The sequence below is a fragment of the Gossypium raimondii genome, chromosome 7 (assembly GCF_025698545.1).
Source record: "Gossypium raimondii isolate GPD5lz chromosome 7, ASM2569854v1, whole genome shotgun sequence".
In the NCBI taxonomy this organism is placed as follows: domain Eukaryota; kingdom Viridiplantae; phylum Streptophyta; class Magnoliopsida; order Malvales; family Malvaceae; genus Gossypium; species Gossypium raimondii.
In genome coordinates, this window is record NC_068571.1 from 46,925,221 (window position 1) to 47,043,253 (window position 118,033).

Below are 118,033 nucleotides of genomic sequence, written 5' to 3' on the forward strand. Positions count from 1 at the left end.
CTTTAATTAGTTATTTCTTTTAATTTTTTTTCTAAATTAGTATTATTTTTTTATAATTTCAAAAATATTTGATCGCGTTAGCAATGGCCGGGGAATTAATTCGTCTCGATCATAAACATATCTCCGTCGAACAAATGAAAATGGTAAGGGTTAATTTTAATTTTTGAATATTATTTAATATTTTTTCATTTATGTAATTTTAATTAGTTTTTATTTTATAATTTTTTATAACAGTCTGTAGCTCGAGTGTTACAATGTTATATTCGTAATATGTTTGGTCCTCCATTACCATTGATAGAAAATTACTTGAGGGAAGCGGGTTTTTGGCACGTGGCCAATATAGGACGGGGGTGCAAGTTGGACCCGAAACTCATCAGCGAGTTAATAGAGAGGTGGAGACTCGAGACGCACACATTCCATCTTTCATGCGGAGAGTGTACCATCACTTTGGAGGACGTGCAGTTACAATTGAGATTACCGGTGGATGGGTCCGTACTCACCGGGTCCGTTCAATCGGCTGATTGGGGAGCTATATGCTACGATCTTTTGGGTGCGATTATGGATAATATTTACGGAGGTCAGATCGAGATGGGCTAGTTACGAGACATTCCCGGAGCTGGGGAATGATTCGACTGAAGTAGAAAGAATACGATATGCTCGAGCATACATCCTTGAGATGATTAGAAGTTATCTGATGCCAAACTTGCCACGAAACCTTGTACATCTAAAGTGGCTGCTGAAACTCGTTGATTTTAGAGTAGCTGGCAAACTCAGTTGGGGTCTACTGTGTTGGCAATATTGTACCGAGAGATGCGCGGGGCGAACAAATAAAGCCAAAATCGGAGGTTGTCCATCACTACTACAATCATAGGTTCAGTTTTGCTTTTCATTTTTATGTCATCGAGTGAACCACCCATATATATTCACACTCATAACGAGGTAAAATTTATATTATATTTTACAATTATTACATAGATTTAAAATATAATTTTATGCTAAAAAATTATTTAATTAGGTGGAACCATTTGGCGAGTTATGTTGGAATACCTACCGCTCTTGAAGATATACGACTTCTATTAGACCAACAGTCGGAAGCACATGTAAGTATTAAATAATATATATACATAACATAGTCATTTTATATTTAGTATTTAGTATTATGTATATAACTAATATTTTTATCACGTTCATATAGTTTCAATGGACACTATACGAGGATCCGGTAATTCGGGCAGTAATTCCGGATGAATTTTTTCCAAATTGAAACATTTGGCATGTTAAGGTCCCATTGGTCAACTATGCTACTGTCGAGATGCACCAGACGGATAGAGTGTGTGGTAATTTGAATTCCAACAACTAATTCTCGTGACACCTGAGGTGCTCGATGATGAGTACAAAATTGACTTACAACAATCGAATACGAATTGGCTGGTATTTTTCTCAAAATATATCAAAATTTGGAAAAATCGATATGATCGTATACCTACTCGCGAATCTATCATTGTTCCAGAGTTAGTGTGCGCATCGGATTACATGTCATAGTTTAGGATCCATGGTAAGCCATATTTGCTGTCAAAAGAGTAGAGGCGTCGGTAAATCCTTGTTGAAAGAGAACTAAGAACCCTTTAAATCTAAGGAGAATGAATGACAGCAGGGCCCATCAACAATGGCCATACAATCATCGGGCCTAACACCTCAAGCGACGACACCCACACCACAGCCCCTTCAGATTATACCAGGTGCATATCCTAGCCCTTATATGTATCCTAACCCTTATATGTTTGCTTTTCCCAGTCCTATACCAGATTGAAATGTATGGCCCAGTGCATCTCTTTTCCCGATGACTTCGATTCAACTGACGATATATAGGCTATTGTCGCAGAAGGGATCGCATGAGGCACCGTCTGAGAGCTCATCTCATTACCAATCTTCATCGCCTTATGGGATTCAAACACCTCCGCCGTGGATGATGCAAACACCTCTGCATTCTTTATTCTATCAAAGGTAGGTCATCCTCCTAACACCCACAACCAGAACAACCACAACCCCCACCGGAGCAACCGTAACCCCCGTCGAAAGCTGAACCAAGAAGAAATCCAGCGCGTAACCATCGACCACCCCCTCGTGGCACTGATTCCGACTGGCACATACATTAAATTTTTTTAATATATTTGTACAAACTATTTTTATATTATTTTATTTAATAAAATAAAATTTGTTTTTGAATATTTTAATAGTAAATTATTTTTATATTTTGTACTATTTAATAAAATAGAAAATTTTTTGAATAAGGCAAAGAAATAATGCAACATAGTTTCATTTACGCAATTATTAACTATTTTGATTTGGACATGTTCGAATTGTATGACCTGGGTTCCTACACAATCCGTACAACTTTTATTGATTCATTCTTTCCTGGATATCCATATTATTACGTATTCTACTCGAGTAAGGTCGACCTTTTGGTTTGCAATGTAATTCTCTATCCGGTAACAACTTAAATGGAGTAAACAATACAGACAGCCATTTACGTTCATTTGAGACTAGTGAGAATACGTGTCTCCATACATTGTACATGTATTCTATTTTGTACACTTCGTCGACACAGCTCATAGGATCCAAATGAAGATTCTGACAAACTGCAATTACATGAGCGCATGGATAACGAAGTGCGTCAAACGTCCCATAGTCGCAAATTCTATTTCTCAGGTGTACATGATATTGCCTGCATGTAATACCTTGGTTAGGTCTGTCAAACTCCGTCACACAAAACCATAGATTATCTCAATCGTGACACACTGTGTACATGGTGTTGGCCCGCGCATTCGCATTTTTAATTTTTTGCAATACCTTCCGGCACCATACATGGCCACCCTACATTTGGCCTTTATAACTAGCTGCTCGCTTTGGAAATAGTGCCGCCAAATGAAAATATGTCTCTCACACAACCGAGGTTATCGGTAAATGACGCGTTCCTTTTAGAAAAAAATTTATGCATTTAGCCAGGTTTGAGGGTATATGACCATATCGTAGGCCGCCATCGTATGCTTGTGTCCATGGATCGAAAGGTATGGTATAGAGGTAGCATGGTTTGTTAACTGACCACAAAATCGCCAACATATCATGAAAACTGTTCTTATTGATCTTATACCCTGCCAATATAAGTTGATAGCGAAAATTACATACCACTCTTCCGTTTAGAATAAATTAAATATTACAAACGAAATTATATTAATAGAGATTAAATACCCATGTTGGTCACTTGCCGTCGTTCAGTGGTAGACTAATATTTCCCGTAGTAGTTGGACGTAATGTGCATTAAAAAATACCGATGGTATGTAGGATTCCATAGGCTTCCCTGTCACTCAATTGCGGCTAGTATTCCAGTGCTTCGATCCGATATAACGCAGATATCAGGTTGGGGGCAAACATGCCTCCTTAACCTAGAAAGAAAGAAATCCCAATTATCACCTGACTCCCCTGGTGTTATTGCAAACGCAATTGGAAGGATTCTTCCACTATCATCCTGTGCCACAGCTAGCAATAGCCAATGGGTATATCTACCGTACATAAATGTACCGTTAATTTGTACCAATGACTTCTAGTACACAAATGTGTCCCTATATTGTTTAAAGCTCCAGAACAAACGCTTGAACACTTGGCATCCATAGAGCAATCGGTCGTTGTAGTATGCATGGCCCGTTTCAAGGTCTGTTATGCAACCTGGGACGTACCTCTCCAGCACCTAACACCACTGTCACACATCATTATATGAAGTGTCTTACCCACTATGCATATTTTCCAACGTCTTCTGCTTAGCTATCCAAGCCTTGCGGAAATAGGGCATGTACTTCAATTGGCTACAATTATTGGCAATTAAGACCGATATAGAAGTCCTAGGATCCGCCTTCACCATCGGTAGTATTAACCTAGCTACCATATCTGAATTCATCTTGGGATGGTTTTGTGAAACACCTGTCAATAAAGTATGTTAAGTAATGCAACGTTAAGTAATGCAACATTAAGTAATAACAATATTATTCAAAAACCCTAAACACCCAGTGATACTGTACCGGTAACACAGGTATGTAGACCTTTGTACTTTTTTATCTTCCACAAGTCTGTTGTTTTCCTAACTGAAGCGATGATTTTCCATGAATATATACCGTCTTGCACTGTACACTTGGCATCAAACTTCTCGGATTTAGATTTAACCACGTGGTAGTTAACCCCGTTCATAATGCTATGCTGTTACAATGCACCAAGAAAACTATCATTACTGGAAAAATCCTTACTAACTTCCAATTCACCCGAATCTAATGACGAACTTGTATGGTCACACATTCTGTATGCTAGATCTAGAAACTTCAATGCATCATCTGCTGATAGATTGACATTATGCATGTGAGTTGAAACAGGGTACGCCCTGAATCGCGGATCTTCTTCTTCTTCATCTAAACCCTCTTCATCGTCTTTAGGTTCAGTTGGAACAGGCTCTGATTCAGAAAATAGTGCAACTTCTGGACCATCGGGGTCGGGCTCTCAAAGTGGATCCACACTAGACTTATCATCCAACCCACCATCATCTGCAACATACAAGGTCCCATCGTCAGTGGACGTCGTAGGGAGTACATCATCCCTTTTTGTAGACATTTTGTAACGTCCCCAATCAGATGTAGATTGCCAACCACTAGAAGTTGATGTCATTTCTCAGTATGTATTTCCAGCATCGAACATCGACCCACTGAGGTGCATGTCCATCCACTAACTGAGTGTCGTGCACGAGTTGTGTATTCTATACTGCCACCAAACACGAGCGTTTCTATGTTTTGCCTCCCACTAATAGAGTGTCGGGTAGGGGTCGTGTATTCCTATTAAACATCAGTAGATGTTGAAGTCGCAAATGCTTCATTTGGTGATGAAAATTGTACATATATCTCAAGATAGGGTGATCCACTAGCGAGATGAATCTGCACCATCGCTTCCAAGCTACGACCACCTTTGATATCAAATGAGTCATATGTCACGAGATCAACCGAAGTACAAAATCGATACTTAATAGACGAAACTCTCATTGGAGTCATTCTGAAAATTTTGCGCCTAAGTCTTTTACAAAGTTTTGTCAAATTTATGTTCTGGTTAAAAACCAGTCGCGTTGTGTTCTCTAATAAAAAACAATGTCGTTCTCGGTGTCACGGACCTCACCATTATAATAAATAACAGCACTAATACGTTCACTCATCTTCAATTTATATTCTGCTTAGCCTCTCTAATTTTTCTTGCCGTAATTTATGCAACATGAGAATGAAATTTGGCTCATTTATAGCTTAAGGCCAAACAGGAACTACTGTAGAAAAAGATAGTCCACGTGGGAGTTTTTTCAGTAATTTTGCTGACAGTGCATCCTGCTTGAAGTGTTTTTGACACTATTTTTTCAGAACCGTCTTCTTAAAATTATTTTTCAGGAACTACTGTAGAAAAAGAGCGTCCACGTGGGAGCCTTTTTTAGTAATTTTGCTGACAGTGCATCTTACTTTAAGCGTTTTTGACACTATTTTTTCAGAACAGTCTTCTCAAAATTATTTTTCAGGAACTACTGTAGAAAAAGAGCGTCCACGTGGGAGCTTTTTTCAGTAAATTTACTGACAGTGCATCCTACTTGAAGCATTTTTGAAATTATTTTTTAGAACCGTCTTCTCAAAATTATTTTTTCAGGAACTACTGTAGAAAAATAGCGTCCACGTGGAGTTTTTTTCAGTAATTTTGATAATAGTGCATCCTGCTTGAAGCGTTTTTAACATTATCTTTTCAGAGTCGTCTTCTCAAAATTAATTATTCTGAAACTACTGTAAAAAAAAAAACAAAATCCTTCTTATCAATATAATTTTTTCTAAACCATTAACCTAAACACAAAATTATTTTTTAAAAAAACTAACCCTAATTTAATTAATTTTCTTAAAAACTTTAAACCTTAATTTAATTTATTTATTTAAAACACCTAAAACCTAGTTTAATTAATTTTTTTAAAAACTCTAAACTCTGATTTATTTTTTAAAATTTTTAAACCCTAAATGAATAAAACCCTAAATTATTTTAACAAAACACTAACACTACAACCCTAAAATCCTAAACCCACAAACCTTAGGCACTAAACATGCAAATAGCCGTAACCTTAAAAAAAACACAGGCTAAAACGCGTCCTTGAGTGAGCGATTTTGCCACGTCAGCAAAGCATATCCACGTCAGCGCATTTTGTGCTGACATGGCAAAATCGCTCCCTTAGGGACGTGATTTGCTGAAATTTCCCCTAAAACGCTTCTACGTGAATGCGTTTTGTAGTTTTCGGCCCATTCCGGTAAACAATGAAAAAAATAGCCCATTTCTGTAAATAAAGTTGAAAATGAGCCTTTATTGGTGAAATGGTCCTTTAAAATAAGGTTACAAAGGCCCTTTAAATAAGCTAATATTAAAGTCCTAATATGACTAAAATATTCCTAGATTTATGTGGGAACACGTCGCCATGTCGTGATGTCGTTTGTCGACTCATCGTGACACGTCCATGGCATCATCTCGATATTCCTCGTCATGACGTTGGGCCTGTTTTGGCCCTTTTTCAGTTGCTCGTCCATTGTCTTTTTAAGTGCCTGCAACAAGGTTCTTCAATTTTCGATGACAAAGCATCGAAAGCGGTGGTTGGAAATTAGGAAATTTATTTATTTTTATGCAATCAACCATTTCTAAAATAATCTCATTTGTCTACCAAGATTTTGTTTATTATAGAGAGGTGGTTGTTATACACCTATAAGAGCATATTCTTATAGAGATAATCATTGTAAACATATCATAGAATTCATATTCATGTTCCATCAAATAAAAAGTGAGAATTATGTTAAAAAAGAAAGGAAAAGAAAGGAGAATCAAGTCAACAAAATTAAAAGACTTATAACAAGATGTATGTATAGTCTTTCACATATTTAATTATAAAATTCATAAATCTAGCAAGTTAAATTAATCGGTATAAGTTATCAAATTAAATTAATTAATTTATTATGGGTTTTAAATTCAAGTAATCAATCTATAAATTTATGATGTTTCAAATTCATAGTTTAATATTTATTTACTTAAACTTAATAGTTTTATTGAAGATTATTTTCATTTAATAAAATATGCTTAATAGATTTTTAATGTGAAACTTAATCATTTTAATCAAGATATTTTTATTTAATAAATTATAATTAATAAGATAGCTTGTATAAAATACCTATAAATTTACTTAAAATTTTAAAGATATATACTGTTATAGAAAATTAATTTAATAATGAATACACTTCGTATTTATGAATGTTGTTATAAGTTATAAAATGTTAAGATAAAACATAAAAATCTACTAAAGAGTTCATTATATTTATATTTTCTATTATTGTCTTTTATGTCTCGAACTAAAAATACTTTTTTAAGGAAATAAATTTCAAAAAATTTAAACCCAAGTACTATTTTGTGTTTATAAAATCTATTTCCACCGAAGAGAAGAAAAGAAGGTTAAACATGTTTATTTATGAAAATGATTTAAGTGCAATGTTTTATACGAAAACGACTCATTTTCTATAGTGTATGTAGGTGCAGATCATCTCACCGTCGACATCACCTTCCATCATCCCATAATGATTGTCCGATGATTGTTTGGTTTATAAAAAATATTTTTTTTGTGTTGGAATTGTGTTTACTAATACCGGTATGTATTTTTTTAAACACACTTTAAAAAATACTAATATTCTGAGATTTAAAAAAAAATGTTTTAATAGATGTCCACAACACCAATTCAAATATTAAAAAAATTGATGTTTTAGGTATTTTGGGTTGGGTTTCTCGTCACCGGAATTGCCGTTAATTAAATTCCATTAATTAATGCAATTAAAGCTGTACATGGGCATAAAATTGCCATTGGAAAGGCGGAATGAGTTTTATTGCAATTAAATTCCATTAATTAATGCAATTTTAGCTGTATATAAGAATAAAATTGCAGTTGAAAAGACAAAATGGGTTTTAATTGCAGCAATGAATGAGATTTAATTACAATAAAAATTCCATTCCAAACACTTTAATTTCTTAAACTTTTAATTTTCATATACAAATTTTTAAGAGAATAAAATATTTTTATATTAAGTAAAGTCAAATTTATGAACTCAATTTCTTTATCTTTTCGAGAATAATTATTTTAGTATCTTTGTTGTTTCTGATATATCCTTTTCGTTTGACCCTATTGGCCTCTTATTCATTTTATAATTAATTAATTTTATTACTGTTATCATTAATTGTTATATTTCCCAAGTCTTGTCTTCTTCTCTCCCTCTTTTGATTTCATTTTTCCTTAGCTTTTTTGAATCAAGCTACAATGTTGAATAAATTGATGTCGGAAAATACTATATGGTGATAGCAGCAAATAGAGGAAGAATACACTGATAGTGGAGGAGGTGCGATTAGCGGCAACAAATATGGCAACGCCACAATCTTCTATTAATGATAAAAGTGTTTTTGGCTTTTTTAAAACTCAAAAATCAAAAACCACGCCAGTGCTAACAAAAAAAAAATCAAAAGCCACACCGCTGCTGACAATGGGAATGCCGACATCAAAAAAAGCAAAAAATTATTTTTTTAAAAAATTTAAACCGGTGTTGGAAACATAAACACCGACACCACAAAAATAGAAAATCCTTTTTAAAAAAAATTAAATCAGTGCCGGCAACATAAGCGCTGACACCTATTCAAATATTATTTTCTTTTCTTCTTAAATCCCAAAATACCAGTATTTTTAAAATGTATTTGAAAAATACATACCAATGCTTACAAACACTGTGCCGACACAAAAAATATTCATTTTTTTATAGACTGAACAATTATTGAGCAATCATTATGCGATGATGGAAGGTGATACCGACTGTGAGATGACCGGCACCAAAATGCACAATAGAAACATATCATTTTCATACAAGATTTTGCACCTAGATCATTTTAGTAAATGATCAATTTATTTGAGTAAGTTTTGAAAAAAACCTAAATATGTTTGGTGAGAAGCATAAAAAGTTCCACTAATGGACATACCTAAACATATTTTTTTGGTAAGAATCAACAGAATATGGTGACTCGTAAAATTCAGGAAAGTTTTGACTGGATTAAACCATAAAAAGTTCAAAACTTGAAGGAAATGAAAATCCCCACATCCCATTCTCTATTCTTAATATAGTTATTTGAAAATAATTCCACCGATCTGAAAAAAAATTCTGAAATTTTGAGAAGCGATTGAAAAAAAAAAGAACAAAATTTGAAGCAAAGCCATAATATGAAGGTGATGACCGATGATGATGTTAAAGGTGAACGATGGTGACGAAGAATATAAAATTGTTTTTATATACTTGTTATAAGTTTTAAATGTTTTAGGAGTCCTAGTGTCAGCTTCTCATAGGCTGAAAATGCCACATATGCAAAAAAGTAACAGTGTTAATTCTTAGGTTAATATACCATTTGGTACCTATATTTGATTTCAATGTTCAAATTAGTACACAAACTAATAAATATTTGACACGTATGCTCTTGAAAACATAACATTCACACTTAACTGGGAAACAAACCCTCAAATACCAGACTAAAAAAAAACTTACCTATAAATTGGGACAAAAAAACTTGGGTAACAAATTGAACATTCAAGCCAAATATAGGTACCAAATAGCATATTACCCCTTAATTTTTTTTTTTTTTTTTGGTTTTAACAGAATACATGTTAAGGTACCAATTTGGACAAAAAAATTTCTTTTAAGTACCAACACTAGAGAAGTGTTCAAGTTCAGGGGATGGATTATGACTTAACTATTAAAAAGCCAATGACTTCACTGAATAAACACTTAAAAGAAGCGGGTTAAAAGAAGTAAAACAAAAGGTTTTGAACAGATAGTCAAATGCCGGGGACAAAGCACCATTACCTGAGCTGCAGGAAAATAAGATTGTCAACAACAATGCTTATATGACAAGCACAACAATTTTTTTTTTCTGAGTTAATTAGAAAAGGGATGATGTAAGCTCAGATACATCCGATACTATCTGGCTATAATCGGCTTTCATCTTTTCTTGTTCCTCGATGGCGAGTTCACCTTTGGTGGGCTTGGTTAGCACCAAAACACAGCATGTTGGTCTCTTAGTAGCTCCTGCTGTTGCAAGATCCTGAAAATGGCAAATGAAAACTAATCAAGCAGGGTTCATCCCTTGCATAAGCTACTGACTTAAGCTCGAAACCCGCCATTGACCCTTTAGTTGTGCTTTGCTTATGTTTAGGGTCAAATTGCAGGATCTAAGACCCAATCAGCCAAATATGTGAACTGTTGAGGGCCTTTACAAATATTTCACATACATAAATGGACACAGGCTCTTTAGAGACTGTAAATGAACTTAGATTCTAACGTTTTCGATAGGCAAGTAGATCGACCACTTTTAGCATGCAATGCCACTAAATTAGACGAAAACGAGAGAGGTCCAAGATCCAGACTTACTTCTTTTGAAGAAACATAGACATATGGAATTTCAGCCTCTTCACATAGGATCGGAACATGAGTTATGACATCAATAGGAGATATGTTTCCAGCTATAACACATAATCTGCATTCAGCAAAAAGATTGAAGAAACATGACCCTCAATACAGCTATATAATATGTGAAGATTAAGGGGGAAAGGAGTATAATTATATGAATATTAATGGTACTGATTTAGGGTTTAGGGTTTAAATGCAAAAAGAAAAAAAATCTAAAATTTGTAGTTTTAACTTACAAGTATATCAACAGTTACAATCAAAACCAACCATTACAAGCACCAAATTGAATAGCTAGTTCAATCAACTAACTCAACTCAAATTCAGCACAATAAATCAGGATCAAACCCACGCATGTTGAAGATTTGAAACTGGTACCTCAAAATTCTCTAAACTTACATTTTTGAACAGATAAATAATTATCACCCCATTTACTAACTGATGTTCATAGAAAGAAAAGTGTAATTGATGCTTTTTTTTTTTTTTGCTTAAATCCAGTGAAAGTAAACAATTATTTAACATGATCGTGCATTGAACTGCACTGACAAAATGACCAATATTTCTCAGTCCATGAAACTATGTTCCTCGTTCTAAATTGGCACCTAAACTTCAAATAATTCTAATTATTTCTCAAACTATCAATATTATATCGATCAAGTCCTTTAGATACTAAAATAGTTGATTTAACTGTTTAAAGACACAGAAAATCTTACGTGACATAACTTAAATTGAAAATTTTTAGAGGCATTCAAGTAGAATCTAAACTGAAAGTTAAAAAAAAAAAAGTTTACCCTTTATGACCACGCCTAATACTTTTAACCACTTCCTTTACTCCTCTCTTCAAGCATTTGTGCTCAGATGCTACAACAATGAAACAGCAACATGTTCTCAGAAAAAAGATTGAAAATTTCAAACACAAACAATCAATATTTTCACAAATTCCACTATTAGAACTTCGGGTAAAACATAAAAGTCAAATATTTTTTCTCCGATGGGAAATTCCTGATAAACAAAGAAACAAAAACCCAAAAGAGATGCTCATGAAAACGATTGATTTTGGGAAACCTTTTCGGACGAGCTTAAGGGTTTTCTTGGAGAGCTTTTTGCCAGCAAGGGGCTTTGCGATGGGAGCTATAGCTAACATCTTCTTCCTCTCCTTCTCCTTCTGTTGCGTCTTCTCTACTTCGCTATCGCTTCCCATTTCTATTTTCGTTCTCCCTAACGATGAAAATAATTGGGAGGAAATAAATGTCTATAATGTGAAAGAAAGCATATGGCGGAAATTAGGGTTTTTCTATGTTTAGGGTTTAAGCTTTGTATGTTACCCTTAATGGGCTTTTTTCCGACATTTTTGTCCCAATTTACATAAACTATTTAATTAGGCTTTTGATAACGTATGAGCCCATATCTTAATAAAAATAGGCTTTTGTTTCTATTTTCTTTACATTTGGGCTTTGACAAGCTCATGTCTCATTAGAATAAGCTTAGGTAAAAGTATTATTGGAATCAAGAATTTCATAATTGGATCGGTGGTTGAACAAATTAGGTAATTGATTTAAGGTTAGGGTTCAGTGTTACGTTCCTTAGGCTGTCAATAAGAGTTGATTCCGATCTCATTGTCTCTTTCTCTCTCCAAAAGTTCTAAATTTGTTTTCTAATTTTAATTTATGATGAAAATATGGAGGATTAAATTGATAGAATTTGTGATGTTAGCTCTAGGTATGGGGTCTTATCAAGCCGCTTTATTTCATTTAATTACTCTTGCTTATTCAAAAGCATTGTTGTTTTTAACATCCGGATCGATTATTCATTCCATGGAAGCTATTGTTGGATATTCTCCAGATAAAAGTCGGAATATGGTTTTTATGGGTGGTTTAAGAAAGCACGTGCCCATTACCCAAATTGCTTTTTAGTAAGTACACTTTCTCTTTGTGGAATTCCACCCCTTACTTGTTTTTGGTCCAAAGATGAAATTCTTAGTGACAGTTGGTTGTATTCACCGATTTTGCAATAATAGCTTGGTCCACCGCCGGATTAACAATGTTTTATATGTTTCTGATCTATTTACTTACTTTTGAAGGACATTTAAACGTTCATTTTCAAAAATATAGTGACAAAAAAAGAAGCTCTTTCTATTCAATAAAACTATGAGGTAAAGAAGAGCAAAAAATAATTAACAGAAATTTTCGTTTATTTCATTTATTAACATTAACAATGAATAACAACGAGCAGCCATATACAATTGGTGAAAAAAGAGAAATTCAAATGATTTTGAGGGTTCGTATCAATTTTTTAAAAATGCAACTTTTTCAGTGAGTATAGCTTGTTTTGGAATATTTACAAGATTCCTTTTATATAAACCTTTTATTCATATTTACAAAATTTAAACTTACTAAATTCATTTGTGAAAAGGGGTCCTAAAAGAATTTTATTGGATAAATGATATATTTGATAAATGATTGGTCATATAATCGTGGTTACATAGATATATTTTATTCAATATCCTTAACAAAACGTATAAGAGGATTGACAGAACTAACTCATTTTTTTGATAGGAGAGTAATTGATGGAAATACAAACAGAGTGGCATTACAAGTTTTTTTGTGGGAGAAAGTGTAAAATATCTAGGGTGAAGTCGTATATCGTTTTATCTACTATTGTATTTATTTTATGTATTAATTTTTTTAGTAATTTAGTACTTTATTTTATTTTAATTTTATGCAATTTATATATTAATATCATATTTATAGGTTTTCATTATTTATTTATTTTTAGAATATTAAAAAATTTATTATTATTATTATTATTATTATTATTATTATTATTATTATTATTATTATTATTATTATATAATTGAATATTAATTCCTTTCAACCAAATGTATGAATACTATTACAATATTTATTTCATCCAACCAAACCATTCTTATGCCTATTCAATTCCATTACAACCATATTCCATTCACACATAATGACTTTTCCATTACAATCCTATTCCCTTCCAATGGACCAAGGGTATCTGAAAATCTCTCCAATGTTTTCACAACCATATCGATAGTTAAATCGATCAGGTCATTGACCCACCAGTTTGATTGGTTCAATCGGTTCGATTAAAGTTTTATAAAATAAAAAATAAAAAATCAATTCAACTATCAATTCAATCAAATTTTTAGCTTGTTCAACCGATTTATATCAGTTCATGATTCAACTGATCCAATACCATTCTTTAGACCTATATTTCAGCTGGTTTTCGATGAAATTGGTCCAAACAATCTGTCTTATTCAATAATTGAGTCTCCACATTTTTCGCTCTTTCACACAATTTTTCATTAAATAATTAGGCAAGTACAATATATAATTTGATGGAAGGAAAAAATACAATATAATTCCGTAATATATGTAGATATAGATATAGATATAAATATAAAATTAGCTGGTGCATAATAATTGTAAATGCGTAATTTCAATATGCATACGCATGTAATAAATATTTTAGTGTAAAGTTAAGTTTTGAAACCAAATATGTAAATGAAAAAAACCGGATCAATTAAGATATATAACTCAAATTTGAAATTGAAAAAAGAAATAACTATATATCTTATGAAGAAAATGAGTAAATTAGCTTTTGAGAACAAAATTATAAATCACAAATTGAAATTGGGTGTGCTTTCCACACTTTCTCCTAACTTCTTTAGTTTCAAATGCATTACCAAAATAGTAAACACAATGAACACACCTAAATTTAATGAAAAGATGCAACTTGATAAAGTGAGATATTAATTTCGCTTCCAGAGAGAACTTTAATATAAACTTTCCTAAACTGAAATCTAATAGTTTAGGACTTGAAGCTTTACCAACTCAACCGAACTCCTTTCTCTCAAGGGTGTGAATAGAGAAAAAGAGTTAAAATGTTTAAATCATGTAGAAATCTGATTTCTAGTAATTTAAAAATATTTGATCAGGCTCGATCAAATCGATGATCTGAACAATTTGATCATCAATCTAATTCTAAAACCTTGCATCATTCCGTCACCATAATTATGGATAATTAAAAGTCCTAGTGGCTCCGACCAGCAACATTAGCTCAATACATTCAAGCAAATTAAAACAAATACAAAAAAGGTTCTTAAAATTCAAGAGTTTCCCATCTGCAAGATGAGCATCTGGCTGCTAAGTCTTCTTAGAGTTAACGTGTCCGTTAAATTTCATGGGTTCCTTCGAGTTTTCTTCGAAGTAAAGAGACAAAATCCGAGGTAAAATTGAGCATAGACACACCAGGCACAATACCTTCACTGTTTGAAGATTCGATCAATTGCTTGGAAGATGACACTTTAAAGACTTCTCCCAATAAGAAAGATACCCCCCTCAACACACTCTTAACGAGAATAAATGGCTTAGTGACATAATGTAAATGACCATATAATAATTTTTTGAAATTTAGTGACCAAAACATAATGTTTATTACTTTTGAAGAATTAAAAAAATAGATTGAAGGATAAATTGTTGGGAGATTCAAATTAGTGGTATTTATAGGCCAGGTCAAGTTTGTTTGAGTTTATGTGTGATATTAATACACTTCGTGTCTGTCCAAGCTAACTCGGCTCGAAATATGAGTCTCAAAATTTATCCAAGTTCGTTCATATTTTTAAATGGTCAACTTAAGTCTGTTTTAAGTCCACCATATTATTTTTATGATTTAAAAATATATATTGAGCACATTTAAAAAATATATATTCATACCATATTTAATTTAGTATTTAAAAATTATATATATTATTTATTAAAATTCTATATAATTAGGCCATATAACATATATATTTTAATATTAACATTATTGAATTGTATATTGTAATAGATTTAACTTTTATGTATTATAATTACATAATATATAATATATATTGTAAACTTAAAAAATGTTTGGGGCAGATAGACTCAAGCTTGAATATATAAGCTCAAGTCCTACTCATATTTTATACTAATTTAATATTTTATTCAAATTCATTTATTAGACCTAATATTTTTAGCTAAACTTTCAAAATTTAAGCAACATGTAATTTGACTCTTAAAGTCATCGGTCTAATGAATTAAATTGAGTACTGAAATCTTTAAAGAAAATATATGATTTTGACATTAATTAAATAACTTTTAAATATATTATTTAAAACATAATTTTTCCTTTTCATTTTAGGAGAGTTAAAGGGCAATTTTACTATATATTAATTTTTAATTTCTTTATTTATTTATAAGTGAACTGAATTGAAAATTTTTCATTTTGGAGGTTGAAGTGTAATTTTACTATATATATTATTTTATAATTTTTCTATTTATAAGAGAATTGAATTGATTTTTTTTAGTTTTGAGGATCAAGTACCCTGTTTGCTCACTTCAGATTAGCCTCTGCAAAAAAAAAAAAAAACTCTACGACTAATTTAAATTTTAAAAATTAATTAAAACTCACACATCCATCTTAAAATCTATTTTTCCCTAAACGTGAACACTTTTATAGTGGAGTAAGTTTGGAATTTTTTTGGTTTATTATATTATTTGGTATTCGAGTTTGATTCTTTTAATGTATCACTTGTATTATTATTTTTATCTAACATAGTACTTGTATTTATCAAAAGTTATACATTTTGGTACCTAAAGATAACCATGTTCACTTTTAATGTTTAATTCAAGTTTTACCCAAATATTTATTATTAGGTTTGAGTTCTCATTATTTTGTTAATAGAATAAATTTAGTGTTAACTTAAATTTATTTAATTTGTTAAATATAGTTTGATGACTGTAATTCTTTTTCGGTTTTAAGGTTTGAGTTGATGAAAGTTAATTGTTAATATTATTAGTTAATCATAAAATTTCATCAAATCAATTATAAAATCCAATTAAACATTAAAAGTTAGTAAGTACCCCAAATATATAAATATTATTAAACACAAATACTACATTGGAGCACGAATAGTGTATTAAATTTTATTGCGATCATTAATTTGAGGCCAGGCATTTATTCCCATCATTGCTACAAGATAAACCCATTAAAACCATAATTAGTTTTCCGGTAAAGGTAGCAAATAGCATTGCCAAAGCTATGTTACAATCCCATATGTTACGAAAATGGAGGGTAAAAAAAGGAAATTTCTGAATAAGATTCTGAGACTCAATGGATCAAAGTAGTTCATATATTGCTATTCGATATGGATCATGACATTAATTTTTTTAGGTCAAAGTCTATGTGCGATGGCACGAAACTTGCCAATCCAAAACCGGTTTGTGGAAGGTCATCAGGGATGGCATTGCACCACCAATCAAATCAGTTGTATGTCTGCGATGCATTTTTCGGATTTGGAGTTTTGGGTCCTAGAGGAGGATTGGTAACTTAACTTTCCATTGCCGCAGATGGTGAACCTTACCGTTTCTGCAACGGTGTCGATGTCCATCAACATACTGGAAATGTCTACTTCACTGATGCCAGTTCCGTTTTCGATATAATGTAACCTTATTTGCTTCTTTCCGATTCTTCATTCTACTTAAAATATTTTTATCTAACACTAATTTTTTTATAATGGATACATTGAGATATAACCGTTGTAGTTTGAATTGGACTGAATCGATTGGATCTGGAACTGGTTGATGGATCGGTTCGAAGTGTGGCTTTGAACTGATTAAATTGGAACTAGTATGAGCCAATTGAACGATTAAAAAATCGGTTGATCCACATATTTTAAAAATTTTCAATTGAACCAATTGGACTAATGAACCAGTGCCCTAACTAGATTGATGACAGATTTGGTTTAAAAACCAGTGGATGTAAACCACCTCCAAAGACTCAAACGACAAATTAGAACAAAACAGTCACGAGCGATAGAAAATTGCAATTCAATCTATTCATAAATGATATCAAATTGCACTTTAGCCTCCAAAAAAATGTTTAATCCTTTGAAAAAAATGATAAATGAAAAAAATTAATATATGATAAAATTATATTTTGATATCTCAAAAATTTATAATTCTTTTTAAAAACTTTTTTCTAGATTTGCCCATGACAACAGTTTGTCTATTCTTGCAGGCAACTTGACATAGCGTTAAGTGTTATGGATTCGACGGGGAGACTGTTGAAGTACGATGCCAAAACCAAGGAAGTGACCGTTTTGTTGAGGAATCTTTCGTTGGCAGCCGGGGTGGCAGTTGATGAAGAAGAAAAATTTGTCATGGTTACCGACTTCACTGCAAACCAGACTCGAAAGATTACACTTCAGGGTGGCAGATCCATCATCGAAACCATACAGCCAACACGAGATAACATTAAGAGGGCGCGATTAAACAAGTTCTGGCTAGCGGCCGCGAGGGTAGATCCACGAATAGATTCGGGTTTGTTGCCAACTGGAGTAAGGATTAATGGAAATGGCACTGTTTTAGAAACAGTTAATCTTGAGAGATGGTATGGAAATAAATCAGTGTTTGAAGTTCAAGAGTTTGGTACTAAGCTTTATATAGTATGAAGATTAGTGGATTTCATTGGTGTTTTATTAAAGCATTAAAGTTTAAAAAACTTGAAACTGAAGTTAATAATAAAAGGAAGTGGCTACCCCATCATGTAATGCAATAGTAATTAGATATGGTGCTCGAATTTTTCATATTCGACATTTACCTATATTGTAAACTAGTCATTTTATTATATTTAAATTTTTGCTCTGCTCAATCAATTAAATAATACAAAAGAAAAGGTTGTCATCACTTAAAAGTAAAATCACATTCTAATCTAACTTACACTTAATAATTATAAACTTAAAAATAGAAATTTTATTTCATAAATTTGATATTTCACTTGATCCTAAACGATACCCAACTTTTCACCACTGCAGATGTAGAACCGTAATCGTTTTTGCAATGCTGTCTACGTCCAGATGCCGGTTCTGCGTACGAGATAAGGTACGATTCTTCATTTTTCTTAAAATATTTAGTCCGGTATATATCAGACAACGGGGAGGTTGTTGAAGTAGGATGTCGAAAGGAAGCAAGTGACAGTGTTGTTTAGGAATCTTACGTTTGCAGCAGGGGTAACAAGATTTGACATTGGGGTCATAAACCTTAGGAATCCGAAATTTTAGCGAGGGTCAATCAACGAACACAATCAAATTTGTTGCCTATAGGACTAAGGATCGGATGAATGGAAATGGCACAGTTTTAAGAACAATTAATCTTGAAATATATCAGTGTGTGGAGTTGAAGAGTTTGGTTCTAAGCTTGATATAGCATCAAGGCTAGTGGATTTCATTGGTTTACAAATCCTGATAATAAAAAAAGAATTGAAGACTTAATAATAAAAATATAATCTGTTGATTTACTGTTGGAAGCTGAAATCAAAATCCAAACTTACACTTTTATGTTGTTATTGGCAGTTACTCTTTTTCAGTTTGTTACGTCTTACCTTACACGTGATGGGAGCATCTTTTCAATTTCTTATGTCTTAACCTGGGTCATGTTACAGTAAACGGAGTTGGTATATCGAGTTAAATAACATAAATTTGAAAAAATTATAAAAATATTTTTTTTTGTATTTAAAATAAAATATATCATTTGAAGATATTTTAATTTTTTAATTTTAAAAATAAAAATAAATGTATATAGTGATATTGAAACTTATGTCAATTATATTAAATTTTTTTTAAAATTATCATTCAACCAAAGCATTATTTTGATTTATTTATATATTTTAATTTTATTATACGTATTTTATTACTTTCATCAATTGTGTATTTATATTTACTGTACAGCCCAAATTTGCCCGGGCCTTATACCAGCAAAACAAAAACAATAGGCCCAAACCCAACAGAGACTAGGGTTTCAGAACCCTAGCCCCTCCCTCGGTGCCGCATGCTAGGGTCTTCTGACTTCTGCCCCGTCAGCGCAAATGGCGCACCTACCCCGTCCGTGTCACGTCTCCTCCACCGCCCTATACCTGCAAATAATAAAGAGCGACAACAGCAACAAGCAACAGGAGGTTTTTTGTTTTTAATTTTCGGTATAAAGACCGATTTTAAAACAGATTGTAAGAAGAAGAACAAAATGTAAAAAAAACAAAAATATTGAGAAATCAATACAAAAAAAAAGGTGTTCTTCTTTTCCTTTTTTATTTCCGTTTCTGGTTCACTTATTTTTTTCTTTCGTTTTTTTCAATCATATATATATATGAGAACATATAATAATAAAAAAGGGAAAAGGAGAAAGAATCTTACCGGAATCGCCCCGCGAGCATCGTCGCCGGAGTCCTACTTTGGGTCACCGAAATCGGGCAAGGAGGGCGACGATTTTTTTTTTCTCTCGTGACCCCGAGGCTATGAAGACTTGGTCTTCAGTGGTCCTTGAAGCAGGGCTTAAAAGCCCGACGTTTGGGCTTCCGACCACCGACCACCGCCCACGGCGGGGCCGACGGTGGCCCATTTGGCCGGAAAGGGGAAGGATTGAGAGAATGTTTTTTCCTCTCTGCAGTTTTTTTTTTTACACTGAAAGATTGAAGTTTTTTTTTTAAAAAAATTGCTTTAATGAAACGGCGCCGTTTTGCCCTTAAGGGTCAGGAGCCAAAACGACGCCGTTTTGGCCCTGACCCGCACGGTGACCCGACCCAGGGGAGGATCCGCGCGTTTTCTGACTTTTGGGGATATTCACCGTTTTGGTCCTTCCGAATTTTCTATTTTTCTAATGCAGTTTTTTTATTTGCAATTTTGACCCTATTATTTTTCTCTCATTTCGATTTGGTCCTCATCAAAGCGGTGCGCTCTGGAGGCCAGGATTAATTTTCTTTTGGCCCTTTTACTTTCGCGCGCTTCATGATTTGGTCCATTACAGTGTTTGTTATCACCGGTTTCGGCCCTAATGTTTTATTTAGTTTCAACTTAGTCCTCTGTTTAGTACTTTGATTATTCATCATAAAATTGATCATTTTAATATTATTATTACTGTATTTCACTATTATTTTCGTATTATTTTTGTTTACGTATTCATACATTTATATATTTATATATATATATACTTCTATGCTTTGTATTTGATAATCTATATACATATATATCTACATACTCATACTTTATGATTTATATACACATATAGGCATGCATAATTTCATGATATATATACACATACATTTTGTAAAATATATCTATATGTAAACATTTTATATAAACATGTATTTATTTTATATTTTTATAATTTGTATATATCTCCATATGCATCTATATACGCATTTTATTTTCACAAATGTATATACATACTTATATATGTACTTTTATATATTAAAATATGTATATTTTTACATATATATATATTTGTCTTACTTTATTTTTATATTTCACACATATTTTATTTTTATGAATACATATACACAGTTATATGTTTTTTATTTTCATATAATTTTTATATACTTAAACGTTTTTAGATATATATACACTTATGTTTTCTTATACTTTATAATAGATATGTATATTTATTTTACACATGTATATAAACTCGTGCATTCTTATAATTTTTAATATACTATCTCTCGTTATTTGGATTGTTGATGTCATTCTATTGGATACTTGTTTGTTAATCCATTCATTGTATTCATTATTATTCTTAGGAAATACTTTAGTTTCTTTTATGTATTTATTTATTATTTCATACTTTTTTACTATGTTTTTTATTTTTATTATTGCTTGTATTAGTGGTGCTTGTATTATCATTTTGTTATACATGTTAATATTTCATTTATTCCCCATTTTATGTTAAATTAATTTTGTTTAATATGGTTTTAAAATAAACAAACCTTTTGTATTTTGAAATGCGAATCTCCATGACAAATCAAAATATACAAGTCATTTCAATCAAAATTTTGAATATTCTAGAATTAATAAAAGGTTGTGTTCTAATTCACGGGATATTATCTATTTTTAAACTCGAAATAATCAAACTCTTTCAAAATAAATAATTATTTTTAGGCATTCATTCTCGTATCGAGAATTTTAAATATTGTGTCATAATTTACGGGACGTGATTTTTTTTCTCGATTAAAGTGAAATATCCCCCTTTTCTTGAAATTTTTCAACATTTTAATACATGAATCGTATTTTTAAAATTCTTCAAAGTTCTTAATTTTCAACATTAAGACATTAAGAAATTAACTAGGTATCAATTTTGGGAGTATCGAGGGTGCTAATTCTTCTTCGTGCGTAACCGACTCCCGAACTCGTTTTTCTGAATTTTGTGGACCAAACTTGTTGTTTTAATAAAATCAAACCGTTTATTAAAAACAATCCCTTTTCGAGGTGATCCAATCACACCTCATAAAAAAGGATTGGTGGCGACTTCCGTTTCATTTTTTAAAACCCAAGTCGACCCCGTTTTTTATCCAAAAAATGGAGTCAACACTTACTATTTATAAAGCCCTTTACTGAGTTGGTGTTACTCACAACTGGATCCCAACTCAGTAAGTGAAGGTACTTTAGTAATTTTATTTAAAAATCAATAAAAATATGCATATTAGGAGATTTGAAACCATGCCAATTAGGTTGGCAAAACTTTCAATTTAAGTCTCCACCAAAATTTTATTTTGATAATTTTATACATTTTAAGTTTATTATACTCAATTTATTGCCTCCTTTAATTCTATATATTAATATCATTCATTTTATGTGTTATATTATTAATTAGTTTCAAATAATACGTTTTATTATTTATTGTGTTAGTAGTTAGCAATGCTAGTAATTTTACATTGCTAACATATATAAATTATAAAAATTTAAATAAATTTTTTTTTCTAACTTGGATAATTGAGTTGGGTGTATAACCCACTATATAAGTGGGCTTATTGATCGGGTTTTATGCATATAAGGTCAAAAGATGGGAACTTGGGCTTAAATTAGGTGGTGCAAATAATTATATATACAATTATTATTTTATTTTAGAAATAATAATAATTTTTATTTACACAGAAACAATATTTGAATAATTGTAACTTTCAAAAAGACTTGAATAAATATATCTTTTTGGAAAGTTGTAATGTAGTGAAAAATGTAACTTGTTGCACAAGTTACGTATCAAGTGACATTTTTGATGAAAACACAACGTGTCTATATATAAAATTAATAATGATGTTTTTATTATTATGTTTTTTTTTTGTTGTTTTAAGACTTGTTGTATGTAGAGGTAAAATTAAAGCCTTAAAGGACTGTGAATCACGCTTCAAGTCTATTTCTCTCCTTTTAATTTTCTTTTCTTGCACCTTAAGCTTTTTTCTTGTACTACAATTTTTTCTAACATATTGTATGTTAGTTTTAAACACACATTTGTGTTCAAAATGTGTGGTTTCCATGCATATACACGTGTGATAGAATTTATAATATTAATAATGTTGTTGATTGAGATGGTGTCACAAATTAACTCAACAACAACTTAGGATTGATGCTAATACCTTGATAATTAATTGGGGTTAAATTATGCTAATTAGTCCCTATACTTAACAAAAGTTGTGGATTTAGTCTCTGTACTTTTATTTGGTCAATTTTAGTCCCTGTACTTTTCAAATAGGTAACTTTAGTCCTTTGTACTTTATTTATTTACTTAAACATAATTTTTCTTTTCATTTTAGGGAGTTAAAGTGTAATTTTACTATATATTAATTTATAATTTCTTTATTTATTTATAAGAGAATTAAATAGAAATTTTTTATTTTGGGGTTGAAATGCAATTTCCTATATATATTATTTTATAATTTCGAATTTATTTAATTGTGTATTTAATTTGTTAAATGTAGTTTGATTAATGAAAATTCATAATTAACTAATAATACATTAAAAAGTTAAGTACCAAAAAAATATAACTATTATCAACACAACTAAAGTAGAATATAAAAAGTGTATTAATTTTTGTGTTTTGCGATGACTAATTTGACTCAGCAGGCCAGTCATTTTTCCCCATCATTGCTACAAGCTAAACCCATTAAAGCCATAATTAATTTTCTGGTAAAGGTAGAAAATAGCATTGCCAGAGCTATGTTACAATCCCATATAAATAGCTTAAGTTTATTAGCACCAAATGCAGAGATATATATCAAATTACATTTGTTTGAAAATGGCAACAAACTTCATGTTCTTGAGAATCAAAACCAAAACCACTTTGGTAATCCTCTTTTGTTTTCTTTCACCTATTGTTTCAGCAATTTCCTTCACCAAGATTCGATTGCCGAAAAATGCGACCGGCCCCGAGGCACTTGCATTTGAGTTGACAATCCCACGGTTCTTTACTGGTATAGCCGACGGTAGAATTCTAAAATATCTAGGCCCAACCATTGGCTTTCAAGAGTTTGGATTTGCCGCTCCTAACAGGTGAAAATTGCATTCTCTTAACTTAGTTTACCTTAGTTTCATGAACAGTAAAGCGAAAATGGAGGATAAAAAAAAAATTCTGAATAAAATTGTGAGACTCAATAGATTAAAGTAGTTAATATATTGGTATTCGATATGGATAATGACATTAATTTTTTTAGGCCAAAGTCGGTGTGCGACGGCACAGAAACTGCCAATCCAAATCCGGTTTGTGGAAGGCCATTAGGGATGGCATTGCACCACCGAACAAATCAGTTGTATGTTTGCGATGCTTTTTTCGGATTCGGAGTTTTGGGTCCTAGAGGAGGATTGGTAACTCAACTTTCCATTGCCGCAGATGGTGAACCTTACCGTTTCTGCAACGGTGTTGATGTCCATCAACCTACTGGAAATGTCTACTTCACTGATGCCAGCTCCATTTTTGATATAACGTAACCTTATCTTCCTCTTTCTGATTCTTCATTTTACTTCAAATATTTTTTTGTCTAACACTCATTTTTTATAATGGATACTTTGAGATATTTGTAGTACTGAATTGGACCGATTGGATTGGGAGCCAGTTGAGGTACCGGTTCGGAGTGTAACTTTGTACTGATTGGACCGAGAATTAGTATGGGCCAATAAAACCGATTAAAATAATTTTTTTAATCGAACTGGTCAAACCTATTGAAGTATTAAACCGGTGACCTAAATGGTTTGACCACCGATCTGGTTTAAAAACCATCGGATGTACACCCTCAAAGACCTCTAAAGACTCTGATGACAAACTAAAACAAAACAGTCATGGGGATAGAAAATTGCAATTCAATCTATTCATAAATGATAAAATTATAAAATGATAAAATTGCACTTTGACCTCCAAAAAAAAATATTTAATCCTTTAAAAAAATGATAAATAAAAAAATTAACATATGATAAAATTATATTTTGAAACCTTAAGAATTTATAATTCAATTTTGGTTCTTAAATTTTTTTTCTAAATTTGCCCATGACAACAATTTGTCTAATCTTGCAGGCAACTTGACATAGCAGCAAGTGTTATGGATTCGACGGGGAGACTGTTGAAGTATGATGCCAAAACCAAGCAAGTGACCGTGTTGGTTAGGAATCTTTCGTTTGCAGCCGGGGTGGCAGTCGATGAAGAAGAAAAATTTGTCATGGTTACTGAGTTCACCGCGAACCGGACTCGAAAGATTTCACTTCAGGGTGGTGGGTCCGTCATCGCAACCATACAGCCAACCCCGGATAACATTAAGAGGACGCGATTAAACAAGTTCTGGCTAGCGGCCGCAAGGGTAGTTCCACGAATGGATTCGAGTTTGTTGCCAACTGGAGTAAGGATCAATGGAAATGGCACTGTTTTAGAAACATTTAATCTTGAGCGATGGTATGGAAATAAATCAGTGTCTGAAGTTCAAGAGTTTGGTACTAAGCTTTATATAGTATCAAGATTAGTGGATTTCATTGGTGTTTTATTAAAGCATTAAAGTTTTAAAAACCTGAAACTGAAGTTAATAATAAAAGGAAGTGGCTACCCCATCATGTAATGCAATAGTAATAAGATATGGTGTTCGGATTTTTCATATTCGACATTTACACATATTGTAAACTATATCAGTAGTCAATTAAAAAAAATTATAATTTGATTATCAACTATTTCCAAATTGTTTGATCTCATCCAACCAATGAGAATTAAGAATTCCTCCATCTAAGCTTAAATGACATGCATCAACTAGACGTATAAACTAATTTTGATGATTTGTTTTAACTTATCATTTAATTTTGAAGAAGTAAAAGACGGTCTAGACGTTATGACTGAATTTCAAAGGTTGCATTAACCACCAAAATGGCTAAGTAAAAACGTCTAATTCTAAAATCACTTTTTCGTTAAAATTTCAAAACTTAGCATGGTTGAAAAAAAACATTGTTGAAACTCCGATTAATTAGGCCATCTGTTGTTAAGTTCAATTTATTTATTGATCATGCCATTTAAAAAAAAAAACTTAGTTGATTGCATTGAATAATCCCTTGTTAAAAGCTTAGATTTACCATTTGTGCAGTTTGTGCAGTGCATGCAAAAATCCTAGTTAAAAAATGTCTCATATAATTTATGTGCCAAAAATTTCGTAAAGAGACCTCTGAATGTCGAATCCGAGCCTAGTCCTGAGAACTGTCTGTAGAGAGTAAAGTAGGGGGTGAGCTTGAAAATCCCAGTGTGAGTCTATACAAAATGAGCATTTAATCTATCAAACAATCATTCATCAATTTATAAAATTCAACCAATTTGGCAAGTCAACACAACTCAATGTTTCAATGTAATAATCCTACCCATTCATCAGATACACACCACGAGTTCCCCAGAACCCATCATCTGAACTCCAAAATAGTATAGGCTTAAGCCTGTTGTGCTTAAAACCACCAATAACAATATGCAGAAAATTTTGCTATTAAAAATACAGACAAGCTACTAGTAAAAATGTGTTAAATCACCCAATAACGAGTTCGCAGGGTAAGTAGTGAACTAATGTTATCAGGGTAGGTTGCGAGTTGGGTGTTCTCCAGTTATCTGTGTGCTGCTAGGGTTTCTAGTTGGGGGTTTGCCGCGAGGTGGGTTCATAGGTGTTAAAGAAATTGATTTTTCTTGAGCTATTTTTATGATTTGAATAGAAAAGCATGCAAATAAGATATCTTTTTAATATGGATCATGTTGCAATTGTGTGGTGTGATTGGTTGAATGGTGTGTTTTGTGGTGTTTTAACATAGAGTCACTTTGGTGGCTAATGTGACATTCAAAATTCAAGTCGGACCGTCCCGACCGAGTTTGGGGCAGCACAGTTGATGGCATTTATTGGCAATCTACAATCTTTGACTTTTCAAAGATGGATGGTGTGAGAAATTTGGCACTGAAAATCTAAGCATTTAAGGCATAGATTTTTGGGTTGAAATTTGGCTTGGGATAATTGCAATTTTGGTCCCTAATTGTATAGGGACTTTGCAAGTTAATCCTTGAGCTTCAACTATAAATAGGTATAGCTATTTCTCATTTTCTACATCCCACAAATGCCATTCTCTACTTAAGGCATTTTTCTCTCTCCTTATTTGTAAAATTCCACTTGTATTTTGGAGTGAAATATATTTGGTAGTGCCCGAGGACGTAGGCAAAATTTGCTGAACCTCGTTAAAATTCTTGTGTTCTTTATTATTTATTTTGCATATTTTGTGAGTGTGATTGTAGTGATTTATTGTGCTATTAAATTACGGTAGAGGGATATTCTGGCTAGGAAAGACCTGGTACTTAAGCGATCCTCGTGATCCACCTCTCTTTCCTGAGAATTGAACTTAGTGTGATTTTTTAGTACAATAATTTTACTCTTTTACACGCTTCCGCGCAACAATTGGTATCCGAGCTAGATTCGTACTTGAGGAATACGACCGTTTACGATACTATTTACGTATACGATATTGTTCATCCACGACACTATTCACGTAGACGGTACTGTTCACGTATACAATAGTTGGGATTGATGCAGTCGTTGGAAGCACCAAAAATATCCTATCCCTAATAAATAATGAAAAGAATAGTAAAAGGGAAGTAGGGTCAAATCCTCAGGGACTGGACTTGCAAAATATCTTGTTCCGTGATATCCCAGGCAGAGTCTTGCCCAAGACAACCTGCGTTCCTGAAAAAAAATAAAAATAATAGCAGAATTAAATTGTTGGATCTAGAAACGAAAAATAAAATAAAAACAGAATTAAGAATATTGAATTGAAAATTCGAGAAATTAAAAATAAAGTTAAGAGAAAGAAAATTCTTATGGGAAATTCCAGCCTCCAGTTGTCTCGTTCCGCCTTGGGTTCAATCCTCGGCTTTTAGATGATCCTTCCCAAACCAAATAAGCCAGTTATAGTGGAAGAGGACGCCTACGACCACCAGCTCCAATGATTTAGACTACGATTTGGTGGAACCTGACTTTAGCTAACAATCGCTTCGTGAGATCGTCTTATGCTAGATCAACGCTTCTCAATGGCGAATCCACGCCATTTTGTCTCTTGGGCTCGCCAACCTCGACGTGATAAGCTAACGAACCGATTGTGCAACCTTCCCAAAACATACAAAGCGGCCGCCTTTGCATATGTTGAAAAACTTACTTCTTAAGGGACTTGGGCAAGCGTCGGCCAGTAGTCTTGAGAAACGATGAATACTCGTGAGAAGGCTAAGTACTGATTCTAAGCCTCAAGAACCTTTTGGGGATTTTGACAACCTTGCTAGATGGGTTTAGTGGCTCATGGTTGTGGTAGAAAAGAAAATAAATAAAATAAAAATAAAGATTTTATTGAAAGAAAATATGAAAAGAACAAAAGCCTAGACTTTTGGGAGAGAGTGTTCTGAGAAAAAGAAAAGATGAGATCCTTTTAAGTCACTTCACCCCTATTTATAGTGCTAGGGAGATATTCTAATTCTACTTAAATTCCTAAAAGATAAATACATTTAATTGAAGATAAATAAAGATAAAATAAAATTCTAAAAATAATCCTTAATAATTATCTCAATATTAATTATCCTAATATAATTAAAATAGAGTTTAATAAAATAAAATCTCTTCTTTTTGCATTTCAACCCTTGTGTCCTCCATGCTTGCACTATTGGCACCAACTTTTCCTTGTGTCGCACATTGGCCCATTTTATCTCTAAATTCACGCTTTTGGCCCTTAATTTCACTTTTACCTCAAATTTAGTCCCTATGAGATAAAAGATCATAAATAGCTCAAATTAGTAGGATCATACTCAGAATAAATACATAATTAATACATAAAAATACGTTATTCTAGAGTGTTATCAAATCCCCCTACTTAGCCCATGCTTACCCTCAAGTATGGTTCCTATCTACTGTGAAAGTTAGATTCTGTCATAAAAGAAATACAACTCTAAAGTTTTATAAAAATCAGTCAAAAATGCATATGAAAAATAAAGAGAACCCTAAGCTTGCTTTAAGTAAAACAGAGAAAGATTTCCAATTAATACACGCAAAAATTAGAATCAACTTGAATTATTTAATGAAAATTAGGTAAATTACCAAACCTACCAAGACACCCTATTTGTTTCCTCCTTTAGTCCCCAAATTATTATTATTATTATTATTTACTTTAGGAATATACTGAACCTTTTGATGCGAAGAGAGATGACAGCCAAGCACCCCACCCCGGTTACTCAGCCCAGCAGACTCCTAATTTATTATAATTTTTTCTTAAGAACACATCGAACCTTTTGACACGAAGAGAGATGACAGCCAAGCACCCCACCCCGGTTACTCAGCCCAACATGTTCTTAAAGATTAATTCCGGTTAGCGGAGTTTTATCTAACACGTCACACAACCTTTTGACGCGAAATAGGATGACAACCCAAGCACCCTACCCCGGTTACTCAGTCAGTCACGTTTTTAAGCTGCACTCATAACCACGGAAACATTAAATGACATTAATAATAACTTTTTTTTGAGGACTTTAGAGAAAAAATAATAATAATCAAGTGTCAAAAATAAGTTTTAGTAATTACCTTAATAGTCATCAACATATTTTAGCATGCAAACATATTAAGTGTCCACTTTGTATTTAAACTTGATCAATTTTACGAAAAGCAAGATAAAATTAACTTTATGAATCACAATTATTTTTACTCTAATAAAAATAAAACAGTGGAGATGACATCAATTATGAAAAATTCGTAATTTTCTCAGAAAACAATAATCATGCTTGTAGATCAAACAGTAGGCAATTCTTGGTAAAAATCTTGGGCATGAAAAGAGGCAGGAGATTCCAAAAAAATAAATATGGACAAAATAAAGCCTCAAGCAGAAACACCAGCCAAAAATAATCACAGCAACAGCAACAATAACCAAAATCACAGCAGAAAATGATAGTAATAACGAAGAGTACCTCCCCCTACTGAAAGCACATTGTCCTCAATGTGGACGAAAAGAAATAAATAGGTAGAAAAGTTTAGAAAAACTCCCCATGTGATCACAAATGATGGCAATGAGCTTGGTCAGTTGCTGGCCAAAGGTTTCAAGTCAGGCCTTAATGCGCTTTAAGTGTTGCTTAACGGTTTGCTTCATTTTTTTTTCTAAGCAAAAGAAGAAAAATTGATTAATATCCAAATAAGTAATAAATAATAAAATAAAGTAATAAATAAAGTAAAGAAAAATAATAAATAAAATAATAATAAATAAAATAAAAATTGGGTTGCCTCCCAACAAACGCTTGTTTAACGTCGTTAGCTCGACGCCGTTATTGGTTCTATGGTGGTTCCAAATAGATTTTCTTAACCGTGTGGGCTTGAAAATTCTCATAAAATGGCTTCAAGCTCGCGGCCATTGACTACGAACCGCTTTCGATTCTTCACTCTCTATTTCAATCGCTCCATGTGTGAACACTTTAGTAACAATAAAATGTCCTTGCCATCGTGATCGAAGCTTACTCGAGAATAACTTTAACACGGAGTTATAAAGTAAAGCTTTTTGTCCTACCGAAAAATGCTTCTGAGCTATTCTCTTATCGTGAAACAACTTTGTCTTGTCTTTATAAATGCGAGCATTCTCGTAGGCATCATTGCGAATTTCTTTTAACTCTTGAATGTCTAATTTCCTTGCCTTTCCTGTGGGTTCTAACTCCAACTCTGGTTCCTGTATAACAGAAGGTAACAGTTTAGTATTTTGAGATAATAACTCATTAACAAATTCAATTTCATCAAGTTCAGAATTATCTCCATAAATTGACTGAAAATTTTCTTCCACCAAAGAGTCAATTATATCGATACAATTTACGCTCAAAATTTCGCTTGGATGGCTAATGGCGTCGTAGACATTAAACTTTACGATCTCCCCATCAAACTCCATCGTGAGAGTTCCACTTTGAACATCAATTTTAGTACTAGTTGTACTAAGGAACGGTCGACCCAGCAGGAGATCTGAAGATCCAGGAGTGCTATCCTCCTCCATTTTGATCACATAAAAATCTGCAGGGAAAATAAGCTCGTTAACTTTTACTAGAACATCCTCAAGGACTCCTTCTGGATGTACAACAGACCTGTCCGCCAATTGAATGATAACACCTGTTTTTGTCAAAAAACCCGCGTTAAGTGATTCATAAATAGAATATGGCATTACATTTATAGAAGCCCCTAGATCACACATAGCCTTCTTAATTCCTAGATGGCCTATTTTGCATGGTATTGCAAACATGCCCCTATCCTTGCATTTTGCCGGCATTTTTCGTTGTAACACTGCGGATACATTCTCACCAACATTCACCCTTTCATTACCTGTTAATTTTCGCTTGTTGGTGCAAAGCTCTTTAAGAAATTTAGCATACCGTGGTATTTGCTTGATGGCGTCCAACAGCGGAATATTGATCTCGACATTCCTAAATGTTTCAAGGATTTCCTTGTCCTCTTTACCTCTTCGACACTGGTTGAATCGTTCGGGAAATGGAGGTTGAATTTTAGGCAATGGAGGCTTCGGTCAGACCTGTTCGTCTTTCTTGGGTTTTTCCTGGGCAATTTCTTGGGCAAGATTCCTGTCAGAATCGATTCGATACTTTTCGCTTCAGTAACGTCCTTTGCATTTGCATTTTGTCTAGGGTTTGGTTCTGTTTGTGACGGCAGCTTCCCTTGAGAGTTTAATTTCTCGATCGATGTGGTCAACTCTCTGATAGACGCCTCGATTTTCTGTTGGAAATCCTTCATCTCCTTTTGAAATTAAGATTTTGCTGCTGAAAATCAAGAACATTAGCTGCTAACTTATTGACCATGGTTTCTAGAAAATTACCTGAACCTTGCGGCTGTTGCGGAAATCGATTTTGGTATGGCTGGTTATTTCGTAGGTTGGCTCCATAACTTAAGTTAGGATGGTCCCTCCACCCTGGGTTGTAGGTATTAGCGTAGGGGTCGTACTGCCTTTGTGGTGGCCCAAGGAAATTTCCAACAGCATCTAGATGGGCCGTGGTATCATCATACAAACTGGGACATGCATCAGTTGTGTGATCAGGTGTAGCACATATTCCGCATAATCGAGCTGTCTTCGCTTTTTCTGCAATAAGAGAATTCATCATATTAGTAAGTCTATCAACTTTATCCTCTAAGGTTGAATTACTTAGCTGATGAACCCTTCTAGGGGGTTCAGTATTGGCTCGGAACTGCTGAGAATTTGCAGTCATCGTGGAGATCAAGTCTCTCGCTTGTTGGGGAGTCATGTTGACCAATGCTCCTCCACTAGCAGCGTCTACCATATTCATCTCCATGGGCTTCAAACCTTCGTAAAAGTATTGGAGGAGAGATTGCTCTGTTATACCATGTTGTGGGCAGCTTGCACACAACTTCTTAAATCGCTCCCAATAATCGTAAAGGGACTCAGCTTCTTTTTGCCTTATTCCAACGATCTTTCTTCTTAGCTCAGCTGCTCGAGACGCTGGAAAAAACCTGTTCAGAAACAAACGAGATAGATCAGCCCAAGTTGTAATAGATCCAGGGGGTAAATAAAATAACCATTCCTTAGCGGAATCTGCTAGGGAGAAAGGGAAAGCACGCAATTTAATCTGATCCTCAGTTACCCCCTGAGGTTTCATGCTAAGACAAACCATATGAAATTCTTTCAGATGCTTGTGGGGATTTTCATTTTGTAACCCACGAAAAGTTGGCAATAACTGGATTAAACCTGACTTCAATTCAAAATCAGTATCCATAGTAGGATACGCGATGCATAATGGCGGTTGTTACTTTGGAGCTTCGTCCGATTCTTGCAATTGTTTGAGCCATTGGTTCGTGTGCTAAATTTGGGTTTTCGTTAACCCTAGTGTTAAGCACTTCTTACGGTGAGTCGACTTCACTTTTTCGCTTTCAAGTGTTCGAGTAGGATTTTCGTTAACCCTAGACTCGACTTCGTCGTCGACTTCAATTTCGGCGTTGGATTACTTTGAGTTCCAACCACACGATCGCTTTTTAGTAACTTTGTCTCCTTGCGATTGGCTCTAGTAGTCTTCTCAATTTCGAATCGAACGCAAGAGTACCGGAGCGAGATCTGGTCATAAGAAACAAAAACAAGATTAGTACGTTGCGGTCCCAACAGCGGCGCCAAAATTTGATGCGGTCGTTGGAAGCACCAAAATATCCTATCCCTAATAAATAATGAAAAGAATAGTAAAAGGGAAGTAGGGTCAAATCCTCGTGGACCTGGACTTGCAAAATATCTTGTTAGTGATATCCCGGTGAGTCTTGCCCAAGACAACTGCGTTCTGAAAAAAATAAAAACAATAGCGAAATTAAATTGTTGGATCTAGAAATGAAAAATAAAATAAAAGAATTAAGAATATTGAATTAAAAATTAGAAATTAAAAATAAAGTTAAGAGAAAGAAAATTCTTATGGGAAATTCCAGCCTCCAGTTGTCTCGTTCCGCCTTGGGTTCAATCCTCGGCTTTTAGATGATCCTTCCCAAACCAAATAAGCCAGTTATAGTGGAAGAGGACGCCTACGACCACTAGCTCCAATGATTTAGACTACGATTTGGTGGAACCTGACTCTAGCTAACAATCGTTTCTGTGGGATCGTCTTATGCTAGATCAACGCTTCTCAATGGCGAATCCCACGCCATTTTGTCTCTTGGGCTCGCCAACCTCTGACGCAGTAAGCTAACGAACCGACTGTGCAACCTTCCCAAAACATACAAAGCGGCCCCTTTTAAGTCACTTCACCCCCTATTTATAGTGCTAGGGGAGATATTCTAATTCTACTTAAATTCCTAAAAGATAAATACATTTAATTGAAGATAAATAAAGATAAAATAAAATCCTAAAAATAATCCTTAATAATTATCTCAATATTAATTATCCTAATATAATTAAAATAGAGTTTAATAAAATAAAATCTCTTCTTTTTGCATTTCAACCCTTGTGTCCTCCATGCTTGCACTTTTGGCACCAACTTTTCCTTGTGTCGCACATTGGCCCATTTTATCTCTAAATTCACGCTTTTGGCCCTTAATTTCACTTTTGCCTCAAATTTAGTCCCTATGAGATAAAAGATCATAAATAGCTCAAATTAGCAGGATCATACTCAGAATAAATACATAATTAATACATAAAAATACGTTATTCTAGAGTGTTATCAGGGATCGAGGAGAAGAATGGCAGAGGCATCGTCATCAACAAAGACTACCGTGACCAATGTAAAATTTGAAGTAGAGAAATTTGATGGTACCAATAATTTTGGTATGTGGCAATGTGAGATCCTGGATGTCTTATGTCAGGAAGAGTTGGATATAGCTCTTGAAGAAAAACCTGACAAGATGGATGACAAGGAGTGGGCCAAGATTAATAGACAGGCGTGTTGTACAATCCGCCTATGTTTGGCCAAAGAGCAGAAGTACTCTGTCATGAGGGAGACATCAACGAAGAAGTTGTGGGATACACTGGAAGAAAAGTTTCTAACGAAAAGTTTTGAAAATAGGCTTTATATGAAAAAGAAACTTTTTCGATTCACGTATGCACCCGGTATGTCGATGAATGACCATGTGAACTCATTCAATAAAATTTTAGCAGATTTGCTAAATTTGGATGAGAAGTTTGAAGATGAAGACAAGGCATTATTGTTGTTGAATTCTCTTCCCGATGAATATGATCATCTTACCACCACATTGCTTCATGGGAAGGATACGATCACATTTGATGCAGTCTGCAGCGTGTTGTATAGATCTGAGACTCGAAAGAAAGATAAAAGAGATCACGGAGATGCAACTGCAGAAGCCTTAGTAGTAAGAGGTCGTTTACACAGTAACAAACCTGGTAGAAGGGGCAAGTCTAAAGGGAGACCCTCCAAAGATGAATGTGCTTTTTGTCGTGAGAAAGGGCACTCGAAAAAGAATTGTCCTAAGTTACAAAAGGGCAAGGCTATTTCTGATGCATGTATAGCGGAGCATGATGAGGAGTCAGACTTTAGCTTGGTTGGTATGGCAATGATATGTCATACGGATGCGTGGATCTTGGATTCGGGATGTACTTACCATATGTGTCCTAATAAGGACTGGTTTTCTAGTCTTGAAGAATTAGAAGGTGGAGTTGTTTTTATGGGCAATGACAGTGCTTGTAAGACAATGAGAGTAGGTACAATCAAATTGAAGAATCATGACGGCTCAATCCAAGTCTTGACAGATTTCGCTATGTACTTAGCTTGAAGAAAAATCTCATCTCATTAGGGGCCCTGAATCTAAAGGGCTCACAGTCACTTTGAGAGATGGATTACTAAAGGTAGTAGCTGGGGTATTGACGTTGATGAAAGGCATTAGAAGAAATAACTTCTACTATTTAAATGGAAGTACAGTTATTGGATCAATATCAACAGCTTCTACGAAATATGCAGATTCAGAGGCTACCAGGTTATGGCATAGGCGATTGGGACATGCTGGTGAAAAAGCTTTGCAGACTTTGGCGAAGCAAGGCTTGTTGAAAGGTGCAAATTCTTTCAAATTGGAATTCTGTGAACATTGTGTTCTGGGCAAGCAGACGAGGGTAAAATTTGGTTCAGCAATTCACAGTACGGAAGGAATTCTGGACTACGTTCATAGTGACGTGTGAGGACCTACCAAAGTGGCTTCTTTGGGAGGTATGCACTATTTTGTTACTTTTGTTGATTATTATTCAATAAAAGTATGAGTGTATCTAATGAAAAGAAAGAGTGAAGTTTTGGATGCATTTCTGAAGTGGAAAAAGATGGTGGAGACTCAGATTGGTCGAAAGGTCAAACTACTTCGATCAGATAATAGTACTGAGTACAAAAATGACCCATTTCTTCAAGTATGTCAAGATGAGGGCATTGTGCGACACTTCATTGTTCGGGATACACCACAGCAGAATGGGGTTGCAGAACCTATGAATCAGACTATACTGGAGAAAGTTCGATGTATGTTGTCCAATACTGGATTGGGCAAGGAATTTTGGGCTGAGGCAGTTACATATGCGTGCCATCTAATTAACCGGTTGCCATCAGCTGCAATAAATGGAAAAACTCCTATGGATATGTGGGCTGGTAAACACACTATCGATTATGATTCTTTACATGTTTTGGTTCCTTGCATATTATCATGTAAAGAATCTAAGTTAGACCAAGAGCAAAGAAAGCATTATTCATGGGTATAACTGGTGGAGTAAAAGGATACCGTCTCTGGTGTCCTGATACAAGGAAGATTGTTTTCAGTAGAGATGTGACTTTTGATGAATCAACCATGATGAAAAACAAGGATTCACAAAAGGATGACAAAACCAGTGGCGCTTTGCAGCAGGTGAAGCTTGAAAAGGTTAATGATGATCTAGCTAATACTGAAGGAACAAATGATGAAGAATTTTCGACCCAAGAACTTCAACAGCAACAAGATTCAATTGCATATAGGAGGCCAAGAAGAGAGATTTGTAAGCCTGCTCGCTTTGATGAAATAGTGGCCTATACACTTCCAATTGCAGATGATGATGTTCCTTCTACTTACACAGAAGCAATAAGTAACCCTGATGGTGTAAAGTGGAAGCAAGCTATGAATGAAGAAATGCAGTCTCTTCATAAAAATAGGACTTGGGAGTTGGTGACACTGTCCAAGGGAAAGAAGGCAATTGGATACAAATGGGTATATGCAAAGATGGAAGGATTTCCTGGTAAAAATGAAATTCGATACAAGGCTAGATTGGTAGCAAAGGGTTACGCTCAGAAAGAAGGAATAGACTACAATGAAGTGTTTTCTCCAGTTGTGAAGCATTCATCTATTCGGATTTTGCTAGCCTTGGTTGCGCAATATGACCTTGAACTAGTTCAGCTTGATGTGAAGACGGCCTTTTTACACGGTGATTTAGAGGAGGAAATCTATATGACTCAGCCTGATGGATTCAAGGTTGCTGATAAAGAAAATTGGATTTGCAAACTGACGAAGTCGCTTTATGGATTGAAACAATCTCCGAGGCAGTGGTACAAGCGATTTGACCAGTTCATGAAAGGGCAAAGGTACACAAGAAGTAAATTTGATCATTGCGTGTATTTTCAGAAGCTACAAGTAGGAACTTTCATATACTTGCTCTTATATGTTGATGATATGCTGATAGCATCTAAGAGCAAAGTTGAGATTGAGAGATTGAAGACTCAACTCAATCTCGAGTTTGAGATGAAAGATCTGGGTGAAGCTAAGAAGATTCTTGGCATGGAAATATGTAGAGATAGAGCTCATAGCAGAGTTAGCTTGTCTCAGAAGCAGTATTTGAAGAAAGTACTACAACAGTTTGGCATGAACGAGCAGACAAAACCTATAAGTACCCCGTTGGCTTCTCATTTCAAGCTTTCTGCACAACAAATACGGAACGAGAATACATGTTACAAGTTCCGTATTCTAATGCAGTGGGTAGCTTGATTTATGCAATGGTGTGTACAAGACCCAACATTTCACAGGCAGTTAGTATAGTGAGCAGGTATATGCATAATCTTGGAAAAAGACATTGGCAAGCTGTGAAATAGATTCTACGGTATATTCTGAAGACTGTGGATGTTGGATTACTGTTCAAGCAGGATACTACACTTGGTAAAGGTGTTATTGGGTACGTTGATTCTGACTATGCCGGTGATTTGGACAAACGAAGATCAACTACTGGTTATGTGTTTACACTTACTGGAGGACAAATAAGTTGGAAGTCTACACTACAGTCTACAGTTGCGTTACCACAGAAGCCGAATACATGGCTGTAACAGAGGCTGTAAAGAAAGCTATTTGGTTACAAGGTATGGTTAAAACCTTGGGATTGGTTCAGGAGCATATTAACGTGTATTGTGATAGTCAAAGGGCTATTCATTTAGCAAAGAATCAAGTCTATCATGCACGTACAAAGCATATCGACGTACGATTCCATTTTGTGCGGGAAATTATTGATGAGGGGAAAATTCGTCTTCAGAAGATTAAGACTGCAGATAATCCCGCAGATATGATGACCAAGGTGGTACCAACAATCAAGTTCGGACATTGTTTGAACTTGATCAATATTCTGCAAGTTTAACAGTTGAAGAAGGCACTATCAAGTATTGTTGTCGAAGGCAAGGCAGAAAGAATTGTGTGAAGATAAGATTATCCTAATCAAATCTTCAAGGTGGAAATTATTGGCAACCTACTATCTTTGACTTTTCAAAGATGGATGGTGTCAGAAATTTGGCACCGAAAATCTAAGCATTTAAGGCATAGATTTTTGGGTTGAAATTTGGCTTAGGATAATTGCAATTTTGGTGCCTATTTGTATAGGGACTTTGCAAGTTAATCCTTGAGCTTCAACTATAAATAGGCCTATCTATTTCTCATTTTCTACATCCCACAAATGCCATTCTTTACTTAAGGCATTATTCTCTTTCCTTATTTGTAAAATTTCACTTGTATTTTGGAGTGAAATATATTTGGTAGTGCCCGAGGACGTAGGCAAAATTTGCTGAACCTCGTTAAAATTCTTGTGTTCTTTATTATTTATTTTGCATATTTTGTGAGTGTGATTGTAGTGATTTATTGTGCTATTAAATTACGATAGAGGGATATTCTGGCTAGGAAAGACCTGGTACTTAAGCGATCCTCGTGATCCACCTCTCTTTCCTGGGAATTGAACTTAGTGTGATTTTTTAGTACAATAATTTTACTCTTTTACATGCTTCCGCGCAACAGCATTGATGGTCATGTTCAATATGTGGCGTACAATGGCTTGCCTGTCATCTGTTACGAGTGTGGCTGCTATGGGCACACTAAGTAGAGTTATCCGGAACAACAAGGGAATGGGAAAATGGTGGACTCGACGAAGACAACGATGGTGCTGACTATTGATATTGTGATGATTACAACTGCGGGTGCTGTGAAGGATCTAGTTTCTCTATACGGACCTTGGAAGCAAGCTCCAACCCATAGACGAAGACCAAATATTTCGAGGAAGTCTACTATGAAATGAAAACAAGGTCAACTGTTAGTTGAGGGAGTAAGACAATCATGCTTCCAAATCTTTGAAGATAATGGTGATTAGAATAAAGTTAGTTTTGATAAGGAAATTGAAAATACTCAAACGAAAAATAAAGCAATTTTGAAATGGAAAGAGTCAAGGCGAGAGATTTTAAAGGGATCAAATTTTGAGAGGGTTGGTGAAGGATTCATGTGGAGGGAAAATTAGTGGTGGGTCAATCACGAAGGCTAATGGAAAAGAGCCACAATCTACCCTTGAGAAAGACCGGTCCAAATTGGTGGGGGTAGGAGAAAGTAAGAGAAATAGGCCTCAGATCCCACCTGGTTTCAATCCGATCATTATTAGTGCTACTACCTTATCAGAATCGAGTCACACAGCTGTGATAATTGAGGACGACAACACCTTGAAGAAGAAGCAGTAGAGTGGCCCATGTGATTTTGCTTTTACTCTTGATCCCAACTCCCTAATTTTACTTTAATGTGTTACATAATAATATTACTGTGTACAAACCCAATAATGCCCGGGCCTAAACCTAATTACAGGCCCAAAATAATGACAGCCCAACAAGCCCAAAACAAACAAAAAAAAATAGAAACCCTAAGCAGAAAAATTTCCAGCAGCCGCAAGGATCGGAGCAAGCCTCCCCCACGTGCGCCGCTCCTCTCCGCGCCTTGCGCTCCTCACCTGCAACAACAAACTGGAACAAAGCAAAATCGGGCAACAAAATAGGAACAAAACAACCGAAAAGATTCGTCTTTGATTTTTTCTATTTTTTTTCATTTCGGCTATTTAAAGCCGTGAAATATCGATGATTAGTGGGGGGAAATTTCAGTGTAACAGAGACAGAAATAGAGAGAAAATACAGATATCAAAGTTATTTTACAAAGGTTTTTTTCTTTTCGTTTTTCATAGTATTTTTATTATTATTTACATGTGTTTTATTTTCTTTTATGTTCGTTTTATTTCGTATAAAATAACAAAGAAAAAAGAAAAAGAAAAACTTACCTTCCGCCGGAGTTGCCGAATCATCGCCGTCTCCGCCGTGATCGGAGCTCTGGCATGAAGATGAATGAACGGCGGCGTCAAAATAGGGAGAAGAGAAACCCTAGCAGAGCATATGTGAAAAAAAAACATGAAACAAAATGATCAGAATTGTTTATTTTTTTGTTAATTTTAAATGCAGGTGAAACGGCGCCGTTTAGGGGGGGTGGATCCGCGCGTTGACCAGACCCGCAAAGGGGATCCGCGCGTCTCCACCCTGAATGGGGAAATTGCGCACCTAGCCCTTCCTCTTTTGCTACGTGTTTCAATCATGTTTTTTTTCTTTTTAAATTCAGCCCAAATATTTTTCTCGCGTGACGATTTAATCCATGTCACTGCACAGTGCTTCAGCGACTTGGGAAAATTTCTTTTTAAGTCCCCCACTCATGGCGCGCGTATCAATTTGGTCCTTCAGGGTGTTTTCTATTTTTAAATTTGGCCTTTTAACTTCGTTTAGCTCTCAGTTTAATCCTTAATGGTGCTTTTTAAGGTTTTTTTTTGTAGTTTATTTTTTTAGTTTTTGTTATTATTATTATTATTATTATTATTATTATTGTTACTATTATCATTACTATATATATATACATATGCATATTTTTATAATAATGTATACATACATTTAAAAAAAACTTTTATAAACACATGCACCTTACATATATTTATATTTTTTATTATTTTATTTGCATAACTTTTTATACTCTTATATACATATATAGATATAGATATACACATATGCCATTCAAAATGATTGTAAATAGATTTTCCGTTTTTTATACATACATATACATATTTTCGTAATTTCTTAATACATTATATTTTTATTTTTGTCTTATAAGTACATGTACATATTTTTCCATAATTTTTGTATACATATTATATATATGTGTGTATTGGCATTTTGGTATGCACATATACATTTCTATTATTTTATCTTGCTTACACAATCTTCACCTACATATATATATATATATATATACATTTTTAGAAAATATTATAAGTTTTGTTTTATATATTTCATTCGTTTTATGTATACTTATACCCGTTTTAATATATGCACATACATGTTTTCAAAATTTATTTATATATTATACTTATATTTTGACATGCATATATACATATAATTTAAATTGAGGTATTTGTTTCACATTGTACACTAACTGTTTAACATACCCTTTAGAAAATATATTTTGGTTTTGGCAATACATCAAAGTTATTTTCTCGATTCAAAGGTTTTTTTTCAAAATAAAAGCAATATTCGAAGTTTGGGATTTTTGAGGAAAATTGAGCCCTAACGAATTGGGTTCTGATTTTCTTTGTTAATCTTAAACAACCGAGAATATTCTTTATTTTAAATACAGGAGCACCAAAAAAATCATTTTTGGGAACTTAATTTGTTGTGCCCTAACGTATTGGGTGTGACATGTTACTTTCTCAAAATGGAGATTTTCGCATAAAATAAAAGTGATATTCAAAGTTTGGGGATTATGAGGAATTGTACCCTAACGTATTGGGACTCGATTTCTTTACATGACTTGAACAATTGGTTATCCTTTTGCAAATTTCATCATTCAAGCTTATTTTAAAATCTTTTTAACTTTCGACACTAAGACATCAAATAGTCAATTTGGTACCGATTTTTGGGCGTTACGAGGGTGCTAACCCTTCCTCGTGAGTAATTGACTCCCGAACCTGTTTTCTCAAAATTCGCAGACCAAAATCATTTTTAAGGTGAACCGATCACACCTCAATCAAGGATCGGTGGCGACTCCAATTTTTATTTTTTTTTTAAAAGTCGACAACTAGATTTTTGTTTTCAAAAAACGGTTTCGACATACTGATTTATCTTTTTCTAGATTAATTGCTATGTAATAACTTTTACCTTCCAAGTGAAGTTGGTCTCAAATTTCTATAAAATAGTAACATTTACTGATTGATTTACTGTTGAACTTGAAATCAAAATCCAATTTATGTTGTTATTGTCGGTTACCCTTTTTCAATTTGTTACGTCTTACCTTACACGTGATAGGAGCATCTTTTCAATTTGTTACGTCTTAACTTACAATGTGATTGGGGGCATGTTATGGTGAACCATATATCTCTATTCTATTATTAAAAGTTTTCATCGAATTGATCTCACAAATTAATTAGCATTGATTCGGTTAGAAAATTATAAAATAATTTTTCATATTTAAAATAAATTATATTACTTGAGGATATTTTAATCTTTTAATTTTAAAATAAAATATACATATAGGGATTTAAGCTCATACCAATTATATTGGAAAAACTTTAAAATTATCATTCAACAAATGCATTATTTTGATTTATTTTTACATTTTAATTTTATTTTGCGCATTTTATTACCTTCATCAATTATATATCTATACTTACTATTTATAAAACCCTTTACTGAGTTGGTGTTACCCATCAACTGGGTCACACCTTAGTAAGTGAGAGTACTTTAGTAATTTTATTTTAAAAACCAATAAAAATATGCATGTTAGGAGATTTAAAACCATGCCAATTGGATTAGCAAAACCTTCAATACTCAACCAAAGTTTTATTTTGATATATTTCTATATTTTAAGTTTATTATACTCAATTTATTGCCTCCTTTAATTCTATATATTAATACCATTCATTTTATTTGTTATTAATATTAATTAATTTCAGATCACATGTTTCATTATTTATTGTGTTAGTAGCTTGCAATGTTAGTAATTTCACATTGCTAACATATATAAATTATAAAAAATAAATTAAATAGAGAAATCTTTATAACTTAAATAATTGAGTTGGTGCCTAACTCATTGGATAAGTACTGAGTTTATTGATCAAAAGATGGGAACTTGAGCTTAAATTAGGGGTGCAAACAATTTTATTTTTAATTATTATTTTTAATTATGAAATAAAATATTTTTATTTACGCATAAACAAATTTATTTGAATAATTATAACTTTCATTTTAATTTTCTTTCTTGGACGTTAAGCTTGTTTCTTGTACTACCATTTTTCTAATATATTGTATGTTATTTTGAAACACACATTTATGTTCTAAATGTGTGGTTTTCACACGAATACATGTGTGATAGGATTTCTAGTATTAATAATGTTGTTGATTGAGATGGTGTCACAAATTAACTCAATAACAACTTAGGATTGATGGCAATACCATGATAAATCATTTGGGTTAAATTATGCTATTAGTCCCTATACTTCGCAAAAGTTGTGGATTTAGACTCTGTACTTTTATTTGGTCAATTTTAGTCCTAGTCCAAATAGTAGAAATTAAATACGTTTGGTTAAATATTTCAATTACTAGTTCAATATTATGCATACTATTGTAGATTTAGTCCATTTTCTTCAATTGGATTATTTTAAGTCTCTATGTTTTTCGAATTTTGAAAATTCAGTCTTAACATAAATGGTAATCAATAATCCGTTAACTGGATTTAATGTAAATGGAAATAATAAGCTAACATGACATTACACATACGATAATATATTTGGCGCATCAGAGTTTGAAAATAGTAGAACTTCACTTAATGAATTTAACAATTATTGTTTGGTGAAGACGTGGAATTTGAAAATTTGAAAAGTACAATGGCTAAAAATGACCAAATAAAATAGGGATTAAATCCACAACTTTTGCTAAGTATAGGGACTAACAAAAATTTTAACCTAAATAATTGTCTTCATTTAGTAATCCTAATATGATATATTCATGTGTTTAAATTTCGTTTTACTTACAAGTTAATATCGTACATATTTCATATGTTATTTAAACACATATTTGTGTTCTAAATTTGTGGTTTTCAAGCATAGGCGTGTGATAGAATTTCTAGCATATATTAAGCTTTTCATTAAGTTAGCGTAATGAATCAACCAATCAATGAATAAAAGAAAATGAAATGAATTAACTAAGCACTAACTCGGTTATGTAATAATTAAAGTATTTGGTAAATTAAAGGCAAAATAAAACAAATCCATAATTAACATCAAATTTATTCTATTAACAAGATCATGAAAATTTCAAACTTAATAATATTAACATTTAACCTTAAAACCTAAATTGAATACTAAAAAGTTAATATAGCTTTTGATTACCAAAATATATAACTTTTGTCAAATATAAATACTAAATTACACCAAAAATAATACAAGTACCCATTAGAAAAAAGTCACAACTTGTGTATCAAATAATAATTAAGCAAATTATATATAAATGTTTGATTGAAGACTAAAGTAGGAGCAAGACAAGAGTTTTATTCTTACAGGCGCAGCTGATGTTACCGTCATACTTGACCCTCATAGAAATGTTTTTAATGGTCTAAAATTAAATTACAAAATTTTAAGAGGTTAAAGTGTAAATTTATTGTACATTAATTTATATATATATTATTTTTGAAAGAATTTAATAGAAATTTTTATTTTTGGAGAGCCAAATACAATTTCATCATATATTAACTTAGAATTTCATAATTTATAAAAAAAGCATAAACAAAAACTTTTCTATTTTAAGATGACCAAAGCCTTTGCCTACTCTCGACATCGCCTTTGATGAACATGGTGTGATTATATGATACAAACATGATACAACAAACAAACACAACAAGCACGAAAAAAAAAAAAAACTGAATACAATATATAAAAATGTCAAAATCTATATAATTCTAAATACTTGTCATGTCTAATTATAACCAAAGAGTAATAAAAGATTGATTCAAATATCAAATTTCTTAACTAGTCTTTTGTATGTTAGATTAAAGAGTAAGCTAGTCATTTTGTTAAAAATTTCATCAATTTTACCGTTAAAAACTAATCATTGTACGTCAAAATAAGATATATATGGCACGCTCATGTTTAATTGTCTAGTTATTCCGTTAATCACACTAGTCTTTAACAATAGAAATGGATAAAATTTTAACAGAAAGAATAATTTACTTTTTGAGTAAAAAGAATACAAAATTCTTACAGAACTTTTACCCCAAGATGGCTTGTATATTAAACTTGGAATTCAGATATTTTTCAGTTATGGGAAAAGAACACAAAGAGAAAAATATTTACACACATTCCATTAGCTAAGAAAATGGTTTTCCATATTTCAAGGGTTACCTTTTTCAAAACCCCAGAATTACAACTACAACTTCATAAAAAACGCCATATTATTGATGATCCTTGCTTGCTTTCACATTTTTCTCATCCACCCACTGCTCCATTTCATGTTTTAAAACGTTACATCTCACTTTGGTTTGGCCTTTTATACCTTTCCCAATGCTTATAAATTACTAATAATTCAACACAATGAATGTATAAACTTTGGGTTTTTCTTTTATATCTAAGATGGCTTACATTAATACCCTACTCATCATGTTCTTTGTTTTCTGTTTTCCTTCAATGGTTCTTTCCGAATCGTTCCGATCGATTCAATTGCCACCGAATGTCACGGGTCCCGAATCCATTGCCTTTGAGCTGGCAACTGGACGATTTTACGTCGGTGTAACTGATGGTAGAATTTTGCAATATAACGGACCAACTGTTGGATTTGTGGAGTTTGGTTCCACCGGTCGAAATAGGTGATCCTTTTTACACCAAACTGAAGTTTGTGGATTTGTAGTACTTGAATTTTCACTCATTTTTGAATTTTCTAATATAGGACTAAGACGATGTGCGATGGCATTACTGATCCGGATTTGGGTCCGATGTGTGGAAGACCATTCGGTTTAGGGTTCCATTACGCTACGAATCAGTTGTATGTTTGTGATGCATACCTTGGTCTCATGGTGTTAGGGTCCGGAAGAAGACTAGCAACCCCACTTTCGACCGGTGTAGAAGGCGTGCCTTACCGATTTTGCAATGGTTTAGATGTCCACCAATTGTCCGGAAACGTTTTCTTCACCGATTCCACCACTAACTATGATCTAAGGTTCGTTGTTCTTTCACGTTTCGGAAACTTTTGTTTCGTTTATACACATCAGCATTGATTAATTTACATGTTGTAGAAATGCTTCGAAAGGATTGGAATCGAATGATTCGACAGGGAGGTTGTTAATGTATAACCCGAGCAATAATCGAGTTACAGTGTTGCTAAAGAACCTTCCAGGACCAGCAGGGGTAGCAGTTAGCCAAGATGGATTATATGCTCTAGTCTCCAACTACAATGCTAACAATACTATAAGGTTTTGGCTCCGAGGACCCCGAGCCGACACTTACGAGATCATTAACTTCCAGGCAAGGCCAAATAACATCCAGAGAACCCTTGTGGGTGACTTTTGGGAGGCAGCTGCCATGGTAAAACAATCGACGCAAACATTGGTGCCTATAGGGCAGCGGATCAGTGGACTCGGCCTGGTTCTTCAAACCGTAAATTTCGAACGATGGTATGGCAATAAATTGATCAGTGAAGTGCAGGAGTTCCGCGATGCACTATACGTAGCATCGCCAGATGTGGATTTTATAGGCATCTATTCATTTTAAATGACGCGACATCTATTGGGTTTGAGCTTCAAATCTTATCACTTATGATCTCGAAGTTAGATATAAAAGAAAATGTATGTTTTACCTTTATATTATGCTGCAAAATTAGACTGAGTTGGGAAAGATGACATTCCTAATATGTAATAAAGTGTTCATTTGCTTTTCTTACAAGTAACAACTACAACTAGTGATCATGATCTTTTATGAAGGCCTAATTTTAAATTTAACCTTGAAATACTCAAATTTCTCATAAAAACTTTTAATATATTTAGTTAATAAGATCAATAAAAGCAGTGAAAATCTTAATCCAACTTTAAAATCATGGAGATAAACAAGGGAAGAAAAATAACTTATTGTTTATAAATGTTGGGGCTGAAATATCATAAAATTCAATTTCACTATCTTTATAATTTTTAAAAGATTAGATCAAAATTTTATTATTTTTTGGGGCTAAAGTGCAATTTTACTATTACTAATTTAAAATTTTATAAATTATAAAGGGCCTAAATGAAAAAAAATTATTTTAGGGGGCCGGGGCCCTGCCTCCCGTGGCCCCACCACTGGAGGTAAGATTAATTATTGTAATAATGAGATTGAATACTATAGTGATAATATTCAAATCATTGGAATCCAAATGCAATAATAATGGCGAGGTGCGAACAAAAAATGACTATTAAAAATATTAATTTAAAAATGAGTTTATAAGCCGTTTGATTATTAGCTTGATTGACATCGACATTGTTGCCAGTGTAAGAAAACGTGAGTTTGAGCGTTATAATCCTCCTATTTAAACATTTGGAGGGGTTATGCATATTAAAAATTAAATGATGTAAAATAATTTTATATTAAATAAAAAATAAATTTATATTTATGATATATCAAAATTTATATATTTATTAAATTATTATATAAAATTTTTATAACACTTCTAATGGTTGCGTAACCAACAGACACCCTATCATCTTGGAAACAAGCCAAAATCCCTCTTAAGGTAGATGTAAGCCAATTATGTTTATGTTTATTTTTAATTCAATTATGAAAAGTTACAAAATTGCCATAATTATATTTTTAGTCGCTCAATTACGAAGAGTTACAAAATGATTGTTTAACTATTTAATTTTAACTAACTTAAAAATAGAAATACTAAAGAATTTAATATAGTTGAATAATCGAAAAGACAAAATCAAATAGTTGAATAACTTATAGTTGGACGACTAAAAATGTTGACATTTTATAATATTTATAGCTGGCAACTAAAAGAATCATAATTGAGCTAATATAATTTATCTAAAAGACATTACAGTTGAAAAGATTATATGGAATGGAGGGTTTATTTATTTTGCTATTACTTTTAGCTTCAATAGAAAGTGAGAGCAACAATATTGTGAGAAATAAATTAAGGCTTTTACTATATTACCAGTAGTCTAATAATAGCCTTACAGTACTTTGGCATCTTTGTATTAATTGGTAAACTATCTAAAGTTGGCCAATGCTCTGATAAAAGAATAAATTTGAAAAATAGATATGAACGTTTTCTAAAAGGGTCGAGTCTCGAGTAGAATTGTTTTGTCTGGGCTCGGCTTGAATCAGTCTAAACCTTTTTTCTGTTGCTGTTTTGCTATTATTTTACTATTATATTGCTACTATTTTATTATTATTATTATTTGGATATTTTATAACTATTGTTTTATTGTTAATTTTGTTAATATTTTAGAGACATTTGTTTGTTAAGTTGCAATTACCTTAATGTTATTTAAGTATAAAATTTTTTAATATATTTTCAATTTGTTGAGAAATATTCATTTTAATATTTTTAGTGTATTTGATGTATTATATTTTTTTAATTTTTTTTATATAAAAAAATTAATATGAGCAGGTTGGGTTGGGCTAAGGTTTAACAATTTTAATTTGGGCCGAGCTTGAGCAAAAATTTAGACTCATTTTTTCAAACTAAAACCAAATGTAAAAAATAGACCTAAAATTTTACAATAAGTCAACCTGATTCGATCCATGATCAGGTCTATGTACAATTATATATTTGGTGAAACTAATACATTGATTGCATTTTTTCACAAGGAAGGGGATATCAAAATCAATCAAACCCTTTACTTAAAACATCAAATCAGGCAGACAAATTACTTGGCATTGCCAAGCTTTTATAAGTGAAGTAAAAAGAAATGAAAATGGAAAATACCCAAAGCAGGGCAGAATTTGAAATTTGGTAAAGGTTGAGAAAAATATTAAATTTAAAAAATAGATTTGGACAAAAAAAAAATTAGGCGAGTTCAAAATATGAGTCAGATTTCAACTTAAACGTTTAAGGACAAAGCCCAGCCCGTCTCATTTTTTAATTTTCTAATATACTATTTTATGTTTTTTTATATACTAGATAATTTATGACACAAAAATTAAATTTTTAGTAATATATAACATAAACATTAAACAAATGTAAAATTGACCATATATAAAATTTTAATAAATGAAAAAAATGATTAAATTAAAACAATCTAAATATTTTCTAAAGAAGATTAAAAAATAGAAAATGTGCTAGGCTAAAATTAACTTGAGTTAACCACTTAGAAACATGGGTGGATTAACCGTTGTTATTTATGTTAAGACTAAAATTTCAAAATTCGAAAAATATAAGAACTTAGAATGATCCAATCGAAGAATATGGACTAAATTTACAATTGTATGCGCAATACATGACTGGCAATTTAATTTAACCAAACAGATTTAATTGCTAATGTCTGTGTTAGGACTAATTTTCAAAATTTGAAAAGAATAAGGACTAAAATTGATCAAATTAAAGTATAAGGATTAAATCCCAAACTTTCACAAAGTACAAGGACTAATAACAAAATTGAACCAAATGAAAAACATCCAGAAGAAAGCAGAGTGGATAGAACTTCTTTTAGCAATAGGGTTCCCTAGTCCCTGTTTTACTTGGAGTTACGATATATATATATATAGACCGCTAAACGACTCTCCCATGAAACTACTGGAAAATCCTAAAAGAATAGAAAAAGAAACTAAGCGTTAATGGAGAGGGATTCTGGTTCGTGGTATTCGAACTTTGGAACTTGGTATTATTTCGATATAGGGATGACTGAACTCACTCAACATCAAATCTCACAAGACTACGAGGAATATGTCGATAGTGCCGGACGTTGCGGCCGGTTTCGTTACTGCCATGCTTTGCTCGATAGCCATGACAATCCCGATTCCACTAAACTTTGCCATCTGTTGTGCAAAAGCTTGTTCGAGCAATGCTCGAAATTCACCCCATGGGAGCACGAAATCCACGAAGGATTCAAGGGCTTCCGCGAATCCGAAATCTTCAACTATCTCGAATCTATATGTAGAGATGAACGCAACAAGAACATAAACAAGTTCTTGATCGTTGTGAAATTTGGAGTGTTTACCAGAAGCAATAATGCTCTTGATTATGATGATTATGATTATTACGATATCGATGAGGAGGAACTGGGGTTCGTGCCGGCTAGTGAATCGAGCATCGAAGCGTTGGAGAAAGTTTCGGATTTGAGTCTCCGGTTTCGTTGTGCGATTTGCCTTGAAGAAGAAAAGGAAGAAGTTAAACGGATGCCGTGTAGGCATGTGTTTCATTCCCAATGTATTCAACAATGGCTCGCCAACAGTCATTTGTGTCCATTGTGTCGTCATGCCATGCCTTCTGTTTCCTAAATCTTTGAAATTCAATCCGTCCTTACACATTCATGTTTTTTGTTTTGTTTTTAATTTTTCCAATATTCAACCCAGAACTGAGTAGTTTGATTGTATCAATCTGCAACCCTGTAAATTTCATGCATGTATTTGTTAATTTTAAACTTAGTTTTACACCCAATTTAGTAAAGTAGCTCAATATTTTAAGTAAATTTATACCACATAGCTCAAATAAGAGAATATCCAACCTCAACCCCATGTTACATGATTCCAATTATATCTACTGGAATGTCGAGAAGAGGACGTTCATGAAATCTATAGATGAGAGCGTACGATGATCTATGTTAACTTGTTGTAAGTCTCGTGTGATGTTTGTGGATTGAAGACTATTGAATAAAAAACCTGGATTAATAAAGAGGATAAGTTGATTTATGCTAACTCAAAGCCCTCAAAGCCATCTTCCTTAATTTTAATAATTAATGTTTTTATAATCGAATTGGTGGTGAGGCCTGTTAGACAATTATTAAAATAAAAAATATTAAAAAAAACTCTAATTCAATCGATTTTTTACTTAATTCAACTGATTCATGATTCAACTAATTTAATCTCCTTTTTCGAATCGATATATCAATTAGTTTCCAATCCAACCGATGCAACCAACTGTCAATGTTAAAGTTGTGTTTCAGTAGTTGTGTATGATAGGAGCAAGGGGGAGAGAAAGCTGCCTGAGGTGATGAGTTGTGGTGGCTAGTAGATAGTTGGGGAGAGCTAAGAGACGGATCCCAAAAAGGGTTAGAGAAGATGACACAGTGGTGGGTAAAAAAGAGTAAAAATATAAAGTGTCACCTGCTGTTAGGAGTTAAAGTTTGAGTGACTAAAATAAAAATTTAATGATGATAAAAAAATGAAAATATCTAAAAATTGAGTGGCTAATTGAGTAATTTACCTTGTTTGAAAAGACAATCACTGCAAAGCATGGGAGGTTGAGGATAAAAGGAATGGACTGTCGATTCCCTGAAAAAGTGCTCTAATACTTCGCTACTGTAGACTTCTTCACAATTAGCATTTTGTAATAAATCCAAAAATGAAAAACATTTTTTCCCCATAAATTAAAAAAAAAAACAATGCGACAGATAAGGCCATGGTATTTCTACAGAAGCAATTTTATCCACTCTGTATAATATTCCAAATGACAATGAACACCACTTCCCCTAAAGTTCAGCTTCTTTATGATCTTTGCAAAACCACATTTTCTAATTCTGGTTTGTCTTCTTCTGCTTCTTCCCAATCCATCCAAATCCTCTGCTCTCTTCTGGGTATTTTTCATTATCTACCTTTTCTTTATTTCTATTATGAAAGCTTTGTCAATGCCATGTTTGTCTCAATTCTTCATTTGGGTTTTGCTTGATTTGATGTTTTAGGTAAAGGGTTCGATTGATTAGGGAAATGGAATTGAAAAAAAATTGGAATCTTGTGAATGTTTGAACCGCTGATGGGATTGCTTATATATTTTAGCTCTAAATTGGATTTTTTGAAGCTTTTTTGGAGCTTGAAAATGTGGGTTGTGAATTGATGAAATTATTGCTTGGATTACACATTGGGCGAGGAGAATGACATCGGAATTTGAACCTTGGTCATTGAGGTGTAAACAACCTAGCTTAATTACTGCTCCCTTATGCTGTTAACTTGGATTATGTTATAATGTTTGAAAATGGAGTTGAGTTTCAATTTTTGTATAAATTGTGAGAATGAAATGTACTCAATGTATCGAAATTAATTAAGGTTCAATATGCTTAAACATTTGAAAGGTTATAAAAAATGGATTTTAAGTCCATCTTGCTAAAAGTTTGATGGATATCTTTATATTAAGGGTCAGATTATATTTTATTTTTTATTTAAAAATAGGTAAGTTAATCTTTTATGTTAGATTAAATAGTAAACTGGTCAAAATTCTATCCATTTTACTGATAAAATTGGTTTCTTTACATTAACATGTGTAACCTATAATTGTTTGGTTATTTTGTCAACCAAATTAGTATTTAACAATAACAATGGATGAACTTTTTAATGTAAAAACCAATTTTCTTTTAATTTAATTTAATATATAAAATTAATTTATCAATTTTTTGAGTAAAGAGGTCAAAATGTAGTCTGATGAATCTTAGTATATGGTTTGCATAATACTTTTACTGCCAACTTTAGATGGTTTCTGGTTTATACAAAGATGCCAAAGTGAAGGGCTATTATTGTACTTTCATTGAGCTTGCCTCTGTTGAGCTATGTTTCTCTTATTTTAACCCAAACCAGCAACACAATAACTTACAAATACTTCTATATGTGTGAATTACATGCTATTTTATATGATTAAACTTTTAAAGAACAATCAAGAATTGACCTCAAACGTTCTTATCAGGTTTTTGTACTTATATATTTCGAATATCTGTCATGCTTCGATGTGTCTTTTAAGAAGAGTACTGCCATGTTATACATGTTAGAGAAATGTTTTTTAAGGTTAGCGTTGAGATCAATGTAATTGCAGATTGACAAAGATGAATGGAGGGATGAGTTATGATTGCTCATCGTCTAGTATAATCACCGATTCCATCTTGAATTCCGGTTAAGAATGGAGGATGTGTGTTAATTCTAATTGTATAGCAACTTATTATGGAGTGAATTTTATGTTCATGTCAACATTAGATACTTTTAATCCTTTGCTTCCCTAAAAGCTGCTTCATACAATAGCTGGAAAACGGAAGCACGAAGCATTGTTTTGATTATAAAAATCGAATAGGTTGTGAGCTCGATGTACTGTTTTACAGACACGTTTACCCCTGCTGATGTTGGACTTAAAGAGGAAAATCCTATTGATGATGAAGGGCATGGACGTGTAGCTCGGTGTACTCAACCTATTACATATTTGCACATTCACGAATGTGATGGTTTTACGGTGAGCCTTATCTGATCTACACATATGATTTCGCGCTCATCTCTTTATGTTTTTATATTCTCATTGGGATAAATCTTTTAGGTTCAGTATTTACCATTTCAAGCGTTTTATGCTTCTTTCGATCGTGTCCATAAGGTTCGAGTTCATTTCTTTATCATTGTTAGTTCCCTAGATTGAAAAGCTTTAAATTGTATTTATTTCCCTATACTCCGAGCAACCGAAGGCATCTTTCAGAGGTATTGATCATACTGCATCATCACTACATACTGCTCTTGAGAAGCTGTGAACAGGGTTCATCGGAAATATGGCCAAAAAGATCATCCTCTCAAGGTTCTAGTATCTTATTCCGAGTTGTTTAACAAATGACATTCTATGCAGATGTGTATATTCTGCTTTCCTACTTCTTCAGTTATTCCACTACACGACCATCCCGAGATGACTGTATTCAGCAAAGTTCTTTACGGATCTCTGCATGTGAAGTCTTATGACTGGATTGAACCAACATGTATTAGGGAAAGCACGGAGCCAGGTTGCCCTCAAGGTTTGGTTTTAATCTACTTTTTATACGTAAAAGTTAATCCGATTTGTTGGCAGTGAAAGGCGATTTTAGTTCTGCTGTTTTGTATGAATCTTCCATCAAAACTAGCAATCACTCTTAATGATTCTTGAATTTAAATGGTTGGAGATGTTTCATTGATTCATGTCACCCAGTATGATTCTGTTTCTTTTAGTTTAGAAACTTGTTACAGAATTTCTTTTCGGCAGTAAGGTTAGCAAGGTTGGTGATGGATAAAGTTTTTACCGCACCATGCCGGACCTCTGTGTTGTACCCAAAAAGTGGGGGCAATCTGCATTGTTTCACTGCAGTGTCCCCTTGTGCCGTCCTTGATGTACTTGCTCCGCCTTATAGAGAGGATCTCGGTAGAAAGTGCACTTATTACATCGACTATCCGTTTTCAACCTCGGGTAAGTCGATCCTTTTGTTGTTGTTGCCCTTTTATTGTTCTGCATGGAATTTGGTAAAAGAGAAACGATGACGATGTGTTATGTGATACTGCAGGAAATGGAGCTCAGATAAGCAATGGAAAGGAAGAGGACTATGCATGGCTTGCGGAGACGGAAACGCCGGATGATCTATACATGCAGCCAGGAGTATATGTTGGTCCACCTATTGAGGTTTAGTTCTCGATATGTCTCTTTGGTATTGCTTCGTAGATAATACCATGTTTGCTCGTTCGTTCGACTTGATTTTTGGAGGCTTGAGAATGTTCTTTCATGGCCTCGCTGCATGCGAATTAGAATGGCGATTCTATGAGCTTTATAACTGGCTTTGCGCTTTGAATACATATACCTGAAACGAAAAATGTGGCTAATTTGAAGTTTTTAGTAGATTGTATGATTATTCATCTTCATCTTCTTTAAACAATTAAAATCGTTGTTGTATAACTTTTTCTATCGCATCACTTATACCAATAGGAAGCTCTCATTCCTTTTTTCTTCTATAATTTAGTTTTTTTTTCACGAAACAACTTTGATCGTCTTGAATATATGAACCAAAATCTAAATAGATTTATTCTTCGATCTCCAACATTGATTGTCAAATCAACTTGATCTTTGAATCATCACTTGGGGTTCAATAACTTGATTTAAAAAAAACCTTAACAACTCAGTGACTTGAATAAAAACTTTTTAATAATTTAGTAATCATTTTGTAACTTTTTGAAATTGAATGATCAAAACGTAAATTTACTAATCATTTAGTGATCTTGAATGGAATTTATCCAATTAAAAAAATAAATTGAATTTGATCTTGCATGTGAATCGTAGAGAAAAAATTGTATGAAACTGTGATCCCACATCATCTATATCCCTTCCTTCCCAATAGGATAATGACAAATCAGATTTTTCCTCTTAATTTTCAACTTTATTCTCCTGAAAAAATTCAAATCCAACTGAAAATGCTAAAAATCAGAGGAAAAATCTGATTTGTCATTCCCCTATCCTATTGAAAAGGGATATAGATTACGTAGAACCACAGTTTCATCTAATCCCTTCTCGTGAAGTGAATAAATTTGTATATAATATTTCTTCTTTATCATTGTAGGTCTTTGTTTTAACTAAAATTAAATGCCATAAAATTTTATTAAATAAAAATAGGGATCTTATCTTTTAAGTGGCTAATAATAATGGATACAAAGTTGATGTGTAACAAAGTATAACGCCTAGAGTAAAATTAAATATAAAACTAAAATTATATGAAAAGCAAGAGTTAAATTATTCGATTTAATTTTTATATTTTTATTTTAAGAATTTAAATTTTTAATTTAAAATGTAAGTTCAATTATTAATAGCAGTAAAATTATTCTATTAAAGTCGATCTATTAAAATGTATAACATGGTTATAAAGTGAGTATTTTATTTTATTTCAAAATGTTACACTAGCGAACTTAGCAAAAAATTTGACAATATCAATATTTGGATTTGAATTTTAAAATAAAAACAGAAAAATTGAAATTTAATTGTAGGAAGAATACAACAGTTAGAAAGAGGAAGAAAATACATTTGGTATTTGGTTGAAGATGGTATGTTTTGCGAAAGCAACTTAATTTGGTTTTGGGAGTAATCTCAAAGCTCTTGATTTCAAAATTTTGGTGGGTAGCATTATAGAGTTAATTGCATAACAACTTCTCAAATTATGAACTTTATTTTAAATTGTTTCCTAAACTTCAAAATTATCAATGTTATATTAATCAATTCCTTTTATTATCGAAATCATTACTTTAATAATCAAATGACACTAAAATGTTGAGTGACATAATTTAAAATGAAAATTTCAAAGAAAAATAAAATGTTGCTGTATAACTTTTAAAATTTTAAACTAAAATCGAAAAAGAGAGAATGGACGATAGTTTCGAAAAAAGCTTCCAAAGCCTCGATACCAAAATTTTATAATATAAAATTTTTCTTTAATTTTTTCATTTTAAATTATATCACATAAGATTTGAAGTCTCATTTAATAGTTAAATTAACAATTTTAGTAATGGAAGGAACTTATTTATTGATATAACATCGATAAATTGAGGATGTAATTAGAATGTATTAAAGTTTGAGGATTAATTTAAAATGAGGGTCATAATTTAGGAATGTTTGATGCAATTAACTCTAACATTGTAATATGATTTTAACTTGTTTTAAGTTATAAAAATATATAAAATTAAGAAATAAATAAGCAAAATTAAACAAATTTAATATAAAGAAACACTTCTCTAATTCTCCTCAATTTCAATATTGAACAAGTTGGTTCCTCTAAAAATAACAGAGCAATTTAGTCATTGTTAATTTTGAAAGTGAGAACCTAAGGATAATTAAGCACAACATCAATGTTTTGAGTCAATTAACATAATTTTAAATAGTTTAATAACAAATTAAATCCTCAATATTTTCATATTCTATCAATTTGATCCCGATCCTACAAAAATTATCTGAAAAAAAGTATTAAAGTATTCAAAAGAATATAAAAATAACTTTAGCTTCATATATTGAGAGAGAACCCTAAACTTTGAGGACTAAACTTGTTATTATACTAATAAAAATATGAAAATTGACGAAAAACGTTATATTGTTGATAGAAAGATAAATTCTTATTTTTAATATATTTATTTTGGCCAATTATTGAATAAAATGTTGTTAAATTTGGGTTTTCTTATCGGGAATGAATTTGATGTCTTGAATTCAAACTCTTACAAAAGGGACTAAATTAGAACAAAAAGCAAAGAGGAGGGCTTGATTGAAAGATTTAAAGATTTAAAGATGCCTGGATAAAGATTGAATGATTTTTATATTGTTAAAACTCTATAATTAGTTTAAATTTAACTTTTAAATCTTTAATTTATTTAGTGATAATATTTAGGAAAAATCTAGCTAAATTTTAGCACAATAAAATTCTTTCTTTTTTCCCCTTCCTGCATGTGTTCTATTCTGCCATTTCAATTTTCTTTCTTTTGCTTTCAACATTTTTGGTTTATTTGCCTTTCAAGCCCCATTCCCTTTCTACTTTCCACAATTCCATTTAAACCATTTCTATACACCTTCAAGCATGACTCTTTTTATGATTAATTAAACCCTTTTTTAGCTTTAGCCTGGAAATTGCTCCAACAAAACAATCGTGAGATATGAACTCGTTCAAAAAAACCTCTCAATGCAGTATTTTCTATCTCTTTTGTATATGGGATAGTACAAATCCGTTCTTTAAAGTTGATTTAGCTTCGATTTAAAAACTGCACGTTGGGTTAGAGTTGTTTGACATACCGTTGGAAAGTCGAATCAGCCGTGCTGTGTCCGAATTCCCGCCAACAAATTGGCATGTCTAGGTGGAAAAAGCCAGTTGGATTCCGTCAAAGGAGATATAGATTGGATTCAAACGACCCACACGGTTGAGGTCGTTGATTCGAGTTGGGCTTTTCAGATCACAAGGTTGTCGAAATCTTGAATTTTGAACACGTGTATCACAGTTAGAAATTTGGCAAGAGTTAGTTTGTAGGTCATATTAGGATCGACTACATAAGGAAAAGTTAGCGGTTGAGACGTTCTTGGCCGCTATAACCAGCTTATCTCTTGGAAAGGAAAATCTATTTCAATGATCAATTCAAGATTGGAGTACACCAAGGCTACAATGATCAATTCAAGATTGGAGTACACCAAGGCTAAGGCTAAGCTTTAAAAAATATTTTATTTATCCATTTAATTTTATTTCACTTAATTTATTTTGCAATCACATTTTTACTTTATTTCATATACATATTTTCTTTTTCTTCTTTTAATATTATTATTTTTATCCACTAAGCCCCCCCTTTTTAATTTCCAGCATTGCAACGCACTGATCGTGGGCATAATTGTTACCACGACAGTAATTCTGGTCACGAGAAAATGTGAAATTAGACAACCAGTCCCTGTGGATTCAACCCTATTGCTCTATACTGCTATTTACTGTTATTTTGTCGTAGGAATTTATATTTAGTGGTTTCGACGCCCATCAAATTTTGACGCCGTTGCGAGGGATTGGTGAAAATTCTTAATTTTTGTTTATTTTCTTTATTATCAAGTCAGAACCGGGGACTCTAGAATTTGTACCGAAAATAGAAAAGTTAGCCCGAGCACTTCGAAGAGAAGCCATTCGGCGTGGTAAACAACCACATCCTGATTTCGAAATAGGATCTTATATCGAAAAAATTTTCTCATTCGAAGATTCAGACGAAACGATGAATCAAACTATGCGCCAACTTGCAGATTCACCAAATGAACAACAACCACTATGCATAACCTATCCGGCGGGTGAAACACTGTTCGAGTTAACATTGGGATTAATTCATTTGTTGCCTACTTTTTACGGTTTGAAAAACAAGAACCTCCACACTCATTTGAAAGAGTTCCACATTAATTCATTTATTGCCTACTTTCCGTGATTTGAAAAACGAGAACCCTTACATTTATCTAAAAAAGTTCCACATGGTTTGTCTAAGTATGAAACTAGAAGGAGTAACTGAAGATCAAATAAAACTTCGAGTTTTTCCCTTATCGTTAGCTGACTCTGCTAGAGAATGGTTGTTTTATTTACCTCCAGGATCTGTTAATACTTGGACTAATATGTCTCGATTATTTCTTGACAGGTTTTTCCCAGCAGCTCGAGCAGCCAAATTAAGGAGAAGTATAGTCGGAATACAACAAAAGGAAGTAGAGTCACTATATGAATATTGAGAGCGATACAAGAAGTTGTGAGCAAGTTGCCCACAACATGGTCTGTCTGAACAGTAGCTCTTACAGTATTTTTACGAGGGGTTACTCCTAATGGAAATGAAGATGATTGATGCCGCTAGTGGAGGGACACTTGTGAACATGACTCTTCAAAGAGCTAAGGAATTAATTTTTGTAATAGCCCAATTTTCAGTAGTGTTAGAACAGTGATTTGAAATCACTAAATTCAATGAAAAAGTTAGAAAAAATTATTAATTAATAATTATAAGTTAAGCGTAATTTTAGAAATGTTTTTGAATTAGTGAATTTTGTGATTTAAAAGAAATTATTAGGTAAATTGGGTTGAAAACGAGGTATCGAGACCTCGATATTATAAACTGAGCCGTAAATATTTTTATAAATATTTACGGAGTGTCATTAGGGTAGTATTAAAGTTTCGTTAAGAAATTTTAACATTTCGATGGTTAATTGATTAAAAAGGACAAAATTGGAAAAAATGTATTTCCGGGACTCCATTCTAGTAAAACAAACTAGTAAAATAATTATTAAAAGATTTATAGAATTAGTTATATAACCAATTGGATTTTAGTTAAGTGAATTTAGTTAAATTAAAGTTAATTGAGTATTAGGATTAAATTGAATTAAGTGTGAAAGTTAATTATACAATAGAAAAAGGTGAAAGGACTAAACTAATAATTAAACCATAAAAGTGACAAGTGTGTGGTAATTATAAATAAATGTGTAATAAATATATGTATACATTTGTAATTAATATATGTACATACTTATTAATTAAGTAAAAGATATTAATATATTATGTTATTATTAATTAAATAGAAAAAAAAATAAAAGATAGAAAAATAGAATAGAAACAGAATAGGAAAACGAAAACAGGGGAGAAAGGAAAGAAAACTAAAAAGGGAAGGAAAGAAAGAAAATTTGGGATTTCAAGGTTCAAGGTTTGATTGGTAAGCCAATTTAGCCCATTTTCTTATAATTTTTGAGTTTTTGGAATCCTAGAACAAAGTATTATTGGATTTATGTTGAAATTTTGGAAGTTATTAGATTTCTAGACATTGATTATGTTGAATAAATGAAAGAACTAGGGTTAAATTAATTTAATTTCAAGTTAAAATTTAGTAAAGGATTTTATTGTAAAATAAATTGTAAGTTTTGAATAGTAGGGACTAAATTGAAAGAATCTCGAAATTAGGGATTTATGATAAAAATAAGATGTTAAGTTTAAGTTTAGTTGAAATTTGAGTAGAAATGAGGTATGAATTGAGATGGAAAAATAAATGAATTTAGTTAGGGATTAAATTAAAATTGAGATGAAAATAAAATAGAAATTCAAGTATTAGATGAAAAATTAATATTTTATTAATGATTATGAAAATTATCTTAATTTTTCGTAGCTAATATCGCACCCAAGGCATCCACGAAGAAAGGAAAAGAAAAAGTGGACGAGGCGTAGACACGAGAATCACGGTTTGTATTACTATAATTCAAATCTATTTATTATTAATTTTTATATTTTAATTAAAATGCATGGTAAGTAAAATTACTTAAGCAATTGAAATGATAATAGTGATTTGGATTGAATCAAATTGAATTGAATGAAGAAAATACGTGAGTATTTGAAATGTATATTGATTGAAAAATAATTAGTGATTTGAATTTGATTGGAAAAGGAATTAAAAATATGAATTGAATAAAAGTGAGTTAAATTATGATTATGAGTGAATATGTGAATTGTGTATTGATTGAAAAGTGTTTGAATTGAATCGAAGTATGATTATATGTGAATATCTGAAATATGTATTGGTATTGAATTGTATATTGATTAGAAAGTGGGAAGTGAATCTGAATTGAATTGTGATTGAATTGAAAGTGAATTTGAAATAGAAAAATTATTTGAATACCCTATTAACTAGTCGGGCTGAGTTGGATATAGTTGGCATGCGATAAGATTGGAAGTGTTCAGGGATACTTCGACCTTGAGTCGATGAGACACTAGGTGTCATACTGGGTGTCAACTATCGCTTCGAACTATCCGATGAGACACTGGGTGCCATTCTGGTGTGTTTGGTTGGATTCGTGTATCCGCTAAGGTCCGAGTCTTGTTAGTAGGGGTAAATAATTGAAATGAGAAAATTTGAATAAGTGTGATTGATTGAGCTATGGGAAGAAATGAGAAAGTAAAATTGTGAATTGATATGTGAATTGGAAATCGAGATATGAGATTTGAAGATATGAACCCAAAGTTCATGATGTGATTAAGAGTAAATTTTTGTTATATGATATTAGTGAGTACAAATTGCAATAGAATTGATATTGAATATATTGATAAATTGAATGAATTGTATATGAATTGAAATGAACTATTGGAATTAGATGTGAAAAATCCAATGGAATTGAGATAGTGAAATAAGGTATGAATACAATTAAATACAAGATTTGAAATATTGCTTATTGTTATTGTAATCACTAAATTTTGCCAAGGTAGGGTCTCGGGCCGGGCTGGTCTCATATAGGCCCAACGATTGGGCCCATTAGGATTTTATTTTGGAATTGTCTTAGTCCATTTTTAATTTCTATTTTAAATATTAATAAAATAGTAGTAATAAAAAATCTCGAAAAAAATATAAAATGCAAAAAATAAAAATTACATTTTAACCTCTGTACTTTTTGAAAATTATATTTTGGCCCCCAATTTTTTCAAAAATTACATTTTAACCCCTAATATTTTGTAAATTATATTTGGGCCCCTAAACTTTTTAGAAATTACACTTCAGCCCTATATTTTAATAAAATTTCATTTTGCCCCAGAAACTTTGCGCCATCTACAATTTAGTCCTTCTAGACTTGTCAAATCACCCAATCGGTAGCCGAGCTACTCCAGCAGCCTCCCTAGGCCATGATTGCTCCACTGCCACCTGCAAACAAAGAGAAAGAAGACAAAGTGAGCAGATTAAAAGGAAGAAATTGAAAGGGAAGAGGGGGGTTCTCAAATTTCAAATACAAAAGAAAAAAAAGAGCAGAGAAAGTTCAAAAAAAATAAAACCAGCAGCAAGCCAAAGAGCCCCCACCACCGCCACATCCGTGCCACCGTATCCTCCGCCGTAGCACCGCCGTCGTCAACACCTACAAAGCAAAGCAAAAAAAAACAGCAAGAAATCAACAAAAAAAACAACCAAGAAGAAAAAGAAGCAGCCAAGAAGAAAGAGAAGAAGAAAGAAGAAGAGAAGAGGAGACGCCGGAGACCGTCGCACCGGGCGGAGGAAGCGGCGACGGCGAGGACGAGCAAAGTCGAAGGGAAGAAAGAAGAAAGAAAGAAAGAAAAAGAGAAAAAAAAGAAAGAAAAAAGAGAAAAATGAAAGAAAAGGAAAAAAGAAAAATATAAAAAATATATATATAACAGTCGGGTCTATTTGACCCGACCCGTTCGAATTGACCCGACCCGTGTGAATTGACCCGACCCGTTGCAGCAGCCCCCAGCAGCAGTTCAACAGCAGGTTGAATTCAGCCCAACAGCAGTGGCAGCCCAAGCAGCAGAAGAAAGAAAAAATAGCAGGCCTGTAGCAGGCCTATTGTGCCAGCCCAGTAACGCAGGCCCAACTCAGACCCATTCCAACAGCCAGCAAGCCCAGTCCCTTGGCAGCCCAATAACATCAGCCCAACAGCAAAAAAGGTCCAAACAACCCATAACTTTGGGTTTTGGTAAATTTTTGTTCTTTTAATTTTGCTTAAATATTTAAATATTGTCTCTTTTTAATATTATTGCATATTTTTAAGTTTTTTTTATTTTTTTATGTTTCTTAATTTTATTTTATTTTAACTTTTAGATTCGAATAATTTTGATGCATAAGGCAACGAACCGATTTATTAAGTCATCGAATTCATTGCTATGTTGGGTGAATATCGATGGCTCGTGTTGGATACGGGACGCCCTTTTTAAAAAAAAACGAAATAAATAAAAATAAGAATTTCTCGTGTTTTAATAGAATCACGATTAATTATTAAGTCGAATCGATTTGATACTAAATCGAAGATTTCATCGCCATGTCGGGGTGAATATCATCGATTCTTGTTAAATACGGTACGTTTTTTTTAAAAAAATCGTGTTTTCAAAAGTTTTCATGTTTCCAAAATTTCTCATGTCTCAAAAAAAAAAATAATGAAATTTCCCGTGTTTCAAAAAAATATAATCGTGTTTTTTAAAAATAATTTCAATATTTCAAATTTTTTGTGTTTTCAAAATTTCTCGTGTAAAAAAAAAATTTCGACTTTTCGCTTTTCCAAAAATTTTCATGTTTTTCAAAACTTGTCGTGTTTTCAAAAATTTTCTTGTTTTCAACAATTCCCGCATTTCACAAATTTTCGTATTTTTTTTGTCTTAAAAAAATCTCGTGTTTCAAAAATTGTCGTGTTTTAAAAATTTCTGTTTTTCTAAAATTTCCGTGTTTTAAAAATTCTCGTGTTTTAAAAAAAATTCTCGTGTTTAAAAAATTTTCGTTTTTTTTTAAATTTGTGCTTCAAAATTCTAGAGTTTTAAAACAAAATTCTCGTGTTTTAATGGATCACGACTAAATATTTAATTGAACTCTTATTTTTGAAAATTAAGACAACATGCGTTTAACAAGATACCAATTTTAGGCGTCGCGAGGGTGCTAATACCTACCTCGCGCGTAACCGATTCCCGAACCCTAATTTTCTCTGGATTTTGATGTGGACCTAAAATCGACTCTTTTTTTTAGAAAATTTGAAAAATAATTTTTCTTTTAAAAAAAGAGAATTTATTAGGTGTCCGATCATTCCTATAAAAAAGATCGGTGACGACTCCCTTTTTAAATAAATTGAAACTCTGCTTTCAAATTTTTAATAATCACTTCAATTAGCGCTCGTGCCCAAATTTTTTTAGGTCGCTACAGTTATTAATTATCAAGTTGATTTAAAGTATGAGAAAATTAATGAATAATTGTAGACATAAATTAAATGTATATAATTTATCGATTAATGTTATAAATTTGAATTATGGTAATACCATTGAGTATACCCATACTCAGCATACGTTTGTTTCCGTGCGCAGGTTAGTAGAAAGCCAGTGTCCGATCCAGCATCCAGAGCAATCATCACCTCAGATAAATTTTAGTGATGTACCTTTCTTTTGATAATGTGGCATGTATCTAGGTGATGTATTGATTAAAGTACGCTATGTATGTTATTTATTTGTGAATTAGTTATAAGTTATCTGATATGTCCAGTAATGCTCCGTAATCCTGTTTCGGCGACATTTTAGGGTTAGGGGTTGTTACAAATTTCAACCGTGGCTGCAAATTCTAAACAGTATCGACCACCTATGAAACCTACGAGAAGGGTTCATGAGCTAAGTACTCATTCCTTAGTAGATAAGATAGATGAACTTACTAATATGGTTAAAAATATGATTGTAGGAAAGATGAACCCAGCTCAGTTATGCAGGATTTGCACTAAGCTTGATCATCCTACTGACTCGTGCTCGATTTTACAGGACACAACTATACAAGTAGATGTCGTTGGGAACTCTCCAGGGAAACCTCAAAAGCGCTATGATCCATATTCGAACAACGTACAATGCAGGGTGGAGAGACCACCTGAGTCTAAGCTATGGATCAAACTCTCGATACAATCAACCATATCAACTAAGACCACCTCTGCCTCAACAATATCTACCTGCAAAGTCATCTCTTGAAGCCATAGTAGAAAGGTTGGTCGTTAGTACTGAAAAGTTCCAACAAAAGTCTGAGGCGCCCTTCCAAGAAATTGATCAGCAAATAATTAAGTTAGCACTACGATTAGTCGTTTGGAGAACTAAGGAAAATTTCCATCTCAAATCGAGCCAAACCCACGTCAAAATGCGAGTGTTATGACCGTTAAAGATGGAACAGAGTCAAAACTAGTGTCTGGCACGAGTTGTGACCATGACGCTGAATAGGAAGAACAAAAAGCCGAACCAGCAACTTCCACAAAGCCGACACCATAGAAAACATTTGTTGGACCTCCACCATTCCCTAGAAGGCTTGCCCAAGTTAAAAAGGAACAAGAGGAGCAACTACCTTCAACTATGGATGAACGACTTCATCGTATTGAAACTCACCTTGAAACAATTGAAGCAAACATCTCAAGCATCCTCAACATATTACAAAGCAGTCACTTCCATCGTCCTCCGACCCATTGAATATACACGGGGAGTACACTTTGCCTAAACTTTTATTATTCTTTTTTGCACATTGTGGGCAACGTGGGCTAAGTAGGGGGGAGGATCTTGCCAAACTTTCTTCTTTGCATGTGTTTTGCTAAGAATATTTCTTAATTCGTTTCAGAAATATACCTCTAATTCTTATGCTTAGTTTATTTAAATAAGTGGGTGAATCATGAATAACTATTGCTTGCTTGATTACTAAATATTTTGTAGAATTGAAAATGTTATGCCTCAGTCAATATTTGATGAAAATTGTTGGCTCTTTTGAACTTGCCTGATGAAAGCACTCGTTTGAATAAATAAATAAATTTGTTAATACCTTGGTTAAAAGTGAAGATTTGGAAATGTGACCAAGTTGAGTAACTGGGATGAGGTGCTTGAGTTGTCATATATTTCACGTCAAAAGGTTTGGTGACAAGCCGAAACTTGTAACACTCAGCTAACCGAGTTGCCTTGAAAAAGGAGAAATAAATCGATTAGGGGCATATGAAATTGAGTAATTAGGATGAGGTACTTGGGTTGTCATCTCACTTCGTGTCAAAAGACTTAATAAAATAAAAAATAAAAATATATGTTGGGTATGATCATTTCGCATGTTTGATTAAGCCTAAATTTAGTGAAATAGTTGAATTTGACATACTGTTCGAGATTTTATAAAATGCTTATTAATTGAATTTAGCAATTGTTTATTTTTTATTCACCTAATTATTTGAAGTATGCTTGACTAGGTTAGAGGGTTTTGATTTTGAAAAGGATTAACGAGTTATTTTTAGTGGATATCATGCTTGAGGACAAGCACCGGCTAAGTAGGGGGAATTTCATAGCAAGATAAATTCGTATTTTTAATATATTTATCTCTTAAATTTGGGGTTTTCTTATCAGGAATGAAGTTGGTATGCTGAATTCAAACTCTTACAAAAAGGGACTAAATTGGAACAAAAAGCAAAGAGGAGAGCTTGATTGAAAGATTAAAGATTTAAAAATGGTTGGATAAAGACTAAAGGGTTGAATATAAAAAAATTTGAATAAAGATGGAAGGATTTTTGATATTGTTAAAACTCTGTAATTAGTTTAAATTTAATCTCTAGTTTAAATTTGATTTTTAAAATTTTGATTTATTTAGTGATAATATTTAGGAAAATTTAACTAAAATTTAACACTAAAAGTGTGTATAAATACCTAGTGGCTATAACCAACTAAACACACACTAGGCTTCAGGCATTTAATAAAATTCTTTCTTTTTTCCTCTTCCTGCGTGTGTTCTATTCTGCCATTTCAATTTTCTTTCTTTTGCTTTCAATGTTTTTGGTTTATTTGCCTTTCAAGCCCCTTTCCCTTTCCACTTTCCACAATTCCATTTAAACCATTTCTATACACCTTCCAGCATGACTCTTTTTATGATTAACTAAACCCCTTTTTAGGTTTAGCCCGAAAATTACTCCAAGAAAACAATCATGAGATACGAACCGCTCAAAAAAATCTCTCAACGCAGTATTTTCTCTCTCTTTAGTATATAGGATAGTACAAATTCGTCCCTTAAAGTTAATTCAGCTTCGATTCGAAAAGTGCACGTTGGGTTGGAGTTGTTTGGCATACAGCTGGGAAGTTGAATTGGCCGTGACGTGTTCGAATTCCTGCGAACAAATTGACGTGTCTAGGTGGAAAAAGCCAGTTGGATTCAGTCAAGGGAGATAGAGATTGGATTTAAACAACCCACGCAGTTGAGGCCGTTGATTCGAATTAGGCTTTTCAGATCGTAAGATTGTCAAAATCTTGAATTGTGAATACGTGTATCGTAGTTAGAAATTTGGCAATAGTTGGTTTGCAGGTCATACTGGGATCTATTACATGAGGAAAAGTTGGCGGTTAGGACGTTCTTGGTCACTAATCGATTTAAGATTGGAGCACACCGAGGCTAAGACTAAGCTTTAAAAAATATTTTATTTATCCATTTAATTTTTTTTCACTTAAATTTTTTTTTGCAATAAGGTTTTTACTTTATTTCATATACATATTTTCTTTTTCTTCTTTTAATATTATTATCTTTATCCACTAAACCTTTCCTTTTTTTTTATTTTCTAGCATTGCAATGCATAGGTTGTGGGCATGATTGTTACCACAACAATAATTCTAGTCACAAGAAAAGGCGAAATTAGACAACCGATCTTTGTGGATTCGACCCTACTGTTCTATACTATTATTTATTGTTATTCTGTCTAAGGAATTTATATTTGGTGGTTTCAACGCCCATTAGTTGTGATTAATTGTTGTTAGCTTTTAACTTTTGAAATTAATATAACTTTGAAAAATAACTAAAATTATTTTGACATGTTTAAGGGTTGAGATTTATTCTCATTTGTTCCTGATGGTTCTTATTAAAAAAAATTATTATAATTGTCTTTCTATATTAAGAGTCAGATTGTTTTTTACCGGCCCCCTCTATTTAAAAGAGGGTAAATTAATCTTTGTATCTTAAATTAAAGAGTAAATTGGTTTTCTGTTAAAAAATTCATTCATTTCTACTGTTAAAAACTAGCCTTATATATCTGTGTGATGTACACATGGCATACCGTGTGTCATTGTTTGGGTATTCTATCAGCCACACCAGTTTTTAACAATAGAAATAAATAAAAATTTTAACAGAAATGACCACTTTACTCTTTGATCTAATGTACAGAAATTAATTTACATTTTTTAAAGTAAATGAAGGGTGGGTTTCTTTGATCTAATGTACAGAAATTAATTTACATTTTTTAAAGTAAATGAAGGGTGGGTTTGGATGGACGATTGTGTACGGTGTGGTGTATTTAGCTTATTTTTTGTCTCAAGCTATAGTATTGCTATAGTATCTAATGTCACCGTCACCACTATTTTTATACTAACCATGAGTAAATGTACCGCCCATTCAAATCCACTCGAGCTAAAATAGAATTTAGCTTGTAATACATAGACAACCTCTATAGTATTGCGACCCATATTCATATTTGGATTATTTTTTTTATATAGGGTTCTGATTTTTTTTATTGAATTTTTTTAACCATTAAGCATATGAGTCGTTGGTAACAAACAATTACCCAAAAACTGTTTTACTTTCTATAATTTTTCATCATAAAATGTAAACAAAAGAATTGTTCAAAGAAAAATAAAAATTATTGGGTTTTTTTTTCGCCCCCAAAAAAAAACCCAATAATGGTTCGTATTAGCAACGCCATTTTCAATTGTATAAACTTCATTCCCTTGGTTTTAGGCTTAATCGCCGTCGTCGTTTCCATTTACTTCAGCCGTAACGACAGCACCGTTTGTGAAACCTCCGCTCGAAACCCATTGTTAATCATCGGAATAATATCGGTGTTTGTAGCAGTACTAGCCTTGATTGGTTCTTGTACCAAAAATGGGTCAATTTTCTTGACGATTTATTCGGTTTTGTTGATTTTAATCATTTTGGCATTGTTTTGTTTAACGTTCTTCGCATTGATCGTGTCGAACAAGGAGTTGGCGAAGAGGATAGCCGGAAAGGGAGTGGGATCGGTGCGGTTGAAGGATTATTCACGGTGGCTGAAGAAGAATTATTTGGATGCGCAGCATTGGGAAAAAGTACGGAGTTGTTTGAGTGAATCCAATATTTGCAGTTCTCTTCATAGTGAAAAAGCAATTTTTAAATTAGGGTTCATCAAGCAAAAGTTTTCTATGATACAGGTGATTTCTTTTTCTTTATCATTTTTGGTAAAAACGCATTTTAATTTCAATATTGAAAAATTTGATTTCCTTTTTTAAAATTTGAAGTAATATAATCGTGTCAAACATCAAATTCAATCGTTCATATAATTATAAATTTAGTTTTAATGTTTTTATAGCGGATTCTTTTTTCTTTTAAATTCTTGGTAAAAACACCTTTTAAGTCCCTCAGAATTTTAATATTGAGTACATCAATCTCTTTAGAAAAAATAACAAAGCAATTTAATCTTTAAAATCTCCCAAAAAGAAATAATGTAGCAAATTGGTCCTTATGAATTTCTATGATACATGTGATTTTTAAAACCTTTTATCATCTTCAAAATTTTTGGTAAAAATAGCTTTTCGGTCTCTTTTAATTTTGGTATTGAATAAATTGGTCCCTTTAGAAAAATTGAAACAATTTAATTCTTATCAATTTCAAAAGTAATCATTTTTCTATCAGTTGTTCATAATTTTGATTGATATGTGTATGTATTTTGCATAAATGTTGCAAGGTAAATTTATTAACTTAATATCGATTGACATAACTTGTAAACATTGAGGGTTAAATTTATTTTTACTAATAAAAATATGTACAGTTGATGAAAATATTAATTATTCAACTTGAAATTGAGAAGGATTAAATTGCTTTGATTTTAAGAGGGTCAAAGAGTTTTTTAATCGAAACTCTTATTTCTTAGGTTAAAATGCTATTACTCCGTATAATTCTGTAGAATTTGAGATTTAGTCTATGTACTTTAAAAGTTAAAATTTTAATCTTCTTATATTTTAATTTAAAATCCTAGTTCAATCATATTATCGTTGTTGGTAATTTTGTTAAAACTTGCCAATCATATGACACTTTACATGAAAGCAACTTAATCAACATGCCCAATTCATAATTTTCTTTTTACAAAATACTTACTATTTGGATGACTGAATTGAAATTGTTAAATCAAAACAGTTAAATAGCTTAATTTTTAAGTTTTCTGTTACAAGGACTAACTCTCAAATGTTGTTAAAATATATAGACTAACACCATAATTTTTTTTGTCCCATATGAAACAATTAAAGTTGTTGTCAAGTTTAGGGTGATAAATCCTTTTAATTCTTTTATTTCAGTCTGGTTGTTGCAAGCCACCCATGTATTGCAAGTACGAAAAGAAAAATGCAACATTTTGGGAGATGCCGAAATCGGGACCGGACGTGCCCGACATCGACTGCTTGACATGGAGCAACGACAAGGAGAAGCTCTGCTACAACTGCAAGTCTTGTAAGGGCGGGTTTTTAGTTGACATTAAGAAACAATGGCGGTTTATGGCCATCGTTAACCTAGTCATCCTCGTACTTATCCTCATCATCTTCAACATCGGATGCAGTGTTCGCCGACGAAAAGAGCCTAAATCCGACTTTGCACCAAAATATCTGCCACCTCAGATTCCGCCAGATTACATTCCGCCACCACAAACTATGGTATAAAACATTTTATCGACGGCTTAAATTAGGAAAGAAATTGAATCTACGTGTGTAAATCACAATTACGAACATAATGAATATTATTATTACCGTCAATTGTGACAAAGAGCTTAAACTTTAAAATAGGGAGTGAAATATTTATGCTCGCTATTTTACGGAATAAACACATTATCATAGGTTTAGCTCAGGTGACACATTTAGGGTTTGTATATACACTTGCCGTAAATGGGAAATTTTAGTTTTAATTCATTCCATTTCTTATATTTAGTACTCCTATATTCTCATTTTCACAGTTACTTCTAGCAATGTTTAATAAATTATTCAACCTATAAAAGTAATTCAACCGTACGTTTTCATAGTCTTCTCTCATGCTAATTATGCACTCACTCCCACCACATAATAATCTTCAATTTCTGAAAAACCCAAAGATAAAATCTCAAAAGAGAAAGGAAATCAAAACAACCCTCTCGGGAAATTTAGGCATCGACAATAAGGCTTGGTGCTTTGTTGTTGTTGATCAAAAATCGCATATGTAAATATACATATCGTTCCAAATAGTATAAAATATCGATTTCAAAGAGATCTATTACTAATCAAAACAATCAATAGTAAAACCTTAAAATTACAATTTCATCCAATGCGCGTTAACTAATCGATCCATCTCTATACCTTTTGTGTGTGTGAATGTTTCAAATCTAGCAATTAAGCCAAATCAAATTACACGGAGTGAAACGTTATTGAAAAAGGTCTCACACAATTGCCTTTCAATCCATCTCTCCACTAATGCATGACAAAACTTAGGTAAAGGTCCATAAGACTTTATTCAGCTTCTAAGGTATGGATGAAGAGTAAATTTAAGCTTAAACTTTAAGCACTTATTACTTATGGATCGAATATAAGTTAGAAGTATCGTTCCCCCACTTCTGCATATTAAGCGCTCAACTTATGTTCAACTCTACCTTTTACCGCTCACTTCCTTATCTCTCCATTCCTTAAAGACAAAACATGATATAAAGGTAACATAATTAACATGGAACTCCATAAAACAACTAAATAGAAGTACTTAACTAAAGAAACAATGAAGCACCTCACCTTTGGATTTTTTTTTTCCAATGCTCGTTCGGTTAAACTTAAATATTTATATTGATTTTATGAATGATATTATGTAGTTATTCTATTTTTGAAAATGAAATATTGTTAAAGTTATAAAATTTGAATTGAATATTGGGATTAAATGGAACGCGGGATATGAGTACATTCAACATTCAATGAATTGATGGCTTTGGAGGAAAATGACTGCAAATTACCCAAGTAAAATGAGGTTCAACATTTGTTGTGAACTTTCGTGTTTACTTTCCGTTTAGCTCTCACGAGCTTCTGTTTAACTCATATGAGTTTCTGTTCAACTCTATTGAGCTTCTGTTTAACCCTTATGGGTTTCTGTTCAGCTCTTACGAGCTTCCGTTCAACCTTTATGGGTTTTTGTTTAGCTTTCATGAGCTTCTGTTCAGCTTTCGGGCTTCTAAAAAACGATGTACTCTTATCCGTAAGTCATTCTTCGATTTGGGAAAGACTCGGTAAGGTGATTTATGTATTGAAATTGAAAGACATATTACTTATTGTTGGTATTGATTTGAAATAAGTGTATTCATCATTTGAAGTTGTGATTGGCAGGAAGTTTACATTGAATGATTTTATTTAATTGATTTGCTATAGTAGGTTCGGTAAGATTTACGTTTAACCCATCGAACTTACTAAGCTTTATTAAGCTTACTTGTGTCGTTTAATTTCTTTGTAGATTATCGTGAGGTCGGGAGATCGGATCAGCACATTAAGTCACACTATCCAACTAATTCCGGTAGTTTTTGAAGCGTTCAATATGGTTTATATGGTATGTACAGGGATTGATGTAGAATAGATCAAGTTGGGTTGAATAGATGTTATGAGTGATGTTTTGTTCACATAATCAACTTAGATATCTATATATATAGTTTGGTTGGGAAATGAAGTAAATAGTGATGTGGATGTGAATGAGATATGCTTATAAATATTTAATTAGTAAAACTTGTTAAATGGACTAAAAGGGTAAGTTTGAGTATTTAGGGTATATGTGATGATATATTGTATATAATACTTGATTTTGGCCTGTTTTGAATGCTTTGTTATAGTATATTTATGTTTAAAATGTTATGCCTAGGTTGATACCTACATGGGTGAGAAATATGGCCTTAAAATGGCCTATTTTCGTTCACACGGGTAGAGACACGGGCGTGTATCTCAGCCGTGTACGACACACGGCTAAGCACATGGGTGTGTGGTCTGGCCGTGTGTCCCCTGCATCATTAAAATTGAGAAACAAAATGCCCAGGTATTTTCACACGTCCTAGCAAACGGACATGTGGCTTGGCCGTGTGACCCAAGTCAGTAAGCACTGTAATTTGGACACGGGTTGGGACACGGCCGTGTGCCCCTATTTCGAATGCCCACACAGCCTGAGACACGGGCATGTCTCTTAACCGAGTGAGCCACACGGCCTGGCCACACGGGCGTGTGTCCACTGCTCCATTGAAAATTTTTGATATTTTCTAAAAAATTCTTTGAGTTTCCGATTTAGTCCCAATTTATTTCTAATGCGTATTTTGGGCTTCAATGGCTCATATAAGGGACAATATGAGTGATTATGATTAGTTTCTAATATAAATGTTAAATGGTATGAAATGTTTGCATTTGATCTGAAAAGTTTGGTAATGCTTAGTAACCCTATTCCGGTGATGGATTAGGGTTAGGGGTGTTACAAGTACTGAGGTATTCATATATGTATAGTTAGCTTGAAAGGCACAAACAATCTAAATAATACTTAAATCATTCCTTCAACTAAGTTTCATACAATTTCAATGACATTTACACCCACGTGTAATTACTCATTAGCAAACCATTAGATTTAAATACATGCTCAAAATTGTAGGACAATCAATTGCAAGAAAATATCACAGAATTTGCATCATGCAAAATTATCTTTTAATCCGAAAGTATTGAGGCATGGTGTATCATCATCAACTAATATTAAACAATCTCTTTTTTTTACTAAATATGCAAACTAACTAAAAACCAAACAACACAACTAGAAACCCAAAAATATGCCTAAAATGACGGTTGTATCTTTTCCTTAAACTTAAATAACACATTGTTCTCGATGTGAGAGAGACACGACCATAAAAAGAAAATTCAAAAATAAATATCACAACTGAAAGTACAAAAGAGAAGGGAAAGGACCTCCCCTAATCATCAACAGAGACCTCATCCTCGTGAGGAAGCAAGCGACCATCGGGTCCAAAAGAAGATGGATTTAGAGTGGGGAAAGTAGCCATATCCTCTCCCACTACACGAGCCAAACGGTTGTTTCTCACATGGTTGTTGGAGGTTTCATCGTGGCTCCCCTGTCGACGATGGTCGATGTTGCTTGGTGGTGCTCGTGTGGCGGCTGTAACGGGCTAGCTGCTGGAGTCAACTGGCTGCTGCTAAGGGAACAAAGGCAAACGACATTGGCAACTTAGATGAAAAGTTAAGGCACAGTTTAATCGGATTTTTGGGTTTTTTTAGTAATAATAAATAAATAAATAAATAAACTAACCTAACCTAACTATTAAACTAAAATATAGAAACGATAACTATATATATTAATATTTAAAATTTTATAATTATAAATATATAAATCTAATTAGAATAAAACCCTAGAGTAAATAAAATAAAATAATATAAATTGAATTGAATTGTCACAAGTCACTCCCTTATTAGTTGTTGTGCCCGCTCCTATGCGTGTTAGAAAATATGGACATCACATATATAATAAGAGTAATTACATGTTATATATTATTTACTATCATAAAATGTTAGCCCAAATTAAGAGTGATCTAATTTGGTTAAGGTTTATTGAGCATTAGTTGTAAAATAAAGTATGGGACAAATATGTGTAGATACTCTAGTAACTAATTTTAATTAATGATGAACTGATCGAAATTAGGTTAATGTACAAAAGTTATATATTAGGATTATGGTCCCCAAATTAATATAACTTCAAATAACCATAATTATAAAATAATCAGTCTAAAATATTTTTATATTGAAATCAATATTCCGAATCGAGCCCTCCGAATGTCAAATCCGCATCCTAAACCTTATAGGTTATCTGAAAAAAAAGAAAATAATGAAGAACTATAGAAGTTCAGTGTGAGTTCCATCACATGACAACCAAAGCAACCCATAAACATATTAATTACTCAAAATTGTAAATTCTAAATAGAATAAAATAAAATAAATCATATTTTAAAGTAAGCGGAAAATTCTAAATTTACAATTCAATTACTCAAAATCCAACCGTATTGATGCCACTACTACACGCACAAAGCCCACCAATAATTACACTAAAAAACGAAACCGCTTTATTTTCAAAACGTAAACACTGTTACATAAAAAAGCTGCAAGTCTTTTGCTTTGATTTCTCTTAGAAATAATAATAATTAAAAAAACCAATAATGGTTCGTGTTAGTAATTCCATTGTCGTGTTTGTGAACACCATGTTATTGTTACTAGGATTAATTTCCTTGTTTCTCGGGATTTATTTCGTCATCGTCAACAACGGCAGCAACAGCAGTAGCCATTGCCGGAAAGTTTTAACAAATCCATTGCTGATACTTGGTGGGTTCTTAGCCACAGTTTCTTTGTTGGGTTAATCGGTTCATTGTTTAAGAACAGCTGTTTCATATGTTCGTTTACTTGGGTGTCATGTTACTGTGCCTCATCGGTTTCACTGTCTTCGTGTTCTTGATCACCAACAATGACGCTGGGAAAGTGTTTTCAGAGAAAGAATTTTTCGTTAAGGAACGTAAAACAATGGATTTCTCGCACTGGTTACAAAATCATTTCGTTAATGATAAGAATCGGAATCGGATTAAGAGTTGTTTGATTGATGCTAGGGTTTGTACCGGTGGAAGAAATGCTAATGGAGTTAATTATAAAGCTTTGGTTTTTTTCAAAAAGACCTTCCCTCTCCCTGCAATACAGGTACATACATACACATATATGTTTGTTGAGTGCGAGTGTTTGCTTTGGAGTGTTTTAACTCTCAATAGAGATTTCGTTTTCGGAGTGTATATGCTATGTTTTAATTTGGATTTTCTCCCAACTTCACAAGAAGCTTTCGATGGATTCATGAAGTTTAATAGGAATGTCTTGATCCACCTAAGAAATATTTTTAAGGTAAGCAAGTGTTTTTACCCACCAAAGCCAAATGATAAAAACATTTTTTTGATGAATCGAAACATTTTCACTAAATTTCGTGGACCTATCCAAGACTCTCTGTGAAGTCAAAAGATAAAATTTTAAAATTAAAATCGAAGATAAACCCTGAAAATAATACCTCTGTTGAGGGTCTCAGACACTCTAAAGTAGACACTACCTCCAACAATGTTCTTATTCTGCGTTGGTTATTTGATTTGTGAATCCTCACTTAGGGTGGGTGCTGCAATCCACCAAGTTCATGTGGGTTCAAACCAAAGAATACAACATTTTGGGAAGTACCGAAATCTGGTGCAGCCACATCGGACCCTGACTGCAAAACATGGAGCAACAACCCACGGGAGTTATGCTGTGATTGTAACTCATGCAATAGTGGGATACTAGCCAACTTGAGGAAGGAATGGAGGTCATTAGCTTTCATCAATATAATTCTAGTTGTTTTCCTCCTCTTCGTTTATTCTATTGGTTGCTGTGCCAGGAGAGGCAATCACAAAACTAACAATAAATATATCAGGGGCTTTGCTTTATTATTATTATTATTATTATTATTATTATTATTATATGTAATTACAATTTTAGTCACTGATCATGTTCTTGAATTTGTCTGTTGCCTTTTGAAAAGATTTTGGATGATTTGAGATTCATCCACCCGTGTTATTTATCGTTTCTGAATCAATACGTTCTGAATGGAGTAATTTTACTTTTTTGTGAAAATTGGATGCAGAGCGAGTGAATTTCCTTTTCCTTTTTTTCGGATAATTGGTATAGGGTTATTATTATGATTGTTTGCGTGACATTCACCCACTCCGATATATGAAATTATCAATTTATCTTTATATATACAAACTATTAACACGGTAAAAATGTAATAATGTAATATAAAAAATCATATGTTTTATGTTTAAATAATTTTTAAAAGTTATGTTTAAATAATTACTTCACTTTTAAAATATTAAAAATATTAAAGATAAATAGTAAAATTTAAATGGGAGAGAGGTTGGACGATGATGAATGTATCTAATATCCTTAGATAGTAATTTTCAAAATTATATATTAATAGTGGAGACGAGCGTTCCAACAATATAGTGGTGATGGATTTAGCAATATTCGCCTCCGTTCTACTCTATTACTATCTCTAAAAAAGGTACATTGCACTCTCAAAAAAAAAACTTAGATTTAAACCATAAAAATAATAGTTAGTAATGAAAATCATAAATCTCAAAAAATTAAATTAAATTTATAAAATCATCAAACCCACATAGAAAATACCTTAATTTTTAAAAATAATCCTAATGACTAATAAGTGTCTCTTTGCTAGGATATTGCGACTTGGCGTGTAAACTAACCGTGTTTAAGATGAATTAGTGGTAGCTAAGAAACTATATACTCGGTTTATTTCGGGTTTAAAAAAAAAAAACCCCATATCTTTCGTCAAGGGAGAAGCTAAAGTTATTTTTTTGCTAGCTTCATTTTTATATATATATATATATATATATATATATATATATGCCTTCTCTTGAAAAATAGCATTAAATGTGTTTGGTCTCTTTCATTATTTTTAAGATTTAATGTTCAATTAACTTAATTTATAATTTTTGAGAGTGTTAAAATTTATTTTATTCGAAAAGTATGAACTTTTTTTCGACTGGGTTCAAGTACGAAAATTAATAAATAAATTTAATTAATCTTGAACTCGAATAGCTTGATTATATCTCGAACCAAGTTTGAACTTAAAAATTAATGTTCGATCAAGCTTGAGTCAAGTTCCGAACTTCGAATTTCAAGCCGAGCTTGAACTTAATAGTATTTGAACTCAAATTAGCTCGATTGCACCTGATTTACGTATTTTTAGGAAAAGATGAACATTAATGAAAGAATTAGAAGAGATTATTCCAAGAAAAAGATGTGATCTAAGCAAACAATGCACATTCATATTTCAATTTCTCTTTGTGCATTCATAATATACCTTCCCATGATTCAATCAACAAATAATTATTCCGCACCGGGAAGAAACTTGGTGCTGGTCGTACCAAAACGTTTAGCAGCTGCCGGAAACACATTAGACGGCGACAAGATCTCCACCAACGAAAAGTTGTATGAATCAGTTCCGAGTCGACTCTGTAACCACCCTTTTCGTCCCGAGAACCCGTCGGCAACAACCCAACAGTTGTTGAAACCGAGACTCGCTAATGTTCTAGCCACTGTTTTTGCTGAATCACAGTAGCTGAACATTCAAAAGATTAGTTTTTGTTAGTATGGATTTGTTTGTAAATGCAATTGAATTCATGAGATGGGGGGGATTGAAATAATAAGACACTTACGAATCCATGATTACAATGTTTGAGCTTTTGCTGATTTTCTTGAGATATGAAATCTTCAATGCTGCAATCTCTGCTTCTACTTTCTTTGTATTTCTCACTAAGCTTCTTAACTTGCTTGGCAACTCTTCCAAACTGAAATGGTGAAAGCATTAAATTGAAGGTTTGAAACAATCCAAACAACATTTACATGGTGATTTGACCCTGTATTTCTAGAACCGGACCGGATCGGTTAGATTAGGAATTGATTAAGATACCACTCCAGAGAGAGGCAAATGACTAATTGATCCACGAACCAATACGGACTAGGACTAGTACAGAAAAAAACAAAAAAAACCAATTGACCCGCAAACCAGTACTAACAGCTTGAGCTGAGAAAGAAATTCAGTAAAACCGATAGTCGGACTATTTCAACTACTGGTTTGGTTCCAAAAGCAAAGGGGAAAATCAAGATTTGTTTATCAAGACTCTCATATTCCTGTCGGATACATACTCTGTATCTGACTCTCATATTTAACCTCGAGTAACATACTACTAGGCGGCATTGGTCTTTCGAAAAAGAAATGAACGTACCTGTGTCAGATACCTATATACTCTAATCCGAGTAAACAGAAACGAACATACCCTTATTAGGTGCATATATTCATATCCGGCTCTCATACTCAACCCCAAGTAACAGAGTATTAGGCAGCATGTGTCTACCATGATCACATACAATCATAGAGATGAATACATTCAACTCGATGTCTGACATGAGTTACTCAATTTTGTTATATATACATATATATTTAAAATATGTGTGGGATCCGGATTACTTACGGAATAGCAACCATCCTGTTCTTAGCACTGGAGGGAAGGCGGGGGACACCGGCCCTATCCTTGTCCTTCTCCGACCGAATATCAATCATAACATAATTTTGTGTAGAGATTAAATCAAGAGCTTGAGCCGGTGTAAGATCACCTAAACAACAACAACAAACAAGCAACATTTCAATATTTCTTTTCTTAAAGTATCGGGTTCGGGTGAATATCAGATAAAAGCATAATCAAATTTCTAAGTTTTTCCATGTATTGCATATGGGGTAGTTGGAGAAAAATGAAAATTCCGAAGTATATATCATGCTATAAGCAATGACCACCTTTGTAACCACGAAGGTTATAAGAGATGAAAGACCAAATGGGAGGAATGAGGAGATATGCAACAAATAATGCACCACCAGTTGCTACAATTGTTATTGGCTCTGCTGATGTGATGGTTTCCATTGTTGAAGAAGCTATAGGCTTGGCTACTTCAATCACCTTTGTGGTTTGTTTCGCCGCGTCCGCCGCCGTCTGCAACCAACACCGAGCCGGTAAATGATGTTTTACTCAGAAATTTGTTGAAGAAGTTGCTTATATTAAAAACAGTTACCTCAAGTAAAATGAAATGTCGGAGCAACCTAGCCTAGGATCCTTCTTTTTGGTAAAAAGATCTTTTTAGTTCCTCTCAATTTCCAAATTAAGCAAATAGGTCCCTCTCAAAAATTTTGGAGCAATTTAATCTCTGTCAATTTTGAAAGTGAGCAACTAAGGACAATGTTAATGTCTTTCGTCAATTGTACAATTTTGGTTGATATAGTAATAAATTTAGCCTTCAATGTTTATATATTTTGTCATTTTGGTCTTAATTCTAAAGAATTCAATAAATTCAGCCTCAATATTTATACAAGTTGCGGGTTAAATTTGTTACATTAGGACCAAATTGATAGAATATATAAACTTCGAGGGCTAAATTTATTATTATACCAATCAAAATCATATACAATTGATGGAAAACATTAAGATCGTGATTAATTGTACTTAGTCACTCACTTTTAAAATTGACAAAGATTCTGTTACTTCAATTTTTTTAGAAAGACAAATTTGCTCAATTGAGAAGGACTAGAGAGATATTTTTACCTTTTGTTTTTCGCCCTTCCTTCCTCACTGTGCTTTGTACACAATTCAATCTTTAAAGCCTATTGCAGCACAGCCTTATTTAACATTCAAGTGCATGAACGTATAGAAAGGCGTATTGTACTATCCAATCAGAGCCCCCAAAATTTTGAGAAATTTTGATTTCTCCCTTAAAGTTTTAAAAAAAATTTAATTAGGCCCCTCAATTTTTTTTAAATTCTCATTTTATCTTTAAATTTTTTTGAAAATTTTAATTAAGCTCTCTTAAAATTTTTGAAAATTTTTATTTATCTCACAAAAATTTTAAGATTTTTAATTAGACCCCAATTTTTTTAAAAAATTATTCTAACCCTTAAAATTTTTGAAAATTTTACTAAACCTCCAAATTTAGTCCAAAGATTCTCCGCTTAATCCAATTCGAAGTGAGTATCCAAAGCTAAAACTTTTCAAACATAATCAAAATACAGTCTTTGGCTTTGCATTCAACATTGAGAAATTGAAAGAAAAGAGTTAGAGATGAAACCTTAGCAGCACTAAGAACAGGTTCAGTGTCAAGACCAGTGCCTTGAAATGCTTCTTGCGCTTTCTTTGAAGCTTCAGATATAGCTGGAGAAGCCACTTTCAATGCTTCTTCTCCAGCTTTCTGAGCAATAGGTACCCCAGCATCTATGGCTGGTTTCAATACTTTCCCTACAACATCAAATATCTGTTGTGCAACATCCAAGGCACTTGAACTGGCTTCTTGAACTTGATCAATGGTTTTCTCCACCTGTAATGAAAGAATCAAAACATAAAACAAAACATTGTTCAATCACTATTTTGACAGCAGTTTGGAATTCTTACTTCATTGAGAGATGAAATAATTTGTTCTTTGCTAAGATTGATAGCTTTGGCTTCATGGGGAGGTGAAAATAAAGCCAATAAAGAGATAGCTGTGGATGTTGGGAGTGATAGAGAGATGGGTTTGGGTTGTCGGGGTTTTAAAGAAGGTTTGGTTGAGATTATGGATGATGGTACTGAAGGAGAAGGTGGTGATGGTGATGGTGGTGGAAGAGAAAGCCTTGCAGTGGGTGAAACTCGGATAGCCATCTGCACTGCCATTGAAGAGGACCAGTTTAGAGCTTTGGGTTTTGGTTGTTGCAGTGTAAAGTTTTGAAGCAGACATGCAGTGTTAAAAATGTCTGGTCAATGAAGAGTTAGAGCCTTTGAGGATTGTGTGATGAGAAATAAAAGGATGAAGATTGAGGGGAGAAAGTGGAAACTAAAATGTCCAAATTGGAATAATTCTTTGTGGTTGGACCCATCATATCTTACAAGACATTGCAAAGGTTTCATTGGAGCCACTAGTGTCTCTCCAACATGGCATTGCCATAGCATGCCGTTTTCCCTGCTTTATCTTCCACTGCCACTTCTATTACATTGCCATCAAGTGAACAAAATTAAGTGGTAATTTGTCTTAACAAATTCAATATCAATATAAGTACATAATTCTTCTGTTTGTTTTCTCTTCCAATCTATGCATTGCTTTTATATTTCCTTTGGGTAGATTTTGATGATGAAATTTACTAAAAAGGAGGAACTGTAATATCTTGAAAAGTTCGTATTTTTGCTGAAAATCAGTATTTCAATTCGTTCATCCATAAATTTACCTAAAAATCCGACTTTGCATTTGTTATTTGGATATCCAATTCCGTATTGGTTACAAAATATAATCAAACTTAGTCCAAAGTTTACACAAACTAATAAATAATATACAAATATCAATAAAATAATTTCTAAAATTAAATAGATAATAAATTTAAATATCTTTAAAAAATTTATCGAAACATATATCTCATTTATTATCATCTTATTCTTTTATATTCATAAACTTAACTGAATAATAAGATCGAGTCATCGAATTTCTAGAACGCACGTTGTAATATCATAATGTTATAATAATTATTATACATAATCAATTTAATTATATAATAATTGATATATTATATGTCCTTAAAAGTGTATGTATACTACTTTTATAATATAATATGTACTAAAGATAATTATGCCACGTTACAAAATAAATTCATATTATAATATTTAGTTTGACTATATAAATAGTACTTAATTTTTTGTTTAAAATAATTTAACTAATTGAGTTGATCAAATGATAAAAGGAATAATCACAAATCTATAAATTATGATGATTTTATCTAATTGTTCGGTTAAGTGTACGAACACAGAAGAATAAATTTTAAGAGAAGCTACATGAGATTTAAGAGAATAATAAGTTACATAAGATCTATTTTTTGATCATTTTTAAGCATATTTAAATTCATTGTATTTATTATTAAATGTTATATTTAATTGGGTAAACTATTAAAATAGCCACTTTTGTTTGCCTCAGGTTACATTTTAGTCACATATGTATGAAATGTTACGTTTTAGCCACTTACATTATCGCGTTGTAACATTTTAGTCACTCAGCCGTTAATTGATATTAACGGTGTAATGGTAAATTGACATGGCACATTAAATCATCATTTCAAACGAAAACTTTAGGTTAAATTCTACAATTGGACCTTATATTTTTTCATTTTGAGCAATTTACTTTTTATATTCCATGCTCTTTTAACTTTCCTTTTTTTTTCCTTTATTTTTCATTCTCTTCTATTTTTTCCTCTGTTTTTCTCCCTTCCTTATTTCTATTAACATAGTTTTTCTATGTTTTCCCTTTGTTAAAACTAGTCCATTGTGAGATGAACTAAGTCATCTCCTAGCTTTCTACTGAACGGCCTTCTCTCATATCCTCGAATTCCGAATTGCTTTGAGTGTAGGCTTAAGCAAAATAAACCAATTGCACTGAATGAAAACTTTTCTTAACTTCTAGTGGAAAAGTTAAATCTCTTATAGAATCAGAAACTATGAGCTTTTCTGAAAAAGTAGAATTTATTCTAAAAATAAATTGCCACTATTTTTCAACAGAATAACAACGCACGTACAAGAGTTCTAGTGGGACAATGATTAATTAAATAACAGTATTTTAATATCGTTATTGAGACTAGGGTTTGCCACCCCCTTAACATAAGACTGGGCTTTTGAGGGTATAATTATGTATTATTCATACTTTTATATTACTTTCAATTTCTCAAAATATTATTTGTTTTCAATTAAATCATTTTCTCTGTATTAGAATTCATGAGGAAAGTAATTGAACAGATTTACGATGATTAATTAATTTAATTCACTTTAATTATTTAACCACACTCAATTAAATAACAGTTTAATTTCTAAACGATGTTATTAATAGAGAATGTAGAAAAAGCATCCAAACGGAATCAAAATTTCATAAAATGGCTACCAGCTGCTTATTCCTGTAATATATATTGATGTGGTCATGTAGTTTTAGAAATTCACACGAAAAGGAAAAAGAAAAATCCATGATTTAAAGAGTAACATTATGATATTTAAATCTGGAACCCAAATCAACCATGTCACCTAAACATTAAAACCAGAAAAATCTTTGGTTACATAGATAAACGAACGCCTAGAAAATCCAGGGCTGACCTAGCCATTACTGTAGAAAACTCATTGAAGCTAATCACACCATCGCCATCCGCATCAGCCTCTCTGATCATCTCCGTTAACTCTCGGTACGATAACGGTTGCCCCATTTTAGCCATACAACCCGCCAATTCCGCCGGTGTGATGTAACCGTTACCGTCACGATCGAACAAATGAAATACCTCCATGAGTTGCTCTTGATTTACAAGTACCTGTTCATTCATATGAGGTACAATGGCATTCGCTAATTCTTCAAACTCCACTGCACCATTGCCATTAGAATCCATGTTGGCCAATAGAACATGGATTTGATCCCCCGTCGGTTTAAGTCCTAACGACCGGAGCAACGCCGCCAGCTCCAAAATCGTAAGGCTGCCATCGGAATCCATGTCGAACCTCGTGAAAATGTCCTTTAATTGATTGAGTTGCTCCACATGCATTGCCACCATCTTCAAACCCCCTAAATTCGTAACACTAATTACCAATTTATACAACAACAACAACAAATTGGAAATTTGTTTATAAGATAATTGATGTTAATGTCTTAAAGATGGCGGCCTTAGCCAGCAATGGAGGAGAAGAAGAAGCGATTTGAATGTAAGAATAAATTAAGTTTGGATGAAATGTTTTGCTTTTTAGACATTTTTGGGAAATCGATAATCTGTTAGGAACATGAGGTGTAAATTCGGAGATTGAATATAGAAAAATTTGTGGTTCACGTAACCTTAATTACCATATAATTATATCATACAAATGTATTAAACCCAATTAAGAATTTTATATTGGGTAAATTACACTAGTAGTCATTCAGTTATTACTATCTTTCTTTCTTGGTCATTTAATTAAGAAAAGTTATAAAATGATCACATCATTATTTAATTTTGTCTTTTTTGTCACCAATTGACAACTTTTAAAATTGGAAAAATAATAACTTTAACCCTCAGCATTTATAAGTTATGTTAATTTAGTCCTGATTCTAAAAAATTTAACTCTCAACATTTACACATTCTGTAATTTGCTCTCTCTTTTTTGCAGCTTTGTTTTTCTTTGCGGTTTTGAGGGCTAATTGTAAAATAATGAGAAAATATAAAATTATGATTTTGGACTTTTTGGTGTTTCGATTTTTGTATATGTTTAATCAAAATTAGCTGATAATTTAATTTTTTTAGCTTTTTAGGTGAAAAGGTCACAAAGAAAAGGAAAACTACAAAAAGACCAAACTATACAATGTGTAAATGTTGAGAGTTAAGATTTTTTTAGAACCAATACTAAATTGACACAATGTATAAATATTGAGGGTTAAAGTTGTTATTATACCAATTTTAAAAGTAGCCACTGTTAGTCAATTGGTGACCAAAAAAGACAAAATTGAATAGTTGGGTGACCATTTTGTAACATTTCATAGTTGGGTGATCAAAAATGAAATTTACTAATAATTTGGTGACTATTAGTGTAGTTGTGCATTGTATTTTATTAAGTTTATGGAAAACAATATATTAATTTTAAGAATCATATATCTATATTATTATGTAACTTTTATTAAGTTGGTGTTACGAGTCAAATTATGAAATGATAAAATATTTAAAACAAAAATAGATTATATAGTTAATTTATTTTATTTTAAAATAAAATAAATCGTTCTTCTAAAAGAATTTGGGGTTGTGTACATAAAATTCTAAGATTTTAATTTTACAAAATTGACTTTATCAATAATTATTATTTTTAAAAATCATATAAATTTTTATATTGGTTTTTCTTTCTTCAGTTCACAATGTAGCATAAGATTTGTACTTTTTAGACGTTATGTTAATCTATGATCATATGATGTTAAGCATTTGATAATATTTTTAAATAACTAAAGTAAGACATAATATAGAAAATGTCATTAAGAGTTATTGTTTTCTTTTAATTATTTATATTGAAATTAACAACTTCTTCTTTTTAAGTAATTAAGTTGCTTTTTTTTTCAACTTTCACAATGTATCACAAAAACCATTAAACTTTTTCAAATAAAGCAAGTGAGCCCCTACTTTTTGTTTCCACTCAATTGGGTACTTGAACTTTCAAAATGCATTAAAAAGACCCTTAAAATTTTTCAAAAAAAGAAGAAGAAATTAAACCCCTAATTTTTATTGCACTCAATTAGGTACTTGAATTGTAAAATGCATCAAAAAGGCTCTTTAGCCATTAACTTTAACAGTTAACCGTTAAAGTTAACTGCCCCTAATTTTTTCAATTAAAGCCACCCCGTGTCACAACCACGGCATGACATGTGGCAAAAAATTATAAAAAATAAAAATCAATAAAAGTTATAAAAAATTTAAAAAAAATTTTTATAAAGATCGTAAAAACATTATAAAATGCATTAAAAGATCCTTTAATAGTTAAAGTTAATAAACCCCAGTTTTTTCAGTTAAAGTCATCATGTATCGCAATACAAGATGACATGCGACCAAAAATGATAAAAGAAAATAAAATTATAGAAAAATTATAAAATGCTTCTTTTAGTACGATATTTTTATAATTTTTAACTAATTTTATATTTCTTTACATTTTTATAATTTTCTTACGACTTTATAAAATTTTATAATTTTTTTACTATTTTTATAAAAAAATTCTAATTTTTAATAATTTTTAATATTTTTAATTAAAATTTAATCATTTTATAACTTTTATTTTTATCATTTTTGTCACATGTCATGTTGTGGTTGTGACACATGGTGGCTTTTATTGAAAAAAATTAGGGGCAATTAACTTTAACAGTCAACTGTTAAAGTTAACGATTAATGTAACCTGATTTTGACCCTAATCGGAACAGTGGTTTCAGGACCATAAATCCGAGTCTAAAAAATATTTTAATATTATTTTCTATGTTTATTATGTGTGAATTTACTTGTGTGAAAATTTCATGCTTTAATTTTGTCGTTTGAGTGTCCGATTAAATAAAAGGATTAAATCGCATAAAATAAAAATTTTGTGGTTATTTTTAGAAGGGCTGAATAGTGGATGTTCTTTTAATATGGAGGTTTTATGTTGCAATTTTGCCATCTAGTAAATGAATGGACGGCATATGGTTAAAATATATAGTTTTATATTATTTATAAAGGTTATAATAATAAAATATATATTATAAAGTTATTATAATGAAAACAAAACATAAAAAAAAGTGGCCATTTTCATCTTTCTGTGCCGAATGAAAAGAGAAAGAAAATAAGAGAACCAAGCTAGGTATTTGGCCCTTGTTCAAGCAAATTAAGGTATGTTTCGGTTTCGGTTTTTGATAATTTTTACGTTTTTGAGATCGTTGCTTCGTGATCTTTGAAACCCATGTATTAATTTTGAGAATTGTGGATAATTTTGAAATGTGTCATTGATGAATGCTTGAGTTTTATGATGTTAGTAGGTGGAAAATAAATATATGTTGTTAGATTTTCATGTTATAATTAGAAATTTTTGATAAAAATGTGTATTAAGGACTAAATTAAGAAAAGAGTAAATTGAGGGATTAAAATGTGAAATAAATGACATGCAAGGACCTATATGAGATTAAGGAATATTCGGCCAAACTATAGTGCAATTGATTTGGAATATTTTGTGTTTTTGTACAAATTGGACTAAATTGTAAAAGTGTAAAATGTTAGGGGTAAAATTGTAATTTTCCCATTTATGTGTTTTTAGGCTAAATTGAATAGTATGGTGTTTAAATAAGCTTAATTTGAATATGTTTAGATCAAAAATTAAAGAAATCAGATTTGGATCGGGGAAAGACAAAAGTGGTTGAGTAGCCGATTTAACAGTCGACGATATCCGAGGTAAGTCTATAAGCATATAAATGTCGTTAAATTTGATAATATATATATATATATATGTTACATGTTGGATGGAATTTTTGTGAATATATTTGTGTATGGCCGAATGTATATGGAGCAAAGGAGCTATATTCGAGTTCGATTCGATCGAGATACGTTGTCCGAAAGTCCCGTATGAACCTTAGGAATAGATAGGATACATATGTCATGACATAGGATTTCCGATATGTGTTATCGTGTAAAACCACGTCTAGGACGTTGGCATCGACTTGTGTTTACGTGTAAGACCCTGTCTGGGACAGTGCCATCGATATGTGATTACATGTAAGACCACGTTTGGGACGTTGGCATTGTACGAGTTTCTGACTATCCGCGTATCTTTTTTTAATTCCGAGTGGTTCAACGGGCAATGTTAAGTGATGACCGAATGTGAAATCGAATTAATAATGTTCAGGTATGTATTTATATCATGTTATGAAATTTAAGGTAAGTTGTATATTGAATTGATGATTCAAAGTTGATTGATATATGAATAATGTGTGAGCATGTTTGTAATTATAAGTGATTTGGTGGTATAGGGAGATAGGCCTATTATCGTAGTTTTAAATTATAAAATGTTAAGTATACAAGAATTTGAGTATTTGTGCATTAAGTTTTATAAAGTTCAATGTTTACTTATATTTGATTTGGTCGGCTTGGTAAAGTAGTTTGATATTAACGTTAAAAAAAGAAAAGAAAAAATGAAAAAATGAATAAGGTTTGCTTATGACTTACTAAGCTTAAATAGCTTATTGTGTGTATATTGCTTTTCGTTTATAGATTTTGGAAGTTGGTTACGAGCTCGGGGACCGTCAGCAAAGTCTATCACACTATCGACATCTTTTGGGTACTTTGATAAATTTTTGAATTCGATATTATGGCATGTATAGGTCTGCTTATGTTTTTGGTTAGTTTTGGAACATGTATATAAATGGCCATGCGAAAATGGGGTTTATAATTTTGCATATTGAATTATGGTATAAGTTTGTGATATATATATAGTTTGGACTTGTTAAATTTGATTAAATGATTAGTATATGTATAATAGTTATGCATTGGATGATGGATTGATTTGGTTATGAGTTGAACCAATTTGTTACATATATGCTGTCCAATTTTGATGCTTAAATGCTGCTCAATTTGTTGCATATATGCTGTCCAAATAGGGTAAATTACCTATGTTGTAATATGTAGTATAGTTAGTAAATTGAAATGAAATAAATGTTTGGACATATGTATCTTTTCCTATCATGGATATTAAAATGACTTAATATTAGAACAAATTAAAATTGGACTATAACAAAATTTATTGACATATGAATGGGCATTTAATATTGATATACTTTCATATATAAAGAAATTAAATTGACCAAAAATTATTGTGTCAAATGATAATAATTATTGTAACCTTAAATTGTTATATTATATAGCTTCGGTATTGTGAAAGTAATCCAGATATTTTCTTGTAATTAACTTACCATAATTTATACGTAATGTATCTTAAACTGCGAACATATAAGTTTCTTGAATCGGCTTTTTCTTTGACAAAAACTAAAATAAAAATACTATGGTCTTCAACATTATCTAAATTAGATCGGATCGACCGGTCGAATTGGGAATTGACTCGGGTCCCAATCCGTAAAAAAGTTTCAGATTAGTTGAGTCGTAACTCAGTACGGTCCAATTGAATTTGACTAAACACCGACAATTAAACTAATTTTTATAAATTTTTAATAATTTATTTAATTAAACCAATTAAATTTGTAAACTAGTAATCTAATTTATTCGGCCGATGTGTCTCGCAATTCCATCCATTAAAATAATTATAAATGAACATATGGAGAATATATAATGCAGAAAATGACAAAAGATGTTATACGTTGCAGAACAAACAACAACTTAGGTATGATTTCTTACATCATATTCGTTTTTATTGTATAATTAAATTAAAATAATATGTTGATGAGGTATCAAACAAGGGAAGGTAACAACGGTGTCTCGCGGTTCATCCGGCTTAAGGTGAGGTGGAGAGTTGCCGTGTAAGACGTAGATTTGGTTTGTCGAAGTATTAAGGTCGTTCCAACGGAGAAGAGAAAGATCCTCTTCAAGTACACGAGCCAAAGCTTAAATACTTTGGGCATGACCTTCAGGAGTTACATGTCATTTTTTTATAGGGGACTTGAAAGTAAGTTGATCAACTGTTCTACTTTAATAGACATAGGTAGGGTGTCGATTGTATATACTGTCAATCCCTTTAGATGGGACATGACAATTAATATTACAAATGACAGCTGTCATGTAAGTACCGCATGACCTGATACTTAATGAGTCATTTTAAGAAGATTTTTTTAAGAAGTTACTTTAAAAGATTATTTAATTAATTGTGCCTCACGTAAGCGAGAAGTTATTTTAATAGACTCGCTCCAAAGGGTACTCCAAAGAGTGAGAGCCTGAAAAGGCTATCCAAAGAGTAAGAGTATACCATACTAAAATAAAATTATCAAAACATGTCAATTCCATCATTGATAATTCTTAAAACTATAGATAGGTATAAAATATTATATGCCATATCTATTGTAGATTAAATCAGAAAGTTAGCAGTTGAAGAACTATTACAACCAGAAGCATCTCTTAATAGTGGAATGTTCAGTTGAAATATTATACGGTGTTCATTCTACTGCAAAAACTTTTAAGTAGCAAATTAGATTTGACTTTACCAACACTATCGTGATGGATATTGCGATGCAAAGAAAATAAGAACAGTTTGAAAGACCATTGAAAATGAACTTTTGCTTCATTAGTAATGGTCTTGATATTATGTTTTATTGCTGGGTTTGGTGCTTTGAATTGTGATACTCTTCTCTTTCCGAATAAAATCATTTCCTTGATCGAGAAAGATAAAAAAATAAAAATAAAAATTCTTTTGCCGAGGGAGTGGCACTACATTGTGCATGTTGGCTTTTTGTCTAAGCCTTAAAATCGGATAGGTTAAATTTTTGTATGTATGATTCTCAATACTTACAAAAATAAAAATTTATTTAAAAATATATATATGTAAAATTAAATGTCGATAATGGCAATATAAAATGATCGCAAAGTAATAAGAACGAAAAATAAAACACATAGATTTTATGTGGAAACTCTTTCGAGGAAAATATCACGGGCAGAGGAGAAAAAAATTCACTAATGTTGAAAATCGAATGACACAAGAGAAATTTAGACTACATCTATTTAAATGTTGAAAAACCTTAGCTTCGATCAGGCCTCCTTGATGGCATACTTAGGGTAGAAATGCAACCTAAACTCCCTTTGGGAGGCCTTCCAAATATCAATAATCTTACCCCCCAAACCTTGCATTTTCACTCCTACGACGTCACCAAAGTAAGGCAACATCAGTTAAGTATATCAAAGCAGTGCTTACCTTAAAGAGCATCTTCCTTGATCCCGATCACACAAGTATTGCTCTAACCTCCAAAGGAAGTTGTCAACATCTTTGGCATCCCTCATGCCTTTGAACTCATTTGGCTTCAGCACATCTCGATAACTCGACCACATTGGCATGACATCACCCTCAGTTGCCTTAACGCTCGAAAGCTCACTCTTGAGCTTCTTGATCTCGCCTTGAAGAAAACTAGGTAACTTTGAGAAATTTATTGAACAAACTATTTTCAAAAATGAACTTAGACTGTTTACTTATCTCAATACAAAGCCAGACGATAGTATTTATAACTTGCTATCTTTAACAAACTAGCTAACTTTTCAACCTTCACTAACTACCTCTCTAACCGTTTTATTATCTTTAACATGCATCCATCTTCTCTATTGATAAGACCCGAAGAAAATTTCTAAACCGAGCAAAACACGAAAACGGCAGTGGTTTAGTTAATACATCAGCAACTTGATCGGACGCAGGAACTTCTCCGACCAGAACCGAACCATCGGCAACCTTCTCACGAATAAAAAATAGATCTAACTCCACATGCTTAAACTTGGAGTGTAACACAGGATTAGCAGCAACTGCGACTGCACTAGAGCTATCACACCAGATATTTGGTGGAGAAGCAGACCCAATTTGCAATTCTCGTAATAACGAAAGTAACCACATAACATCACTGTAATGCAATGAAGAAGACTTGATATTCACCTCGGTAGTGAGACCGCGACACCACCTGTTGTTTCTTCGATGACCAGGAAATAGGGTTAGACCCAAAAAACACACAGTACCCCCAAGTAGACCTCCGATCATCAAAATCCAATCCCCAGTTTGCATCAGAAAACCCAACTAAAGAAAGAGAATCAGACCGTCGAAAGACAATTCCAAAATCAAGTGTAGCAGATAAATATCGTAATATCCTTTTAAGAGCAGTCATATGAACTGTGGTTGGACTATGCATAAACTGACATACCCTATTAACCGCATAAGCAATATCGGGCCTAGTAATGACCACATATTGTAACGCACCTGCCAGACTCCTGTACTCAGTTGGATCGGATAACGACTCACCATCATTTTTAGAAATATGCAACGAGCTAATCATGGGCGTATGTACGTCTTTAGCATTCGTCAAACCACTACGCTTCAACATATCCCGGATGTACTTCTTTTGACAAAGATTAAGGCTCCCACAAGACGACCTGGTAACCTCAACTCCCAAAAAATAATGTAAATCACCCATGTCTTTTAATGAAAATTCATCATTCAACATCTGTACAAACCAGTCAATAGCCGACGCCAAATTACCAGTAATGATAATGTCATCAACATAAACAAGAACATAGATAGTGGAGTCTGAGCGAACTCGAACAAATAGAGAAGCATCCGACTTAGAGCCAACAAACCCAACTATCAAAAGAAATGTCCTCAACTTCTCAAACCAAGCTCGTGGAGCCTGTCGCAAACCATATAACGCCTTCTTTAATCGACAAACCAAAGGTCTCCCATCAGGACCAAGCTTAACATATCCCGGAGGTTGCTGCATAAATACTTCATTATCAACATCATCATTTAAGAAGGCATTGTTAACATCAACTTGTCTAAGTGACCATCCTTTAGTAACCGCGATCGACAAGATTACCCTTATAGTGGCAGGTTTGACAACTGGACTAAATTTTTCTTGAAAGTCGCACCCCAGAACTTGAGAACAGCCTTTCGCAACCAGACGTGCCTTGTACCGTTCAACCGTTCCATCTGGGTTTTTCTTCACTTTAAACAACCATTTGCAACCAATAACTTTGCGACCTAATGGCATAGGAACAAGTTCCCAGGTACCATTACGAATTAAGGCATCATACTCCGTTTGAGCAGCGATTTGCCACTTAGGGCTAGCGACAGCTTTTTCAATCGTTGACGGTTCTACAACCTCAACAGCAAGAACCTTGGGTTTAAAAATTCTAGCTTTTGAACGAGTAGTCATAGGATGAATATTCACATTAGGCACAGAAACCTCTGGTCCTGTAGGGTCAGACGGAATTGGAACAGTGGGCGTGGGAGATTGATTTTCAGAGTGCAAGACACCATGATTAGAATTATCTTCTTCAGTCAAAAACTCATTCAATGAGGAAGTATTACGATAGTTAGTATTTGTTGGACTAACATCCACTCCATTCTGAGGACTCAGAGACCCAGGCACACTAGGCGGACAAACAGGACCAGTAACAGAGTTCCGTTGTAACAACGGATTAGTCTCAAGAACAGGAAAATAAGTAGGTATAGTACTCACCTCCCATGACCGAGATATATTTGGCGGAGAGAGGAACCTAGATTCATCAAACTCCACATGTCGAGAAACAATAACACGACCATCCAGCAACAGACATTGGTACCCTTTGTGACAAGGGCTATAGCCCAAGAATGTACACGGTTGAGACCGAAATTCTAATTTATGACCCTGAAACGGGTGTAAAAACGGATAGGAACAACATCCAAAAATACACAGGTGATCATAAGTAGGGTCTCGTCCATAAAGCACACTATACGGAGTCTTACCATCCAACACTTGTGTGGGAAGACGATTTATTAAATGAACTGCGCATGTAAACGCATATGCCCAGAATTCCATTGAAAGACCCGCTTGAACTAAAAGAGTAAGCCTCATTTCGACAACGTGTCTATGTTTACGCTCGGCAACGCCATTTTGCTCAGAAGTATGCAGACACGAAACACGATGAATGATGCCTTGAAACACCAAAACTGAAGCCAACGCTCGATACTCACCACCCCAGTCGCTCTGGAACTACTTGATGGTCTTGCCAAACTGAGTGTGAACAAGTTTCTGAAACTGAATGAAGCAAGTCATAACTTGAGACTTCTGCCGAATTAGGTATACCCAAGTAAACCGAGAACTCATGTCAATGAACGACACATAATACCAATTGTTACTAGAAGCAACCGAGGCAGGTCCCCATACATCAGATACAACCAACGAAAAGGGATCAGTATATTCAGTATTGGAAGGCGTAAATGGCAACTTATGAAACTTACCCTTTTTACAAGCAGTACAAACATCACTAATAGCAATTTTATTCAAATGAACATGACACTTATGTAAAACATTTTTAACAACAGTTGACGACGGATGTCCAAGTCGCTTGTGCCATAACGAAAACAACTCACTATCGGCAGTCGAAGTCAAACATTTTACCTGAGTAGCAGACATACAAGAACCACCATCTAGCATAGAAAACCAGTATAGTCCATTATGAATATGCCCCGTCAGTAAAACCTCATGTGTCACACTGTCCTTTATCACACAATAAGTAGAGTGAAACTCAAAAAAACCCCATTATCAGTAGCAAATTGTGATACTGACAACAAATTTTTCCGAATGGTTGGGACACATAAAACATTAGATAACCGAAGCAACCTAGACCGTGTCGGCAAAACACTTTGACAGACAGACGATATTAATGTAGGCGTACCATCACCCATTAAAATAGAAGACGTACCTGAATAAGGAGTAGCATTATGCATAGCTGACGTATCCCGACAAACATGATTGCTGGTACCTGAATCAGAATACCAGGATGACATCCCAACTGGTCCAGGAACCAGCGAGTCAGACTCGTCCCTATTCACTCTATGTCGATCAGAGTTAATATGAGAACTAAAGATCAACGGATCAGAATAATCGGACGCGTGTATATCTCCCAGTCTAGGAAGTTCAAAACACGGATTTGAAGTTGAAAACACTCGTGCACGCGGTTTGGTCTGCCACGGAACTGCCATAGTACCGGTTGGGTTAGCCGGATCGAGCTGAACATTATTCACAAACAAATTTGTGGGCGTTAGAAGAGGAATATTTGGCCCAACATTCTGCCCACTATTTGGCCCAATATAAGACGGCATTCCAAACCCTCCATGAACACCATCATTTGGCCCACCAGCATGCGGCCCAGGATTTGGAGGCCTGAAATCACGCCGTTCACCACTCGGCCTAGACCAACCATTTGGCCCAACCTGCTGACCTCCACGCTGCTCATTGAACCCCCCTTCAGCACACCAATTTTGACCACCATCATATGAATTTTGACCTGGCCCAAAGTAATTTTGACCTGTAGCACAATCAATTTGATTAGTCCCATAATATTGTTGACCAGGGTTAGAAATCCTAGGTCTAGTGTTTGGTTGAGAAGGCCAGCCACTATCTCCAGAGTGGAGGTTCGGCATCTGATTTTACAGTGGAGGTTGCACCGGAGATGACTCGTTACGATGGTATCGATAATAGCATTTCTGAGCCACGTGTCTAAACCAAAAACAGATCTGGCACTGGAGTCGCGGCCGAAAGGTCCTCTTACGACCACGCACCCCCGATCGTCCTCCTCGCGATGTACCGTCCGTAGACACATCCTCCACCAGATTTGCAGCATACACCACCTCTTGACTTGAATGAGCATGCCGAGTTTCACACTCTATTAAAGCTTCAACCAGACGCAGAAACGGCAACGGAGTCGGAGACATCGAAGCCGACGAGACTACACCTTTAAACTCAGATGGAAGCCCCGTAAGAAGCACTGCCGTCCTTTCTGCCATTGAGATGGAGGTTCCAAAGGACTCCAATAGAGCACACACACGTTTTAACTTCGCGACATAATCACGAATTGACATGCTTCCTTTCTTGAGAGAGTGAAGCTTATGACGCAATCGTGACTGCCTCTGATCGAAATCGGCCGCAAACATCTCCAACGCCGTGGTCCATACATCGTTCGCCGATTGGACATCCATAAAGGATGAGAGGATTGATGAACTTATGGTGGAGAGAAGTTAGGACGTGAGCAGGTTATCCTGTTGCTGTTACACGGATGCCACTGGATTGACCACAAGCACACCATCCGGTGCTTGTACAAATCTCGACGGCACTGCAATAGATCCATCAAGAAAACCAAAGAGATCATATCTATTAAAAATAAATCTTACTTGTTGCTTCCATTGAAGAAACGTTCCTTCATCAAGTTTCACAACGTCATGTCTAGGAAGCGAATTCACCACACGCTTAGCAGTAAACACCGAGCCATGCACTTCAGTAGAGTCCGACGCAGCAGAGTTTGTAGTTGCCATGATCAAGAACCCTTAGCGACTGATACCATGAAGAAAACTAGGTAACTTTGAAAATTTTATTGAACAAACTATTTTCAAAAATGAACTTAGACTGTTTACTTATCTCAATACAAAGCCAGACGATAGTATTTATAACTTGCTATCTTTAACAAACTAGCTAACTTTTCAGCCTTCACTAACTACCTCTCTAACCGTTTTATTATCTTTAACACGCCTCACATCACCTCCACTAACACCTTAAAGGCCTCGTTCTTCCGAGCAAGCTCGCCTAGGGCCTCCCTCATAGCCCCATCCAACTCCTTCAATGAATTGCTCTTTTAGCTCGTCTTGAGACACAATCATCTCGAACTTGATCTCTTCAAAAGAATCCTCAGTGTCCTCCACCCTCTCAAGGACATCACTCACAACAGACTCGACCTTGGCCATCCGAGTCTCCACAATATTCACAAAGTCCTTCGACAAAACATTCTTACCCTTCGCGGCACCTCGATTCTCAACCACGTTGTCGTCTTGCTCGCTTGTCTTCTCAATCTCGTTAGCCATTGCCACCACCACGAATCTAGAAATGCAAACTCCAATATCACCTACCACGTGCTTAGAACTTTAGCCAAGTAAATGTGCAGCCTTAGACTCGGTTTTACGTCAATGAGCCTAAGTCAACCTTCGATGTTTGCTCAGGAGAGGCTTTGTCACATTTAGCCTAGACAAGCAACGGAAAAGAGAACTTAGTTTAGCAAAAGAGAAGAATGCAAGAGTTGGGAGAATATGGAAGCATCACTATTACTCAAATAAGCTAGCTTGGATACAAATGAGGGAGGGAAGCCTCTTTTTATATAGGCGGAATGATCCAATGGTTACAATTGATCCTAATCAACGGTCAATATCTAATTCTAGAACTCTCCCACCCAACTCATTAAATGTTATACAATGGTGAAGTATTCTAGAATTTCTGGAACATTCTACACATATCTGGTCTCTTCTTCAAATTTCTAGAGTCTTTTGAGACACTTCGAGAACCTCCTGGCTTGATTCATTCGTGTTTGCTCGCTTCCAAGCTTGATGAGACCTTGCTCACTCGCGGGCCGTGACATTTTCTCCTTCTCCAAACTACCCTTGCCCTCTTCAAAGCACCTAGCTGAGTTTTGACATCCATCAACTGAGCACCACTTTCAACCAGAAGTTTATTAGCTTCTAAATCCTTCTTTTTAGATGTGGATGCCTTCTCCATCTCAAGATATTTTCTTTTCAAGTTTGCATCGGAGACTTGAGGCCCCCTCAATGTCTTTGATAGTTTAATTCACAATTACATGATCTTCGTATAACATCTTCCTCATGATGTGCACCACTAAGTCTTACTCAGCGGACATCATTGTCAAAGAAAGCCACAAAGTTTATTAGCTCACAAATGTTTTCTTTAGACACTTACCCACCATAATGAGCCCACATCATATCAGCAAGCAATGTAGGTTGATCATTGGAAGAAAGCCTTGAAATATGAACTAAAAGCTCTTGAACAAAACCACATATGGATTATGGAGTACCTTCCTCCTGATAAAAAGGACATCGGGTGTAAATGGATCTACAAAATAATTTACAATTATGATTGATCCATTTAGTGTAACAAAGCTCGTCCTGTTGCCAAGGGTTATACTTAAGTTAAAGGTTTGGATTACACTGAAACTTGTCTCCGGTTGCTAAACTTACTACTGTTCGTATGCTTTTGGCTCTTGTAGCTATTTGAAATTGGGAACTTCACCAATTAGATGTGCTTAATGGTTTTATTCGTGGACATTTACATTGGAATTTTACATGCAACCACACCTGGATATTTATCTACAAATGATAAGAAAGTTTGTCATCTCCGTCGCTCACTTTATGGGTTAAAACAAGTTTCGCAACAATGGTTTGCCAAGTTTTCCACCGCTATCTTGCAGTTTGGTTTTAATTAAGAGTAAACTATAAAAATAGTCACTTTTGTTTGTCTCAGATTATATTTTAATCATTTATGTTTGAAATGTTATGTTTTAATCACTTGCGTTATTGTTTTGTTACGAAGTGGTCGCTATACCGCTCTGTTATTACCTCCCTAACAACGGGTCTTATGTGGCAATTCAAATTAAATTTATTTAATTAAAAACATATTTTTATCCCAGCAACTAGACATCCAAGTTAACATTTAAAACCCATTTGGATTGTCAGGTAGGGAGATAACGGAGTTTGACGATAGACTAACCACTTCGTAACAAAATAATATCGTAAATGATTAAAACGTAACATTTCGACCATAAGTGACTAAAATGTAATATGAGACAAACAAAAGTGATTATTTTTTTAGTTTACCCTTTAATTAATCCAAGGCTAACACTTCCTTATTTATTGATCATCAAAGAAATTCTTTTGTAGCTACCCTTGTGTATGTGGATGATGTTATTGTTGCCACTAGTGATTCATCAAAAATTGAGGCTTTAAAGTGCTACTTAGCTTCTTGGTTTCCCATTAAATATTTTCTTGGTTTAAAAGTTGCCCTGAGTTCAAAAGGAATAGTTCCAATGGAGTAACACCATCATTTAGCTTTGAATGAAAGTTCTCTTCTTAAAGATCTGACTCCTACCGAAGGTTGATTTATCTCACCACTACTAGACCAGATCTTTGCTATTATGTTCATTTGTCATCTCAGTTTATGACACAATAACTAGCTAGCTGCTTTGCGCATATTGCACTATCTAAAACTTGCACATGGTCAAGGTTCGTTTCTATAGACTTCAAGTCCTTTGTCACTCAAAGCTTTTGGTGATTCAAATTGGGCAAGTTGCCCACTCAGTGGCTATTTCATTTTTTGTGGAATTCACCCATTTCTTGAAAGAGCAAGAAACAGATAACGGTGTCGCCTTCTTGAGCAGAAGCAGAATATCGCTCTATGGCAGCCACTGCTTGTGAGATTTGGCTACAACAATTACTTGCATATTTATGTGTTAATCATTCAAATCCAGTTCCCTTGTTTTGTGATAGTCATATTGGTAATAATCCGGTCTACTATGAACGAACCAAGCATATAGAGGTGGATTAATTTTGTCGTTTGTCCGAGATTACATCCAACAAGGTTTAATAATTTGCCATCATATCCCTACGCACAATCAAATTGCTAATTTTTATATATTCACAAAAACGTTGGAAGCTGTCAAGATTCTTCTCTTTTCTTTTTTCCCTATTGTTGACTCTTGAATGCATGGTTTTGTTAGCTATAAAAATCCCACCAAAGATTTGCCTACCTTGTATAAATGTACCATGTGTACTGCTCACGAGTTTTGGCATAAACAGCTTGAGCCTTCTTGAAAGCACTTTTGCCGCAATCTTGTAAAGAGATCAGATAAAAAATTCTTTTTCGATGTGACATTGGTTGCTCTATGAAGAAAATCAATCTAGCCCAACTATTCACCTCGCTACTGCTCCCATGAAAATCCCATTTAACTTAACTTTTTGTTTGGAGATTGACTACATTGTCCAGCCAAAATAAAAATAAAAGAAAACTATGGTCATCAACCGCAATGGACAATATATAATACAAATGATGACAAAAGACGTTGTACATTGTAGAACAAACAATAACTTAGGTGTCATTTCTTATATCATATTATTCTATTTTATTGTAATATAATCAGTTAAAATGCTAAACAAAAATTCCTTGAAAATATGCCAACTCCGCCATTGATACATGTCTGATTCAAAGGAGAGTTCAGTTACATAAAACTTGGAAAACCATAATAAGATTATGATCATTACCAAAAAAATAAAAATAATGTTGAGGGAAATCAAACTTGCTCTGAGATAAGTGTTTGAAGAAGGAGTTGACAGACCTCAACTGTGGTTGATATTGTACTTAAGATGTCTATGCTCAATTTTATCTCCGAGCTTTGTCTCTCAAGTCCGTGGAGAGTCCCGAGAGAATCACAGAGTGGGAGCGCATCTCAAGGGCATAGATTCAAACCCCACCAAGAGCAAATCCTCACATTTTTTTGGCAGGTGACGGGCTCTCACTCTATGAACTTGTCGTGGTTTTCCGTAAAGTCGAAAGACGTACAAAACTTGAAAATAAAATCAAGTATAGACATCTCAAGCACAATACCAACCACGTTGAGGGATTCATTGGCTTCCAACGAACTACACTTCAACGATTTTTCTTTTCAAACCCTTAAAATTTTATCATTAAAGATGGAAGAAACATCTGATGAAATTAACATAAACTTTGAAATTGCATGGAATAAACAGTAATCATCTTTTTAAATTTATTTTTTCTTCCCATTTGATATATATAAGCTGAAATTAACATAGAATATTGAACAATATAAATTTACAAAATAAAAAGAACTTCTTTTTAGACAATCCAATTTTCAACTGATTTGCATGAGAAAAAGAAAAAGAAAAAGAAAATCCCACCAAAAAAAACCATGTGATTCAACTTAATTATTACATGTTATTTTCCTTTTGTCCTTGTTGATCTATAGAAGAAGAACAAAAGGAAGGAGCAACAACAACAGAAGAATAAACCTTAGAATTCCCAAGTGAAACCTTACAAAGCTTGTTATTATTATTATTATTATCACCTTCATCATGATCATGATGGTGATGATGATCATCACAAAATATAGTTTCTTCAACAATGGTATCGAAACCATCAATATCAACAGGATCCATTCTTTTCCCATTAATGGATCTCAAAGCTGATCTTGCATGGTTCTTCATGATTGTTAGCTGAAGAAGCTGATAAACCCTTGGATTAATATTAACCTTTCCTATTAGATTCAAGTTTCCTTCATACTGAAAATTGGTCTTGGCATTCTTTCCCCGTAAAACCATGGCGGCGTTATCATAAGCCAAAGCTGCTTCTTCCGGTTTGTCGAAAGTCCCTAGCCATAATCTTAGCTTTTGAGATGAGTTTTTGATCTCAGCCACCCATCTTCCAGATGGTCTTTGTCGGACCCCTAGGTATCTTCTTCTTCCATTGTTGATCACCTTCTTGATGCTTCTTTTTTCACTGTTTTCAGCCATGGTTTGTGCTTCATGTGGTTCGATGGAGGTCTGGTTTTTGTTAGGGCTTTGATCTTGTTGAGGCACCATAGTTGATCTTGAGCTATCCCTGCTTGCCAAACCAGTCACTATTTGAATTAGGTTTAATTAGCCATATATCTATTATATATATTATTGGACATCATGAATGAAATGAAAGGTATGTAAGGCATATCACCAACTTTATGAATAGTAAAACAAACTTGAAGTATATCTCTTTTTCTTAAAAAAGTATATCAATGTAATAATTCTTTCTTATCTTTACAAATGAAGGGTGACGTATATGTATAAATATACTCGAATATATGTTGGATACAAGTTTAGTGAGAAGAGGGTGTAGGGCAGAAAACTCCAAAAAGAAGCCAATAAACTGACAAAAAACCATAGTATTGTTATTACATTATATAATGTTACAGAACTTAAAAAGCAGATTATACTCTAAGTAAATGCCCTGTGTAACATACATCCAACAAACTACAAACAAAACTCACACCTCAAAAGTGCCAAAAAAAAAACCAAATTAAACAGCGACACCTTTGCTATCTTGAATACCATTTTCTTTTTCTTTTTTTAAAAGATGGGTCTTTTTTTATTTTTGTCTGGTAATAGGTTGTCTTTGCACTTAGTCTTTAAGAACATGGCATATATCCTTTGGTCTCCTCATTTTGCTTTTCAAATATATATGTTGTTTGTGCAGTTCTGCAATTGCCTCAGAACAACCTTTTAGCTTTCTTGTTGGATTCCTTGTGAACTTACATTACATGTGTGTGTGTGTACCACCTTTTCTTTAATTAAATTGTGCTCTTCACTGCTATTTTCAGATATAGTTTATATATATATATATATATAAAGGTGATTTAGTTGTTGGACAGAACCTTTTTTATCTTAAATGCTCCTCTCCTTGATGTTGTGAGAAGTCAGTCAGTCTTTCATAATTCATTTTTTTTGAAGTACATACTTCATTTGTTGTTTTGTGCACATCATGCATACATTTAAAACACATGGTAGTTATGGTATTCAATTTTGGGTGAATCTAAAGAAATACACACATATAATATATGTGTGTGTTGATGGTGATGTTTGATACCAAATATTTTAGGAAAATAGAAGATAAAATTAGAGGATAGATTCTTTTCTAGGTGTTATTTTTCATTTTACGAATTAAGAATAATCCTATTTAAATTGTAGGTGGTATTTAGAGGAAATGTTAACTCTTAATAATAATAATTTTAAAATTTGAACTTGACAAGAAGTGAACTTTTAATTAGAATTTTGTTTTATCAAGATTTATATGATAAAAATACTATTTTCTCATGAAAATTAAAATATATGCCTACAAAAGCAATTTAATATTATGTTAATATTAATATAAGGAATCTGTGATTACTATATATTAAACATTTTAATGTATAAAAATTGAAAACTAAATTTGTTATTATATCAATTTTATAATTATCACATATCATCTGTCTACCATAAAGTTAATCGAATTGGACTAAAAGAGACAAACACAAACTGTGTGAGTGGTTATTTTATAATTTTATGGTTGGATAAAAAAACTTAAGCATAATAAAATAAGTTATTATTATTGAATTTGCACCTTCGAGCTTTTTTTTTTTTTTTTTTGAAGTAATCAGCAATTCCAACACTCCAAAAGTCCAATTTTGATGAAATCCAGAACCTACTTTATTCTTTTAAAAAATTCAAATATTCAAAATATATTAATATTTATATATTATAATTAAATCTTAAATAAAAATTTATAAATTTAAGTGGTGAGATGAACCCGAATTTTTTTAATAAAAAATATCTAAATCCGTCCAAATTCCAACAAGATTTATCTAAGACCAAACGGGAAATTGGACAAATCAACCATTTTTGTCAAAAACAAAAATTATCTAAACCCGTCCGAATTTTTGTATTACTTTTCACATTTCTTTGACGAAAATTAAGTGGAAAAATCAACCATTTTTGTCAAAAAAAAATATGCATATTTGTCTTTGATCATATGATAAAATGAAATAAAATTGGAAAACTCTTTTTAAAATTTAGTATTTAAGTTTAATTCTCACAATAAACAGATTAAAAAGATTAAGACTAACTTGATGTGTTTATCAACTATTAAACTAAATTTCAGATTTCTAATGACCAAATTTTAATAAATTAAAACAGAAAAATAAATTTCTCAATTTTCTTCAATATTGTTTAAACTAGATTAGATTATTTAATAAATTTAGTTAGATCAAAATTAATTAAAATATCGATCAATCAGTTGATACATGAATCATTCAAACCAATTGAATTAAGCTAAAATCGAATGAATCAACTGAATTTTTATAATGAACTTGTATATAATTTATTGTAACGTGTATCTAAAGTCTAAACCACAGGACAAGTAGTGTTCATTGTTTTACTTGTACGAAACGTATAAACTTTGACATTAAAAGCTTTTCGGTTTGACTATAAAGAGTTGGATGTGAGTTTATTGTTTTTTTAATTATTTTATATTTTAATACAAATACTTTGAGAAAATGTAATATGATTGATCAAATAGTTAAGAGTGAGCTATGTGATTCAATTTGAAAAGAAAATGGATAAAATTTTAAATATCAAATTAAATAGTTTGAATTATTTAAGATATTTAAGTAATTTCATATAAATAGTTCGAGTTAAATAATTTAATTCGGATTAGAATAGCATAACTTAAGTTATTCAAATAATTCAAATATTTAGAATAAATAACTATAATCCAACCTGACTCTTGTGCATAGATTTGATTAAATTAATGATTGAAAGATCATTTGTTCAATCGGGATTTTTTTTTTTTACAATGCTAGAGGACTTATAGATACTAGTTTTGAATAATCGAACTAGTCACCAAACCAATATAGCTTTGCAACTTATAATCTAAACAAAAACTCTATTTTTTTTGGTGAAATTTTTCAATTTAATCTCGTTTTTTAAATCATTAGTTAATAATAGAGATGTTCATGAGTCTGGTCAATCTCACATAATTGTCTAAGCCCTCAAATTTTGTACAAGTTTGTCTATATTTGTAAGTTTTTCACAAATTTATCCATATTTATAAACGATTAAAATAAACTCATTTAAAGTCTTTATATTAATTTTGTTTAAGTGCATTGTTTTTATTTAATAGTTAGTAATTTTATATATAAACATTTCTTTTACTACCATTATATAACTTTTCATTTATTAAATTTCTAAATACACATTTTAGTATTTATATTATAACATAATATATTTAATTTTCATACAAATACATAAAATAGAAAAATATATTATAAACTTGAAAATAGATTATGCCCAACTCAAATTCTAAATATTTGATGTCGAGCTAGACCCATATTTAAGTAGGCTTAAATTTTGAACCAAACTCTATCAAACATGAATCTAATTAAGAAGGTAATAAGGAATCTCGAAATACAACAATTTACTTTAAAAACAAATTAAAAATAACTTAATCACTTTCATCAATTTTCTTTAAAGATTGAAGAAACAAATAGAAATTAGTTTACTTTTATGTGTATAACCTTACATCTTTCATACAAATCAAAACACAAAAATGATGGTTCTAACTTGGAACTTAGAACCCCCAAATGTTGGATACTACTAGGCTGCACCTCTTAACAGACATAATTTTCTTGTCAAGAAATACCTTTTTCTTGATGTTAAATATGTACATTTGAAAGAAACTCCAGCAGCACAAGTAATAATGTACAAACCATATTCCGGTCAAATAAACAGTGATCATTGATGATCCTCGCCTCCCTTTCTTGAGCTTCTTGATTTTGCTTCTAACCGTGCAGTATACCCTACTGTTGTGGGCCGTAACGATCTCTGTCGCACCATATGACAGTACTCAGGGTCATCGGATTGACCATCGGATCGAATCCATTGTATCATCTGATGATACGAGGGGAAAAACCGGACTTGGATAGCCGAGTAAATGAAATACGGGAGAAGTGAAGATATCAACACAAGGAGAGTAAGAAGCCAATACATTCCAGCAGGCGCACAGGATTCAATGAACACCTTGTAGGCAGTAGTCGATATGCTCGGGGCCATGGCCCCATATGCCATGAGGAAGATATACCATAATATTATGCTGCCCCATATGAAGAGATGTTGTATGTATGTAAAATAAGATATGGACAATGTCATTTGGCAGTTTACGACCCATACCACACATGTATACATGGTGGTGCCAAGGATCTCTAAACCGACAACTTCCCCACCTTTGCGGAAGGCTTGATGTTGCGTTGCTCGGATGCAGAAGAAGAAGATGACCGTAGCACTTAGGACTCCGTTAAATGCCCACGCAACGATCCGAAGCCAGCTAAATAGGACATTTTGTATGCCTTCTTGATATAATAAAGGAAACTGCAACATTGAGTCGAAGAGAATCGAGATATCATCGTTACAGTTAAAACATACACATATCCGACATTATAGAAACTTGTACAAGGGATACCTTAAGACATAAACGGGATGAGACATCCTGGTCGAAAACTCCAAGAGCGACCACAGGCAGTGAAGTGAAGAAAACATTATAGAAGGAAAGAAACCAATCGTTGTATACAGCTTGTCCCGTGAATGATGCATATATCTCATAGAAGAAGAGAGTGAAACCGAAAACAATATTCTTGTAAAAGAAATAGCAAATCTGCAAAACAGTTCAATCATTCAGTTTTCCCGGTTGATATCGGATGTTGTTAAAAATAAAAAACATCTAAGAGTAACTTATATTACCATTGATGAAATCCGTCTATAACACCAATGTCCATGCACCAGAAGCAAGCGCTCCAAAAACCGGAACTGGGCGATTGCAATGTCACTTGACATGACAGCCTAAAAATTTTGAAAAGCCGGTATTAGAAACGAGAAGGAAAAAGCATCAAGTGAAACAAAACAAATGCACCATTTTTATACATGGAACAATTTATTTAGGATTACCTGCATTCCTTCTACACCGCTGATACCAACTCCGATATCGGCTTCTTGAAGCATACCGACATCATTTGCTCCATCACCGATTGCTAGAGTTGTACTTCCGGTTTTAGTTTTAACCAGTCTTGTAACCTGTGAATTTGTATTTTTCCAGTTAAATAGTTTGAATTCTCCTCAGAATTGCAAAAACAAGTTTTGGTCAGAAAACAACCATTTTTGTGCTTACACACACACACACACACACACATATAGGGATAATATAACTTACTAGAGCCTTTTGTTTAGGAGATGAACGACAACAAATTACGGATGCACACCCAATGGCAAGTTCTAAGAAGGCATCTTTGACATCATCTTCCAGAGCATAAGTTAATGATTTTCCATCAACAATCAAAGCCAATGCCTCAGAATTTTCATTTGACGATGTAAGCAACTGCCTCCCTTCGGCTATCTGCTGGAGAACGCTTGCTTTATATGCCTAGAAAAAAAACTCATCAGCTGGCAAGCACACTCAATATGTCGGATTTATCCAATGAAGAGAAAGACTAGAGAGATAAAAGAAAGTGTTCATTTGAACTAAGAGTTTACCGCTGCAGCAGCGGTTTTATCCCCGGATTTCTCCAATGCCTTGTTCTCCGGTGTACCTGAATTTATTATTATTTGCTTCATTCCTTGTCTCAGCAAACTACAGGCAAAGCTGCAAAGTTCAAAGTTTTTGAAATCAGCATACGAGTGTTAACATCAAACTTTACGGTAAGCATTTGTGATATACAATCATACCCGATATTAATGGCTGTTTCCATCTTATCTCCTGTCAAAACCCATATCTTGATCCCAGCTTGTGCAAGCTTGTCAATGCATTCCGGAACCTATCCAGCACGAAAGGCAAAATATGAGTACGACACGAAAAATAGACAAATAATGCTTTCAATAGGTGACCTTTCAACCCACCCCATTTTGAAGTTTGTCTTCAACAGCTGTAGCACCAAGAAGAATCAAATCCCTCTCAATACTCTCCGCCACTTCCTCGATCATTTCCTCCCTATCTGCACTCACTATGTTCTTGGCTTCCATGAATTTCTCATTGAACTCAACATATTCTTCCTCATTTATTTCACGGTATGCAAGTACCAAAGTCCTCAAACCGGCATCGGCATATTCTTCAATGTGCTCCTTGGTTTGCTCTGCGAATTCTATTCCATTCTTTGCGAGTCTTTCAAACATGACACTGAGTGTAGGAAGAAAAAGAATGTACTTAATATAATCCGTTGTTAAGTATTTTTATGCCGAAAAGAACTACAAAGAATGATTAACTGTTTCTGATTACGAACCTGTCGGCACCTTTACAGAGTAGCAGCAGCTTGCCTTCCTCATTCTGCAAAATCACAGACATCCGCTTTCTCGAGCTACTAAACTCCAAGATATTCAATAGTTTATAAGATCTACAAAAGAGAAAATTGTTACATCATTTTCATTACATATATGAAATATCATTAGCTCCAATGGATGGCCTTGAAAATCATTTATAAACAAATAAGGATTATAGTTTTTTAACCTTTTGACTTTTTTCCCGGAGAGATCGAACTCATATAATGAAATGCTTGTTTGTGTCCTTTCATAAAACTCGAATCCCAATTCCCTAGCTGCAACCACAAATGCTGCCTCATCTGGTGATTCGGCTTCATACGAAATTCTTCCGGTTTCTTCATCCACTTCGGGTATTGCAGTATGACAGATAGCCAATAGTCGTAAAAACTTCTGAATCACATCAGCATGAGGTTCGTTTAGCCAATTACTGTTCATGATTCTTTCATCCACAAAATTAAACCCTTTGACCAATGGCTTTTCTTTCTTAAACTCCTCTACTTGGCCATTGATCTCTGGCACCTCTCGAGCCAAAGGTGAACCTTTTCTCCATACGAGAGCTCTTTCAACTTCAGTAATTCCATGACCGTACGATGTTCCAGCTATAGAACATTTGATAAATTCCATGGAGTTGCAAGTCAAAGTTCCGGTTTTGTCAGAAAGTATAGTGTCAACCTGGCCAAGTTCTTCATTTAGATTTGAGGTCCGAGCATGTGCTGGCTTGTCAGTTTCTTCGTGGTACATATGCAGATCTTGGTTGATGAAAATACTCTGGAGAACTTTGACAATTTCGATGGATACATACAAGGAAATCGGAATCAAATATGAATAAAGCATGAGAGCTGTCAAAAATTGTAAAATTGCTGCAACGGCTGCCCTTTTTGGGTTATAATAAATTGTAGTGTCATCCGGCCTAAGGTACCATCTCCTCATTTTTCCATTTTCCAAGTCCTCTCTAGTTTCTATGCCAAAGAAAATCGACCCGATAATAGAAAGCCCAACTAGGACAGCAAACAGAAAGTACACGATATTATCCATCCTCTTCTCAATCTTGCTTCTTTTCGAAGGAGGATCCGTTGAATTTTGAATAACTTTTGTGTCACGGCCTGTGAAGATAACTACACCAAAAATATAATCCGTGTTCCGTAATTTGGAGTCCCTAAGTAAAAGCTGCTGAGGAGATAAAGGATATTGTTCATCTCCAAGTTCGAGACTACCAACAAAAGAGTACAAGTTTGCATTCGGATCTTCACATCTAATGGTAGCCTTGAAATCTTGAAAGCTTGCATCGTCGTGCAAACTTGAAGTTACATCGGATGCTCCTTTTAGTTTCAAATTGGTTTCGCCATCAAGGTTCATCGTTTCAACATAGCAAATAGCTTCCTCGTAACTCGAAGAGAGTAAAATGAGATCCGCAGGAAAGAATTCATCCTTTTCAACTTTGACTATATCTCCGACTTTCAAATCGATCCATTTAGTAGGTTCGAAAATACCATCACTTTGATGCATCTTAACTTTCCGGTTATTAACCTCAGTGTCCTGCAATGTCATCAACAACTACTTTATGAACCCGAGAAACATAGACTACCAGAAAACGAACAAAAGACACTAGCCCCAACCATTTTTTACACAAAGTAGCAACCGATGGGGATTTAAACACTTCCCCGAGACCACTATTTAAGACAGATAGAGCTACTGCATCTATACAAAAAGATGCCTAAGACCCCCACAACCCCGTCCCCCTATCTCTACTTTCCCTCTGTCTCTCCTACAAGATAACCACTATATACAACCTTCTCAGAAACCGGTTCAGTTGTAGCACCAAACAAGTATGTTTTCTTAAAGTACTCAATTATAAATTCCGACTCCGAGCAACATCAAGTTTCATAAAATTAATTACCTGTTTTTTTCGTCTCCAATCTTCGACAGCCTCCTTTCCCATAGTAGCTCCGATGACAACAACTAATGGAAGAACATTACTAACAGCTGAGTAAGGAGACAACGGTGTAAAAGACAGTATAGCACATATGAGAAAATAAAAATTAGCCACCCTCCTGAATTGCTCGAACAACGATTTGGGAAAGAACGTCGCAAGCGTATACTTTGTACTTCGAACATAATTACCAGCATAGTTACGAAGACTGGCCTCAAAGCATTCAGGGTCATTACAATATACAACCCTTGAGAAACCAGGTCCTCCAATCAATGAATGATCCCCTCTGAATGAAGCTTTCCCACATGAGAAAGCATGTATTCGGCTAAAATGCTGCTTTCTTCGCCTTCCGCCCGTCATTGTATTACAAATTTAATCTGATTCTAACTGTTACAAATAATCAAACACATAGTAAACACTAAATAAACATCCCCATTTTTTCTCCTTCAAAAGATGCTTTGAAAGCTTCAACAAATCAATGATTTTATAAACAAGATAAGCTGCAACACAACAATCAAACAAGATCTTTTAGTCTTTTTTTAAAAGGAAAGAAAAATAAAGCTAGCTAACACACATATAATCCCCAAAAAACACTTCAACAATGATTTTTTTATAATTTATTTTAGGTTTTTGGTAGAAATGGTTGACCAGTCAGCCATATCTGAACATTGACTTTAAGCTAGAAGAAACAAAAGCAGTTAATTTTACCCATCTAAGCATATTTACTTTAAACTCAACTACTCCATTATAAATCATTTAAACCCAACATATATATAAATAGTAATAAAATAGAAAGATAAATAAGATCACCAGCTACAGAGAAATAACCTAAACCAGATAAAAATAGAAACTAAAACTAAAACAGGTAAAACTTTGAGCTAAATACTGAAATAACTTGTAAATTACATATCTCCCAAGTCTTCTAGAAAGTCAAAGACAAAAGGCTGTAACTTGTAAGAAAAAACATGAAGAAAAAAAAGGAAACAGCTTTTAAAGAAAAATCCCATGATTTATATGCTTTCAAACAACTACTCTTATAAAAAAGTACATCCACCCATAGATCTGAACTTCAAAATCAGCTAAAGAAAACAACATATTTCATATGTAAAAAGCTTTAAAAAAAACAAAAACAGAGAATGGGATTTCTAAGTTGAAAGAACATACTTCATTGACAAATTGGGTTCTTCCTTTTGGATAACAAGTAGCAGATGGAACAGATTAGGACAAGATAATAAAACAAGAAAAATGGAATCTTTTTTCTATTTGATGGTGTGTGTTCGTTCAGGTGATTTTTAAAGGGAGAGGGGATTTAGCTGAAATTGTAACAGAGGGAAGGACAGAACAGAGCAGAACAGAGAGATGTACTGCAAGATGAAATAAAGGTTGTCAGAAATGGACAATTTTATTTTTGGGTTTGATGGGAAGACAGTTAAGAGAAAGAGAGATGGAAAGAGAAGTTTTGGGGGTTGGATTTGGTACGTAAAATGTTCAAAAATTGGATGAAGGCAGCGGCTAAATGGAAGAATGGTCAAACATCCCTGTTCATTAATCACATATTTTAATTATTTTTATCTCTCTTTAATGGTTATTTTTTTCCAGGCATCCATGGTGATTAATTCTTTGGTGAGGGTGTTTTTCGAAAAGATAAACAGTTAGTTACAAAATGTGTTTTATTCTCATGGGAATTAAACCCTTAATCATATTATTAAGAAATAAAGTTAATAATTATCACCCAAAAAGGTGTGTAAAAGTTGGGTCAAATCGATCAAACTAGTCAATTTCAGTTTTATCCGGTCAATTTATTTGGTTGTAGTTTTAGGTCAAGTAAAATAGTTTAGCCGGTTCAATTTCGATTTTAAGACATGGCTTCGAGTAAATTGAAATGTATTTATTTTTTAATTTAAAAGTTGGAAGGAATTATAGGTAGTTCTAGATATTATATCAAAAATATATATTATTGGAGCTCAAATCCAAAATAAATTTGATGCACCCAAATATATTATCTAAACTCAAACCAACTAAAAGTTAAACCCAGTACTAAAAAAATGATAATTTTGGTTAAATCGGTTAACCGAACAACAAATATCAATTTAATTTTATTCATAAAGTTCATCTATTTCGGTTTCTAAAAAATTGAATTTGATTTTTGAATTTTTTGATCCGAACCAACCTATTGCTCACCCCTGACCACCTACACCCCTTTGTTTTAATTAATATATATCTATCTATATTTATCTACACTATTATTAGGAGTTTGATTGAGTTAGTGTCACACATTAATCGAATCCTAATTTAGTTGTAAAATTATCAAAATTTCATTCTTTTAACGAAATAACAAATTTTATTTTTAGAATAATTATGTCCTTCTTTTTTTTTTTACTATGTCAATTTTATTATTTCAACCAAAATTACATTGATTTTTATAGTATTTTTAATAAAATTATGACATAATTTAACATATATTTTTAAAAATTCATACGAATTATCTATACCTATGCATAAATATATCCCTAAGAGAGGAGGCAGGGACAGCTATCTATTTTCTTCATTACAAAAATTAATGGTCAATTTTCAGTTGTGGTACTTGTACTATTCAAATTGAAATTTTAGCCCTACACTCTAATTTAACATAATTTAGATCCCTTATTTCTTAAAACACTATTCTAACACACACAAAATTGGAAAATCATAATTATTAAAGTTCATATGAATCGTTTTTTTTCTCAAAGTATCCACTAGACTATTAGAGTGAGTTTAGTGACTAATCTTTTACATTTTATTTATATATTAGGTTTTGATTGAATTAGCGTCAGAGATCAATTGGGTATTAATTCAGTTAAAATTATTAAAATATCTTTTATATGCAAAATAAGTTGCATTATCACGAAAATGCAGTCTTTCTTTATAAACTCAATTATGATGAAGCTTAAACCCATTGCATAATAAACTTTAAACATTTAACTTTACCATTTTAGCTAAATAATTATTTGGTTTTATAATCTAATTACTAAATTTTATATATACTAATATAGGTCCTTTTTTTCCTTAATTGTGGGAAGGATTTTGAAATTTTATTAATAATTCAAAGTAAAATATTTATGGTTGAGGAAAAAGAAAATGGGTTGGCGCCGCCAGATTGAACCAGGATTATAAACGTGGCAAGAAAATTCAAATGACTGAAAATTTCTTCTGTATTTTTTTATCATTATGCAGAATTACTACACCCTTAACCTACCTACATACCACAAAATTAACACTTCACCAACTATTATTATTAAGGAGGGGAAGAGAAAATATGTAATAAATATATTTATTAAAAATATGTTGATTATAAAATAAATATTTAATTTTAGTTACAAAATATATTTAAAATATAAAATAACCTTAATCTATAATATCTCTATATATGCGCTCAAATTTAAACCAGTATAGTCTTTGCTGTTTATCATATGGCTGGATTTGTTATTTTAAATATTTTATTATTTTTAAAATTTATAAATATAAAATTTTAATTTTACTAAAATATTTGATTTAAATTTTATTTGAGAAGAAAATTTATCAAGCTTATAAATAATTTTTTTATTCTATTAAAAGACATTTATTAAATAAATTTGTATAATAATAAATAAAAGTCAAATTTTATATTTACATTATTATGTCTCCATAATTATGTTTCCATTAATCAAAAAGTAAAAGAAAATTTATATTGCGTTTTTAAAATACTATATTTTAATTATTTATATAATAAGATACTTTATATTATATATAATTTTATAAATAATACATTTTATAATTTTTATAATAATATAATTTAATATATTATATTTATACTAATTATATTATCTACATCATTTTATTGACTGTTAAAAGAAATAAAAATTGAATAGTAAATATTTTAATTTATAATAAATTATTGTCGTGACAGGACAATAATTGATATCAGGGTAGTCCTTATCCAATCGAAACACCAATCAAAAAGACACATTAAGTAGCATTTTAATCAAGAAAAATGGGTCAGAATAGAGGCTAAAAAGGCCAAAACTTGGCTGGAGAGAGAGAGAGGAGGTATTAAAAACAATTTTAGTTCATCTTCTTAGTTTTCTCTCATTTTAGGGTTTTATTTCTTCTCCTCCATAACTTAGGATTTTAATTTTCTTGTTCTTTCTTTGCATTCTTAGTGTTAGTTAACACTGTAACTTAGGTTTATGTACATGTTTAGTATCTTAAATTTGGTTGTAATCACATTTTAATATCTAGTTTAATGCTATTCCAGTTTGCTTTCTTTTTATCTGTCAAAAATATTAACTTTAATGTTCTTGGTTACGTATTTTGCTGCTAGTTGTCTGCCTTTACATTTTTCCAAGTAAAAATTCACACATTTATCTTTTTATTGAGTTTTATGTCAATATTTTTTATGGTTTTTTTCTTTATTGTTTATTAGCTTAGAAATGGTAATAAATAACTAAATCCTATGGGGGTTGGTTGACGGAGATGTTGGTAAACTGATTTTTGGGTTAGGGATTAAATTACAATAAATTGGACTAAATCGAATGGCCTATTGACGCCCCTAAGGGAAAATTAAAATAAGCGAGACCAATAGGTAATCTCATAGGGCACCAATTCATTAGTCCCGGGTTAGTTGGGTGAGATCGAGAGATAAATCGAACTAATTTGTCTAATTTGATAAAATTGAGATACTTTAGGAGTTTAAGCAACTTAGATGCCTAGTTCGATTATTAATTAACCACATCGAACTCAACCAATCATCATTCGTTATTGATTGGATAGTTTCATAACTTTGCATACTTTACGATTTAGTCCTTTTATTAATTAGCTAGTTAATTAGTTTAAATACTCTCAATTTCATGGCACGTCGTATTATGCTATCTAACAAGTAGTTTTTAGATTCTTTATTTGCATGTTTGTAGCTAGAATTCGCTCAATCGCCAACTCCTATGGGTTCGACCCTCAGAGCACTCATGTACCGGCCCATTTGTACAAATTATATTATAACTGGCATGCCACACTTGCAGACACTGCACGTAGTTATTCTAATTTGATTGTTGTATTAGTGTTGATTCTCACCCGTCGCAGTGTTTGTGCACCGATGGCAGTCGAGGCGGTCTCCTATACTTTTATTTCTAAGAATTTAGTCCATTTACTTTTTAGATTTTAAAATATAGGTTTGATTGTTAACATTATTAAAATTATTTTGTTAAATTCAGATTCATTATAATGTTATTATTTTAGTTACATGGCTACTAATAAGTTAGTTTTTTTTAATTTCAAACGTCACTCCAAAAAAATTAATGAAAAACTTTAATGGTGTTAAAATTGTACTTGAATTTTAAAATCTTAAAAGTAAAGAAACTAAATTCTTATAAACAAAAAGACTAAATTCTAAATTTGAAAAGAATACAGGAACTTATGGTATATTTTAACCTAATTTCTTCTAAATTTACCCAAAACAAGGAACTAACCAATAAAAACATGACATGTGATGTGTTTTATTGAATGTCATATAATTTTTGATAAAATAAGACTAAATTACTAATTTAGAAAAAAAAATTTTAAGCGAAAACAATTTATGAGTTTACTGCAATTATGCATGTCAATCATTTAATTTGAAATAAATTAAAATTATATATGTCGCATTCCCTTTTAACTATTATTTCTAAATAAAATATGTAAGTATATTCCTAAACATGTACAGCCACAAGACCAGAGATAGCCGACAGAATATTCGGAGCCTTAATAGCTCCATTTCAGCAAATTGCTACCAAAATGTCACACACATGGATTAATAAATAATTTTTTTAATGAGTTGATTATAAGTTTTGATCATATCTGTTATTTTGGAGATAATGTTTAGAACTATTCATAATTTCTTATCAACCCATAAATAGGAGGATAACGCGCTTCAGCGTATTTAAACCCACATATTCTCGCATTGACAAAATATCCATACCAATCGATTTAAGACTCAAACGAAAATTACCAAATTTTAGTATTGGAGACATTTAAAAAAGATAAAAGGATAAAAAATGAATTGTTAAATATGTGTGTGTGTGTGTGTTTTTTTTAATTTAATTTGTCTTCACTTAAATTTAATTCTCAAATTACAGCAAACATAACCAACAAAATTAGCTGCAATCACACATTTGCATGTCATTTTGACTCACCAAAAGATATTGTTATCATTCCACTTTTAGAATTTTTTTCCACGAGCATTTTCACTAATATATTAAAAATTATTTTCTCTCTATATTAACAAGATTGTTAATCACTGATTATGGTTAAATTTACGAGTAAAAGAATTATAATTAATCTATTATTTTTTTATGATTCAATAAAAATAGGTTAATTATTTATAAATTTATGTTTTGATCACTCGTTTTTAAAAAATTACAAAAAAAAATTATTTAAGTCACAGAATTATTCGAAAGTGGGCTATTAAGTTTTATGTAGAAGATAAGGGGAATGATAGCTTCTAATTGGTGTAAGCAGTGCAAATAAAGAATGCCATGCAACAACGGTTTTAACAGTTCAGTGACTTAAATGAAAACTTTTGAATAGTTTCAGTACAAATTTTATATCTTCTTTAAGTTGAGTGGCTGAAACATAAATTTACTAATAGTTTAGTAACCTTGAAGATAATTTATCCATAAAAATAATGCTGAATATTAAAAACATAAAATAAAGAAAAGAAACAAAAGAAAGTTTAGAAAATTGAGTAGCAAAAATATGAGAGAAGTGAGAATCATAATCATAAAAAGAGAGTAGAGGAAAGTCGAGGATTTCACGTATACCATCATTGATAATGAAGGATATTGATTCTCAATATGTTTCCTCTTTTCCTTTTCATTCCCATTTCTTTCAATAAAACAATTTTAAATTTGGATAATAAAATTAATATTTTTATTTAAATCTTATCATAAAATATATGCATATGTATATGTTATTTCCTTTCTTATAACAAAATAAATACTTCAAGCCAACTCGATCGGATGTAATAAGTTTGAGTAAAAATTTTATCTTTTTAAATTATGACCGGACCTAACATAGTTTTAGTAGTTAACACTTTTACTTTTAATTTATTAAAATGCTTTAAAAAAGAAAATTTTACTTTTTTTCTTCTTATAATATCAAATTTAGCTATCAGCGTTTATATATTTTATTTGTATATTTTAATTAAATTTTGAATTGTTATTTTTAACTAAAATATTGACTAAAATATTAAATTTTTAAATATTACAACTAGTATAATGATCAATATGTACTTCATGCTATTTTTAGTTTTTATGAAATTTTAAAATTTTTATTTATAAATTTTAAATCATTTGTGGGCTGGATTAAGACTTAGTCAAGAGTTAGGCTTGATTAAGAATATAAAAAAGTTATATTTACAATTAAATTACATTAAGGTGTAAGTTTGGTGGAAAAAGATCTCCAAAAACTCTTGAATTAATTAAAGATGGGGTCAGCTTGATTTAAGCCGCCAAAATGCTGCAATAAATAATAATAAATGATGTAATCCAACATTGATTTAATAAAATAATTATCCTCTTAAACTGTTTAATGACAAAATGATTCCAACCCAAGTAGTAAACGTGGCATTTTTCTGTTATATCAATATAATTGGTTTTAAAAAGTAAGACAAATTTAATGTAATTTTAATGTTAACATAAAAATTAAAATGATTATAATAAATAAAATGTCAATTGTTATAATATAAGTATAATAATTAAGTTATGTCTAAGGTAAATTATCTAATATGATTTTACAAGGTAAGGAGTATGAGTAATTTATCCAAAGCGAAAAAAATTGTAACGTGAACACACATATGAGTTATATGTATATAAAGTTTTAAAAATGCATAGAGAAAATTTATCTATAGAATGTGAAATAAAAAAATATTAGACAGTTATTGAAATAAAATTATTTAGATAATTTATTATATTTTCTTTGAAGACATAAATTTAATAAGTGAAAGTCAATGTGTGAACATAACAATTTAGACGACCATGTCAGTTGAGATATTAGATATAATTTGTTAATATCTTAAATATATGTATATTACAAGAAATTATATTAACCAAATTTATTTTATTAATTTATGTTTATTTAGGAAGAGTTTGTTGGTTTAAGACTTTTTCACAAATCATGGCGAATTTACCTACCTCCACTCTAATTTCTCATGTTCGGCTGCCTAAACACACTATTTCGACTTGCCCTCCCAAAATAATAATATCCAACACTATTAATTATCGAATTTTTAATTTTAATTTTTATGATCAAATTAAATTACTAAAATTTATTCAATGCAACTTATTTGCTTTAATAAAAAAATCTTCTCCTTTTCCAAAAAAAAATCTAACTTTACAGTCAATTATTTATGTTCGTCTTTGAACTCTCATTGAAATATTTTTAAATTTAAATTAGAATAATAAAATATATATTAAAAATAACTCAATTGGATTTATGAACGATTCAAGTAATACATTAAGATGCTTAAATTTAGCTCACTTGATAAATCGAATTGTATGTGCTTAGCTTAACAACGATTAATTATTTTTATGAGTAAGTTTTAAATTTAATACGAGAATGATAAGATTTGAATTCATGTTATCTAGGTATTTGAACATTGTTTCAAATAAGTATCGACTATATTATTATTTATTATTAAAATATTTTTCCTAAATAAAACCGAAGAAAAAAAAATTCCAAAGGTTATTTTTTTTCGGAACATTTGCACATTTTGGGTGATTAATTAAAAAGGGAAACAAACTATGGGTATGAGAGTGAGTGGACTAGGCCCAATCATAGACTTCCTTCCTCCATGCCCAAGAACAATATTAATGGATTTGATAGTCTTGTCAATTAGTAGGTGTAGTTGTTTTGGATCGAATCAATCTAGAACTAGATAAATTTGAATTGAATATTTT

The 118,033-nt window shown here is 32.6% G+C and overlaps 12 protein-coding genes, 2 long non-coding RNA genes and 1 pseudogene across 17 annotated transcripts; 8 read left to right on the top strand and 7 right to left on the bottom strand.

The window, feature by feature from the left end:
• Nucleotides 1-9,857: 9,857 nt before the first annotated feature.
• LOC105786897 (H/ACA ribonucleoprotein complex subunit 2-like protein) lies at nt 9,858-11,867 on the bottom strand. The gene is made up of 4 exons (XM_012613373.2): nt 11,640-11,867; nt 11,366-11,435; nt 10,539-10,644; nt 9,858-10,212 (listed from the first exon to the last, which is right to left on the bottom strand). Exons 1-4 carry the CDS (start codon nt 11,773-11,775, stop codon nt 10,051-10,053), a joined length of 474 nt encoding a protein of 157 aa, XP_012468827.1. The 5' UTR covers nt 11,776-11,867; the 3' UTR covers nt 9,858-10,050.
• Nucleotides 11,868-16,810: 4,943 nt separating this feature from the next.
• LOC105803481 (protein STRICTOSIDINE SYNTHASE-LIKE 12-like) lies at nt 16,811-18,072 on the top strand. Its single transcript, XM_052633968.1, has 2 exons — nt 16,811-16,944; nt 17,640-18,072. The coding sequence occupies exons 1-2, from the start codon at nt 16,811-16,813 to the stop codon at nt 18,070-18,072; spliced, it is 567 nt and encodes a 188-aa protein (XP_052489928.1).
• Nucleotides 18,073-19,263: 1,191 nt separating this feature from the next.
• LOC128042381 (uncharacterized) lies at nt 19,264-20,246 on the bottom strand. The gene is made up of 2 exons (XR_008197704.1): nt 19,810-20,246; nt 19,264-19,532 (listed from the first exon to the last, which is right to left on the bottom strand). It is a non-coding gene; the product is annotated as an uncharacterized LOC128042381 (long non-coding RNA).
• Nucleotides 20,247-23,635: 3,389 nt separating this feature from the next.
• On the top strand, nt 23,636-25,587 carry LOC105786891 (protein STRICTOSIDINE SYNTHASE-LIKE 12). The gene is made up of 3 exons (XM_012613366.2): nt 23,636-23,931; nt 24,093-24,362; nt 24,947-25,587. Exons 1-3 carry the CDS (start codon nt 23,642-23,644, stop codon nt 25,416-25,418), a joined length of 1,032 nt encoding a protein of 343 aa, XP_012468820.2. The 5' UTR covers nt 23,636-23,641; the 3' UTR covers nt 25,419-25,587.
• A 6,082-nt stretch (nt 25,588-31,669) lies between these two features.
• On the bottom strand, nt 31,670-32,551 carry LOC128042574 (uncharacterized). Its single transcript, XM_052633969.1, has one exon. The coding sequence runs from the start codon at nt 32,549-32,551 to the stop codon at nt 31,670-31,672; it is 882 nt and encodes a 293-aa protein (XP_052489929.1).
• Nucleotides 32,552-45,283: 12,732 nt separating this feature from the next.
• LOC105786886 (protein STRICTOSIDINE SYNTHASE-LIKE 11) lies at nt 45,284-46,654 on the top strand. The gene is made up of 3 exons (XM_012613362.2): nt 45,284-45,551; nt 45,632-45,901; nt 45,978-46,654. Exons 1-3 carry the CDS (start codon nt 45,319-45,321, stop codon nt 46,450-46,452), a joined length of 978 nt encoding a protein of 325 aa, XP_012468816.1. The 5' UTR covers nt 45,284-45,318; the 3' UTR covers nt 46,453-46,654.
• A 2,840-nt stretch (nt 46,655-49,494) lies between these two features.
• LOC105770448 (probable E3 ubiquitin-protein ligase HIP1) lies at nt 49,495-50,157 on the top strand. Its single transcript, XM_012591655.2, has one exon. It carries the CDS (start codon nt 49,495-49,497, stop codon nt 50,155-50,157), a length of 663 nt encoding a protein of 220 aa, XP_012447109.1.
• Nucleotides 50,158-51,163: 1,006 nt separating this feature from the next.
• Nucleotides 51,164-54,601, top strand: LOC105786878 (plant cysteine oxidase 3). 3 transcript variants are annotated; one of them, XM_052633279.1, is made up of 6 exons: nt 51,164-51,452; nt 52,956-53,083; nt 53,165-53,218; nt 53,462-53,624; nt 53,849-54,049; nt 54,144-54,601. In XM_052633279.1, exons 1-6 carry the CDS (start codon nt 51,278-51,280, stop codon nt 54,263-54,265), a joined length of 843 nt encoding a protein of 280 aa, XP_052489239.1. In that variant the 5' UTR covers nt 51,164-51,277; the 3' UTR covers nt 54,266-54,601. The 3 variants fall into 3 exon arrangements, with proteins under 3 accessions (XP_052489239.1, XP_012468807.1, XP_012468811.1); XM_012613353.2 differs by having other exon boundaries at nt 53,171-53,218; XM_012613357.2 differs by lacking the exon at nt 53,165-53,218 and having other exon boundaries at nt 51,166-51,452.
• A 13,619-nt stretch (nt 54,602-68,220) lies between these two features.
• On the top strand, nt 68,221-70,513 carry LOC105786872 (tetraspanin-8). Its single transcript, XM_012613347.2, has 2 exons — nt 68,221-68,771; nt 69,912-70,513. Exons 1-2 carry the CDS (start codon nt 68,265-68,267, stop codon nt 70,266-70,268), a joined length of 864 nt encoding a protein of 287 aa, XP_012468801.1. The 5' UTR covers nt 68,221-68,264; the 3' UTR covers nt 70,269-70,513.
• A 4,284-nt stretch (nt 70,514-74,797) lies between these two features.
• LOC105786864 (tetraspanin-11-like) lies at nt 74,798-76,293 on the top strand (annotated as a pseudogene).
• A 1,136-nt stretch (nt 76,294-77,429) lies between these two features.
• Nucleotides 77,430-81,051, bottom strand: LOC105786855 (calcium sensing receptor, chloroplastic). The gene is made up of 6 exons (XM_012613334.2): nt 80,657-81,051; nt 80,337-80,582; nt 79,018-79,210; nt 78,698-78,839; nt 77,882-78,013; nt 77,430-77,784 (listed from the first exon to the last, which is right to left on the bottom strand). The coding sequence occupies exons 1-6, from the start codon at nt 80,912-80,914 to the stop codon at nt 77,553-77,555; spliced, it is 1,203 nt and encodes a 400-aa protein (XP_012468788.1). The 5' UTR covers nt 80,915-81,051; the 3' UTR covers nt 77,430-77,552.
• Nucleotides 81,052-83,263: 2,212 nt separating this feature from the next.
• LOC105770439 (probable calcium-binding protein CML15) lies at nt 83,264-83,909 on the bottom strand. The gene has a single exon (XM_012591644.2). The coding sequence runs from the start codon at nt 83,803-83,805 to the stop codon at nt 83,320-83,322; it is 486 nt and encodes a 161-aa protein (XP_012447098.1). The 5' UTR covers nt 83,806-83,909; the 3' UTR covers nt 83,264-83,319.
• A 2,607-nt stretch (nt 83,910-86,516) lies between these two features.
• Nucleotides 86,517-88,199, top strand: LOC105786851 (uncharacterized). Its single transcript, XR_001131433.2, has 3 exons — nt 86,517-86,613; nt 87,086-87,168; nt 87,985-88,199. It is a non-coding gene; the product is annotated as an uncharacterized LOC105786851 (long non-coding RNA).
• Nucleotides 88,200-100,186: 11,987 nt separating this feature from the next.
• On the bottom strand, nt 100,187-100,950 carry LOC105770431 (ethylene-responsive transcription factor ERF095). The gene has a single exon (XM_012591634.2). The coding sequence runs from the start codon at nt 100,871-100,873 to the stop codon at nt 100,223-100,225; it is 651 nt and encodes a 216-aa protein (XP_012447088.1). The 5' UTR covers nt 100,874-100,950; the 3' UTR covers nt 100,187-100,222.
• A 3,341-nt stretch (nt 100,951-104,291) lies between these two features.
• Nucleotides 104,292-110,579, bottom strand: LOC105786824 (putative phospholipid-transporting ATPase 9). 2 transcript variants are annotated; one of them, XM_012613306.2, is made up of 12 exons: nt 110,253-110,579; nt 109,056-109,475; nt 107,346-108,694; nt 107,122-107,232; nt 106,742-107,018; nt 106,571-106,659; nt 106,379-106,487; nt 106,059-106,268; nt 105,797-105,922; nt 105,593-105,691; nt 105,315-105,506; nt 104,292-105,223 (listed from the first exon to the last, which is right to left on the bottom strand). In XM_012613306.2, exons 2-12 carry the CDS (start codon nt 109,446-109,448, stop codon nt 104,591-104,593), a joined length of 3,588 nt encoding a protein of 1,195 aa, XP_012468760.1. In that variant the 5' UTR covers nt 109,449-109,475; nt 110,253-110,579; the 3' UTR covers nt 104,292-104,590. The 2 variants fall into 2 exon arrangements, with proteins under 2 accessions (XP_012468760.1, XP_012468756.1); XM_012613302.2 differs by having other exon boundaries at nt 109,056-109,588.
• Between the last annotated feature and the right edge of the window lie 7,454 nt (nt 110,580-118,033).

Excerpts from the sequence above, each read along its gene's own strand:
- LOC105786897 (XM_012613373.2), bottom strand. The coding sequence starts at position 11,775 with ATGGGAAGCGATAGCGAAGTAGAGAAGACGCAACAGAAGGAGAAGGAG. Across the intron at positions 11,436-11,639 it reads CCTTAAGCTCGTCCGAAAAG|CATCTGAGCACAAATGCTTG; the intron begins GTTTCCCAAAAT and ends TCATTGTTGTAG. Across the intron at positions 10,645-11,365 it reads ATTAGGCGTGGTCATAAAGG|ATTATGTGTTATAGCTGGAA; the intron begins GTAAACTTTTTT and ends TGCTGAATGCAG.
- LOC105803481 (XM_052633968.1), top strand. The coding sequence starts at position 16,811 with ATGGCACGAAACTTGCCAATCCAAAACCGGTTTGTGGAAGGTCATCAG. Across the intron at positions 16,945-17,639 it reads TGGGTCCTAGAGGAGGATTG|GCAACTTGACATAGCGTTAA; the intron begins GTAACTTAACTT and ends CTATTCTTGCAG.
- LOC105770439 (XM_012591644.2), bottom strand. The coding sequence starts at position 83,805 with ATGGTGGCAATGCATGTGGAGCAACTCAATCAATTAAAGGACATTTTC.
- LOC105786855 (XM_012613334.2), bottom strand. The coding sequence starts at position 80,914 with ATGGCAGTGCAGATGGCTATCCGAGTTTCACCCACTGCAAGGCTTTCT. Across the intron at positions 79,211-80,336 it reads CTGTTCTTAGTGCTGCTAAG|ACGGCGGCGGACGCGGCGAA; the intron begins GTTTCATCTCTA and ends TGTTGGTTGCAG. Across the intron at positions 77,785-77,881 it reads AACATTGTAATCATGGATTC|CTACTGTGATTCAGCAAAAA; the intron begins GTAAGTGTCTTA and ends TTGAATGTTCAG.
- LOC105786824 (XM_012613306.2), bottom strand. The coding sequence starts at position 109,448 with ATGACGGGCGGAAGGCGAAGAAAGCAGCATTTTAGCCGAATACATGCT. Across the intron at positions 107,233-107,345 it reads TCCGGGAAAAAAGTCAAAAG|ATCTTATAAACTATTGAATA; the intron begins GTTAAAAAACTA and ends TCTCTTTTGTAG. Across the intron at positions 106,660-106,741 it reads AAGACAAACTTCAAAATGGG|GTTCCGGAATGCATTGACAA; the intron begins GTGGGTTGAAAG and ends CGTGCTGGATAG.
- LOC105770431 (XM_012591634.2), bottom strand. The coding sequence starts at position 100,873 with ATGGTGCCTCAACAAGATCAAAGCCCTAACAAAAACCAGACCTCCATC.
- LOC105786878 (XM_052633279.1), top strand. The coding sequence starts at position 51,278 with ATGGTATTTCTACAGAAGCAATTTTATCCACTCTGTATAATATTCCAA. Across the intron at positions 51,453-52,955 it reads AATCCTCTGCTCTCTTCTGG|ACACGTTTACCCCTGCTGAT; the intron begins GTATTTTTCATT and ends ACTGTTTTACAG. Across the intron at positions 54,050-54,143 it reads CTATCCGTTTTCAACCTCGG|GAAATGGAGCTCAGATAAGC; the intron begins GTAAGTCGATCC and ends GTGATACTGCAG.
- LOC105786891 (XM_012613366.2), top strand. The coding sequence starts at position 23,642 with ATGCAGAGATATATATCAAATTACATTTGTTTGAAAATGGCAACAAAC. Across the intron at positions 23,932-24,092 it reads GGATTTGCCGCTCCTAACAG|GCCAAAGTCGGTGTGCGACG; the intron begins GTGAAAATTGCA and ends TAATTTTTTTAG. Across the intron at positions 24,363-24,946 it reads AGCTCCATTTTTGATATAAC|GCAACTTGACATAGCAGCAA; the intron begins GTAACCTTATCT and ends CTAATCTTGCAG.
- LOC105770448 (XM_012591655.2), top strand. The coding sequence starts at position 49,495 with ATGGAGAGGGATTCTGGTTCGTGGTATTCGAACTTTGGAACTTGGTAT.
- LOC128042574 (XM_052633969.1), bottom strand. The coding sequence starts at position 32,551 with ATGAAACCTCAGGGGGTAACTGAGGATCAGATTAAATTGCGTGCTTTC.
- LOC105786872 (XM_012613347.2), top strand. The coding sequence starts at position 68,265 with ATGGTTCGTATTAGCAACGCCATTTTCAATTGTATAAACTTCATTCCC. Across the intron at positions 68,772-69,911 it reads AAAAGTTTTCTATGATACAG|TCTGGTTGTTGCAAGCCACC; the intron begins GTGATTTCTTTT and ends CTTTTATTTCAG.
- LOC105786886 (XM_012613362.2), top strand. The coding sequence starts at position 45,319 with ATGGCTTACATTAATACCCTACTCATCATGTTCTTTGTTTTCTGTTTT. Across the intron at positions 45,552-45,631 it reads GGTTCCACCGGTCGAAATAG|GACTAAGACGATGTGCGATG; the intron begins GTGATCCTTTTT and ends TTTCTAATATAG. Across the intron at positions 45,902-45,977 it reads ACCACTAACTATGATCTAAG|AAATGCTTCGAAAGGATTGG; the intron begins GTTCGTTGTTCT and ends TACATGTTGTAG.